The sequence below is a fragment of the Sphaerodactylus townsendi genome, linkage group LG03, assembly GCF_021028975.2.
Source record: "Sphaerodactylus townsendi isolate TG3544 linkage group LG03, MPM_Stown_v2.3, whole genome shotgun sequence".
Taxonomy (NCBI): Eukaryota; Metazoa; Chordata; class Lepidosauria; order Squamata; family Sphaerodactylidae; genus Sphaerodactylus; species Sphaerodactylus townsendi.
Window position 1 is genome coordinate 144,549,786 of NC_059427.1, and position 136,329 is coordinate 144,686,114.

Below are 136,329 nucleotides of genomic sequence, written 5' to 3' on the forward strand. Positions count from 1 at the left end.
CAAACTCAATTTTATCCGGCGAAGGAGGGAGTGTTTCCACTCCGTGCTCAGGCTGTGTCTGGCCCTCAGGGGATCCAGACTTACTATTCCCATATTCCTTTTACTTCTAGCGATTTGTACAATTGGAGAAATCAACAGGGAGGGTATTCCTCCGACCCATTGCAGATGCATGAACTCGTGCGTTCAATTTTTGCCACCCATCTTCCTACCTATGCGGATGTACAACAACTCCTCCAGATGCTCCTTACGAGCGGGGAGCGGACACTTGTTCTACGGGCGGCGCGAGTGGCAACTTAGACTGCTATTGATGGCCAGAAGGCAAACTTCGCCAGCCATACCATGGATGAAGTGATCCCGGCTGCAGATCCCAATTGGGATCACAATCTCCCTGAAGGCAGAAATCATTTGGCAGCTTTTCGAGAGGCGATCCTTCAGGAATTTGAAAATGGGATACCCACTGTAATGATTTGTCCCGTTTACATTCGCTGACTCAGGGTAAGGACGAATCCCCTTCGTCCTTCCAAGACCGCATCCAACAGACCTGCCGCAGATACACTAAATTGGACCCGGCCGACAAAGACGTCCAGGTGTATCTGAATGGCATTTTTGTCAGAGGCAGTTGCCCTGATATTTGCAAAAAGTGAAATCGTATCGAAAATGTCACCAACAAAGACCCAGGCGAACTCCTCTCGGTTGCCACTAGGTTCTATCATATGCTTGCCAAAGTTCTTGCCAAAGAACTCAGTGCTTGCCAAAGAACGACAAGCCGAGCGTCAGGCCGAGCGTCAGGCCGATCGAGCAGACCGCCAAGTGGATCGTCAAACAGCCGATGCTCATCATTTTGAAATGCTAGCTTCAAATCAAGCTTTGTTAGGAGCCGTGCTGGCACCAAGGGGTAGAAGTGCCCCGTGGTCTCAGCGCCCCGTCTCTTGGGCCCCCGCCACCGGCTACAGGCTACTCCCACCCCCTTCCTCAGGCCCACGGCAGCCCGCCCTCCGCAGGGATCAGTGTTCGATCTGCCTGCAGTCCGGTCACTGGTGCCAAGATTGCCCCCAGGCAGGCCGGCTGCCATACACCCTGGCTCCATCGGCTCAGCCAATAGCAACTGACCCTTATGGTTCCTACAACCCGGAAGATGGAGCGAAATACACTGGGGACGACTTTGAACCACAATGGGAAGATCGGGTGTATTGGGCACCTCCTTGCGGGCAAGGCTCCCAGCCGCCATTGCCTCCGCATGGATGTGGCCAAGGCCTTCCTTGGGGTGGGCACTGGGGATCCCTTTCACCACACTCTCCTCCGTTTTACCCCCTGGTGCTCTACTGAGGGGCCCGGGGCGGGTCAGGCGGCTTACTTCTGGCCCTGGTCGCCTCTCTCTCTCTTGATGAGGAGCCCGTTGTTCTGGTCCACAGTGTGGGCCATGAAGTTCCTATGCTAGTTGATATGGGGGCTACCTATTCAGTGCTGAATCGCCGCCTTCCGATCCCGGCAGGGGGCGAATCAGTGCAGGTAGTTGGTGCTAGCAGTGTTCCCCAATTGGCACCCTGGTTGTGCCCGGCCACCATTACCGTCGGCCCTGCCTCGGCTCAGCACTCTTTCATTACCCTTGAGGACTGTTCTATTTCTCTTTTGGGTCACGACTTATTGTCCAAACTCAATGTGACCATCTCTTTTCAGGAGGGTTCTTGTGTTCTCTCCCTTCCCCCTGAGGTGGAAGGACTTTTCTCTTTGCATGCAGTCTCTTCCCCTTCCCACATCCCTGAGTCAGTCATGCTTGCTGCGGATCCTGTGGTCTGGGATGTGGATAATATTGTACAGGCTTCCCGTGTTCCTCCGGTTCTTGTTAACCTTAAGCTGGGTGTTTCCCCGGTTCGACAACAGCAATGTACCTTAGCGCATAAGGTTTGAGTGGGACTGCAGCCCGTTATCGATCGCCTTCTGCGTTTGGGAATTCTGGAAGAATGTGAATCCACTTTTAACACCCCGGTCATTGGTGTTCCTAAAAAGGACAGCATTTACCAGATGGTTAACCTTCGCAGGGTTAACGAGATCACGGAGGATCTTCATCCTCTCGTTCCGAACCCTTACACCTTGTTGACCCTCATCCCTGCCTCCCATGCTTTCTTTACTTGTCTTGACCTGAAAGATGCATTTTTTCTGTGGCTCTTGTCGGATGGACATAAAACCCATTTTAACTGGTGTTCCTTGCCGCAAGGGTTTAAAAACAGCCCTACACTTTTTGGCTCAGCTTTAGAACGCTGGCTGCGGGACTGGTCCCCTCCCGAAGGTGTCAATTTGCTGCAGTACGTTGATGATTTACTTCTGTCTGCCACCTCTGCGGAAGTCTGCCTTGCAGCTACAATTGCCTTGCTTAATTTTCTTGCTGCTGAGGGATTTCGGGTCTCCCATTCGAAGGCTCAGATCGCTCAGCAGGAAGTGCTGTATCTCGGCTACCGATTGAAAAGCGGGGGAGAGGGCCCTGACAAATGACAGGAAAGAGACGGTAGCCAAGATACAGCTTCCAGAAAATCGAAAGGCACTGTGGAAATTCCTGGGAATCGCGGGATATACGAGAAATTGGATTCCAAATTATGCCGCATTGGCGAAACCCCTCTATGAAATGCTGTCTGGTCCTGAATTGACTACCTTGGACTGGGAGCAATCAGCAATAGAGGCTTTTCAGGCTGTAAAATGCGCTCTAGTGAGTGCCCCGGCTCGGCTTGCCAGATGCACGAAAAGAGTTCTACCTGTTTGTGCATGAGCAAGACAGAATTGCGAAGGGCGTGTTTACTCAGGAATTCGTGGATACACAGCGCCTGGTAGCTTATTTGTCTAAACAACTGGATTTGGTAGCCCAGGGTTGGCCGGCATGCCTAAGGGCAGTAGCGGCAGTCTGCACACTAGTAGAAGATGCCCTAAAGTTTAGCCTGGGTGGGGAAATGACTGTTTTTGTACCCCATGCAGTCTTGGCAGTACTGGAACAAAAAGGAGGGCATTGCCTGACCCAACAGCGCATGGCTAAATATCAATTCATCCTCATAGATAGTCCTGGGGTAAAATGCGCAACCTCGAACAGACTAAATCCAGCCACCCTTCTCCCTGAAGATGAGGGCCCCCTCGAGCATGATTGTATCAAAACTATGAATGTTGCGTTCAAACTGAGGAACACCCTCATATTGAGAAAAGGGTAGAAAACATGTCAGACCTGGCAGCCCAAGGGGGAAAAACAACTTTTATTAAATACAGAATTTGACTGGACTGACAGGCAGAGGTGTTCATCCCATTGGGCAAAGTGGGCAGTTGCCCAGGGCGCCCCCTTGTCGGGGGCACAAAAACTGCAGGTTCGTTTGTGGGATTTTTTGTATTTTCAGTGTTTCTCAGTTTTTGGCCTGCAGAGAGTGCAGTTTTTAGGCTAGCAGCACCAAAAATTGCAGTGATGTTTCGGGAGACTCTCCTGATGCTATCATCCAGGTTTGGTGAGGTTTGGTTCAGGGAGTCCAAAGTTATGGACTCCCAAAGGGGGTGCCCCATCCCCCAATGTTTCCAATGGGAGCTAATAGGAGATGGGGCTACACATTTGAGGGTTGATAACTTTGGACCCCCTGAACCAAACTTCACCAAACCTGGGAGGTATCATCAGGAGAGCCTCTTACTGATACCACCCAGGTTTTGTGAAGTTTGGTCTAGGGGGTCCAAAGCTATGGACTCCCAAAAGGGGTGCCCCCATCACCCATTGTTTCCAATGGGAGCCAATAGAAGATGGGGGCTACACTTTTGAGGGTCCATAACCTTGGACCCTGAAAGTTACCCTGAAAGTTTGGTGCTGCTAGCTTAACAATTGTACCCCTGACAGCAGGCACCCCCCAAATTTCCCCAGATTTTCCTTTTAAATCCCCCCCTTTGGCATGGATTTCAAGGGAGAATTTGAGGTCCCCAGTTTAAACATTGAAAGTGATGCTGTTTCAGGGTGGGGGAGAATCAACCCCAAAACAGCATCACTTTCAATGTTGTTTAAACTGGGAACCCCAGATTCTCCCTTTAAGGTGGATTTAAAAGGAGAATCTGGGATCCCCAGTTTAAACACCATTGAAAATGATGCTGTTTGGGGGTGGATTCCAGCATCACTTGTTTAAACTAGGGAGCCCAGATTCTCCTTTTAAATCCACCTTAAAGGGAGAATCTGGGGTTCCCAGTTTAAATAACATTGAAAGTGATGCTGTTTCCCCCAGTTGGGGGACTGGATACAACACCATAAAATGTTTTCATATCAGTAATAAAACATTTTGAAAGAATTTTGAAAATTTTTAAAATTATTTCTGCTGTGTGGCATGGCCTGTTGCTGTGTTCAGATTTGTGAGTTGGGACATGTTGTATAATGTGATGGTGACTTTGAAATGACCTGGTGTAAAAAATCATTGCTTGGTCACAGAGGGGAGGGCAGCTGCCTATGGGGGGCAAACTCCAGTTTGCCTAGATAAGCCACTGGTTGTAGCTACAACGGGGCGGGGAGTGGGGTGCGCGTTGCACCAGGCACTCACCTGGGGGGCACCAAACTCAGGTTTTGCCCAGGGCTCCAGTTTGCCTAGTTACGCCACTGCGTACCAGTAAAAAAAGTGGGGGGGGGGAGTAAAACGGAAGAGTATAGATAACATAGAAATACTGCTGCCATCTGTATAATTGTTCTAAGGTGGTCGAAAACGCCCAGGTAAATAAGTTCTGAAGCTTACATTTGGAAAATGGGGTTAATGCTTAAACAATTAAAGTGGTTTCAAATGTAAATGAAAAAGCAACTGTAGACAAATGGGGGAAACTTCTGAAAGCTATTCAAATTGGAAAGAATATAACTTGAAGATGTTACAATAAAATGGCTTTAGGTGAAGGTGTACTAACAACTTTATGAATCATTTTTTCAGTTTTCATAGCGTTATTTACACTAGGCATTTTGAATAGCAAATGGCTAATACAAATAAGTCTAAAGGGAAGATAATCACGATGGAAGACACCACCCCAATCAGGACAGGATCTGATTCCTCTTTAAAAATGGAGCATCTTCTGGAAGCAATATTAAACATCCAGAAAGATATGAAAACTAACTTTGAGGAAGTTAAGAATAATTTTGCAGAAGTAAAACAGGAAATAGCTGAGCTTAAAAAGTTAAAAGAAAGGATCTTGTTTAATAAGCAAGAAATAACGGATTTTAAGGAACAAGTAGCAAAAATAGAAGAAAATTTGGAACATAGAGAAGAAAGGTTTAGCAACCTAGAGGATAAAATTATGCTTCTGGAACTGAAAAGCAAAGAAAAAACAATTAGACTGAGAGGTTTAAAAGAAGAAAGAAATGAATAATTGGGGAGGAGTCTCATCGAAATTATTGCAAAATATATAGGCTATGAGCCAGATGAACTTGATGCAGGAATAGACACAATATATAGAATCAATACAAGATATGCCAAAGAGCATAACACTCCAAGAGATATTATCACATTTACAACAAAGAAATAAGAGACTCTATCTTAAAGGAGCAAGCAAATCAAAATTTGAGTATAGACAATAATGAAGTGACCTTCCTTAAAGAAATCCCACCATTTAACAGAAGAAGAAGAAAACCATATAATGCATTAGCAGACGCCTTGAGGCGTAAAAATATACAGTTCAGGTGAGAGATATTAGAAGGACTATCTTTTACCTTCAGAGGTAAAGTATGTGTGGTAGACTCGACACTTAAAATGGAAGACTTCATGCAAAGATTCAGAAAAGAACTTACAAAATAATTGGAAAACAAAGTGGTAAGTGTACAAGGAAGTAAATGATTAATATGGACATTTAAAGATATAGTTTTTATTATTATCAATTGATTATCTACTCTAATTCTATTTTTTGTAAAATATATATTTCTTTTTGCGCTCTTTTGGTTATCTCCACATTTCATATAACTTACAAAGGTTGCAAAGAAATTAAGATATTAGTTATAATGTATAAGGAAAATAGAATATTAATGGTCTCCAAAATAGCCTATTATTTAGTGTCTTCACATATAAATTAACAATGTGAGATACAACAGATAATATCTGTCATGACTAACTATTAGATTTGTGTTTTCTAGTAGTCATAAGAAGATATCCAAAGGTAAGTTTTACAATTTATATTTTGAATGGTATGATTGACTTACAAGAGAATTTAAAAACAAATTTAACTATGAAAATAGTACACTCTCACCGTATCTGTTGGTATATATAAACACATATAAATAGAATAAAATTTGATTAATAAATTATGCAGATGAAAATATCATGCAATATAAATGGCGCAAACTCACAGAGAAAGCGCAAAAGATTATTTCAACTCTTATTTAAACAAAAAGCTGAACTCATCTGTTTTCAAGAAACACATCTTAAGGCAGGAGATGAAAAATATATTCAAAAAAATTATTTAGGAGAATTGTTCCATACTACCTACAAATAAAAAAAAGTGGCATTGGTATCTTTGCAAAACAACACTTAAAACCTAAATTAATATTTAAGGATCCTCAAGCAAGATATATTGGAATAGAAGTTATAATTTCAGGTTTGAAAACATTAGTGGTGGGAATATATGCACCTAACCATAACAAAAGTGAATGTTACAAGGAATTACAAAACACACTACTCACCTATCAATATGAGAATCTTATATGTCTGGGTGACTTTAATGGTGGTGTAAATCCAGAATTAGATAAAACAGAGGAAAAAAGGCAAAAAAAGTCTAAAAATAACTCAGTCAAACTTCCAAAACCATTTTTTGACATTATAGAAAATTTAAAAGACATCTGGAGAGAAAAATGGGGCTCTGCCAGAGACTACACATTTTTTTCCAATAGGCACAAAGGCTCATCTAGATATGATATGGTCTTCTCAATGATTTATAACCAAAACTAAAGACATCTCAATTTTACCAAGGATCATTTCAGATCATAATCCCATGTGCTGGCTATTATACCCTTATGAAAGCTCTAACCAGTGGAAACTTAAAGGTTGGATACTAGATGATTCTAGTGTAATAGAAGAATGTAAAAAACACCTAATAGAATATTTCCAATTTAATGATAATTCGATTGATGATATAAATATAATTTGGGATGCCCGTAAGGCTTACATGAGAGGTATTATCAAGTTGGCTGAAATCAGAAAAAGAAAAAAAGACAAACAGAATTAATGAAAAAACTTACTTTGCTGGAAGAAGAATTGAGAAGGCAACCCAAAAACAAAATAATAAAACACAAGATACAAGTTATTAAAGAATATCCGAAGCACTAGAGAAATTTAAAAGAATTAGGCAGAAAAAGTTTTATAATGCCAAAAATCTTGGAAAGAGGATTAACATTCAATTAAAACAACAAAAAGAGCGGAGGTTAATTACAAAACTGAAGGAAGGGAAAAGATGGGAAGCCTCACCTTTTCAAATTAAAAAAAATATACAACTATTACTCTGAATTATATAACCAAAAAGAAGATTCCAAATTAATGGAACAATATATCCAAAATAATATTCCAAAAATAATTAACCCCACTCATTTAGAAAAACTTAATAGACCTATAAATACAGAAGAAATACAGGAAGCTATTTGTAAATCCAAATTAAACAAAGCACCAGGACCAGATGGATTTACAGCCAAATATTATAAGATATTTCAAGAAATTCTAAGTCCTAAATTAAAAAGAGGAGTAACAATATTTTAAATATTGGAAGGATACCAGATTCATGGAGACATGCAATAATAACTTTATTACCAAAAACAACAGAAGATAAATTGACAGTAGAGAATTTTAGACCAATATCTCTAACAACTGTTGATTATAAAATTTTCTCATCTATATGGGCGAGAAGGATTCAAGAAATTATTCATTACTACATTAAAAATGATCAAACAGGATTTATTTAAAAACAGGCAAATTACTAACAATATAAGAATATTTAGATAGATCTCCCAATGTAAAATGTGCCCTAACCTTGCTTGCAGAGACCGAGAGCAATCTGAGACAGTTGATAGTGAAGATCAAAACTGAAAGCGAAAAAATGGGCCTCCATCTCAATATGAAGAAAACAAACATCATGACGACAGCTAGCATGGATCGGCCCCAAATTAGCATTGACAATGAGGACATTGAGTGCATCCAAGACTTCATCTTCCTAGGCTCAAAAATTGACTGTAATGGAGAAGTAACTCCTGAGATAAAGCGGAGAATAGCATTAGGATGTAGCGCAATGCTGAGCATGGATAAAATTTGGAAAAGCAGACACATCAAAACCAAGCACAGGCTAGTCTTCCCCATAACCATGTATAGGTGTGAAAGCTGGACTATAAAGAAAGCTGACAGAAGAAGAATAGACGCTTTCGAGTTGTGGTGTTGGCGAAAACTACTGCGCATACCATGGACAGCTAGGGTGACAAATGCAGAAGTCTTGAGCCTCATAAAACCAGACACATCACTAGAAGGGAAAATAACCAGGCTCAGACTTACATACTTTGGTCATGTGATGCGATCAAATTTGCTAGAAAAATCTATGATGCTCGGACTTGTCAATGGTGGGAGAAGACCTGGACGCCAAAGAACACGATGGCTAGATAAAAGCTGATACAGAAGAACACGATGGCTAGATAAAAGCTGATACAGGCATGAGCATCAACCAGCTGAAGGAAGCAGTATTTAATAGAAAAATGTGGAAAGAGCTTGCCAAGGGTCGAGAACGAATGAATGGATAACATCATCATCATCATCATCATCATCATCATCATCAACAACAACCTTTATTGACGCAGAAAAGGCCTTTGATAATATTAATTGGACATTCATCAAGGAATCTATTATTCAAATGGGGTTAGAGGGGAATTTCCTAACAGTAATTAAGAGTATTTATGAAAAACAAACAGCATGCCTAAACATAAATGGAGATTTAACTAACACATTTAACATTCAAAAAGGCACACAGCAGGGATGCCCCCTATCCCCACTAATTTTCAATCTGGTATTAGAAGTACTGCTAAATAAACTAAGAAAAGAAAATAGTTTCAACGGTATCAAGAATAAAAACACAAAAATAAAATTAAAAGCTTATGCCGATTATTTAATTCTATTTATAGACAATCCTACTGATTCCTACAATAAAAATTATAGAGGACTTTGGAAATCAAGCAGGCTTTAAGTTGAATAAAAATAAAAATAAATTGCTTATGTTCAATATGACACAACAAGAAAGGGAAAAGATAACAACAGCATCCAGGCTGCAATATGAAACGAAAATTAAATACTTAGGTGTGATATTAGAAAGTAACAACAAATATATATTAAAAACAATTATGAGAAAACATGGATTGAGATTAAAAATGACTTGAAAAAATGGGAGAATATTAGGATGTCAATTTCAGGAAAAAATGAATTAATTAAAACTATGGTACTTCCTAAAATATTATTTTTATTTCAAAATTTGCCCATGGTAACTCATAAAGGTACAATCGTAAAATGGAAGTGAGATTTACTGAGATTCGTTTGGAGTAATAAAAGGCATAGAATTAAATATACATCTTCAATAGAATCTAAAATTAAAGGTGGATTCTCCTTCCCAGACTTACAGACATATCATGATGCTGCAGCCCTGATGTGGATTAAAGAATGGATTACTTTAGAAAATGAAGAACTTCTTAATTTAGAAGGGTTTTACCAAAATATCAGGCTGGCATGAATATCTATGGCCCAATATTAAAGGTAATTTGGCACAATTTAAAGATCATATAACAAGGAAAGCTTTAATAACAATCCGGGAAAGATATAAATGCAACTTTTACAGTAAAATTCCACACTGGGTATCAAGGACAGAGAGTTGTCAAAGTGTTCAAAATGCACATAATAAACCATGGCTAACCTATAAAGAAATATTACTAAGGAATAATCAAGAAACACAACTTAAAATTAGAGAAAATATTAAGATAGGAGAAGCAGAATGCCATTGGTTTACATATGACCAGATAAGACAACAGCTGATAATAGACAAAAAATACATGGAAATAAATAAACAAAATACCGAGCTGGACACAATATTGATGGATGATAAAAATAAAAAAATAACCAGACTATATAAACTCCTTATATTACTACAAACAGAAAAAGAAAACACGAAGGAAATTATGATTAGTTGGGCAAAAGATTTTAAACATGATATACAGTATCAAGACTGGGAGGACTCCTTTAAAATACACAGTAAATTCTCCACCAGCTTAGAACTAAGGGAAAATTTCTTGAAACTTACACAGGTGGTATTGAACACCTTATAAGTTAGCAAAAATATACCCAGACCACTCATCACTATGTTGGAAATGTAAGAGCGAGACTGGAACGTTACTACATATGTGGTGGACTTGTCCTGAAATTTAAAAATTCTGGAAAGAAATACATACAATAATGAAAAAGATAACAAAGGTATCATTTGAACTAACTCCAGAAATAGATCTTTTAGGATTAGGAATAAAGTAAATTCGGGACCTTAATACTGATTTATTTTTATATATATCTACAGCTGCAAGGATGAGGATAGCCAAAGCATGGAAGAATGAAGCTTCACCAACAAAAGAAGACTGGATAACCCAAGTTATAGAATACCTAAATATGGACAGATTATTGACAAGATTGAAAGAACTCCCACGAGAAAAGTTTCTGAAAACTTGGGGGAAGCTTATTGTATAATTAGAAAAGAGTTCAAAGGACAAAATGATTGAAGAATATATAATATGAAATGGTTCACAAGATTACATTGCAATAAGTTAATCTGCAAAAAAAGTTGTATCATAGAATTAATTATATATCTTTAATACGAGAAAAATATATATGGATTCAGTTACTTAATAGGGGAAGTTCAAATCAATAAGGATTAGGCAGTTACATCACAATAGAAGGGATAAAATTATGATTAGACTACAGGATATTGAAAGGGCCTAGATAAGAAGAGGAATTTGTTTAAATTAAACTATGAAATTAAAAGGGCCTTATAGGAAGAGAAATTTACTTAAATTAAAATATGAAGGATATACAACATTATGAATTATAAGGTATATTTGTAGGTTAAATATTAAAAATATGAAATGAAAAATTGGGTAGTCTAGGGTAGTCTAGTAAAGATATCCAAGCTTAATAAAGTTAAAGAATAAATTACCAAAGAAAAGTGAAGTAACTGATTTGATTTAGATGTATTGATTATGCGTTTATGTAATGGGTAGTTGGGGTAGATTAGATTATGTCTGGGTAACTAAATGGGGGTAATTTGTTACTTGTTACATGTTAATATTTGTTGATGTCCTATATGGTTCAATGGTTTTATGTATGTTTTATGTTCAGTGTTTTTTTAAAAGAAGAAAATTAATAAAAAGTATTATTGAAGAAATATCTCTGATAGAGAACGAAGATTATATAATGATTTTGCAGAGTGGAAGGAGAAGCGTAATAAATATGAGAATAAGCTGAACAATGCGACTACTGTTTAGAAAGAACTGGAAAGTTCCATGATAGATCTGGAATCTGAAAAAAGAAAATGTAAAAAAGAACAGAAAAAGTGGGGGAAAAGATCGGGCAAGCACTCAAATTGGCTTCTGCAGGTGCACTCTAATTTGGAGAACCAGATTCCCCACAATACTTCTTCTTTCCCACCAGGGTTCCAAGGTGGATCGCCCAGTTTTTAAAGTAACTTCCAGTTATCCCACGGATCTTAATCAAACAATACCCGTCCCAAAAAGTGGAATCCTCAAAAATTATAATTTACCGCCCATTCCAGGAAGCAAGTATAGACTTTTTATGGGGAGGTGTTTGGGGGGCAGGGCCTGTCCCTGGGGGATAGCCACACCTCCCCAACCCTCAGTGCTTATAAAAGCAGCTCTCCAAGGGCAGGGATGGCAGACCCCCCCCCCCACACCAGCTGGGCTCGCAGCCGGCAGTCCCTTTGGGCAGAGGCATAGCTAGGGAAAATGGAGACTTGTGCAAAATCTGAGTTTTGCGCGCCCCCCCCCCGGCAGGATTCTCCCCCCACCCTGAAACAGCATCACTTTCAATGTTTAAACTGGGGACCTCAGGTTCTCCCTTTAAATTCATGCGGAAGGGGGGGGCGGAGCTTCTAACATGTAATGGGGGGGTTAACCTGAGAAACCCCCCCTTACCTACATCTTTTCTCCATTAGGTGTCCCTGAGAATGTAACCACATACAAAGTTTCTGGAGACGGGAGCGTGAAAGGGGAAAAAAAGGTACTGTAACGAAATGCCAAAGGGCTCTTTTTGAACTCTCATTATTGACATGAAATGCTTAGTATTTATGTACTGACATAATTAGATCTCTCCGCCTCAAGTGACAGCCATTTTGTTGTTGGCTCTGCCAGGGTTGCCAGCTTCCGCCTAGGAGTGCGGAAACACATCTGGTTCACCAGATACGCCTCTGCCACTCAGGTGGAGGAGTGGGGAATTAAACCCGGTTCTCCAGATTAGAATCCACCTGCTCTTAACCACTGTGCCACACTGGAGAAGCCAAGCGGGAAACCAGGCGCTTGGAACTTCCCAGTGAAGCACATTCATTGCACCAGACCAAACGAGGGTCATGCTCAGGCTTAAATAGGATACTAATTCCACACCTCTTCACCTGAAAGCAAAAGGATCAAAACAGCCCACATATTCCAAAAATAAATGCCAAAACTTCTTCCTTTTACTCAGTACAGTACAAAATATTTAGGTGATATAATATACCTTTTCCCACTCAGGCATGCACAGATGCCTTCACAATAATTAAATGACAACAAGAATGACGTGCATGAGGTTAGCTGCCTTTCCGAAGAAAACACACAACAGGCAGGAACAAAGCTCAAGCTTGAATAGCCTGCTGGCTAGAGAGGGAGTGACTCCGTCACTGGGTCTGCTTCGAACCTCTTGCCATATAGCAAGCGGCTATCCTAGCACTTCGCCAGCGTGGTGTCATGGTTAAGAGCAGGTGGATTCTAATCTGGAGAACTGGGTTTGATTCCCCACTCCTCCACCTGAGTGGCTGAGGCTTATCTGGTGAACCAGATGTGTTCCTGCACTCCTACATTCCTGCTGGGTGACCTTAGGCTAGTCACAGTTCTTCAGACCTCTCTCAGCCCCAGTGTCTGTTGTGAGGAGAGGAAGGGAGAGGAGCTTGTAAGCCACCTCGAGTCTCCTTTCAGGAGAGAAAGGTGGGATATAAATCCAAAACTCTTCTTCTTCTAAAGTCGCTTATAGAGAAGTCACCATCAGCAGGCCGTGTTGTTTGTGGCTGACGCTTTGCTTTCCCTTCTCCCCTTAGGGCTCTGATGGAGGAAATGAGGAATCGCCATGCAGAGATGCGCCCCCACCTTCTCAGACACATGAGTATTGGAACTGCCTTAATAAGCCAGGGGTCGGGGGAATTCTGGCACTCAGGAGTAAGTCAGAGGCTTACAACAAGCGGAAGAGCTTTCAGGAAACCTGTGAGAACAAGGGGTTCTGGTTCCACCTGTTTTTTCTGTATTAACATGGTAGTATTTACACAGCATAGAGAGACATATCTTACTGCCATCCCTGGCATGAAGTCGGCACTGCAAGGCAGCTCGCAGCTTGCCAGTTCCCTCTATGGCAGAGAAAACTATAGCAGGTGCATAGAAAATTAGTCAAACTCAGCAGCTGTGGCGTAGTGGTTAAGAGCAGATGCACTCTAATCTAGAAGAACCGGGTTTGATTCCCCGCTCTGCCACTTGAGCTGTGGAGGCTTATCTGGGGAATTCAGATTAGCCTGGGCACTCCCACACACGGCAGCTGGGTGACCTTGGGCTAGTCACAGTTCTTTGGAGCTCTCTCAGCCCCACCTACCTCACAGGGTGTTTGTTGGGGTGGGGGGGAAGGGAAAGGAGTTTGTTAGCCCCTTTGAGTCTCCTTACAACAGAGAAAGGGCTGGGGAATATAAATCCAACTCTTCTTCTTTTTCTTGGTACTCCCCCCACCTTATCTTTAAACTAACCTGTTGAGATTTGCTGAGAGTGACTGGCCAGTGAGCTTTATGGGAAAGCAAGAGCTTGAACCTTTCACTACAGTCCCAGTGCTCCTAACCACTGCCCCGCGCTGTCTGAAGTTCTGCCACGGCCTTGGAATGGATTGAGACAGTTTGTAGGAAGCCAAAGTAGCTCAGCCATACCTGGCTGGTGTGGAAATTTTCCACAGTGACGAAAAGTGCAGGTGGAGCGCTGAAATGATTAGTTAAATTAGTCACTCTCTTCAAAGAACCACCGCCCGAGGTTGCCTTACACGTGGGAACGTTTCTGTTATTGCCTAGCTAGGGCTCCCCAACTTATTTTGAGCCTGCTGATGCCTTTGGCATTTTGACGTAGCGTGGTTACAAAATGGCTGCTTCGGCTCACCTTCAGTCACACAGTGAAGATTCTCATGTTGTGGTCGTAGCTGCTGCCAAAACAAACTTTTTTCTTCAAAATCTCCAGTGGCAATCCAGAAACGTTGCTGGACAACAGTCCCACCTGACCCCACTCACTTTTAAAAAACACCAGGTGGGCGGCACGGCATCCACAGGTACCACTTGGGAGTGGGGCGGGGGGAGGGAGAGAACGGGACTTTGACCTCAGCATGCTCACCTGTCCTCATTCTTGCCCTTCCAGCTTATATGATGGGTGTTGCCCCGTTCCACCCCCAGCTGACCCCGGGGCCAAGGCACAGCATGGCCGAAGAGCAGCCGGATTACTGCTGCCCCAAGTGCCAGTACAGGGCTCCAGACCTGGACACGCTACAGATCCACATCACGGACTGCATCCTGTGAGGGCGCCGAAGGGAGCGTTCCAGCCGGCGACGCGTGCTTTTGCTGTGTTGCCTTAATCGGAGCTCAGCAGCAGTGTCGGCTGCTGCAAGTTGACCTTGGACAGTTTGCTCCTCTCCCACGGCCCCTCCCCCCCGCCTTCCCCTTTAACAAATTTAACTTTTTTTTCTCTCCTTCAAGTGTGGCTGAGCCTGCTGCTATCCTATGGGGCTCAGCTGAACTAGCAGCCATGGGGAGAAAGGTTTTGCACTGTTCCATAGTTTGTTATGAACATTGTTGTGGAATGTTGTTGTGTTATGAACTGCCCCTCCATCATGACCGCACTCGACAGGGTGTTGAGCAGAGCGGCTGATGATTCATTCCACAGTGAAGCGAAGGTCTGTGTAGTTCAGGCATTTTCCCTTCACAGTCAGAGAAGATAGCAACAACAGTATAGCTGAACAGACAGAACTCTTCCATCTGCCTCTCCGTCTCTGCCTAGCATACCTGCTCAGGCTTGTTCAGGTCCTTGTAAGCTGTATGCCGTAGATATCTCCGTCGCAGGCCCTCTCACGGTTCAGACAGGTGGCTTCAGTTGAGTTCTCTGCGTCCCGGACGTTGTACTCGCCTTTCTTACAGGCTGTAGATTTCAAGTAGTAGATGACCCCGGCCATTCCGCCCAGGACCAGCATCGCAGCACAAGCTATGGCAACGACGACAATAATGTACAGCCAATGATCTGCAAAGCAGAAGTGTAGTTTAATTTTCGTCCTTTTATCAGAGGCGTAGCTGGGCCAAACAGTGCCCGGTGTGCAATCTATATTCCCCCCCCCGCCTCCTGTGGCGCCACCCCCCTTTGGTGCCCCCTTTCCCCCCTTCCCACACTTACCTTAGTTCCTTTCCTTTTCTTAGAACTTTTTCAGGCTGAAAAAAAGGCCTATTCACAGTTCAGGCTCAAAAATGGCCTGATGGGAACTATACTTCCCAGGAGACCTTGTGAGCCCCAAGGTCTCCTGGGAACTGTAGTTTCTCAGCCTGTACTGGGGACAGGCCTTTTTTTCAGCCTGAAAAAGTTCTAGGAAAAGGAAAGGAACTAAGGTAAGTGTGGAAAGGGGGGGGGCGCCGCAAGGGGGCGCTGTGGGGGGAGGGGCCTGGGGCGATTTTCCACACCTCCCTAGGTGTGCGCATGCCCCCTTGTGGCTCCGCCACTGTCTTTTATAGACCACTACTCAACAAAACAGTCCCCCAAAACAATTATCAATGGGAAATTTCAGCAGCTTTATGCACATCTCCAGCAAAGGAAGGAGTGTGATACATTATATGATCGCCTCTCCCGAGCTTTTAAATTCCATCTCTTCTTTTTAAATAATAAACAGAACGGAAAGTGATCATTTACCGCTGGCACTTGCCATGATTTTTACTTCCTCCATCTTGACTCACACCAACACCCATTTGAAGCCCAAAACTCCCATCCCTGTTCCTTGTACCAAATGGTCCCCCAGGTGCGAACACGCTTTGGTCAATGCTGGACTAGACTGACTGCTGTCTGAGTCCCTCCGAAACATGACCAACACTTTTTCTCCTGAAGGGACCCTTTTGGTCTACGAATCCTTATCATCTCGGATAAAATCCATACTTCCTTATAAAGCGTCTAACACACCCATTGTTTGGACAACGTCAACGTGGTTTGACGCCGACTGCTTTCAAATGAAAGCATACCTTGGAGCCCTTCATCAAACCCTTTTGGACAACCCCCCTGCACGATTTTATCACAAATTCCTACAGGCCAAGATCCAGTTCCAACAACTACTGATAACGAAGCAGCAGCAACTGGCTCAAAAAGAATTGCACTGAACTGATCGCTGCAATTAAAGATAAGAACTCTAAACAATTCTGGCACTTCATTTCCAAAGGCTGCCCCCGCAACTCTGCCACCTTTTACCCGGCCTCTTCCATTTCTATTCCAACCTGGTGGGACCACTATAACAAAATCTTTTTTGATGCAAAAATCAGTCCCCCAGAATTTGAGCCACCTGCACTGGAGAGATTGCCTAAATGGCCGCACGTCACTACCGACTCATCAGAAACCTCAAATGATTCGGCTCATCAGAAACCTCAAACGTGGAAAGGCCCCAGGTCCGGATGGACTATTCCCTGAAAATTTTACCAGTCACGCTGAAAAATGGGTTCCTATTTGACCGAACTTTTCTCTACGATCGACAATAACGGCCAACTCCACCAAGCCTGGACAAAGGCTACAATCATGCCAATTTTCAAGAAAAGAAGATCATGACGCCCCTTCCAACTACAGACCCATCAGCCTGTTATCCATCCCCGGGAAACTGTATGCTGGCCATCTCCTTGAGAAACTTAAAGAATGCCCCCCCCCTGCTGAGACCTGAACAAATTGGCTTTACCATTCCATATATGATCATTGTATGGTCCTGAGACATCTAGTCGAAAAATATGGCAAAGCTAAGAATACTGGGCTACATGTTGCGTTTCTTGATCTAAAGAGTGCCTTCGATTCTATCCCTAGGCAACTTCTTTGGAACAAGCTGAGAGACCTGGGCATAGAGAATCGCCTACTCTATCTCATTCAACAACTTTATACTTCAGCTACATGCAGTATCCGCTGCAACTCTTCTGGCCTGTGCTCCTCTGATATAATTTCCAACAAAGGTGTCAAGCAAGGTTGTATCCTTGCCCCCCTGCTCTTCAATTTGTTTTTACATGACCTCCCAAACTTCCTTCCAATTATCGGAGTTCACGCCCCTATCCTAGGCAACGCCCCCTTAGCCATACTATTATATGCCAATGACACAGTCTTACTCTATCGCACCGAGATAGGACTGAAAGGCCTACTCCATGCCTTCGCCGGCTATTGTGAGCACAACCAGCTCATAATGAGAAGACCAAAACTATGGGTTTCTCCAAATTGTGGAAGCCAACACTATGAACTATCAATGGGAACCAAATCAACCAGGTTAAAAACTTCAGCTTCTTGGGCATCTGTTTCCAACACAATCTGAACTGGACAGTCCAGTATAACTACACCTTCTCTTCCGCCAATCAATGTGCAATGGCATGAAGACAGTTTTTTGACACCCAAGGTGGCCAATGCGTTCCAGCAGCAGTGAGAGCCTTTGGAGGCAGATTGATGTCACAAGCCTTGTATGATGCCCCATCTGGTTAAATGACAAGCTAAAGCCCCTGGAGAGAATACAATCAAGCGTTATATGCAAACTCTTCGGCATTTCCAATTGCATGTCATATTTTTCTCTGTGTTCTGAAATAGGCTTAAATCTACTCAAGACACAGATATGGCGATACTTGTTTCGATACTGGCTATGCCTGCATTACCAATCTAAACAGGACAGTCTAACTAAGCCCATGCTTTCTGATTCATTCTTTTCCTCTTGGATTACCCAGATGACAACTAAAATAAACTTGCTAGGCTTCTCATTGGATTTTTAAAAATAACATGGATGAAGCACAAACGCTCAGCCTTCTCTCGCAAAGGCTAATTGATAGGGAAATTCAACTGGCATAGTGGCATAGTGGTTAACAGCAGGTGCACTCTAATCTGGAGGAACCAGGTTTGATTCCCAGCTCTGCCGCTTGAGTTGTGGAGGCTTATCTGGGGAATTCAGATTAGCCTGCGCACTCCCACACACGCCAGCTGGGTGACCTTGGGCTAGTCACAGCTTTTTGGAGCTCTCTCAGCCCCACCCACCTCACAGGGTGTTTGTTGGGGGGTGGGGAAGGGCAAGGAGATTGTCAGCCCCTTTGAGTCTCCTATAGGAGAGAAAGGGGGGATATAAATCCATACTACTACTACTACTACTACTACTACTCTTCTTCTTCTTCTTCTTCTTCTTCTTCTTCTTCTTCTTCTTCTTCTTCTTCTTCTTCTTCTTCTTCTTCTTCTTCTTCTTCTTCTTCTTCTTCTTCTTCTTCTTCTTCTTCTTCTTCTTCTTCTTCTTCTTCTTCTTCTTCTTCTATCTCCCCCCCCCCCACTACATGAAAGATGTTTTACCTGAGGGATTTAATCCGCCCCCTCTCAACAGGAGCCTACTGGCGTATTTTACCAACATATCCTCACCTTATCTCAGATGTATCCTAATGGTGGCCCGACTGAATGCGCTTCCCTCGGAGGTCCTAAAAGGCAGGTTTCATCAGACCCCCTACCATAAAAGAACACGTCCCTGTACACGGAAGGCCATAGAAACAATCGAACACATCCTTCTAGACCAGGGGTCTGCAACCTGCGGCTCTCCAGATGTTCATCGACTACAATTCTCATCAGCCCCTGCCAGCATGAACATCTGGAGAGCCGCAGGTTGCAGACCCCTGTTCTAGACTGTGATTTATACACTTTGCTCAGAAGACAGTATATTGATGTTCACATTGAGAATTGCGTCTTATCATCAGATAAGGCTAAGACTTTCCACCTGCTCTGAGACCAGTGTCCAAAGAGATCTTTGGACATAGCAAAATTTCTGGTGCTGGCTCAGCAGGCTCGTTTCAGACTCTACCCAATTACCTTTTAACTGATTACGTCTGAACACTTTTAATCTTAATGTATCTTACTTCTTTTATCCCTGTATTTATAATTTTATTTATGCCAATAAAAGGTGAATGATGATGATGATGATGAAAAGAGCCCCCCCAGGTGGGAGCACAGTGGCGTAGTGGCTAAGAGCAGGTGCACTCTGATCTGGAAGAACCAGGTTTGATTCCCAGCTCTGCCACTTGAGTTGTGGAGGCTTATCTGGGGAATTCAGATTAGCCTGTACACTCCCACACACGCCAGCTGGGTGACCTTGGGCTAGTCACAGCTCTACGGAGCTCTCTCAGCCCCACCCACCTCACAGGGTGTTTGTTGTGAGGGGGGAAGGGCAAGGAGATTGTTCTTATGTTCTTATGTTCTTATGAGATTGTAAGCCCCTTTGAGTTTCCTACAGGAGAGAAAGAGGGGATATAAATCCAAACTCTTCTTCTTCTTCTAAAAGTGCAACAGAATACAATAATTCCAGCCAGTGCGGAGTAGGGATTAAATGTCAGACTAGGATTGGTTGAAAAGTCCAGCATGGAACGGGTCCAGAGGAGGGCAACCAAAATGATAAAAGGTGTGGAATCCATGTCCTAAGAGGAGAGACTTAGGGAGCTGGGGATGTTTAGTTTGGTGAAGAGAAGGTTAAGAGGTGACATGGTAGCCATGTTTAGATATTTGAAGGGATGTCAAGTTGGTGAGGGAGCAAGCTTGTTTTCTGCTGCTCCAGAGTCTAGAACCAGGAGTAATGGGTTCAAGGTGAAGGAAAAGAGATTCCACCTAAACATCAGGAAACACTTCCTGACAGCAAGGGCTGTTCGACAGTGGAATGCACTACCTCGGAGTATGGTGGAGTCTCCTTCTTTGGAAGTTGTTAAACAGAGGCTGGACGGCCATCTGTCAGGAGTGCTTTGATTGTGTGTTCCTGCATTGCAGGGGGTTGGATTTGATGGCCCTTGGGGTCTCTTCCGTGATTCTATGAGGCAGGTGAACATAGCACTGTACTTTAATCTTTCAGTGGAACAGAATATCATACAGAGTTTGGATCTCAGGAAAGATTGAAGCTCCGCTTGGTGCAGACCTGCGTGAGCTGACCACCTGTCCTCCATGCCCATTTATTTGCCAACTCTCAACTGCAGCGAAAGGACCACCATCCATCTTTGCTCAAAAGATGAAATAGTGGACTTACCTTCCACCTGGATCTCCACCTGGCTCAAGTGCTGCCCATGTTTGTTGCTGGCCGTACACTCATAGACACCACTGTTCTGCCCCGTCGCCTCAGTTACGGTCACCGTGTCGTTGTAGCCAATGTAGTTGAGGTTGGAGGCTGGAGGTACCCTCCAGGTGTAAACAGCAGGTGGGGACCCGTCAGCCTGGCAGGTGATGTTGAAGCTTGCTCCCCTTCTGATGGGCAAAGAGGCACTGGCAGCCAGAAGGGAGATGGTGGGCCTATCTAGAAACAAGAAGAGAAGAGGAGGTGCCTGAAATGCCGCCTCAGTCCCACCAGGCCTGTCCTCTGCTTTCCCCCCATTTTGAAGAACCCTCTCGAGCATCTTCTTCTTCCAGCCTCATTAGCCCTGTACTTGTGACAGGGGCGTTGAAAGGGCCGACAGATAGAGACAGATGTTAGGGGAATGTGTATGCTCCCCGTCAAGACATTTTTTGTAGTTTGGTCTTTATTCCCTATGCGGCCCTGTGCTTAGAAACAGGCCAGCATCGGCTGGAAACTCTGGCCTGGTGCCGTACATTCAAGTTTTGGGTCAGGATTTGTTTTAATCGAGATGAACTGGACTATACATCCCAGGGACGCTCCATCCTCCACACAACCCAGTGGTGGGTTAAAATCGAAGCCAAACTTAATGAATTGGGCATTTCCTTGGAGGACCTGCTAATGTTAACAGAGCAGGAGGTCTATGGGGCTATCAAGAAGAGACTTTTTGATAGAGAGTTTCAACAGAGGCTAGAGGAAGCTAATAAAACCTGTTCCCCGATCTCTGGGAATACCTGTGGATAGATTAATTGTAGCCCAGTACAGCTTATCTCCTGGTTGGAGTCTGCATGAGTAGAGCAATCACCTTAGCTAGGTGTAATGCCCTGCCTTCTTCCTTTAGCCTTGGACGCCACCTTGGAATCCCACATAAAGAAAGGAAATGCCCGTGTGGCATGGGTTCTGTGGAAACAGTATCTCATATGCTGTTGAATTGTCCTTTTTATGAGATAGGTAGGAAGAAGCACATAATCCCCTTCCTGCATGAAAGTGAAGGCATTACAGATAAACAGAAGGTTATATATCTTTTAAACAGCCACAACTACGAGCTGTTGGAAGCGGTGGCTAAATTTTTTAATGGTGTTATTTTAACTCGTCAGAAGTTGTAAAGGCTGTGATTATCTTGCTAAGTTAATCTTAAACTATTTATATGCCATTAAAGGTATTCGAAATCGATTATTTTGGTCTTCTGTCTTTTATTTATTTATATTTATTTTTCTATTTATACCCGGCCCTACCCCCAAAAGGCTCAGGGCGGCTTACAATGGCATAGAGCCTACAATCCAGAGGCGTATGGCCTATAGCAGTGGTGGCGAACCTTTGGCACTCCAGATGTTATGGACTACAATTCCCATCAGCCCCTGCCAGCATGACCAATTGGCCATGCTGGCAGGGGCTGATGGGAATTGTAGTCCATAACATCTGGAGTGCCAAAGGTTCGCCACCACGGGCCTATAGGGACATGGGGTTACCCATGTCCCCAGGTGCACACCTTTTGGTCAAGTGGGAGGTGCCAGGTGCCCCCCATATGACCAAATGGGGTGCACCCCATCCGCACACCACCAAGCCCTGCCCCCCGCCTCCCTGCAGGGCTCAACAGCAGGCGGCCGCCGCCGCACCACCAAGCCCTGCCCCGAAGGCGGGGGCGCTTGGAGAAGTTTAAAAGTCAGACCAGGTGTGCAGGAGCAGCAGAAGGCCATTGCTTTCACATCCTGCCTGTGAGCTCCCAAAGGCACCTGGTAGGGCACTGCGAGTAGCAGAGTGCTGGACTAGATGGACTCTGGTCTGATCCAGCAGGCTTGTTCTTATGTTCTTAAGTTGTTGTATCTGGGCGCCATATCCCCCCAATATGCCTCTGCTCATTCTGTCTCCGATTGACTCACATTCCACCTGCACCGTCACCATCCACCTGTCCGTCCCGTGGCTGTTAGTGGCCTTGCACTGGTAGGCCCCTGAGTCGTTCCTGCTGATGTTCTGCTCTTGGTGGAACTCCTCAGTGGCTCCCTCCTTGAAGCAAAGGACAAGCGGGGTGGGAGTCCCATTGGCTTCACAAGCCAAAGACTGTAGGGTTCCTTCTAGCCAGGTCTGGTTGCTGGGGCAACTGGCCTCATCCATCTTTGGCTTGGCTGAAATGGAAAGACAGAAGAAGGTCTGCACTTAACATTGATAGGAAGACTTTCCACGAGGGAATGTGTGGCCAGTGCTGATCCACACACCTAATAAGAACATAAGAGCAGACCAGTAGTCTATAGACGAGCATCCTGTTTCACAAAGTGGCCAGCCAGTTGCCCTGGAAGGAACAACCAACGAGGCCAAGAAGCCTAGACTTCCCCCGAAATTGCCTCCCAGCACTGGGATTCAGAGGTTTATTTCTTCTGAATGTGGAAGTTCCTTTTAGTCACAAAGGCAGCATTCCCATATTAAGCATTTCCCATATCATCTCCATTTAAGGTTCCCAGTGGTGGTTACCCACCAATTCCTGTGACTGCCTACCACTACTCAGCTGGTCAATGGGTGAAAGCAGGCCAATGGAAAGGGGGAGCAACCAGTGATGAGATTAAAAAAATTTAGGCTAACAAGGACCTTGATGGTGTTGGGGATTCAAAACAGTATGTGATTAGCACCAATAGGGCTCGGCGGGCGACGACGGCCAGGGTGTGGCCACCGGGAACATACTGGGGCAGGGGCATTCCTGGAAACGGCGGGCTGTGGCAAGGACACCAGGGCCGACACGGCCCCAGGTGCGAAGCTGCCCTTCCGCATGAATCTAGGTTCAAATAATGACTTCATTTAGCAGGTCTTCCCGAATTCAGCGGACCCTCCAGATGTTCATGGATTCACGAATTCCCATGCAGCCCTTGCCAGCATGGCCAAGTGGTAGGGCTCATGGGAATTGTAGTCTGTGAACATCTGGAGGGCTGTAGTTTGAAGACCCCTGATTTAAAGTATTAAAAAAGCAATATACGGAATGCAGAGGAAGGTAGGGCCAAACCACCACTGAGCATCTCTTGCCTTGAAAACCCTACGGGGTCACCAGAAGTCATCTGTGACTTGGCAGCACACACATATACACCCACGATCATACAATTATGCATTTCTGTGTTTATTTTGAAATGCCAAGATGATAGGATATTGAAAATACTTTATGACTAGATGTATTGTGCTTATCCCCACGGCTGTATCTTTGCTTTTTTACCTCAGCTCCAGCAAAAAATGGCTGACCGTTCTGTCTCCCTCAGCTGAAAAGGAAACAGCAAAGTGTAGTAAGATTCCTTGAGTAATAAGCCACTTGCCAGAGCTAGTGTGGTGTGAGACTAGTATCTGGGAGACCCTGGTTCGAATCCATGCTCAGGCGGTGGAACCTTGGCGGGTGACTTACGGCCAATCACCCTCGCTCAGCCTAATCTACCTCACAGAGAACGATATAAGTCACCTTGGGGCCACATTGAGGGAGAAAGTGGAATACAAATGAAATAAATAAATTTTAAAAATTCAAGGGCCTAGGGTTGTCAGGAGTCAACAAGGGTCTATGGCAGAGGTCTTCAAACTATGGCCCTCCAGATGTTCAGGAACTACAATTCCCATCAGCCTTTGCCAGCATGGCCAAGTAGCAGGGCTGATGGGAATTGTAGTTCCTGAACATCTGGAAGAACCATGAATTTGAAAGATCCCTGGTCTATGGGCATTTGCCCCTACCCAATACTCACTTTCAACCACCACTGTGACCAACTTGGCTGCTGTCCCGTGGCGGTTTGTAGCATTACACCAGAACATCCCACTGTTGACAGGGATCCCCATCCCCTCTCCTTGGCTAAGGAGGTATGACGCCCCGTCCTTGGTGCAGATCACTGTGGGTGGTGGTGGCATCCCTTCAGCTTTGCAGGCAAAGGTGGGTAGCACCCCTTCCACCAAGGTCCAGTTACTCGGACAGCTGGATTCGTCCATTTTCTGGCTCATCTGTAATACCAAACAGACTGCGTGACATTTTGTATAAGCCTGGGGGATCACCCAGGCGAGACCGTTCTCATCAGATATCGGAAGTTACGCAGGGTGGGCCCTGGTTAATATTTGGATGGGAGACCACCAAAAAAGTCCAGGCAATAGCAGAACACTTCTGAAAGCCAGCATGGTGTAGTGGTTAAAAGCAGGTGCACTCTAATCTGGAGAACAGGGTTTAATTCCCTGCTCTGCCACTTGAGCTGTGGAGGCTTATCTGTAAGAACTAGATAAACGTGGCATCCAACACATGCCAGCTGAAGCTGACTTTGGGCGATCCCACAGTTCTTGGAACTAAGATAAGCAATGCGCTCAACATATGCCAGCGCTTCAGCAGGCGACTTTGGGCTAGTCACAGTTCTTCGGAGCTCTCTCAGCCCCACCTACCTTACAGGGTATTTGTTGTGAGGGGGGAAGGGAAAGGAGATTGTAAGCCCCTTTGAATCTCCTTGCAGGGGAGAAAGGGGGATATAAATCCAAACTACTCCTCCTCCTCCTCCTCCTCTTCTTCATCTCTTGCTTTGACCTGGTTGGCCCAAGCTAGTCCAATCTCAGCTGATCTCAGAAGCTTAGGAGGGCCATCTCTGCCTAATACTTTGATGTGAGACCACCAACAAATTTCATGGTTGCTACACAGAGGCAGGCAATGGCAATGGCAAACCACCTCTCCTCTTCTCTTGCCTTGACCTGGATAGTCCAGGCTAGCCTGATCCCATCAGATCTTGGAAACTATGCAGGATGAGCCCTGGTCAGTACTTGGAAGGGAGGCCACCAGAGACACTCAGGGTCACTCCACAGAGGCAGGCAATGGCAAACCACCTACACAATGGTTATACTCAGTTGACAGGCACATATGGATGGAGGCAGTCTTCGGATGTAGCCTGGTGACAGCACTGACGAAAGTCACGTGGTTTGCTACAGCCAATAAAATCCTCAAAAGAAGAAGAGGAGGAGTTTGGATTTATATTCCCCCTTTCTCTCCTTTAAGGAGATTCAAAGGGTCTTACAAACTCCTTGCCCTTCCCCCCTCACAACAAACACCCTGTGAGGTAGGTAGAGCTGAGAGAGCTCCAAAGAACTGTGACTAGCCCAAGGTCACCCAGCTGCCATGTGTGGGAGTGCACAGGCTAATCTGAATTCCCCAGATAAGCCTCCACAGCTCAAGTGGCAGAGTGGGGAATCAAACCCGGTTCCTCCAGATTAGAGTACAGCTGCTCTTAACCACTACGCCCTCTGCTCTCCTGGTCTCTGGAGCCGCAGAAAACAAGCTCGCTCCCTCACCAACATGACATCCCTTCAAATATCTAAACAGGGCTATCATGTCACCGCTTCATCAAACTAAACTTGTTTGTATGAATCTGAATGTGTTTGTTGCCAATTGAAAGCCCTCCCGCTGTTGGCCACAGCATTGTGACGGGATAAGTGCTCACTCACATTCCACGTGGATGGTCACGTCCCTGGCGACAGAGCCGTGCGCATTTGTGGCCCTGCAGAGATATGTGCCGGCGTGTTCTCTAGCGACAATCTGGAGTTCCCCAAGGTGGAAAGCAATGCCATCTTTGACACACTCGACCACAGGTTCTGGACTACCCCTTGCGGAGCAGATGAAGATTCGCTCGGTCCCTCTCCTCCAAGTCCAATTGGAGGGGCAGCTGGAATTATCCATCACGGGACCATCTGGAAGATGAAAAGGATCTGATTTCGACAGCTTTTAATCATTCAGTCCATCTTAGCTCCTTCCTGGCCACATATATTCATTATAAAATAATTTTATGCCACTTTACTAGACAAAAGGTGCCTGGTGCAGCTAAAAAAGCAATTCAAAGTCACCACCAACAAATCAATAGCCATCATAATTTAAAGCTATAAGCAGTAGAATTTGAAACCAGTTTCAAGTCCACTGAAGATTTTTCTCTCAACATTGAGATTTAAATGTAAAAAACTAATTTCCAAATCAGCAGCCAGCAGAATTCCAATCGGGCAGCAATATAGCGTGTCCTGCTTTTTGTTCTTACAACACCAAAGTCCAGGGATACTTCCACTGGGGCCTCCAAGCCGACCGGCATCAAAAGGAAGCACTTCGTACAATACTAAAGCAACCCAGGAACACCCTGCTATGAGATGTGGCCCCGAAATGGCTGGCATAGAAAGGGGGGTGGCACTGGCGTAATGCCCATTGGGCAAGGTGGGCAGCTGCCCAGGGCATCACCTTGTGGGGGGCATCAAAATGCTGGGGTCTGTTTTTGGGGTATTTTTAGTGGTTTTCCATTTTATCTGCCTGGGCGCAGTTTCTTTAGGCTAAGCGTACCAAAATTTCAGCTGCATCAATCAGGAGATCATTCATGGCATTCTCTTAGCAGTTTGGTGCAGTTTGGTTTTAGGGGAGTCCATAGTTAAGGACTCCTCAAAAGGGTATCCCCTTCTCCTTAGCAAAGAATGTGGGATGGGGTACCCCTTGAGGGTCCATAAACTTTGGATCCTTAAACCAAACTTCTAAACATGGGGGGGGGTCCAGATTGGACAGTTTCCAGATGATTCCTGAAATTTGTGCCACAGTTACATCTATCAAAAAATGCGCCCCTTCTAGGAACATCCCCAAATTTGCCCCAAGAATCTTTTGTTGCTGCATTGAATTTTCTGTAATTGTTGCCACTGGGGGGGTTAGCAGGATGAGGGGGGCACATTTCTGAATGCACAGTCTCAGAAACTCTCAGGGTCTCATCAAGGAGATCGTTCTGATGATAGCTCCCCTTGTTGCAGTTTACAGTTCAGGGGGCCAAGAGTTGTAGGACTCCTCAAAACTGTAGCCCCCATCTCCTATTAAGCTCCTATTGGAAACAATGGGGGATGGGAGCACTCCCTTTGGGAGTCCATAACTTTGGACTCCTTGAACCAAACCTCACAAAACCTAGGGAGTAGCATAAGGACAGTCATCTGATGATATGCTGAAATGTTGGTGCTGATATGTCTAAAAATGCACCCCCTGTAGGCACCAATGTCCTGGTGCAAAAAAAAAAATTGGTCGTGTGGGTGGTGACACGCCCGGGAGGGGGGCATCCAACTCCAGGTTTTGCCCAGGGCTGGGCAGCTCTGCCCAGGGCTGCCGTTTCAAGCACGCCTGGGGTGCGGCGTTGGATGAAAAAACACGGCGGGGGTGGGGGGAGATGCAGCACAGTTGTGTCTCCAACAGTACAGTTGAATTTTTTAACAGGATATGTTGGGGATCAGTAATAAAGGCAATCTGTGGCTATGGGAATCTATCTCCCCTGCCTGTGTCTGAGCCCCCCCCCCCCCGCAGGGTGCCTCCCCTACAAACTGCCCCCCTAGGAAGCCTCCCAGTTTGGTACAGGGTGAGAACCTTGCCAGTCTGTGTCCCGCCAGGAATTCCCGCTTGCCAACTCCCCGCCGCCCCCCCGGACTTTGGCCCTTCCTTGTCCCAGCCCCCTCATCATAAGGAGCTAAACTGGCACAGATTAGATTAGAACTGCTACAGACTACAGGGAGACCCAGAATCCCATTTTGAAACATTGCAGTGTGTGAAAAATTCCTTGACCATTGAAAACCAATACAATTAGAAAGTGACGTCTACTTTCAATTTGCTACTCTACTTCTTCATGTACATAGACTCCACCACCTTCCTCTCCTGCACGTAAACTAAGCAGCGACAATACTTGCGCCACGGGGTCGACCAGTCAGTTCTGATTTTTCGCGGGACACCCCACGCTTTGGCGTTAGAGGTGTCCCCGCGTCCCGCCGGTTATGCCATTGTCCCCATTACTGGACAATGGCCTTTGATACACGTATTGTGCGCCGCAGGGCGGCTTGCCCATGTCAGGAAACCCGTGAAGGCACAGCGCCTCAGAAGGCACTTCGGCTGCCGCAGGTGCGCCTTTCTGGGCGCTTCCCCTCTGACTGGGAGCACCGCCACTCGCCGCGAAAAGGTATGCTACTCTTGATCGCCAGCTTCTTAGCGGGCGCAGCCCGCTTTAAATCTGGAAAATCTGGTCACTTTATACTAAGCCCGTGCAAAGTTGTACGGGGGTGGGTTCATTCGCCTTGCCAGCCTTACTTTGTAGTTAGCCTCCAGCGAGACGCAGGTGCACCAACGTTTGGTTCGCCAAACTGAAGCCAATGACACTTGCACCCTTAAAAGCATTTAGACAGCTCTGGTCTGCGTGGAGGCAAAAACCAGAGTGGCGAATATACTGCAGTGCCCAAAGAAAAGAATCACTTGACTTCCGTGTTGCCGGCTTGCATCGTCACGTTGCAAAACAGGGGGACCACGGGCGCGGACTGGCTGGCGGCTTTCACGCCCGCCGTCCTTTCCCCCTCATTTGGCCTAATGGGGATTGTAAGGGTCTATTTTCAAGTGAGGGGGAGCCCACCCTTTCCCCTAGAGGCGGGGAGCTTTCATCCGGACCGTCCTCCATTCCCTAGAAAAGGGCACTTGAACGGAGCTGCTGCTGCCCGCTACCTGCCCCCGCCCTCCTTCCGCGGCCCAGGAAGGGAAAGAACACTGAATGCGGCTGAAAGAGCCGTGGGGGCACCACAGCCGCCCGCCGCCAGCCCTGCTTTGAGCTTCTTGGGAGCTTAACTCGCCTCCCCCCGCCCGCCCCGCGAGTGCACCAGGACAGCCCGGCTGAGCGTCTGCTACACACGCCACCTAGTCCTTCTCTCCCAGACGGATTGGCCGTCTTCCGCCTGCACACCCCTCAGCAAGCGGGCACCGCACGCGGTTCCTCTCAGGCCTCCTCACCTCTCCTTCCCTTCTGTGCTGCTACTGGCCAGTCAGCAGGGGAGGAGGTTTGTGCGACCACACGTGCTGGGGGAAGGAGAAGGAGGCAAGGCACACTGAGGGTGGGGGAGCTCCGCCTCCCACTCTGGTGGCTTGTTTGATTGGTGGGACTGGCCCAGGGGCTACCATCCAGAGTGGGCGTGGCTAAGGCAGCCTGCCGACTGCTGTGTAAAGCAGCTTGCCGGCGCCGCTTGCTTTTCTTCACATGATGGACGGGGGAGGGGGGGGTGGACATTTGGCGCCCCCCACGTGACCGCAATTGTTGCGCCCGGGGACAAGGGGTACCCCTTGTCCCTAGGGAGATATGCCACTGCGGGGAGGACATTAGATCTTGTCACTCTCCTCTGTAAAAACCACCCTATATAGGATCCACTCCCAATACCTCCAGGAATTTCTCAACCCAGAGTTGGTGACAGTAGCCCACCTCCCTTGTGTGTCATGCACGTTTGCCACTTACACTCCACCCAGACAGCAATGCTCTTGCTACTCGATCCGTGCACATTGGTGGCGTTGCAGTGGTAGAGTCCAGCATGGCTTTGAGTGATGTTCTGCAGCTTCCCAACGTTGTACACCACGCTGTCTTTCATGCAGGTGACCTCTGGGGTGGGCATCCCATCCGCTTGGCAGCTGAGATTCTGCAGGTAACCTTCCACCCAGATTTGGCTGCTGGGGCAGCGAGATTCGTCTAGCTGAGGCCCATCTGCAACAGAGAAGAAGATGCTTAGCTATGAGAACATCTCATATGCCACATCTCAAAAAGGGTATCGAAGAGATAGAAAAAGTGCAGAGAAGGGCAACGAGGACGATTGAAGGATGGGAGCACCTTCCCTATGAGGAGAGGCTGGGCTGCTTGGGAATTTTTTTTTTATTTGGAGGAGGAGACGCCTGAGGGGGACAAGGATTGAAGCCTATAAAACCATGCATTGGTAGAAAATGCTTCCATAGAGAGACATTTTTTTCTCTCTCACAATACTAGAAACTAGGGCATTCATTGAAAATGCTGGGAAGAATTAGACTCCACACTAAAGGGAACACTCTTCAATGCAACGCTGGATTGGTGTTTGGAATATACACAGGAAAAAGGTGGATGGCTTACTCTAACCTGACATTTTAAAAGGGGCTTGACAGATTTATGGAGGGGGAAGTTGATCTATGGCTCCCTAACTTTGATCCCCTTTGATCTGAGATTGCAAAATGCCTTAACAGTCCAGGTGTCAGAGCAACAGTCAGAGAAGGCCATTGCTTTCACATCCTGCAGGTGAGCTCCCAAAGGCACCTGGGTGGGCCAATTTGCAGCAGAAAGCTGACTTCAGATGGGATTCGGTCTGATCCAGCTGGCTTGTTCTTATGTTCTTATGAGAAAGACCAGAGAAAGACAGCTGGTGGCTCCTGCCACTGGACACCCCTAGCTTCTCCATGGTCTTCCTTCTGAAGAATATTGCATTTGACACATCACACATGCACCAGAAACCGCCTCCTGCTGAATCATAGAATCACAGAATTGGAAGAGACCCCAAGGGCCATCAATGCAGGAAGACACAATCAAAGCACTTGACAGATGGCCACCCAGCCTCTCTTTAAAAACCTCCAAAGAAGGAGACTCCACGACTCTCTGAAGAAGTGTATTCCACTGTTGAACAGCCCTTACTATCAGGAAGTTATTCCTGATTCCTAGGTGGAATCTCTTTTCCTTCCCCTTGAACCCGTTATTACTCCTGGTCCTAGTTTCTGGAGCAGCAGAAAACAAGCTTGCTCCCTCACCAACATGACATCCCTTCAAATATCTAAACCTCTTCACCTTCTCTCCACCAAACGAAACATCCCCAGCTCCCTAAGTCTCTCCTCGTAGGGCATGGGATTCCAGACCTTTTACCATTTTGGTTGCCCTCCTCTGGACCCGTTCCAGCTTGTCAATATCCTTCTTGAATTGTTGTCTCATGCTGTCTCTGTCCTGCCTGGACTCAGTAAGGCAGGCTGGCAAAGCGAGAGGACAGCTGGATAACAGTGCAGACAGAGTAAAAAGCCAGCAGAGTGAGTGTTGGTAGAGAGGGGCCTCAGCAGCTTGAAACTGGCTGTGAGAGAGGATGAGCTGCAGCTGGGGCTGAGGAGGAGTAGAGCAAAAGGAGAAGGGAAATGGGCCTCTGGGAGCCATGCTGCGGCAGCAAGTGACTGGGGAGGTACGGAAGTGGCAGGGCTGGAGTGGTGGAGAGACAAGAAGCTGAGAAGGGGTGGCTGCCTTAAAGTGCCAGTGGGGAAACAGGCTGGTGAGCCCTGGGCTTCACACTGTTGCTCATCTAATCTCTACCCCCCTGTGAAGCATAACAGGTAAAAGGGCAAGGAAGCTGGGGTTGGGGAGAAGCACTGAGTGGGCTCTCTGTGAGGCAAACAGAGAGATGGCTGAGGGGAGAGGGGTCAGGTAAGCCGGCACCTCGGGCAAACAGCAACGGGACTCCCAGGCGATGAGGGGCACGCCAGCTTTTTTTTTTGGCCTAAACGCAAGGCTCTTTGTGGGCGAGTGACTGTTCCTTGGGTCTCCTGTACAGGCTTGGTGACAACACTGGCCCGGGTAGTTCCCAACCCTGTAAAGTGTAAATCGGCACAGCCACCTGCAAACTAGGGGAAACGCCACAATTGTGGTAGTCAGAACTGCACACAATATGCCAGGTGAGGCCTAACCAGATCATTGGTCCATCAAGGGAGGTGTTTCCTACTCAGGCTGGCAGCCGCTCTCCAGGGTTGAGGATTTTCCCAATATCCATTACCTGCTCCTTTTAACTGGAGATGCTGGGGATCAAACCTGGGACTTTCTTCATGTCAAGCAAAGCTTCTACCCCTGAGCCACTAATTCTCTGATCCTGTATAAGACAGCTTAATGGTGTTCATGAGTGAGCTGAGCTGCTAAAGTTGGCTGCCCTGGGACTGTCTGCTGTGGGTCTTAAGCTGCCTTGTTGGTCCATTGAGGTCACGATTGTCAACTCAGGCTGGCAGCAGCTCTCGGGCCTTTCCCATCACCGACCGCCTGGTCCTTTCTGTTCTGTTCAGCCTTGCTTGCATGCACCAGCAGAGCCAGCAGTAATCAATGCTGGGATACCTCTACAAACATTCTAAAGATGACACTTGAAAAGCGTTGGTAGTTCTTCTTCTGCTCCCTGACTGACTGAGAGAAAGATGTTCTCTGTGTACTGCTAACCAATGCTATGAAAAATTGCCTTTGATTCAGATGCTGTATAAGCTTACTATCACAACCCAAAAGTGTAACAAACGATGAGCCGTGAATGTTAACAATTTATATGTGATACTTTGTTGATATTAGCCCAAATAAACTCAAAATAAGAATATCACACTCATTGTGTCTAATCTTACATAGCAAACTTTTGCCAAGCTATAATTTGCCCAAACCTAATAATTTCTATTTCCAGATTTGACATTTCCTTATTTCTCTGATAAGGTTCTTAAAGATGCAGTATAAGTCTCTCCAACTCTTATAACTGTTACATAAATAAACCCTTAGTCCATCCAATTCTTTGTTCGAAAACAAAGCTTCAGTTCCAGATATTCCATATTTCAAATCTGTAGGTTCTATATAAAAACGCCTCGTAGAACGCTTTTCAAGCGTCTTCCTCAGTATGCTGGTATGTCTAACTTCAACTTCCAATAGTCTCTTTTGAGGCTTCTAATGGGGTATTGGTTCTCTGCTAAGAGCTGTCCGGCCTTCATCTCTGCCTTCCGTTTGTCTTTGTTGATACTTTGTTTGATACTTTGTCTTTGTTTGATATTTTGTTGATATACATATACTGTTTACTTTTCTCTCTCTGTTAACGTTCTCTTAATGTTTATGAACTTCTGAGGAAAAACGGCTCGTCTTTTGAAAGATAATCATTTTTATTTAGCATGCCACACAGTCCACATTTCTGCTCGTTACTCTGCTTGACAGGATTATATATTGTAAATATACCTGTTGTCCTTCACTTTCAGCTGGCGATGCTGGGGAATTGAACTCGGAACCTTTTGCACTGAACCACAACTCCACAGCCACGCTAACTTCAATCTCGGAGTAACCGATTCCATGAACTCTACTCATTTTCCACAAAAAGATGATGGTAAATTTGTATATTAATCCACCATTTCCTGGATCTTCTTTGTAGTAGAATGCTCGACGGGGGTCCTAGCGCTTACCTAGAAGAACTACTACATTCTACTACAAAGAAAGTCTAGGACAGTGATGGCGAACCTTTTCGAGACCGAGTGCCCAAACTGCAACCCAAAACCCACTTATTTATCGCAAAGTGCCAACGCGGCCATTTAACCTGAATACCGAGGTTTTAGTTTAGAAAAAACGGTTGGCTCCGAGGCACGCGTTACTCGGGAGTAAGCTTAGTGAAGCAATCGTGCCACAGCTGCTGAGTTTGACTAATTTTCTATGCACCTGCTATAGCAGTGATGGTGAACCTTTTCGAGACCGAGTGCCCAAATTGCAACCCAAAACCCACTTATTTATCGTAAAGTGCCAACGTGGCAATTAAACCTGAATACTGAGGTTTTAGTTTAGAAAAAACAGTTGGCTCCGAGGCCCGGTTACCTAGGAGTAAGCTTAGTGAAGCTAACCGCGGCAACGCCCAAATGGGCTGAATCATGATCCTAGGAGGGTTTACTCAGAAGCAAGCCCCATTGCCAGCTACCGAGCTTACTCCCAGGTAAAAGATCATGCCCAAGCCAGCCTACATGTGTGTGTGATTTTCCACCCCCTCCCACATGATGAACTCTGTGCGCAAGTGCCCACAGAGAGGGCTCTGAGTGCCACCTCTGGCACCCGTGCCATAGGTTCGCCACCACTGGTCTAGGAAATGGCAGATTAATGTGCAAATTTACTGTCACCTTTCTGTGGAAAATTAGTATAGCTGGGATGTCTTGAATCAAAATAAATGATATTATTGCAAAAAAATATATGAAAGGACCACTTACATTCCACGTGGATGGCGACCACTCTGGTGGTGGTGCCAAGTTCACTTGTGGCTGTGCAGCTGTAGAGACCTTTGTGGTTCCGAGCAACTTGTTCCTCCTGGTCCACGGTGTGCAGGACGCCGTCCTTTGCGCAAGTCACAGATGGCTGGGGGTTCCCCTTTGCTGTGCAACGGAGCCTTTGCAGCGCCCCCTCGACCCACGTGCGGTTGGCAGGGCAAGTGGACTCGTCCATTTCGGGTACATCTGCAAGGCGCAGAGGGAACACACACATGGTTTGGGGCTCTTCTCTCTTTGGGTGGAAAATAAAGGGGAAGGAAGTTTAATGTTGGAGGATGTTTGGCTAGGATTGCCAGGTCTCCCCCCAGCTACTAATGGGGGTTGCGGTAGGGCCGGGATATGGAGGTGGGTGAGTGGTGGACAGCAAACTCAGTTCCAGCTCAGGAAATTCCTGAATATTTGGGGGTAGGAGGATAGGGTACTATTTACATTTATTCCCCACCCTTTACCACGGTCTCAGGGTGGCTTACAATAAAAACATACAAAATCTCATCCAACAATGGTAAAATCACAATAAAACCCCATGCTAAAAACCCTAAAATAATCTAAGCAGCAGTGGCGTAGTGGCTAAGAGCAGGTGCACTCTGATCTGGAGGAACCTGGTTTGATTCCCAGCTCTGCCGCTTGAGTTGTGGAGGCTTCTCTGGGGAATTCAGATTAGCCTGTGCACTCCCACACACGCCAGCTGGGTGACCTTGGGCTAGTCACAGCTTCTCGGAGCTCTCTCAGCCCCACCAACCTCACAGGGTGTTTGTTAGGGGGTGGGGAAGGGTAAGGAGATTGTCAGCCCCTTTGAGTCTCCTATAGGAGAGAAAGGAGGGATATAAATCCAAACTCTTCTTCTTCTAAAATCTCAAACACCCACCTACAAAAAAGACAGGGTTATACAGACACCTTGGAGCATAGGTGTCAAATTCGCGGCCCTCCAGATATTATGGATGCTGGCAGGGGATTATGGGAACTGTAGTCCATAACATCTGGAGGGCCATGAATTTGACACCTGTGCCTTGGAGGCTCGGGCTCTCTTCCCAGTGGGGGAGTCAGCCAAACACTTGGGTGAAGAGGATGGTGAGGGATATCTAGAGAAAATGTGGCCCGGTGCAAAACCTGAGTCCCCCACCCCGCCTCCTATGGGCAGCCGCCGTACCCCACCATGACCAAACAACGATTTTTTGCACTAGGTCTTGAAGTCAGTGTATGGGCCTGGGGGGAAGGAGGAGGGGTGTGGGGCATGATTTTCCACCCCCCACATGATTAAATGGCCACAGCCCAGGGACAATTGACCCTATATGCCTCCCCTGTCGCCAGGTGCCAAAACTCCAAGAGAGGTCCAGCATTCAAACCATGCCCGATATCACTGACCAATTGATTGGTCACTCACCTCTGACCTCATCATCATCATCATCATCATCATCATCATCATCATCATCATCATCATCATCATCATCATCATGTTTGGAATGTGCTGCCACAGGAGGTGGTGATGGCCACTAACCTGGATAGCTTTAAAAGGGGCTTGGACAGATTTATGGAGGAGAAGTCGATTTATGGCTACCAATCTTGATCCTCTTTGATTTGAGATTGCAAATGCCTTAGCAGACCAGGTGCTCGGGAGCAACAGCCGCAGAAGGCCATTGCTTTCACCTCCTGCAGGTGAGCTCCCAAAGGCACCTGGTGGGCCACTGCGAGTAGCAGAGAGCTGGACTAGATGGACTCTGGTCTGATCCAGCTGGCTTGTTCTTATGTTCTTATGTTCTTATCATCATCATCATCAGCATTATTATTTATTGGGTTTATAGACCGCCCTCCCCTGGAGGGCTCATCTATAGACCGCCCTCCCCCCGCCCTCCCCCGGAGCGCTCATTTATAGACCGCCCTCCCCCGGAGGGCTCATCTAAGTACTATTAACTACTTCGCGGTGCACAACATTAACTCCTTCATGACTTGACTGTGTTACTGGCCCTTGCCAAATACCAACACACTTTCTCTGTCTGCTGGAGACGAGTTCTAATTCTGGGATAGCCCCAGTACCTTCCTGGAGATTGGCAATTTCGAATGAGGCTGATGCCTCTGCTAGCAAGTTGCCCATAATGAAAGGGTTGCAAATGGGCAGGTGTGTTGCATAATGTGGACTGCGGGGGAGGGGGGGGACACACCACCAGCTGGGGGTAGTCAATTCACTCTACCTATGGTTGTGTCAGGACGGAGCCTGTCAGTGCTAAACGGCAGGTAGGGCAGGGGGAGGCGGTCTACCATCCTCTGATACGGGCGAAAGTCTGGTGTCTTCCCCTTGGTGCCCCAGGGTATCCTGGACACAGATCTTATCAAAGGAAGGTGTGCACTACAGGCTCGCAATGCTTTGTAGTGAATGCTTTGCAGTTTGTAGAGGAGAGTGGGAGCCGTTTGGCTGGTGGGAGGGGGCAACGGGATGTAGGTAAGAGGTTTGCGTGGGAATCGCCAGATTCCTCTTTGACGATGTTACCTACGCTCTGAATTAAAGGCTTTAGAACAGGGGTCTTCAAACTATGGCCCTCCAGATGTTCATGGACTACAATTCCCATCAGCCCCTGCCAGCATGGCCAAGTGGTAGGGCTCCTGGGAATTGTAGTCTATGAACATCTGGAGGGCCATAGTTTGAAGACCCCTGCTTTAGAACAAATCTACAGTGTCTGTGATTTCCAGATCCGAGGTTTGACAGGTTGCCAAGTCCAGGCTGAGATATTCCTGTAGATTTGTGAGGTGGGGCCGGGGGTGGGGGGGAGTGTTGGGGAGGAAAAGGTCACTTCTGTGCCTCCACCTACAAAATCTCTAGGAATTCCCCGGTCTGGATTTGGCAACCCTGCTAGCCTCCATTGGCACTCTGAAGGATTCTAAGGGTGATCGGTCTTGGGTGGTTTATAATGTCCCAGAGTCTACCTTGCAAAGCAGGCGTTTCCTCCAGGCTCTGTTGTCTGGAGAGAGGACTGCCAACCTCCTGGTGGGGTCTGGAGATCACCCAGAATTCCCTAGCGGAGGGAAGAGGAGTGAGGGGGTGGCATGCAAGGGAGGGGAGGAGAGGGGGCCCGTCATCTGGACATGGCCCACCCACCCTAGCGGAGGGAAGAGGAGGGAGGGGTGGTAATGCAAGGAGGGAGGGAGGAGGGGGCATGCAAGGGGAGGGGAGGAGAGGGGCTCACATCTGACATGGCCTAATCTACTCCCAAGCGGGAGGGAAGAGGGAGGGAGGTGGCATGCAAGGGAGGGGAGTGAGGGGGTGGCATGCAAGGGAGGGGAGGAGAGGGGGGCCTGGCTATCTGACATGGCTCCACTCCACTTGAAGTGGAGGGAAGAGGGAGGGCGGGGCATGTGTGGGGAGGGGAGGAGTGGAGGGGTGGCATGCAAGGGGAGGGGGAGGGAGGGGGCCTGGCCATCTGACATGGTCGCACCCATCTAGCATGGAGGAGGAGGGAGGCATGCAAGGAGGGAGGGAGGAGGGGCATGCAAGGAGGGGAGGGAGAGGGGGGTCTGGCCATCTGACACATGGCTCCACCCACTCCCAGCTTTGGAGGGAAGAGGAGGGAGGGGTGGCATGCAAGGGAGGGGAGGGAGTGAGGGGGTGGCATGCACGGGAGGGGAGGGGACTACAACGATCTCCAGACTACAACGATTCATTCCCCTGGAGAGAACAAAAGCTTTGGAAGGCGAAAGGTATGAAATCAAATCCCTGCTGATCTCCTTCCCCTCCCAAAAGATTGTTGTCCTGTGATTAGTATTAGGAACAGGTAGACAGACCTTGAGAATGGAGAGGGAGGGTTAGGCTAGTTCACTCCTTCTGTGTCTATTGTTGGGGATAGCAGCTGTGTTTAGGATAGCAGCTGTTATTAAGTTAGTAAAGTTTGGTAATGACAGTTAGTTGCTACTATTATTGTAAGGGTTGCCATTAGGATATGTCTAGAACAGGGGTCTGCAACCTGTGGCTCTTCAGATGTCCATGGACTACAATTCCCATCAGCCCCTGACAGCATGGCCAAGTGGCAGGGCTGATGGGAATTGTAGTCCATGAACATCTGGAGAGCCACAGGTTGCAGACCCCTGGTCTAGAAGCTTAATAATGCTTAGAAGTTTGTATGTTGCCATCTGAGATGCAATGTTTAACTGATTTCATGTTTTATTCTTCATCCATTGCTGTATTGTTTTATTTCTTATAAAATCCCCTTTAGGGATGGAGCGGTATATGAAATTGAATGAATGAATTAACAACAACAACAACAACAACAACAACAACAACAACAACAACAATATTTTGCTACTGATGTTTGTTGTTTATAATGTTATGTGATGCTTGTTATTGCTCATAATGCTGTTTTATAATGCTGTGTTATTGTTGTTTGCTTGATATTTGATAGTTGCTGCTATGTTTATTGCTGCTGTATTTTGTTGTCTGATGATTACTGATGTTTTGATATTTGAAATATTGTTTATTGCTGTTGCTACTTGATATTATGGTTATTGCTGTTGTGACGTTTTTCGATCTGGTACCATGTTGTTGTCCACCGCCCTGGGCCTTCCGGGGGAGGGCAGGATATAAATTAAATTACCCATTACCAACACCTAAACTCTGCCCCCTGCAAGGCTCACCCTCAAATCTCCAGAGATTTCATTTCCCAACCCAGAACTGGCAACCCTGTAACCGTTGCAATTCTGGGAGATCCGCACGCCCTGCCTAGAGATTGGCAACCCTCGGGTATGGATATGCTTCTTGCATCATGCCAATTTCAGTGCACCCCCCAAGTTGTTATTGGAAGGGAAGCTCTGTACTCACGGAAGACGCTAAGATTGGCAGACGTGTGCTTCGTGAGGGTTCTTCCACCCACTGTCAGCTCAGCCTCACACACAAATTCCTGCCCGTCGTCTTCTTCCCGAGCTGTCAGATTGAGCCTCAGGGGGAGATGATCGCCAGATGCTAAGATGCTTCCAGAGGAATTTTTGACCAGAAGCGATACATTTGGGAGCTGCGTGGCGGGAGAACTGCATGTAACAGTCACAGGGTGGTTTGCCAGGACGGGAGATGGGTGGATTTGCAATGAGGGCTCTGGGAAGCCTGCATTTGGGACAAAGAAACAGGTTATCCCTTCCAAACCTCAAGACTGCTGCACAAGAAGGAGTAGGAGGAGTAGGAGGAGTTTGGATTTATATCCCCCCTTTCTCTCCTATAGGAGACTCAAAGGGGCTTACAGGCTGCAGAACAGGGCTGACAATCTCCTTTCCCTCCCCCCCACCCCCACAACAAACACCCTGTGTGGTGGGTGGGACTGAGAGAGCTCCGAAAAGCTGTGACTAGCCCAGAGGCGTAGATGGGCCAGAGTGCGCCCGGTGCACACTCTGGCTTTTCCACGCACCCCCGCGGTGCCCCCACCACCCATCACCACTTACTTTAGGAAACTGAGCAGGCTAGAAACTACATTTCCCACACAGGCAGGCCTGTTCTGCAGCCTGTTTGGTATCCTAAAGTAAGTGTGTGGGAGGGGGGAGCTACGCTAGGGGTGCTGTGTGGGGGGCACCACCACGCCCGCACACCCCCCCCACATTTGGCGCCTTTCACTTTAGGAAACTGGGCAGCTGCAGGAACAGGCCTCTCCCAGCCTTCTCAGGGAACTACATTTCCCAGGGTCTTCTGGGAAATGTAGTTCTCACCAGAACAGGAAGGCCTGTTCTCTAGCCTGCTCGGTTTCCTAAAGTGTGTGTGGTGGGGGGGCGCCAAGGTGGGGTAATTTGGCACCCCCATGTGACCTCCAAACCGTGCATGCACTGCGCGTGAGCATGCACCGCCTGTCTCCCCTGGGAGCTCTCGCCACTGAAGGAATAACAGCCTCCAAGATCACTCAGCTGGTGTGTGTGGGAGTGCACAAGCTAATCTGAATTCCCCAGATAACCCTCCACAGCTCAAGCGGCAGAGCCGGGAATCAAACCTGGTTCCTCCAGATTAGAATGCACCTGCTCTTAACCACTGCTGCTCTTCCAGTCCCAGTCAGGAGTTACATCTAATGCCGATCCTTACCTGAAAAATGCAAACCAAAGAGAAACTAGGGTGTTGTGGTTTTTCTGGGTTGTATGGCTGTGTTGCAGTAGCATTTTCTCCTGATGTTTCACTTGCATGTGTGGTTGGCATCTTCAGAGGAAACATCAGGAGAAAAGGCTACTGGAACACGGCCATACAACCCGGAAAACCCATAACACCCTAGTGATTCCGGCCATGGAAGCCTTTGACAATCTAATTAATGTCTGCTACATTCTCTTTATTTGTATTTGGAAGAGAACTCAACAAATACATATAATTTTGTGTATCTAAGGGGTGGGGGTGGGGGGGAGATATCAGAATTACCCAAGATGTCTTTGCTGTAATCAGGTTATTAGAATGATATATATGTTGTGTTTATGATTATCTAGTAATATGTATATATGAAAGAAAAATATGCAATAGTTTAAAGTTATATCAATGTTATTTATGATTTTAATTGCAATAATTTTAGCCACCCTAAGTCCAATCCATCCATCCATCCATCCATCCATCCATCCATCCATCCATCCATCCATCCATCCATCCATCCATCCATCCATCCATCCATCCATCCATCCATCCATCCATCCATCCATCCATCCATCCATCCATCCATCTATCGATCTATCGATCTATCGATCTATCGATCTATCGATCTATCGATCTATTTATTTATTTATTGCTTCAATTTTTATACCGCCCGATCCCCAAAGGGCAACTTTACTTGGGAAGGGAGAGAGAAAAAGCAAAACAACAATAAAATTCAAGTCTTATCTGTGCAGAGCGTCAGTGGTTTTCCAAGGCCTGAGGCAGAGGTTTTGATATCACCTCCTGTTCGGTCTTTTTTTTAACTGGAGTTGCCGGGGATTGAACTGGGGACCAGCAGAGACTCTGCCACTGAACCGCAGCCTCTCTCCAACCCTCCTACTGATTCAAACATTTGGTTCAGGAGCAGCAGTGGCGTAGGAGGAGCAGCAGTGGCGTAGGGAGCAGCAGTGGCGTAGGAGGTTAAGAGCTCGTGTATCTAATCTGGAGGAACCGGGTTTGATTCCCAGCTCTGCCGCCTGGGCTGTGGAAGCTTATCTGGGGAATTTAGATGGCCTGTGCAATCTCTATTAATGCCTAGCCAGCTGGGTGACCTTGGGCTAGTCACAGCTTCTCGGAGCTCTCTCAGCCCCACCTACCTCACAGGGTGTTTGTTGTGAGGGGGGAAGGGCAAGGAGATTGTCAGCCCCTTTGAGTCTCCTGCAGGAGAGAAAGGGGGATATAAATCCAAACTCCTCCTCCTCCTCCTCCTCCTCTTCTTCTTCTTCATCATCATCACCATTAGTGTTGCTCTGCTCAGACTGACAGCTGCTGTACAGGGTCTCCAGTGAGGGTGTTTCACATCACCTTCTACCTCCTTCCTTTAACTGGAGACGCCGGGAACTGAACCTGGAACCTTCAGCATGCAAGCAGCAAAGGTTCTTACCACTGAGCTTAATGGACTTTACGGCATTGTGACCATCCGGCCAAGGGTCCCGGCCCCATGTCCCTGGTCCTTCACCCCTCCCAGGAATCACTTCTCCCCTAAATTTCCAGGCATTTTCCAACCTTGAACTGGAACCCCTACATGGAGTCCACCAAATAATACAATGCATTTCTGAGTGTGACCCTGCCCCCTCATCTTGGGTTGCCAACTCTGGGGTGGGAAATTCCTGGAGATTTGTGGGAGGAGCCTGGGAAGGAAGGCAGTCGGGAGGGGAGGGGCTACAGTCAGGCATAATGTCATCGAGTCCGCCGTGCAAAGTATCAATTTTCTCCGGGGGAATGGATTTCTGCAGTCGGGAGATCTGCTGTAATTTTGGGAGTTTACTGGAGTTGGAATTCCTACCCTCATCTCACATAGAAGAGAAGAAGAAGAGGAGTTTGGATTTATATCCCCCCTTTCTCTCCTGCAGGAGACTCAAAGGGGCTGACAATCTCCTTGCCCTTCCCCCCCCACAACAAACACCCTGTGAGGTAGGTGGGGCTGAGAGAGCTCCGAGAAGCTGTGACTAGCCCAAGGTCACCCAGCTGGCGTGTGTGGGAGTGTACAGGCTAATCTGAATTCTGAATTCCCCAGATAAGCCTCCACAGCTTAGGTGGCAGAGCTGGGAATCAAACCCGGTTCCTCCAGTTTAGATACATGAGCTCTTAACCTCCTACGCCACTGCTGCTCCTGTTCTGGTGAGAACATAGCCAAAGATACCTTAATGAGCCAGCCACGTGTCTTTGGAAATCCCAGCTCACTTACTGTAAACATGAGTGGAGGCCACCACTGATCTGACCACTGGCCCCAAGGACACGGTGCAGTTCAGTGTATCTTCTCCAGCATTTGAGGGGGACACCAGCGCTTGGGCCCTGGCTGCGTCCCCTGAGGCAGAGACACTGAAGTTCAGTCCCATCCCCATGAAAGTGAGGTCAAACACAGCCTCGTTGGCTGGGAAAAGGCCGACCACCTCGCACGTCACGTTCACGTCCTCGTGGGCCTCCACATAGGGTGGGATTTGAAGCTGGGGACTCATCGGGAAAGCTGCAAGGAAGAAGCCAACACAGTGTTATGTACAGATGTTCTTAAACGGTTTTTCGGCCAAGAAAAATGTCAGAGATTCAGACCTTCAGTGAAGTCTGTCCCCTCATATCCAGATGAGGCACATTCTCTCTAATCCATAGGTGTCAGACTCGCAGTCCTCCAGATGTTATGGACTACAGTTCCCATCACCCCCTGTCAGCATCATGCTGGCAGGGGATGATGGGAACTGTAGTCCATAGCATCTGGAGGGCCGCGAGTTTGACACCTGTGCTCTAATCCATCAGCAAATTGCACAGACCTGACTAACCTGAACTTGTCAAACTAACCTGAACTTGTCAAACTTCCACTTAGGAAATACCTGCAGATTGGGAGGGGCTGGGGGGGGCAGGATAGCCTAGAGAGGATGGGGTTTGGCGAAAGGAGGGGCCTCAGCACAGTTTCATGCCTTTGGAGTCCGCCCTCCAAAGCAGCCATTTACTCAAGAGAACGGACTTCTGTCATCTGGAAATGAGTTGTAATTTTTAGATCTCCAGCCCCCACCTGGAGGTTGGCAATTCTAACGAGGCCTGGTTAGTGCTCGGATGGAAGATAATGTTGCCAAACTCCAGTTTTGGACTGGGTCAATTCCCCATTTCAAAAATGGAACCCGATTCAAACCTGTTTGAAAAGAATCGGGAGCTTTGGAGCACAGATTCATGCTCCCCACGGCAGCTTCTACCCCCCTGCTCCTGGAAACATGGCGGCCACGCAGGATTATCCACTGTCGGCGGATCAAAACACGATCCGCTCAGTGGCTATCCTGATTGGCTGCCGCGTTGTACTGGGGTGGGAATTTTTTAAATCTTTGAATGGACAAATCCCCGTCTCCGCAAGCATGTGCAGAAGAACTGCACAGGGACGGGTGATTAGAACAAAGCCCCGTTTCCACATGCCTTCGTCTGTAATCATTTAAGACAGTGAATGCAAGGAAGACACAAGCATACACTTCCCCATTTCATTAAAATGACTTATCCACAGCTAGAGTTGAACCAGCAACCTTTTGGGCGGCAGGCGAATGCTCAATCAACTGAGCCATACAGGCACTGCTGACTTCAGGCTGGGGAAAATGCCAGTTAACTCTCTTAAGTACACTGCTGCCTTGCTGTGTATTTCTTTATTGAGGAAACCGGCTCCACGTCGCATCAAAGTAACATGGATCTTCGTTCTGAGAAAATAAAATTTTAAAAGGGCTGCACGCGCATCCCGCACAGCCCACTGCATTTTGATTGGATGAGAGGCTCCATGGTCGAATCCCCACTACCTTCCTAGCCAGGTTTCAGGATGCAAACTAACCAGGTTTCAAGGATAACCTCCCCATTGCTTGTGCGGCAGACATGGGTTCTTCCCGTTTCTGGCGCTCGTTCTCCCCCTTATCCCGCTTACCGGCAGGATCTGCTTGCAAGTGGGATAAACCTCATTGGCACGGTTCAGAGCTGATCCGAGGGGAGGGACAAGGGTTGAAACCCTGACTCGTTTCCCGCTGCGGAGCGTGACGCAAAAATCGGGCAACCGGTCAGCGCTCTGCTGGCGCTGAAGCAATGCGCGTGCAGCCAGCTTTTCCTGGGTTTTGTTTTTGCTTTTGCAATTGGTAAGCAAGAGCAGAAGGGGATGCGGAAGGACGTTAATCGGTCAAACGTGTGACTGTTGAATCTTTAAATGTTCACACAGTTAAACGTTAAATTTAAAAACGTTAGCTTTTTTGCGGTCACGCCCCAACGAGGTACATTTCTGCGGGGAAAAAGGTCCCGCCCCATGAAGGCACGCCAGCCAATCAGGGGAGACTGGAGAAGCTAAGAGTTCTGGAACTGGGTGTGTCTGCTGTGTGCACGCTACGGTGGGGAGGTAGAAACTCCAATGAAGAGGTGCGATTTCACTACAAACTGGTTTTGATCTGCGTAAAATTTTCCAGTGGGAATTCAACCCACGTCACTTGCAAGGGCGGGTAGTTTGAACCTGGATTCACCCCGCCTTCTTCCCCACTGCTCCACATTCGCTGCATGTCTTTTCAAAAGCTCCACATACAACCAGGTCTGGAAAAAGCGTGCGCTAAGGGGGAGAAGCAGCGGTGAAACCTGGTTCAAGCAGAACACCGTGGGTAAGTGTTCCCCAAACCGGGTTTCTTCGCTTCCTCAACACGTGCTTTTTGGCCGGTGGGAAATGGAGATCTTTTTGGAATGGAGATCTCCCCAAATTCTGACTAATCTCATATTGATCAAAATCTTTCCCCTTGAGAAAATGGCTTTTTCAAAGATGATGATGAAGTAGAAGAGTTGGATTTATATCTCCCCTTCCTCTCCTGTAAGGAGACTCAAGGGGGCTTACAAACTCCTTTCCTTCCCCCCCCCCTCACAACAAACACTCTGTGAGGTAGGTGGGGCTGAGAGAGCTCTGAAGAACTGCAACTAGCCCAAGGTCACCCAACTGGCATGTGTTGGAGTGCACAAGCTAATCTGGTTCACCAGATAGGCTTCCACAGCTCAAGTGGCAGAGTGGGGAATCAAACCCGGTTCTCCAGATTAGAGTGCACCTGCTCTTAACCACTACACCAAGATAGACTCTATGGCATTCTACCCTACCCCTTTCCCAAACCCACCCTCTTCATATTCCACCCCAAAAAATCTCCAGGCATTTCCCAATCCAGAACAAACAGCCATAATGGGAGACCATCACGGGAGTTCAACGTTGCTATGCAGAGGCAGGCAATGGTAAAAACCATCTTTGTTCGTCTGTTGCCTTGAAAATCCTCCAAGGTGACTGTGAGCCAGCTGATGTTATTTTCTGCCAGCAACTCCATAGGTGTCCCTTGCCACCGCCCGCCACACACCCGTATGCGCTTCCTGAGTTATAAGGGAAGGGAAGCAAATTCCTCCCTGTTCTGCACTCTTGTTAGAGTTCCCCACATCATGTCCTCTTTATTTTATTTATTATTTAAACTTTTATACTGCCCCATCCCCGAGGGGCTCTGGGCGGTGTACAACATAAATCTCAATACAAATAAATATGGTTAAAACCCTTAAAAACAGCAGTAGGATAATAAGAGGCGTCCAAGTACCCTAATTTTAAATCCTCCCCTAAGAGGGAGGGAGCGGCGAGTCCCATTAAATAAAAGGACCCAGGTATTAAGAGCTAAAGAGGGGGGTGGGGGGTGGGGGGTTCAAGACTAAATTAGATTCAAGACTAAAAAACAAACACACCGTGCTTTCTTAGGAAAGTCATTTGCCGAGTGGGAACACTTGCCGTATTCATGTGTCTGCCAGAGAACATCTCTGAATGGCTGAGAATTTCAGGCAAATGTTTGGGCCACAAACTGTGGCCACTTACTATGTCTGATTGTGCCCCTTCAGACTGCAGATGAGAAATCAAATGATGAAATGCTTCTCCAAGCGAATGATAGGGGGGGAAACACACGAAAATCAACCAGAGCCCTTGAAGAAGAAGAACAAGAGGAGGAGGAGGAGGAGTTTGGATTTATATCCCCCCTTTCTTTCCTGTAAGGAGACTCAAAGGGGCTGACAAACTCCTTCCCCTTCCCCACCTCCCACAACAAAAACATCCTGTGAAGTAGTTGGGGCTGAGAGAGCTCCGAAGAACTGTGACTAGCCCAAGGTCGCCCAGCAGGCATGTGTGGGAGTGCACAGGCTAATCTAGTTCCCCAGACAAGCCTCCGCAGCTCAAGCGGCAGAGCAGGGAATCCAGTTCTCCAGATTAGAGTGTGCCTGCTCTCAACCACTACACCATGCTGGCATTTAAAGAGGAAATCCACTATCGTTTTGAAGGGAAGGGCGGAAAGAGAAGGCTGAAAGGAAGCCAGCCGGGGATCTTGAGCGAAGTCGGCAGGGAACAAATTGTAATTTTTCAAAAGCCATGAGTTTGCGGAGGCTGCCCCATCCAGCCCTTTAATTTCTTCATCGCTGAAGTCATTTTGTTTTGCTCGCTTTTTGTGTCACAGAGTTTCTCTCTCTCTCTCTCCCTCTCCCTCTCTCTCTCTCTCTCTCTCTCTGTGTGTGTGTGTGTGTGTGTGTGTGTGTGTGTGAGAGAGAGAGAGAGAGAGATACTGCCCTGAATAGGTTACAGGCCTCCTCCTCCACTGCATGGCTATGACAGTGTGGAATTGTCATCCCACAGAGCTGGAAAAGCCAGCCTCCTGGGGCAGTTCAGGAAGAAAGGAAATGGGGGAAATTGCCGAGGGGAACAGGCAAGGGGCGGGGGTGGAGGTGCTGGGACGCCTGGGAGATTTGTGCAACCAGAAGGGCCATGTTCCTAGATAAGAGTCCACAGCTCAAGTGGCAGAGTGGGGAATCAAACCCGGTTCTCCAGATTAGAGTGCACCTGCTCTTACCCACTACGCCACTTGCTTGCAGAAAAACATATGTGCAGGAAAGGCAGTCTGTGCACAGAAACCTCTTCCATGCAAGGGTCCCCTTTGCTGAATTGGAAATGAGAGATGCGCTTTAAATTGTACACCTGAACAACATGTCCTACATTGTGATGCACATTAGAATAGCTGCGTGGGGTTGCCAGGTGGTATTGGAGCAGCAGTGGCGTAGGAGGTTAAGAGCTCATGTATCTAATCTGGAGGAACCGGGTTTGATTCCCAACTCTGCCGCCTGAGCTGTGGAGGCTTATCTGGGGAATTCAGATTAGCCTGTACACTCCCACGCACGCCAGCTGGGTGACCTTGGGCTAGTCACAGCTTCTCGGAGCTCTCTCAGCCCCACCCACCTCACAGGGTGTTTGTTGTGAGGGGGGAAGGGCAAGGAGATTGTCAGCCCCTTTGAGTCTCCTGCAGGAGAGAAAGGGGGGATATAAATCCAAACTCCTCCTCCTCCTCCTCCTCCTCCTCCTCCTCCTCTTCCTCTTCCTCTTCCTCTTCTTCTTCTTCTTCTACTATATAATGTGCATAGATGCACCTGTTGAGAATGTAATAATAACTGCACCAATGGCTCAAAATTCAACTATAATGTGTTGTTCTTAATTAAGTAATATTAATTAATATATTCATTAATTAATATTAATTAATATTTTTGCCAGATAGTCTCTGCGTATCATCAAACCATTCATTTACAAAATCAACAGCAAACTTCTGTTTTTACAAAAGTAACAGCTTATAAACCTCTAAACCTTTTTTTAATAGAGGTAACAACTTATAAAACCTCTCCTTTCTAAATGATCAACATCAAAGTGTTGTAGGGCTAGAAGACCTCTTTGTTGGGTCACACCTCGTCACAAGGTCTTTGTTGGTCCCTCTGTAAAAAAGAGATAGTTTCAACAGAACACCTGGAATCAACTCAACAACTAGTCGTTTAAAGCAGCTAGAATTAAAGTGGATAATATGCACATAAATACTCTGTGCAAAGGGAGCAAGCTTGTTTTCTGCTGCCTCAGAGACTAGGACACGGAGTCATGGGTTCAAGGTGCAGGAAAAGAGATTCCACCTAAACATTAGGAAGAACTTTCTGACCGTCAGGGCTGTTCAACTGTGGAATTCACTGCCTTGGAGAGTGGTGGAGTTTCCTTCTTTGGACGTTTTTTAAACAGAGGCTGGATGAACACATGTTGGGAGTGCTTTGATTATGTGTTCCTGCATGGCAGAGGGTTGGACCTGATGGCCCTTGGGGTCTCTTCCAACTCTATGATTCTACTCTAAGGTGAACTCAAGGTCTGAGACCTAACATCCTGGTGCTTCACTTTCAGTCTCTAGGACAGGGGTCGGGAACCCGCGGCTCGCGAGCCGCATGCGGCTCTTCCGCCGCTGTTCTGCGGCTCCAGGAGCCGAGCCGCGGGCCCCCTCTTCACCCGCCCTGCGAGGAGCAGGGCGGACGCTTCACTCGTCCGGCGGCCGGCCAGGCCGAGCCGCCGGGAGCCTCTTCGCCCGCCCTGCTCCTTGCAGGGCGGGAGCTTTACTCGCCCGCCCGCCGGCCAGGCCGAGCCGCCGGGAGCCTCTTCGCCCGCCCTGCTCCTTGCAGGGCGGGAGCTTTACTCGCCCGCCCTGCTCCTTGCAGGGCGGGAGCTTTTACTGCTCCTTGCAGGGCGGGCGCTTCACTCGCCCGGCGGCCGGTCAGGCCGAGCCGCCGGGCCCATCTACGCCTGCCCTGCAGGCGGGGGGGGGGGGGGGAGCGGGCGGTGGGGGCGCGAGCGAGCAAGTGAGCGGGGGAGGGTGAGCCAAATGGCTCTTTGAGGGGAAAAGGTTCCCGACCCCTGCTCTAGGAGGCATCTGAAGATGGTTTTATTTAGCATTGCATCGGATTAACGTCCTAGCTGTTAAAAACTGTGATTTGGAATCTTGGTTTTGTGTTTTTAATGTATTTGATCCAATGTGTTTTGTTGGATTCCTTTGGGTTTGATTCTCAGTTGCGTGCGCATTTCCTCCTCTTCAGCAATCACCCTGCCCTCAGATCAGAGAATCCCCACCATTTCAAAAATCTCAGAAAGTGTCTTTTCCTCTCCCTTCACAGGGAATGTGAAAGGGATCAGCATGCAGTGAGCTTTCTTCTGGTTTTCTCACTCCTCCTGCCTTCTCCTGCCCTCACCTCAGCAGTTCCTTCCACTCGTTGGAACCCCATTTCAGAGCAATCAAAAGGATTTTTTTTTAAAGCGCTGAAAGTGTCTAGATCCAGTGAAATCGACATGGAATCGACCAGGTCTAGCAAACGAATGCTAGACCAAAAACGGAAAAAAGAAAGGCACCAGGCAACCATCCCAAATGGAGATTCCACAGAAAGAGCGACTGAGATGTACCTTGGCCACTGTTGCTGCCTGGGGGTGGGGCAGGGAGAGGGGCCGGCTCAGTGCCAGCATCCAGCCCAGTATGGGGCTAGGCTGCCTAGCTGCCAGCACCAGTGAGGGACATGCCTGGAGGAGGTGGGGCCGTGGCCTTATATGGGCAGGCCTCTTCTCACCTGAGCACAGATGATTCCTCCTGCCCTCCCCATTTGGTGGGGGTCTCCATAAGACGCCTGAGGGTGGAGCGAGCCTGTGAACCACATGCCCAGGCGGGGGCTGCTGGTGGCTCACGCATCCTGGCAGCAAGGGGAGCTCATCCAGAGGCCAGAGCCCAGATGGCTCCCACTATCTTGCTGCTCTGGGCGTTGGTGTTTTCCCCCATGCATTGGGCTGGGGGAAAGTTATTACTGGGGGACAGTAGACGTACTAGTAGCCCGGTGCCGGATCCATCCCCTTTTTATTATTATTATTATTATCATCATCATCATCATCATCATCATCATCATCATCATCATCATCATCATCATCATCATCATCATCATCATCATCATCATCATCATCCACACATAACAACACAGCACAAGTGTCTGGAATTCATCTCTGAATGTCGAGTCCTTCCCAAGGACCTAGGATATTAGAGGTATTTGCGTAGAATATGTGCAGTTCCTAGAAGTGCTGCTTTCTGCAGCAGGTGGACTGATGTTCTGTCCAAGTTTAGGCTGTCCAGATGTTTTTCAAGATTTCTTGGGATTCCTCCTAGAGCACCGACTACTAGTGGGATTACTGTTGTTCTTTTTTGCCACAATTGTTCAATTTGTAGGTCCTTGTATTTTGTGATCTTTTCCAGCTCTTTGTCCTCTACCCTGCTGTCAACTGGCACAGCAACATCTATGATCCAAACATGTTTTTTCTCTACCACTGTTATGTCTGGGGTGTTGTGTGCCAGGTGTCTGTCTGTCTGTATTCTAAAGTCCCATAGTATTTTTGCTTCTTCATTTTCTGTGGTCTTCTCTGGCTTGTGCTCGTTCCAGGTCTTGCTACAGGGCAGGCTGTACTTTTTGCAAAGGTTCCAGTGCACCATTGCTGCTAGCCTATTGTGACGTTCGAGATAGTCAGTTTGGGCTATTTTCTTACAACAGCAGATGATGATGATGATGATGATGATGATGATGATGATCATCATCATCATCATCATCATCAATCAATCAATCAATCAATCAATCAATTAATTAAATTTAGTATACCGCCCTATCCCTGAAGGGCTCAGCACACCAATAAAATGGCTATGACCAAATTTTATCCAAAGGCTCCGCCCCCAAATCTCCAACCTGGAGGTGGCATTTGGAATAGATGCACATCCAAGTGGACAATCTTGTACAACTAATCCTGCCTGGCTATGGGCGGCCAGAGCCGGAACAGGGGCGCAAACAACGGTTTGATGCACTCCGTTTACTTGCTAACACCTCTCATTTCGTTGGCTTTTGATGTCTGCTTCAATAGGCTTAAATTGAGCCGTGCATTTATTTCGACAAATTGCTCTGGGCATTTCACAAAGGGCAGCTGCTGGACTAATCCTTGCAAACTGGAAATTTCCCTGGCGTGTGTGTGGCACGCTGTGCCCTGCGGTAATGGCCGTCCTCTCGTTTCCTCCCTGGCTTAATTAAAGTCCAGCATGTTCCAAAGGCACAGGTGAGATTGGGGGCAGCTGGTCTCTGGGTGCCAGAACAAAGGTGGATGAGTCACCGGACCGCCCTCGCTTTATTACAACAGTCCTGAGCCCAGAGAGGAAAAAAGATTGAAGGGAACAGCCCGCATCTCTGTCACGGAGCTATTAATAGCTATTAATAGCCTCCTGCTTAATGGGATTATAATCACGACATATTTCCTGCATGCTCACTGGCAGTGGAACGCCATCCTTGAGCACAGAACTGGGATGTGGTAGGAATGTGGTAGAATGTGGTAGAAACAACAACTGAATGGAAAACTCCTGGTGTCCTTTGACCGCTGTGCTATAGAGAGTGTCTTAACCTTCTGCATCTGTGTATGGTTCTCCAGTTGCACAGTGGCAGATAGGAAGGCGCTCCCAAGGGTGATCACTACTGCACAGAGGATTATCGGCTGCCCTCTCCCCTCCTTGGAAGAACTCCCGAAGCCTAAAAAAAGCCCAAAATATTCCGAGAGACCCGTCTCATCCAGCACACTCTCTTTTTGAACTGTTACCACCCAGCAGACGATACAGGTCTACCAAAACTAGGACAAAGAGGCTTAGAGACAGCTTCTACTCTAGAGCTGTGGCGATGCTGAACTCCGCGGCTTCGTGTTGATGTGTTTGGGGCTGTGTAGGGATGGGTGGAGGAAGGGGAAAGGGAGGATGGGGTATGAGTCTGAAATTGTGTGCATCGAGGGATGCTGCTGTAAATTTTGTCGTGCGTGCACAATGACAATAAAATGCTTATGCTTATGAATGGGTGGGCAGAACCAAGAGCTGCTGGATATTGTATTGTTTGAAGTCTGGGGTTCTTCGTCTGCCTGACTCACACCGACGTCTTGAAGAAGCTGCCAAATGGGAGACAGGAACGGGGGTGCTGAAACGGTCAATCTCTAGCAGAATGGGTTGCCAGCCTCCAGGCGCGACCTGGAGATCTCACGGAATTACAACGGAAATACGACTCACTCCAAACAGCAGTGGCCAATTTCTCTGGGGAAAGCAGCTGCTTTGGAGGGTGGATGATGTGCCAGTATACTCTGATAAAGTCTCTCCCCTCCCCTCCCCTCCCCTCCCCTCCCCTCCCCTCTCTTCTCTGCTCCCCAACTCCACCGTTCTCAGGCTTCCCTCCAAATCTCTAGGGATTTTCCAAGGCTGCAGAGAATAGCTTGATTATACAAACAGATCCTAACAGGGTTGCCAGATCCCCCCTGGCCACTGCTGGGGTGGGGGACCTAGGGTTGACAGTTCCAGTTCCCTGAAGATTTGGAAGGAAGAGGAAGGAGTTTGGATTTATACCCCCCTTCTCTCCTGTAAGGAGATTCAAAGGGGCATACAAACTCCTTTCCCTTCCCCGCCCACCACAACAAACACCCTGTGAGGTGGATGGGGCTGAGAGAGCTCCGAAGAACTGTGACTAGCCCAAGGTCACCCTGCTGGCATGTGTTGGAGTGCACAAGTTAATCTAGCTCACCAGATAAGCCTCCGCAGCTCAAGCGGCAGAGCGGGGAATCAAACCTGGTTCCTCCAGATTAGAGTGCCCCTGCTCTTCAGCACTGCCCCACGCTAGCTGGAAGCAGCTCCTGGGGAATGGGAAAGCACCTCTGCTTCTCACTTGCCTCGAAAGCCCTGTACCAGAAGTGGGCTACAACCTGTCAGCACTTTGTTCACACAAACAACACGGAACACAAAAAGAAGCGAGAGGAGATTTGTACAGTAGTTCCTCATGACCGCGAAGCAGCTCTTTAGCTGCAAACCAGAGGCGTTCCAGGGGTAAATGGTGCCTGGAGATAAATTGTCTCCAGGACGCCCCCAGCCTCTGCCCCCCCTCCGCCCCTGATGCCCCCAGGTTAGGGTGGGGCTTGGGGATCAGGAAGGGGTGGGACTTCCTGCTCCCCAAGCCCCACCCCCGGCCTCAGTGCTTATAAAAGAAGGTCTCCGAGGCCAGGACTGCAGTCTCTTCTGACCTGCCTGGAGGGGAGGTCAGAAGAGACTGCCGGCTGCCGGCTGGGAGCCCAGCTGGCAGGGGGGAGGAGGAAGGGAGGGGGGAGTCCAGGGTGGGATTGAGGGTGCTTGGACGGGGGCGCTTGGACGGGGGCCTCATCGTTTTTGTGTGCCTTGGACGGGGTTGAGGCACGCGAAAACGAGGAGATAGCAGAACTTCCTGGTCACGTGGGGGGCTGATTTTGTGCCCCCCACGTGACCAGAAGAGTGGCACCTGGGGACAAGGGGTACCCTTGTCCCTAGGCAGATACGCCATTGCTGCAAACTAACTGTTTGAAACACAGATATTTCTTTCTGGTGATACTTCCTTAGTGTTGGTAGCCTACAGGAAGAAAAAGAGTCTGGATTGATATCCCACCTTTCTCTCCTATAAGGAGTCTCAAAAAGCGGCTTACAAACTCCATTGCTTTCACCTCCTGCACGTGAGCTCCCAAAGGCACCTGGTGGGCCACTGCGAGTAGCAGAGAGCTGGACTAGATGGACTCTGGTCTGATCCTGCAGGCTCTTTCTTATGTTCTTAAGGCCATTGCTTTCACCTCCTGCACGTGAGCTCCCAAAGGCACCTGGTGGGCCACTGCGAGTAGCAGAGAGCTGGACTAGATGGACTCTGGTCTGATCCAGCTGGCTTGTTCTTATGTTCTTATGTTCCCTTCCTCTCCTCATAACGCACACCTTGTGAGGCGGGTGAGGCTGAGAGAGTCCTGAGAGAACTGTGACTGGTCCAAGGTCATAAGAACATAAGAACATAAGAACTAGCCTGCTGGATCAGACCACAGTCCATCTAGTCCAGCATTCTGCTACTCGCAGTGGCCCACCAGGTGCCTTTGGGAACTCACATGCAGGATGTGAAAGCAATGGCCTTCTGCTGCTGCTGCTGCTCCTGAGCACCTGGTCTGCTAAGGCATTTGCAATCTGAGATCAAGGAGGATCAAGATTGGTAGCCATAGATTGACTTCTCCTCCATAAATCTGTCCAAGCCCTTTTTAAAGCTATCCAGGTTAGTGGCCATCACCACCTCCTGTGGCAGCATATTCCAAACACCAATCACACGTTGCGTGAAGAAGTGTTTCCTTTTATTAGTCCTAATTCTTCCCCCCAGCATTTTCAATGAATGCCCCCTGGTTCTAGTATTGTGAGAAAGAGAGAAAAATTTCTCTCTGTCAACATTTTCTACCCCATGCTGGACTAGTTGGTCACCCAACAGGCTTCCAATGGAGGGGTGGGGAAACAAATCCAGTTCACCAGATAAGACTCCGTTGCTTATGTGGAGGAGTGGGAAGCAACCCCAGTTCTCCAGATTAGAACCCACTGCTCTTAACCGCTCTTAACCACATTGGCTGTCAACAGGTGACAGAAATCAGTTCCCCTGGAGAAAATGGCTGCTTTGGACTCTGGGATTTTGTGAATGTGTGGTCTCCTTCATATTCACTGTACATTCCCTTCAGTGCTGATTCTCGGTTATGCCCATATTTTGCCCTCTTCGGCAGTCATCCCACCCTCAGAGCAGAGAATCCCCATCGTTTCTGAAACCTGTTCAAATGCAACTTTCTGTGTCCCTTCATAGAGAAAGGGGAGGGGATACACAGGCATTAGGCCTTCTTCAGGTTTTCTCCTGACTCCTCCCATTCCCATTCCCATTTCCCTGCCCAACCTCACAACCCAGGGGCGTACCTAGGCAAACTGGCGCCCGGAGACAAAACCTGAGTTTATGCCCCCCGCCCCCCGCCTGGCGTATGGGTGGCCACCCTCCCCCACCATGACCAATTTGGGCATTTGGGGGTATTTTTGGTGTTTTTTCGGCCTGCAGGGACTGCATTTAAATCTAGCTGCACCATGATTTCAGGGTACCACCCAGAGACTGTCCTGATGATACCACCCAAATTTGGGTGATGTTTGGTTCAGGGGAAGCAAAGTTATGGATCTCACCAAAGGGGGTGCCCCCATCCCCATTGTTTTCAATGGGAGCCAACCTGAGATGGGGGCTACCCATTTGAGGGACAATAACTTTAGTCCTCCTGAACATAACTTCACCAAACTTGGGTGGCATCATAAGAATAGTTAACAGATGATACCCTGAAATTTTGGTGTCACTAGCTGTAAAAATACATCCCTTCCAGGCACCCCAAGAAATTTGCCCAAGATTCTTTGTTTTGCAGTGACTTTGCTCCATTGTAGCTAATGAGGAATTTCTGAGGCAGGCTGCACATTTTTGAAGATAGAGGCACCAGACTTTCAAGGTGGCTCCAGGAAGCCCTCCTGGTAATAGCATCCAGGCTTAAAGACCTGAAATTCTGTTATGTTCAGGAGGACTAAAGTTATTGCCCCTCAAATGGGTAGCCCCCATCTCAGGTTGGCTCCCATTGAAAACAATGGGGATGGGGGCACCCCCTTTGGGGGTCCATAACTTTGCTTTCCCTGAACCAAGCATCACCAAATTTGGGTGGTATCATCATGACAGTCTCTGGGTGGTACCCTGAAATCTTGGTGCTGCTAGCCTTAAAAATGCGCCCACTGCAGGCCGGAACATGAAAAAAACACTTTAAAATGTAAAAAACACACAAACGACCCTGAAATGTTGGCGCCCCCCACGTGACCAAATGGGGGCGCCCGGGGACAAAGGGTACCCCCTGTCCCTAGGTAGGAATGCCACTGTCACAACCATTCTTCCTGCTGTCCAGGCCACCAATTGAAAATGACCAGAAGGCCTTTTAACATGATTTTTAATGTTGAAGCTTTGATGTGCAGTTGATGTGAAGTTGACAGGGCCGTGAAATGGCGGTCGTTAGATCACTGGTGGCGACCTTGCACCTCCAGATAAAGTTGCGGATACCCTATCAGCCCGCAGCATACACTGGCTATGCTGGCAGGCTGATGGGAATTCAGAACCATAACAGCTGGAGTGCCAAAGGTTCGCCACCACGGTGCTAGACCAAAGACGGCACACACAAACACACACACACACAAGGCAGCAGGCAAACTGCCCAAACGGAGGTTGCATGGAAAGAACAGGCAAAATCCTGTACCACCTTCATTGGCTGCTTGTCGAGTTCCGGGTAATTTTCAAGGTATTGGTTCTGACCTTTAAGACTGTGAGCAGTCTTGGGCCCACATACCTTAGGGCAGTGATGGCGAACCTTTTCGGTGACCGAAAGCTCCAAACTGCAAACCCAAAACTCCACTTATTTATCGTTGAAGAGCCAACACGCAATTTTAAACTGGATACTGAGGTTTTAGTTTAGAAAACCTGGCTCCAAGACGTGTTACCTGAGAAGCTTGGTGGTAGTCGGTGGCTTTGCTTTGAAGCAACTCGCAACTCTTTCCAACAGGTGAATCACTTCACCTTGTGGAGGTTTTATCAGAAGCAAGCCCCGGCCGTCGTAAGCAACCGAGCTTTTACTCCCAAGTAAAGGATCACGCTTAAGTTCTTCGCATGAAAATCAGTGGGGTTTAACAGTGCTTAACAGGGTTACCTACACTGCTTCCCCAAAACTAGGTCTTAGGTTTAATGCTAATAATCAAGCCCAGCAGCCCAGGCCAGCCCAGAGGTTTGCCACCACTGCCTTAGGGTCAGCCTTTCCCCATATCGCCCAATCAGGTCCCTCCGTTCAGAGGAAAACCTCCTGGTCATCTCTGGCCCAAAGAATGCCCAACTGGCCTCGACACCTGGTGGAATGGGCTCCAGGACCAGATCAGGGCCCTGCAGGATCTGAGTTCTTCCCTCAGAACCTGCAAGACAGAGCTCTTCCACCGGGAATTTTCCAGGGGCCTGCTAGGCTGACATCTATTATTATCGGCCTCCCGGGGCCCATCATAAATGATATTGCTGAATTTGTTGTATTGTTGCATTTTAGATATTTATTCCTATTTTAACTGTATTCTGTTTTATCTGTTTTATCTGAGCCTTTCGGGGATGGGCGGAGTATACATTCAATAAATAAACCAATCAATCAATCAATCAATCAATCAATCAATCAATCAATCAATCAATCAATCAATCAATCAATCAAATGCTAGATCAGCTCAGCTATGGACTCTTTGCAGGAGGAGAATCCCTGTATTAACAAAAACCTGTGGGAAGACCCCGCTGCAAAAGAAACCGCAGCCCGGTGATACATGCATAAATGGCCTATGTGGCATTATTAACCCCGCCTTCCACAAGCTCCGCCCTCCAAATGTCCCAAGCTGTTAGTTGGCAATCTAAGCATGCATTGCCCTTGGGATAAACAACAGGGATGTCCACCTCTCCTCCGCCCGTGGGAAATCAAAACAGAGGCCAAGGGAACCGAATAAGTTATTATGTAGAAAAGCTATCGCCATTAAACCGCGGAGAATCGATGGCTCCGCTTCAGTCAGGCAGGATACATCTTTGTTATTATACAGGTCAGTCGCATTCCAGATTCAGCAGTTCCTTATCATCACTGGTAGGGATGATGGAACTGTAGTCCATAACATCTGAGGGTCAGCGACTTTGACACCTATAAGTGAAGCACAGGTATAGGGAACCTGCGGCTCTCCAGATGTTCAGGAACTACAATTCCCATCAGCCCCTGTCAGCATGGCCAATTGGTTCCTGAACATCTTGTAGTTCCTGAACATCTGGAGAGCCGCAGGTTCCCTACCCCTGCTTTAGCAGGTCTGTCACCTGAATGTGTTGCCCTTTCTGTTTGCAAGGAATTGGATGTCAACTCACCGACAGTCTTCAACAATTGGTCGAGGGAGGCCTTTTCGAAGAGAGGCCCTTCTGGTCTCAGGTCCAGGGCCGCCCGGCAGCTGATTCCCTCCCCATGGTCGGTCCGTTGAGCAGTTACAGTGTGGTTCCTGACCACATTGCCAGGTTCACGCTCAGGGTGGTTCTCAAACGTCCACGTGTGCAGTTTTTCCCCTCCTTTGAGGAAGGTCATGGACAGGTGCTGGATGGGGGCAACGTTGGAGATGCGGCACGTGAAGGTGTAGTTTTCCCCGACCTCCATCACTGGCACTGGATCCAGCTCAACCCGATCTGGAAGCCCTGGACAAATACTACGAAGGCACACACTGAGATGGCTGGTAGAGGCAATTTAAAACGCAGTCCGCACAGTAATCTGAGTTTTCTGCCCCACCCCACCCCACAGGATGCTGCCTCCCCACCACCATGATCAAGAATTCTCGCACCCGGCCTCTGAAGTCAGTGTAGGGACTCAAAGGAGGAGGTGTGTGTGGGGTGTGTGTGTGTGGGTCACCTCCCCACGTGACTACATCCTCCTTGATCTCAGATTGCAAATGCCTTAGCAGACCAGGTGCTCGGGAGCAGCAGCAGCAGCAGAAGGCCATTGCTTTCACCTCCTGCCTGTGAGCTCCCAAAGGCACCTGGTGGGCCACTGCGAGTAGCAGAGAGCTGGACTAGATGGACTCTGGTCTGATCCAGCTGGCTTGTTCTTATGTTCTTAAGGCCATTGCTTTCACCTCCTGCAGGTGAGCTCCCAAAGGCACCTGGTGGGCCACTGCGAGTAGCAGAGAGCTGGACTCGATGGAATCTTGTCTGATCCAGCTGGCTTGTTCTTATGTTCTTATGTTCTTAAATGTCTGCAACCTGGGGACCTTTGGCCCCATATGTTCCCTGGGCAGTACACCCCTGCTGAGACGCGACTCTACAAGAGGGTGCACAACAGGACATGGAGTGCCAAATTATCTTGATGGTTAAAATGACAGCCCCTCCCCCCCGCCCAATCTAAGGTTAGCATTTGGTAGAGTTGCCAAGTTGTTGGCAATCTACAGGAGCCTTTTGCAGAATGGCGCCTGGCGTGCGGCATTGCACTGACATGCTGACATCATTTCCAATTTTTGACGGAATTGACATCAGCACACCGGTGAGATGCTCGTGCAACCTCATTTCCCCTCTTTCCCCTCCTCCGGGCGCTTCAGTTGCTGCTGGGCACTAAAAGGGATTCACTCTCCTTCAAGGTAACACAGTTTCTGTTTCATTTTTCTCAGCACCCTGATTCCAGTTTGAATTCTCCTCTCTTACCCTTTTTTGGGGGGGATGGGGGAACCTGCCACAAATCTCTTCATCTTTATTTCTCTTATTTATACTGCAGGGATCATTTACTCTAAAGAAAATGGCAGGTTTAGAGAATAACTCTGTGGGATTGCCATGCCAGCGTGCTGTCAGGACCATGCCTATCAATGCCTTGATGTCTTGCTGTGTGTGAATTGCAAATGTTTCCCCGTTTCCCTCTGTCAGGACCAGGCCTGTCAGCGCCCAGATGTCTTGCTGTGTAAGAATTGCAAATGTTTTCCTGTAACTGCTTTTCCGTTTCCCTCTTCCCTTCCTGACGCAACTCCTGGCCAGCCTTCCTGCAAGAAGGTGCTTAACGGTTCCAAGTGGTTCTTGAAGTTCTGTGGTGCAATATGTTGTAGACATCTTCTAGTGGGGCTAGGCTACGGTGTGGGACAAATGTGGGGGGGTTTGAAGGATATAATCTCTGGATCTAAGCTGGAGAGCTGGAGAGCTTAGATTCAGCTTTCTATTGTTACTTCCACGCTACTGTTAGAAATAAACTGCTTTAGGACTTTCCTACGGTCTCTGTTATTTCCACGTTCGAGAGCCTGACACCCTCTTCCCTTCCTGGCAATCTCCTGGTGCCAGTCCACCTTCAAAGAGGTGTGAATGGTTCCCAGGTTCTTTGAAGCTCTGTAGTGTAATTGTCGTAGAAACTGTGGTGGACATTTGGTGTGGGGTGAAATGGGGGGGGGTGTTAAAAGATATAGGTCCTGAATCTGAGCTAGAGAGCTCAGATCCTGCTTTGCATTGTTACTCTTCGTATTACCTGGAATAAACTGCTTTTGGACTTTCCTACAGTCTCTGTTATTTCCACGTTTGAGAGTCTGACACGTGCAGTAGCAGTTCAGAGCAGCAAACTCTTATCTTATTTGACTCCCCACTCCTCCACATAGACTTTAATCTGATGAACCAGTTTGTTTCCTCATTCTTCCACCTGCGTGGTGGACTCTTATCTGGTGAACTGGATTGCTTTCCCTGCTCCTTCACATGAAGCCTGCTGGGTGACCTTAAGCTAGTCACAGCTTCTACGGGAGCTTCCTCTCAGCCCCACCTCTACTCCTCACCTCAGGTGTGTCTGTTGTTGTGGGGAGAGGAAGAGAAAGGAGATTGGAAGTCCCTTTGAGTCTCCTTAATGGTTGGAAAAAACAGGGCACAAGTCCGAGCTCCTCCTCCTCCTCTTCTTTTTCTTCACCAAGTGCCTACTGAGCTCCCTCACTTGCCTAGGCCTCCATGGACCTCTGGCGTTAGCAGCCCCATCTACCCCAGCTCTAACTCTATCTAAGCACCTCATGCGCAACTGTGCACACATTCAAAGTGGTGCATTGGGACTGCAGATTTTGGGGTGAAGTGAAGTCATAAACCACTGGGGAAATGCCCACGTTCCAATATCCTTCGCCGCGGCCCAACACTGAGAACCTGCGTCCCAACATAGCGCCAGCACTTCACATCCCAAGGGATTCTGGGATGCTCCAGGCACTGTCGTTTATTTGGAGCAGCAAAAATACCTCACACTGATTCCATTATGAAGCTCCAAAAATCCAGACATGCTTATTTCTTAGACAGACGTTGGAATACAAATAGGTATCTCTGACCTTAGGGTTATCTGAGTTGGGAAATTCATGGAGATTTGGGAGTAGAAGAAAAGTGTGTGTGGGGGGTGGGGGGGGGGGGGGATGTAGCAGAATCAGTGGTGGGATCCAGCAGGTTCTCGCCAGTTCCCGAGAGTGGGTTACTAGTTATTTGTGTGTGCCGAGAGGGGGTTACTAATTGGGTCTGCTTTTCCGTTAGAAATTCCATTAGGTCCAAAAATCATAAAGTCCTGTTGTTTCCTATGTGGCTGGTTAGTGAAGGTAGAAAACGGGATAATCTCAATCCCTGTTAAAGTAGTTTTAAAACATGTTTTAGAAATATGGTAAAGTTCCTTGTTTAAGGAAAGTATCCTTCTTTGATTTCTAGAAAGAAAAATTAAGCATTTGAAAGTATTAAGTATTTGGATACAGGCAGTCAATTAGAGGAGAAGTCGTTGTTTCTGTTGGCAGCAGACGATAGGACTTGCTAGAATGAGCTTTAAATTCTGGACAGAAAGATACCAGCTGGAAATTAGGAACTTTTTTTTTACAGTAAGAGTTTCTTACAGTAACAGAGAAATTATTAATGCCCAGCCCCTGGAATGCCCGGCCACGTACCTCTGCCGTGCCCCGCCCCATCCCCCATTGGCTTACGTCACTGTTTGAATCCCACTACCATGGGAACCTGTTACTAAAATTTTTGGATCCCATCACTGAGCAGAATGATATGCCACCCCATGTCAAAATCTACTACACCTTAGCTACCGGCTATATGAACAATGTATGGACACAGGTCCCTTCCGCACATGCAGAAGAATGCACTTTCAAATCACTTCCAATGCACTTTGTAGCTGGACATTGCTGTGCAGAATAGCAAAATCCACTTGCAAACAATTGTGAAAATGGATTGCAAGTGCATTGTTCCGCATGTGCGGAAGGGGCCATAGATGATAGGAAGTTTTCAGTGTAATGGTGTCAATGGTGCAGTCATGGAACAAACACACCTAACTTCCAAAACAGGAAGACAAGGTCACGAAGAACATATCTGCTTTGTCAGCGGGATAATGAAATTATAAACCTTGCCCATAATAGGGCTACAAAAATCAGCAGTTTCACAGTGACCATCGCGCACCTTGTACAAGTTCCGCATACATTAAAGGGTAAGTTCTGACAAAGCCTTCTTGTTTAGTGCAATTAATTTTGTATCCCTGTTATGCAAAAGGTGGGAAAATGGCGCCTGGAGACAGCCATTCTCTGGGTGGCCCCTGCTATGCCTGGGGGTGGGGTTCAGGGGGGTGGGGCATCACCCCTCATCCTGGCTCCTAGCTGGCAGCCGGCAGTCCCTTCTGCCCTCCCCTAAGCCCTGCCCTCGTGCTTATAAAACCCAGAGGGGAGGGCAGAAGGGACTGCTGACTGGGAGCCAGAGCTGGGAGGGGGGGGCGAGGATTGGGGGGCGGTGTCCTCGGGTTTCCTCGGCCTCGTCCACGTTGATGATAACATGGGCAGGGCCAAGGGCGCCCAAAGACAATGAAGCAACAGGGCTACTTGCTGCCTTGCCATCTTCCTGGTCATAGGGGGGGGGGCAATTTTGTGCCAACCATGTGACCAGATTAGTGGCGCCCGGGAACAGAAGGTACCCCCGTCCCTAGGCAGATATGCCACTGCTGTTACGGACAGTAAAACAGACGTGATCTGGAGTTTCCCGTCCGCCCTGCTTCAGTGACCATCACATTTACCTACAAGTCATCTCTGACTTACTTGCAAGCTACTTGTTGCTTACCTGTTTGAGAGTCACGTGTGAGAACACTTGATTTGCCCTGCTTTGAGATGGGTGTACCAGATTTTGTGTGTGTTCCTTGTGCTTTAGAACTTTCTTGCACCTGCCACCAGGCTATGCATGTATGTTCTTTGTTCTCTTCTCTTCCTGTTTTGTATGTTAGGTGTGTTTCTTCTTGCACACTGATACTATTAAACGGATCACTTTTTGGCATCTGGCTTTGGTGTTCACACAGCTGGTAGCTGAGGTGTGGTAGGTTTTGATTTGGAGGTGAAACCTGGGAAGGGTAGGGTTCCGAGAGGGGAAAGTCCTTCACGGGGTATAATGACATAAAGTTCTCTCCCCCCAGGGGCATACTGCCCAGAGGGACATGTAGAGTCACATGTCCTCGGGCGCTACCCATTTAATTGTGGGGGGGGGGCAAAATCACCCCCCCCTGGAGGTCCTGCGTCTTCTGGACATTCTTTGCCGGCCTCCTGGGACTCTCTGGACTCCTCTTCCCTCCTGCTGGCTTACCCACTTGAGGTGAGTCAGTGTTGGGTGCCAGGGGTAGGGGGTGGGCAGCAGCGAGCCCTCCTCATCCAGCTCCTCCATGTTCCTTCCTTCCTTCCTTCCTTCCTTCCTTCCTTCCTTCCTTCCTTCCTTCCTTCCTTCCTTCCTTCCTTCCTTCCTTCCTTCCTTCCTTCCTTCCTTCCTTCCTCCCTCCCTCCCTCCCTCCCTCCCTCCCTCCCTCCCTCCCTCCCTCCCTCCCTCCCTCCCTCACCATGCTCCTCTGTGCTTCTTGAAGAAGAAGAAGAAGAAGAAGAAGAAGAAGAAGAAGAAGAGGAGGAGTTTGGATTTATATCCCCCCTTTCTCTCCTGCAGGAGACTCAAAGGGGTCTACAATCTCCTTTCCCTTCCCCCCCCCCACAACAAACACCCTATGAGGTGGGTGGGGCTGAGAGAGCTCCGAGAAGCTGTGACTAGCCCAAGGTCACCCAGCTGGCGTGTGTGGGAGTGCACAGGCTAATCTAGTTCCCTAGATAAGCCTCTCCACAACTCAAGCGGCAGAGCTGGGAATCAAACCTGGTTCCTCCAGATCAGAGTGCACCTGCTCTTAGCCACTGCTCTTAGCCACTACGCCACCGCTGCTTCTTCTGGCTCTCTTCTCTGACCGGCCTGTGGCGTCCCCGATGCCTCAGGAGCTGTTGGCAGGGCTGCCGGTCCTACTCCGGCCGGCGCCATTTGCTCCCTGGGACTCGGGCGGGCTGGCCACTTCAGAGGTGGCCTATCTCTGCTGGCCGTCTCAGCATCCGAGGCCTGTTGCATGGGTCTCCGTGCAGCCCTGCCCCCTCCCTCATGCTGGTTGTGCCCCCCAACCCCGGAGAAGGGGGAAACTGCTGCTGCCGAGGCACGGCGTTCTGCCCAGCCCCAGACAAACTCAGGGGCATACTGCCCCCTCACACCCCACCCCCATGGTTAGGGTGTGTGGGGAGCCTGGTGGGGGTGGCAAGTGTGCTCCCGGCCCAGGGGGCCAAGGTGCCATTGCTGCCAGCAGCCTCCAGGTGCTCCCACCAGGCCCCTCCCTCCCCCGGAGGGCTCTGAGAAGCCCTGGTGGCCGGGGGGGAGGGGGGGAAGGGAATCTGGTCAGTGGTGGGATTCAAATAATTTAACAACCGGTTCCAGCAGTGGATTCAAATAATTTAACAACTGGTTATTTACAAGCACCATTTTAACAACCGGTTCTGCCGACGTGGTGCGAACCGGCTGAATCCCACCGCATCTGGTGCTCCTTCCGTGCCAGGGTGTGCCTGACCTCTCTTGCCCCTGGTTAGGAACGCCACTGCCTCCCCCAGCAGCCTTTTCATCGAGGGGAACTGATCCCTGTCATCTGGTGACCAATGGCAATTCCAAGAAATGTCCAGGTCCCGCCCTGAAGTTGGCAACCCCAGAAGGACCCAGAAACAGCAAACAAACAGCAAACATTGGCTTTGCGGCCACTCACGATACACTGTGATGTTTGCAGGCGCTGCTTTACGCTCCCCGCCACAGACGAAGAAGCACGCCAGGGCGGACGCCCTCTCCGTGATGTTGACCAGCTGGTAGGTTGCCCAGTTTCTCCCATTGTCTCTCCTCTCCTTGATCAGCGACGTCTCCAAGCCACCCCGGGCATCGGCTTCCCGGCAGCTGGTACTACAGTTCAGCCAGAGGGATCCTCCGTGCTCCGCCACAGGGTTTTCAGGCCAAACGCTCACATCAAACGCGTGCTGTTCTGCTCCTGTAATCACAGAGCCACATAAAAAAGCGTTTTGCCCAAAAGGAGTCTTTGAGAAACAGCAGCCAGTGGCGAAAATATCAGGAAGCACGCGCCAGCCTTACTTCGTTTTTCCAGGGTGAATAAAGAACATTCCTGTGGGCTCTGCAACAGAACTGAAATTACAGGGCTCGAGTTCTCTGGGGCCCTGCCCTGGGTGACCCAAGCGAGCCGGTTATTGTCAGAGCTCAGAAGCTGAGCAGAGTTGGCCCCGGTTTGTTCTTGGCTGGGAGACCACCGGAGGAAGACTATGGCAAAGCACCTCTCTTACCATGACCTGGACGGCCCCGGTTAGTCCAATCACATCAGACCTTAGAAGTGAAGCAGGGTCAGCCCTGGTTTGTACTTAAAAGGGAGACCACCAAGGAAGTCCAGGGTTACTATGTAGTGGCAGGCAGTGGCAAACCACCTCCTGTTCAATTCTGGCCTTGAAGCCCCCTTCAGAAGTCACTATAGGTTGATGGGGATGGGTGGGAATCTTAGACATGCATGTATTTAAAAAGACTCAGAGAGCATGCCACCTGACATTTGACCCAGCAGCTAAAGGGAAGAGGATGACCGAGATGGCGCTTTAAGGATTTGCAAAGTACGTGTGGGGTAACCATGTGCAGTTGCAAAAGGAAGAGGGGGCATTGCAGAAGTACACAGGATAGAATGTCAGTCGGGGGCGTAGCTACGGGGCGCAGGAGGGCTCAAGCCCCAGGCACCATTTCCTGGGAGCGAATTTTTGCGGCCAAGACCCCCCTTGCAACTGTGTCCCGGTCCGAAACTCCCTGTGGAATTTGGGACAGGGGTGCATTTGAGCTCTGGCAAGCAGGGCTCACCCTGCACCAAATCTCCACATTGAGGTGAGGTGTGGGGCCCAGCAGCAAGGACCCATTTGAGCCTGGCTTCAGCAAGGCTTGGGTTCCAGTTCTAAGAAGCTGGTGTAGCTTCTTGTCCAAAAAGCGCAGCAGCCTGCAGCTTAGAGTAGGATGCAAGTCTGGCTGAACGTGGACCCGGAGGCAGAGGTGGGATCCAGCAGGTTCTCACAGGTTCCCGAGAGTAAGTGACTAATTATTTGTGTGTGCCGAGAGGGGGTTCCTAATTGGTGGTTTTGCCACGTGACTTTTGCCTTAGTTACGCCCCTCCTCTCAGCAGTAGCGCCAGAACTTGAAGCAGTCTAGCAGGAGGTGCACCGCGGCGTGGCAGCCTGGCGCCTCGCGCGTATCTGTTTCCCCGCCCATGATCACGCAGACCGGCGCAAGCGCTCGTCATGCCACAGCCCCGCCTTCAGGAATGCCCTGTCTCGAAATGCCTGCCAGGCCACTACAGCGTGCTCGCCCAGCCCGCCAGGGCGCTCGTACCACAGTTTGAATCCCACCACCATGGGAAACGGTGACTAAAATTTTTGGATCCCACCAGTGCCCTGAAGCCACCTCTCGTTTTATGCTGTTGTCTCCGCCTCCCAAGCTCTACCTGACCGGAAGTGCAGCCAACAGTTTAAAGCAGTGATGGCGAACCTTTTCAAGCCCGAGTGCCCAAATTGCCACCCCAAACCCACTTATTTATCCCAAAGTGCCAACACGGCAATTTAACCTGTATGCTGAGGTTTTAGTTTAGAAAAAAACAGTTGGCTCTGAGGCGTGCGTTACTCAGGAGTAAGCTCAGTGGTAGTCAGTGGCTTTGCTTTGAAGCAACCGTGCAACTCTTCCAACGGGTGAATCATGACCCTAGGAGGGTTTACTCAGAAGCAAGCCCCATTGCCAGCAATCGAGCTTACTCCCACGTAAAGGATCACGCTTTAGTTCTTCGCATGAAAATCAGTGGGGTTTAGCAGCGCTTAACAGGGTTATCTACACTGCTTCCCCAAAACCAGGTCTTAGGTTTAATGCTAATAATCGAGCCCAGCGGCCCAGGCCAGCCTAGATGTGTGTGTGTGTGTGGGGGGGAGCAATTCTGTTTGTGTGTGCCCACAGAGAAGGCTCTGAGTGCCACCTCTGGCACCCGTGCCAGAGGTTCGCCACCACTGGTTTAAAGTAAGGGATGGGCAGCATCTGTGCCCAGCCTTAGCTTGACCTCAGACAGGCTTGAATGCAGCTGTAAGGCCCCTTCCGCACTGGCAAATAAACCCGGGCTGTGGATGGGAAAAAACCATTTTTTTGGGGGGGGGAACTCCGCATGGCTCTCGCCCCTAAAGCGAAGCTGCCCTGTGTTAAGTCCTCTGAATTGGGTTTAAAAAAAAAAACCTGGGTTCCAGCTGCCTGCAAGCAACAGCTGGCCAGGAAGTGCTGTAATTGTCTGCGTTTCCCTTTGTTTTCAAAGGTTCCACCTCGCAGCTGCGAAGCCACGCAGGGTCACAGGGATGTCTCGCGTGGCTGTGGGGGTCCATGCCTGCCTGCCTGCGTAGCTACCCAGCGGAGGGAGGCAAGGTACAAAAAAAGAGACGCGTCTCTGTGTGAAGGTGCGATAGCAACCCACATTGTTTCTGCGGGCTCTGGTTGCTCCCTGCACGGAGGCAGGTGAATGCGAAAACAGGAGAGCGGGTTACTTTATCCCGACTGCAAACACCCCCCCCCTCTGCCTGCGCTGTGTGGAAGGGGCCCAAGCTGCACATCTCCCCTGTTTTTGGACCTGAAGCTACACCAGCCAAAGTGTCCAGAATGGTTACAGGTTCAGAAGTGCCGCTCGCCTCCTTCCCATTGGGAAATCCCAATGGTGTGAGAGCAACCAGAAGAAGGGTCCGGCTGAACGTGGACCCTGAGGCCACCTCTCGCTTTATGCTGTTGTCTTCGCCTCCCAAGCTCCACCTGAAATCGAAGGCTGGAGCCAACCACTGAGCAGCTTAGCGCAAGTGAGGGAGGTTATGAGTCAGGGTGGTATCTAATCTGGAGGAACCGGGTTTGATTCCCCGCTTCTGCCGCCTGAGCTGTGGGAGGCTTCTCTGGGAATTCAGATTAGCCTGTAGACTCCCACACACGCCACCTGGGTGACCTGGTGCTCAAACCAGTCACAGCTCCTCGGAGCCTCTCTCCAGCCTCCACCTACCCTCACAGAGGTGTTTGTTGTGAGGGGGGGAAGGCGCAAGGGAGATTGTCAGCCCCTTTGAGTCTCCTCCTGCAGGAGCAGAAAGGGGGGGATATAAATCCAAACTCCCTCCTCCTCCTCCCTCCCTCCCTCCTCCTCCCTCCTCCTCCTCCCTCCCTCTTTCTTTCTCCTCTTCTTCTTCTTCTTCTTCTTCTTCTTCTTCTTCTTCTTCTTCTTCTTCTTCTTCTTCTTCTTCTTCTTCTTCTTCTTCTTCTTCTTCTTCTTCTTCTTTCTTCTTCTTCTTCTTCTTCTTCTTCTTCTTCTTCTTCTTCTTCTTCTTCTTCTTCTTCTTCTTCTTCTTCTTCTTCTTCTTCTTCTTCTTCTTCTTCTTCTTCTTCTTCTTCTTCCAAACTCTGGAGGTTGTAGGGCTGCCAGTCTGGATTGGCAGTGGGGGTGGGTGGGGTTTGGGGAGGAGAGAGACCTCAGCAGGGTATGATGCCAAAATGTTCATGAATGTCAACTCTCCATAATAGACCTGCCTGTCCCATTTCTATCAATGGTATTGATTATTGTGTTTTATCTTCGATATTTCATTCGATCCTGTCTCTTTTATTAATATGGCTTTATGCTATGTCGTTAAGGTCTGTGGCTATAACATCAAGTGGACACTTACGTAATCATAATGAGTGACAGCCCACCCACCAAGGCAGCCCTTTTCTCCAAGGGAACCAATCGTGGTCATCTGGTGGTCTGCCTTACGCTGGTCTATGACTGTAATCAAGGTGGGGAGACTGACTGTTGGTCTGGAGATTAATTGTAGTCATGGAAAATCTTCAGGTTCCAAAATGCGCCCCCAGTAAGTGGCTCTTGGCCCCTAGAACCCCCAGTACGAAACTGCCAGGAGGTGTAAAATAAAATTGGGAAAGCGCTTGGCAGGGTGCGTGTGCAGAGTGTTCCTGCATGGCAGGGGGTTGGACTTGATGGCCTTTGTGATCTCTTCCAACTCTACTGAATGGGAGACCACCACAGAAGTTCAGTGTTACTAGGTAGAAGGGGGGTGGATGGCCCGGGCGAGTCCTGATCTCTTGGAAGCTAAGCAGGGTCAACCCTGGTTAATATTTAGATGGGAGACCACCAAGGAAGTATCAGGTTGATCTGCACCGGCAAGCCATGGCAAACCACCTTTGAATGTCTTCTTTCCTTGAGAGATCGACAAGGTTTCCATGAGTCAACCGTGACTTGATGGCGTTTTCCACCGCCAAGATCTCGAAATGGCAGATCTGACAGGGTTCAGCCAGATCCAGACCTTGGATCCAAAAGCATCCAGTTATTAGATGATAATGTAAAATGACCAAAAGGGAAACAAATATGTTTGAATATATTATATTTCTTTTCTTTTTCTTCTGAACTGCGGACACCAATTGGTTTTGAGATAGGTATATTGCTTTTTCGTTGCATTTAAATAGCTTTGTATATTTCCTATTTTTGTTTACGATGTTTGTTATGTTTTACTCAATCAAGTTAAAAATTTTAATCATTAAAAAAAGAGAGAGAAAAGCATCCAGTAGGGATGCCAACCTCCAGTTGAGACCTGGGGACCCCCCCCCTCCAAATTACAGTTGGCCATGACAGCAGGAGCTGATGGCAATTGTAGTCCATGAACATCTGACGCACCAGAGTTGGACACCCCTGCTGTAGAGGGTAAGATCTGTGGCATTGAATCCCAATGAGGTCCCTTCCCCACCCCCCAGGCTCCAAGCCCAATTTTCCAAGGGTTTCCCCACCCAGGATCACATCCCCCAATCCCCTATCCCCCACTGGTGGCGAGGCGAGGTCTGGCAACTCTAGCGTCCGGGATGTGTTCTCTTAGCCACCCTCTTGTGCTCCAGAGGTGGGATCCAGCAGGTTCTCACAGGTTCCCGAGAGTAGGTTACTTTCACTATTCTGTGTGTGCCGCAGAGGGGGGTGACTCCACTGGTGATTTTGCCAAGCCGCGTGGTTTTATTCTTTTAGTGACGCCTCCTCCTCCCTCAGCAGTAGCCAGCAGAACTTGTAGGCAGTCTAGCAGGAGGTGCACTGGCGCGCGTGGCAGCCTGCGCCTGCGTGCATTCGTTTCCTCGCCTCAAGCGACTGCATGAAAGGCTCGCATCCTTGCTACAGCCTCACCCAGGGAATGCCCCACTCTCTGGAATGCCTGGCCACGCCTCAGTCGCGTCTCCTCTCGCCGCCCAGCCCCATTGGCAATACGCCACAGTTTGCATCCCACCACCATGGGAACCTGTTACTAAAATTTTTGGATCCCACCACTGCTGTGCTCTAACCATTAGCTGCCTTTCCCCAAGACAAGACAACGCTTCTCTTGATGACGCTCACGACAACCATAGGAATCCATCCCTGTTCCCCCCCCCCCCCCGCAAGAACGTGCCCTTTAGCGAGGCTTAAAGGAGCCAAAAGGGAAGAGCTGGGAGCAGGAGGGGGTGGGCGATTCCCCTGGCTAGGAAAATGACAAGCTGTCTGGTCTGGGACACGTGCGGCGTCCCCGCAAGATCGAGCCACAGATGCCAGCGCGGTCCAAGGGAACCTCTCCCCCTTTCTCTCCCTGTCTCTCTCGTACACAGATGGCAGAATGCGCCCCTTGTTCTCTTTCCACACAGCCCCAGCAAATCCACCCAGCTGCGTCTGCCTAGCAGCTCCCATTTGCAGCAAGGAAGGAAAGCCCGGCCCCCTCCCTTGCAAGAAACCCACCACCCACTCCAGGAGGAAGGATGAGAGAGCACAGGGGGGCAGAGACCGCTGGACACTCACCCGCAAGCACCAGCAGTAGGCAGGAGGGAAAGGGAAGGCAAAATCTCCGGAGCTTCATGGCTGAGGAAGCAAAGCAGAGCTGGGGAATGAGAGAGAGAGAGAGAGGGAGAGAAAGAGAGAGAGAGAGAAGGGGGGGAAGGAGTAGAGATTAGCTACAGAGTGGAGGGGAGGGGAAATTGGCCTCCAGATTGGCTTAGTAACTTGGTAGCTAAGGAAGAGGGAGAAGCAGAGGCGGCTGGAAAGTGCTGGGCAGCAACAGCGGCAGGAAGCAGCTCGTTCTGGAGGGCAGGTGCTTCTCTTCCCAGCCCCCTCCCCAGTAACTCACAAGGAGTCGAAGCTTGGCCTGGTGCCATCCCCGGAACGGTCCATCCATTCCTGCATCCCGCTTCCATCTGTGATCAGCCCTAGATGCTCCGCCGCAGGTGTCCCCGAGAGCTGCAGTCACAAGGTGCGCTTTCTTTTGGATCGCTCCACCTGAGGAGAAGAGAAGAACAGGTCCATCCGAGTTGGTGGGCGGGAGGCCGGCTCAGGGGCACAGTGCTTTCTCCAGACTGGGTCAAAGGGCACAGTGAAAAAAAATGTGGGCAGTTATGATGGAGGGACCAAACAACCTGTTTGCACAAGGAGAATGTGAGACAGGTGTGTGTATGTGTGCGTTTCCCATCTAAATATTTATTTATTTATTTATTTATTTATTTATTTATTAATTATTCGACTTATAGGCCGCCTCATCCCCGAAGGGACTCGAGGCGGCTCACAGCACGGCTGTTATTCAAACAGCAATCACATAAAAACTTAACCTATTATCCAATTAAAATTAAAGCAGCAATTATATACAATAAATAAAATTGAACAGCAAAACTAGTTTCACAGTTAATCAAATCATTAATTAAAATTAAGATTAAAGTTAAAAAAACGGCACCCGCTCTATAGCATCTGTTACCCTGTTTCCCCGAATATAAGACATCCCTGGAAAATAAGACGTAGTAGAGGTTTTGCTGAAGTGCGAAATATAAGGCATCCCCCAAAAGTAAGACGTAGCAAAGTTTTTGTTTGGAAGCATGCCTGACGAACAGAATACAGAAATATAAGACATCCCCTGAAAATAAGACATAGCGCATCTTTGGGAGCAAAAATTAATATAAGACACTGTCTTATATTCAGGGAAACACGGTGTATATATAGCATATATAACATCTGGATTCACCTGAACCCAAAATCATGCAGCAGTTCTGCTCATTCAGTTCTGCTCAGCACTAGCTGTTATTGTTAAGATTACTAAATACAGTCACATCAACATATATGGCACTTGACAGAGTAAATACCAGAAACAAAAAGTCCCTGCCCCAAAGAGTTTGCAGCTAAAATGAAGATCGTTTCAGGTGGGTAGCCGTGTTGGTCTACTGTAGAAGACCAGGATTTGAATCCACTCGACCAAGAAGTCCAAGTTCTGGGAGTGTCTGGGACTTTTCAGTTTAGGAACGAGGCGATATAATAGAGGTTTGTGAAACTATGCAGGGTGTGGAGGGAATGGACGGAAAGAGCCTTCTCTCTCTCCCTACTATAACTCAGGGCCACCCCAGTGAAGTTGATGGGTAACACAGACGAAAGGAAATACTTCTTTGCACAGTGAGTGATTGAAATGTGGAATTCGCTACCAGAGTGATGAACACAGGCATAGGTGGCTTTGAAAGGGGATTAATGGAGGAGAGAGATCTATCTGTGGCGCTGAGCCATGGAGACGAAGGAGAACCTCCACATTAAGGGGCAGTCAACCTCCAACCCTTCGTATCAGGAGGCAATATCAGGGGAAGGCCTTGGCCTCTATGGCCTGCCGTCAGCTCTCCAGAGGAAATGGTTGGCCACTGTGTGAGACAAGATGCGAGACTAGATGGATCCAGCATGACTCTTCTTAGTTTCTTATGGTCTGATGATATCCGAAGAAGGGAGTGTGTACACTCCAAAGCTTATACGCTGAAAATCTTGATGGTCTTTAAGATGCTAATGGACTTGAATCTAGCTCTTCCAGCAGTGAGCAGCAGTGGCATAGTGGTTAAAGAGCAGGTGCATTCTAATCTGGAGGAACCGGGTTTGATTCCCTGCTCTGCCACTTGAGCTGTGGAGGCTTATCTGGGGAATTCAGATTAGCCTGGGCACTCCCACACACGCCAGCTGGGTGACCTTGGGCTAGTCACAGCTTCTCGGAGCTCTCAGCCCCACCCACCTCACAGGGTGTTTGTCGTGAGGGGGGAAGGGCAAGGAGATTGTCAGCCCCTTTGAGTCTCCTACGGGAGAGAAAGGGGGGGGGATATAAATCCAAACTCCTCCTCCTCCTCCTCTTCTTCCTCTTCTTTTTCCTCTTCTTCTATCTTGCAGTCTTTCTGGATGGCGACAGAAATGAGATGAAACAAACCAAGTTGACGGATCGAATGGAGGATCCCGAACAATCCATAAAAGATCAGTTCCCCTGGGCCAGGAACCACAAGCAAATTGTCATTTGCTGACCAAAGCCTTATTTGAGACACAAAAGGAGACAGTCCCATGAATACACTGGCCCTAGACCACTTAGTCCCTTTCCGCACGGGCCAATAAACACCAGTTAACGATGGTAAAAAACCTGTTGGGGGGGGGGACTTCGCATGGATCCCACCCCTACAGCGAGTTTGCCCCGTGTTACTTCCTTCAAACTGGGTTATCTGAGAATCGAACTATCCATGAGCCTTTTAAAAAAATCCCAGGTTGCAGCTGCTTGCGAGCGAAACGTCGGGCGGGGTGGTGCTTTGTTTGGCTGTGCTTTCCTTAAAAAATATATATTCCCAGATGACCTCTGTGTAGCCACGCAGGTGCAAAGGGTCATATTGTGAAACAGCATGGCTGTGAGTGTTCAATTGTGCATGCCTGCACAACTACACATTGGTGGGAGGCAATTTTTTAAAAAATTAAGACGCGCCTCTGTGCGAAGGTGTGACAGCAACCTACGTTGAGTCTGTGGGCTCTGATCGCTTTCCGTGCAGAGGCGTGTGAATGCGTAAACGGGAAAGCAGTTCACTTTATCTCGACTGCAACCCGCTGTTCATGTGCCAGGCAGAAGGGGCCTTAGGGTTTGTATATTAGTACGAAAACTTGAACTTTATCTGGTATACCACCTGGACCCTGGGCAGGTGATGGAACAGAGTTTGGATATATGGCCACCACAAGGATCCGATAAGGACCCTTGTTCCGGCATTCCTCCCCCTTGTTCCGGCATTCCTCTAATCTGGAGGAACTGGGTTTGATTCCCAGCTCTGCCGCCTGAGCTGTGGAGGCTTATCTGGGGAATTCAAATTAGCCTGTACGTTCCCACACACGCCAGCTGGGTGACCTTGGGCTAGTCACAGCTTCTCGGAGCTCTCTCAGCCCCACCTACCTCACAGGGTGTTTGTTGTGAGGGGGGAAGGGCAAGGAGATTGTCAGCCCCTTTGAGTCTCCTGCAGGAGAGAAAGGGGGGATATTTTTGAAGCAAGCCTTTATTGGCATAGACAACAGTACAACAGTAATAAAAAACAGATTAAAACAGATTAAAAAGCATATACAATACAGGTCGAAGGAAATCTACTGGCGTTTAGTAATTTCCAGGAGAAAATCTGCCACTATGGTACAGAGAAGGATCAGGGTTGTCCAACAAGTCGCGTAATCTAATTAAATCGGGGAGATGGGGTAAATGTAAAGGAGTGAGATTCACATACTTGGATCTGATTTCCTTGAATCTGAGACAGTGTAGTAATTGGTGGGCCAGAGATTCAACTGAGCCATCGTTACATGGGCACAATCTTTTAGCCTTTTCTTGCTTATTAAATCTGCCATGTAACAAGGCAGAAGGCATAACATTAAACCTGGCGAGCATTATGGCTCTCCTTTGAACAGGGTTTATTAAGCAATACAGGTAGTGTGCCAAGTGGACCCGTTCAAATGGGAGAGAAAAATACAGGGGGGAAAGGGGGGATATAAATCCAAACTCTTCTTCTTCTTCTTCTTCTTTGCAAAGGCGAGCTGCAAACTCTGCCCTTTTGTTTGGCACACAACAGCCAAGGGGCAGAGCCTCATCGGGCGCCAGTGGGTCGCTTGCTGCCTCTCTCCTGTGCGCCCGGTGAGGCTGCCTCTCCTACACGCCCCTTGCTGCCTCTCCCTGAGTGCGCCCACAGCAGGCCAGCACTGGAGGCGACCATAGAAAGGAACCGGTGAAACCGCATGTTGGGGGGGGAGGGGGAACAATGGGCCAGGGGAGAAAAAACAAACGTTCCTGACCGGTATGGGCGCCCATGGGGGGGTAGGTGGGGGGAGCGATGGACCGGCAACAAACTGATAGCAGAGTCAGAAATGAATTATTCCATTTCTGATCTTGCTGTTCTAATAAAGGTGAAATTATGTTTTATTTCTTTATAAGTTAGATAGGAATAAGTTGTATTAGATAGAAAGTAGGCATTGCAGTTGTGTTTTATGTTTGTATCTGCATGGAACCTCCTTTGCTCAAGGCAGGAATCCACCCCTGCTCCACCTGGGCATGTCCCTTTTCATTTGCAAAAACCATGAATGGACGTTTGACAAAAGGGACGCTGGAAGAAGCGCCTCCATCTGCCTTAATCCCACCAGCAGGCAGATAAGGGTGCCGTCGTGGTTAGGTTTCGTTTCCTGGCCCCAAGCACCCAAAGGACTCTTTTGTGTTTTTCCCGCAGGTGCCTACGTCATCGCCTCGCCCTGCTTCGGCCGCGAAATTTAAGAAGAGACTGCCCTCTGGACTCTAATTGGTTCCTATATATTTGTGTATGAATGATTGTAGGTTGTCCTGGACCCTCCCGGATTCCCGGGCGGGAGACTGTGTATAAAAGGTGTTGTAAAGCTGCTAGGCGGCTGCAGTTGCCGTGGTGCGGAGGGGCTGACACGTAGGTCAGCATCTCAATAAACTCATTTTTATTTTCAATAATTCTCGCTGTGTTGGGTCCTGTTTCTGTTCCTCTGCGCTGCTGAGAGCTGGTTGATCTGGGAGAGCAAAAGTTACCCAGGCAGCGCGGGAACAGAACCGCACTTTCCTGTGATGAGGTGCCACGGCTGCTGCGAGGGACACGGGCTGCTAGTGGTCGGCAGTGGCAGGCAGGACTCGGAGCCAAAAGACAGGGCCCGCCTCTACTGCTGCTTGTTTCCTCCCGGGCTACGTTCCTTCCCTTCTGAGCAGGGGAGGAGGTTTGTTTGACCACACCCTGAGAGGCAAGGCACACTGAGTCCAAGGAGGGCTACATAGACTGAGGTGGAACTGGCCCAGTGGGCCCACTGTCCAGAGTGGGTGGGGCTAAGGCAGCCTGAGCCGGCTGCTGTGTAAAGCAGGCTGCTGGTGCCGTGATGATGGGGCAGTCTGTCGGGGGAGGACATTTTGCCTGGCGCCCCCACGTGACCACCCACGTGACCAAAATTGTTGCGCCCGGGGACAAAGGGTACCCCTTGTCCCTAGGCAGGTCTATGATTCTACTCACCTTGTTAGATTGAGGGACTGGTTCAGTATAAGGTAGTGGTGGCGAACCTATGGCACGGGTGCCAGAGGTGGCACTCAGAGCCCTCTCTGTGGGCACGTGCAAACAGTCCCCCCCCCCCCACATCTAGGCTGGCCTGGGCGGCTGGACTCGATTATTAGCATTAAACCTAAGACATAGTTTTGGGGAAGCAGTGTAGGTAACCCTGTCAAGCCCCACTGATTTTCATGCGAAGAACGAAAGTGTGATCCTTTACCTGGGAGTAAGCTCGGTTGCTGGCAATAGGGCTTGCTTCTGAGTAAACCCTCCTAGGGTCGTGATTCACCCGTTGGAAGAGTTGCACGGTCGCTTCAAAGCAAAGCCACTGACTGCCACCAAGCTTACTCCCGAGTAACACACGCCTCGGAGCCAACCGTTTTTTTCTTAACTAAAACCTCAGTATTCAGGTTAAATTGCCGAGTTGGCACTTCGCGATAAATAAGTGGGTTTTGGGTTGCAATTTTGGCACTTGGTCTCGAAAAGGTTCGCTATCACTGGTATGAGGCATCATAATGTATAAGAAAATGGTGAGAGTTAGCATGGTGTAGTGTTCAGGTGTCAGACTTGGAACTGGGAGGCTTGAGTTTGAATCCCTACTTTGCCATGGAACTCTGTTGGGTGTTCATAAGCATTCGTTCTTAGCCTAAGAATAGGTATGTGGATAAAATGGAAGCGAGGATAAAGATGTAAGCCACGAAGGATTCCCACAGAGGAGAAAGTCTGGGTGCAAATGAAGTAAATAAAAATAAATGAATGAATAAATAAATAATAAATAAATCACATCACAGTTTATCAACAAGAGGAAAATGTAACAGTGTGGGAGAGGCTAAATGTGTTTTTAACTTTCTGTATTAGGAGCCAAAAGTAGAAGAAGAAGAAGAAGAAGAAGAAGAAGAAGAAGAGTTTGGATTTATATCCCCCCCTTTCTCTCCTGTAGGAGACTCAAGGGGGCTCACAATCTCCTTGCCCTTCCCCCCTCACAATAAACACCCTGTGAGGTAGGTGGGGCTGAGAGAGCTCCGAGAAGCTGTGACTAGCCCAGGGTCACCCAGCTGGCGTGTGTGGGAGTGCACAGGCTAATCTGAATTCCCCAGATAAGCCTCCACAGCTCAGATGACAGCCCTTCACATTCTTGAAGATGGTTACTATATTGCTGCTCAGTCATCTCCTCTCCAGGCTAAACATACCCAACTCCCTAATGGGCAAAGTGTTTCAAGTTGTCTGTTTTCAGTGTCAAAAGGCCTTGCCGTGTGCAAGCAAGAGAGGAAGTGTGTACAGACATGCACTTGTGCATATCTTGGAACATGGCCCTTCCGGTTGCACAAATCTCCCAGGCGTCCCAGCACCACCACCACCCTTGTCTGTTCCCCTTGGCAATTTCCCCCATTTCCTTTCTTCCTGAACTGCCTCAGGAGGCTGGCTTTTCCAGCTCCATGGGATGACAATTCCACGCTGTCATAGCCATGCAGTGGAGGTGGAGGCCTGTAACCTATTCAGGGCAGTATGAATCACACGCGCGCGCGCGCGCACACACTCACACGCAAACGCTCCGTGACTCAAAAAGCGGGCAAGAGAGAATGACTTGAGCGATGAAGAAATTAAGGGGCTAGAGGGGGCAGCCTCCGCAAACTTGTGGCTTTTGAAAAATTACAATTTGTTCCCTGCCGACTTAGCCGGCTGGCTTCCTTTCAGCCTTCTCTTTCCGCCCTTCCCTTCAAAATGATGGTGGCTTTTCCTCTTTAAATGCCAGCGTGGCGTAGTGGTTGAGAGCAGGCACACTCTAATCTGGAGAACTGGACTCCCCGCTCTGCCGCTTGAGCTGTGGAGGCTTGTCTGGGGAACTAGATTAGCCTGTACACTCCCACACACGCCAGCTGGGTGACCTTGGGGGAGTCACAGTTCTTCTGAGCTCTCTCAGCCCCACCCACCTCACAGGGTGTTTGTTGTGAGGGGAGGAAGGGAAAGGAGTTTGTAAGCCCCCTTGAGTTCTCCTCCTCCTCCTCCTCCTCCTCCTCCTCCTCCTCCTCCTCCTCTTCTTCCTCTTCTTCTATCTTGCAGTCTTTCTGGATGGCGACAGAAATGAGATGAAACAAACCAAGTTGACAGATCGAATGGAGGATCCCGAACAATCCACAAAAGATCAGTTCCCCTGGGCCAGGAACCGCAATCAAATTGTCATTTGCTGACCAAAGCCTTGTTTGAGGGACACAAAAGGAGACAGTCCCGTGAATACTAATTGTGAGCCTCTTTGAGCCCCTTTGAGAAAGGGGGGTATAAATCCTCCTCCTCCTCCTCCTCCTCCTCCTCCTCCTCCTCCAGCAGTGGCATAGTGGTTAAGAGCAGGTGCACTCTGATCTGGAGGAACCGGGTTTGATTCCCTGCTCTGCCGCTTGAGCTGTGGAGGCTGATCTGGGGAATTCAGATTAGCCTGTGCACTCCCACACACGCCAGCTGAGTGACCTTGGGCTAGTCACAGTTCTTCGGAGCTCTCTCAGCCCCACCCACCTCACAGGGTGTTTGTTGTGAGGGAGGAAGGGCAAGGAGATTGTAAGCCCCATTGAGTCTCCTGCAGGAGAGAAAGGGGGGATATGAATCCAAACTCTTCTTCTTCTTCTTCATTCAAACCCCTGGGAATGCATGGCAGTGCCAGGCAGACTGGGCAAGCCAGGGTTGCCAACCTGCAGGAAGGGCCTGGAGATCACCCAGAATTGCAGTTGATCTCCAGAATCCAGAGATCCGTTTTCCTGGAAAAAATGGCTGCTTTTGTGAAGGGCAGATTCTGTAGCCCTTTGCCCCACTGAGGTGCCTCTCCGAACCCCGCCCTCTTTACAATCCACACTAACATCTCCAGGAATTTCCAAACTCAGAGTAGGTAGCCCTGGGGGAAAAGACTTGTTGCTTTTTAAAGAAGAGCATGGATTCATACCCCTCTTTCCCCAGCTGTAAGGAGCCTCAAAGTAGCTTACAAACTTCTTTCCCTTCCCCTCCCCACAAGAGACCCCCTTGAGAGCCAGGTGGGGCTGAGAGAGTTCTGAGAGAACTGAGACTGACGCAAGGTTACCCAGCAGGCTTCATGTGGAGGAGCGGGGAAACAAATCCAGTTCACCAGATAAGGCTCCGCCACTCATGTGGCGGAGTGGGGGATCAAACCCAGTTCTCCAAGGTCGATTCCCCACTTCAAAAGTGAAAGTGGAGGCAAACCAGGTTCGTAAGATCTGGGTGTTTTTGAGCGTGGGTTCATGCTCCCCACTGCAGCTTGTCTGTTAAGAAAACTCACCTTTCTACCATGGTTTCAGAAACGCAGCACTCAGCAGCGATCGGCAGGTCAGGTCTCTGTTCCGATTGGTTGGAGTGCCGTTTTGGAGGCTGAACCTTTTTTAAAAAAAGAATTTTTCCTTCCTGGAATCGACGTCGAAACGTCGCCATGCGCACACGTCATCACAAAACGGCCCAATGCAATTTCCCCGCTTTGGGTGCTGGCTCTTGACTGGCTAGCACGTTGCGGCGTGAAAATGTGCTGAACTTCCTGGTTGTTTGCTTGTGGCTAGATGATCAAGCGGATTTGCCGTCGTGCTGTAAATTCATGCAGACGAATCCACGTTGATTCGTGGCTACGTGGGGCCGAAATGCCTTCTTTTAATATGGATTTTAAAATGGGGGAAAGAAACGCTGCGCGCGCATCGCACACACCCAGCCGTGGCCTGATTGGACGGAAGGATCCACGTCACTACCAGGGGCTGGAAACTGAATCCCGGAGTCACCCCCTCAGACTTCCCCACTGCCCCACGCTCTGTGCGGGGTTTTCAAAAAGGTGCACTTCCATCCAGGATCGGAAATGACATGCACTGAGGGGGTAGGAGGCAGAATTGGGGTGGCTGTGTTGTCGTGGCTGCTGTAGTGGGGAGTGCTGCAGGACCCCGGGTTATTTGCCGCGAGTAGCCCGCATCAAATGGTGAGTGGGGAATCGACCCAGATTAGAGTCCACGGCTCTTGACCACCACACCACACTGTGGTTCACATTTCCCTTCCTATTCCTGCTTAGATGGTCTTTTTCGTTGACTGCAACTGTTTCTTCTTGCTGAGAATTAGCCTTGATGGGCCATTCAAGTAGTGCTGACAATTCTGGGTTTGGGATTTCTGGAGACTTGGGGTGGAGCTGGGATAAAGCGCCGTAGAGTCCGCCTTCCAAAGCAGCCATTTTTTCCAGGGAAACTGTCCTCTGTAGTTGTAATTTCGAAAGATGTATAGGCCTCACCTAGAGGATGATAACCCTAGGCTCATTCAATCTTGGCCTTCCAAGGAGGAGCAGTGGCGTAGTGCTTCAGAGCAGGTGTGTACTCTAATCTGGAGGAACCGGGTTTGATTCCCTGCTCTGCCACTTGAGCTGTGGAGGCTTCTATGGGGAATTCAGATTAGCCTGTACACTCCCACACACTGTGTGACCTTGGGTTAGTCACAGTTCTTCTGAGTTCTCTCAGCCCCACCTATCTTGCAGGGTGTTTGTTGTGAGGGGGAAAGGGAAAGGAGTTTGTAAGCCCCTTTGAGTCTCCTTACAGGAGAGAAGGGGGGGGGGATATAAATCCAACCCTTCTTCTTCTTTCAAGAAATCTCACGGCACAGCAGTGTGGGAAGACACACGTTCCCTCTCGCTTTTGCAAAGCACCTTGGCGTGACAACTCCTACATGGAAATAATGAGTGTGAAACTCACATGTGGATCAGCACACTTGACACAACTATTGGTAGAAGAAGAAGAAGAAGAAGAAGAAGAAGAAGAAGAAGAAGAAGAAGAAGAAGAAGAAGAAGAAGAAGAAGAAGAAGAAGAGTTTGGATTTATATCCCCCCTATCTCTCCTGTAAGGAGATTCAAAGGGGCTTACAATCTCCTTTCTCTTTCTGCCCCCCCCCCCACAACAAACACCCTGTGAGGTAAGTGGGGCTGAGAGAGCTCCGAAGAACTGTGACTAGCTCAAGGTCACCCAGCCGGCGTGTGTGGGAGTGCCCAGGCTAATCTGAATTCCCCAGATAAGCCTCCACAACTCATGTGGCAGAGCTGGGAATCAAACCCGGTTCCTCCAGATCAGAGTGCACCTGCTCTTAGCCAGTACGCCACTGCTGCTCTCCCCCCCCACCCCCACTGTGTCAAATTCCTGCCGTCATGTCCCTCTCCCTGCTCACACAGAAGATTGTTAGCTGTGAAAAGCAGCGCATGGATTTTTCAAACCGATCCCCACATCAAAGAGCTTTCTCTGCAGGGATTTTGGGTAATGCGCAAAAATATCAGAATCGTTATAGACTTAAAAAATTTTTTTAAAGGGGTACGCAATTTTTTAAAAAATATTGGTGGGTTCTGCACAGCATATTTATAACAAGTTGCAAAATGAACCCGTTTCCCTTTCTGCTGTTTGCATGCGTGCCGCTTCGGCATCCAGGAAGCAATTTGAGCCCATGGAAACCATTTGGGCTGTTTTTGCGCTTTTGCACAGCAATGCTTCTGTTTTAAAAAATATATTTTCTAACGCATGCATAGCTGAGAAGGCATACAGAGCGTGGAAATGAATCCAAGAATCCACCTGCTCAGACTAGACTCCAATGCAGTGCACCTCAGAATCTTCGCATGTTCTTTTTTTAATAAGATTTATTATTTAAAAAAAAGTAAATATACACAAAAGTAGGCAATTACATTCCAGTTACATTTGTACAAATTAAATAAAGTTGTTCCACTTATTCTACCAAGCCGCTTTCTCCAGTTCTATCATCTTATCTTTTAAACAAAATGCTTGGTTTGGTTCCATCTATCTTAACAGCTTTTAGACTTCCGCATTGGTTTAGTTAGATCTGAGAATTAAACAATAAGAACAAGTCAATAATTTCTAGTAAGAGTTATTATAATTATTAGATGTATAAATTAAGAACATAAGAACATAAGAACTGGCCTGCTGGATCAGACCAGAGTCCATCTAGTCCAGCCTTCTTGCTACTGTGAGTGGGCTCACCTCAGGTGCCTTTTTGGGAGCTCTCACATGCAGGAGGTGAAAGCAATGCCTTCTGCTGCTGCTACTCTTGAGCACCTGGTCTGTTAAGGCATTTGGTAACTTGTGAGATGTTAGAGGATCAAGACAGAGCCATAGATTGACTTCTCCTCCATAAATCTGTCCAAGCCCTTTTTAAAGCTATCCAGGTAAGTGGCCATCACCACCTCCTGTGGCAGCATATTCCAAACACCAATCACACGTTGCGTGAAGAAGTGTTTCCTTTTATTAGTCCTAATTCTTCCCCCCAGCATTTTCAATGTATGCCCCCTGTTCTATTAGAGAAAGAGAGTACCTCTCTGTCAACATTTTCTACCCCATGCATAATTTTATAGACTTCAATCATATCCCCCCTCAGACGTCTCCTCTCCAAACTAAAGAGTCCCAAATTCTTCTAATGATGTATTTAATCTAAGTCACTATACATATTATACATGTTTTGTTATGATATATACCATTACTTTCAGTTTTCTTTAAACACAATTTTACTAAATTTCGTATGTTCAACACACACACACACACCCACACACGCACACACACACACACACACACACACACACACACACACACACACACACAGAGAAACAGGAACTTTCTTGCAATGGCCAGGCAATAATGAATGCGTCACAGTGGGTCTCGAGTGAAATGGAAGTTATTCTTGCTGCCAAGGGGTGGTGGTAGGGAAACATGCTCAGAGGACTTGAGAAATGGCAGGTGCTTCTCAGTATCCGCTTGCAATATTCTGCGTGAACTGCACAGCGTGGCGGGCGGGCAGAATCTTCCTGACTCAATAGATCAGACCTGGGCATTATACGGCCCGCGGGCCACATCCGGCCTGCCAGATGACCCTGACTGGCCCCTGCTTGCTTGCTTGCTTGCTTGCTTGCTTGCTTGCTTGCTTGCTTGCTTGCTTGCTTGCTTGCTTGCTTGCTTGCTTGCTTGCTTGCTTGCTTGCTTTCTTTCTTTCTTTCTTTCTTTCTTTCTTTCTTTCTTTCTTTCTTTCTTTCTTTCTTTCTTTCTTTCTTTCTTTCTTTCTTTCACTTTTAAACCGCCCTGAGCCCTTGTACATCAGCATCATATAACACAAATATAAAACAACCTATAACAATTTTAAATTAATAAAATTTGAACAATTTAAAATTTGCAGATGGCGACTTATCGTGACTTATCTTAGAAGAACCCGTCTTCAAAATGGCGGCTGGGAGAAGCGGCGCGAGACTGGGATTATTTTTTAAAAGCCTCTCTCGGTCATTCACGCACGCGTGCGCACTTCCTTCTCTTGGGAGCCCCGCCTTCTTACGCAGGCGTGGTGTCAGGAACAGATGGGGAGGATCGCGATGAGTTGGGTTAAAAGCTGTGAAGTTCTCTTTCCCATCTCCTCGTGAGCCCCGCCGCACATTGTGCAGGCTCGGTGGAGGAAGGAAAAGGTGGCGAGGGTGGCGAGCGAAGTGACTGTTGCATATGAACTGGCCGCCGAAGTGGGCAAGGGAGCCGGAAGGGCTGACCTGAGCACGCCTCTGATCGCAGTGTGAGGGCCAGGCCCTCCACAATATTTCCTGTTTCTTATGCGGCCCCATGGGAAAAATAATTGCCCGCCCCTGCGATAGATGGTGGTAGTAATAACAGTAGAAGGGTGGAAGCGTGGAAAATCAAGCAACTCCTGCTTGTGTTCTCACAGGAGCATCTTCAAACTGGGATTTTGCAAAACGGTCGCTAGTTGAGCGATTTTTGAAAAACCGGGTTGAAAGGAATAGGAAGGGCTAAAGTTTTTTTGGAGAAGAGACCTGAAGATGTTATATTTGTGCAGTGCAGAATCCACCATTGCCAAGCATGGCCAGAAATTAACCATTCTGGAGAGTATTTGGTGTCCTGGAAAGTCTGGTTACCTGGACATGACGAGTGGGTGAATGCTGAACATATCAAGGCTACCTATCATGGCTACCAATCTTGATCCTCCTTGATCTGAGATTGCAAATGCCTTAATAGACCAGGTGATCAGGAGCAACAGCCGCAGAAGGCCCTTGCCTTCACCTCCAGCACGTGAGCTCCCATAGGCACCTGGTGGGCCACTGCGAGTAGCAGAGAGCTGGACTAGATGGACTCTGGTCTGATCCAGCTGGCTTGTTCTTATGTTCTTATGTTCTTAAGGCTCCAAAACTCATTCGGGACTTCCATCATTCTTGTCCAAGCAAACTGGGGGGAGGGCCCTAGGGGAAGCGGAGTGTCAGGATGCCTAGTGGGTGCTGGGAGCTGCTTTCTGCTTTAGGGGGGATGGGTCTTACATTCTGTGTGACTGTTTCTAACTGCTTTCACCACCAGGTTCTGGCCAAGGTCGGCTCAAAGGGACACTTGCTCTTATCAAACTGTCTACATACTTCATTGTCTGTTCACATGGGGTGGGGGTGGGTGGGGGGGGTGTCCTCTGATGATATTACTGCTGTTTGCGTCGGGAAAAGTCAATTCTGGCTTTTCCAAGCTGTCCTCTGGATGAATAAACCTCTGTTCTCTACAAGGTGTTGTTCTCTACAAGGAGCAGCAGTGGCGTAGTGGCTAAGAGCAGGTGCACTCTGATCTGGAGGAACCGGGGTTGATTCCCAGCTCTGCCGCCTGAGCTGTGGAGGCTTATCTGGGGAATTCAGATTAGCCCGTACACTCCCACACACGCCAGCTGGGTGACCTTGGGCTAGTCACAGCTTCTCGGAGCTCTCTCAGCCCCACCTACCTCGGTTTTGACTGGGCCCAGGGTGGTCAGGGGTTCTCTCCCAGCCGTGGACAGGGGAGAGGAGGTAGCGTTGCCAGGTCCAGGTTGGGATACTCCTGGAGATTTGGGAGTGGGGTCCGGGTAGGACAGTGAACTCAGTGGGGTACGATGCCTCACAGTTCACCTCCCGAAGCATCCATTTTCACCAGAGGAACCTGAACTCTATGGTTTGGAGATGAGTTTTAATTCCAGGTCCCACCTGGAGGCTGGCGTCCCTAGCTGGACTTGATCTGTGCACACCCATCTCCCAAAAATGTGGTAAAAGTAGAGGGGGTGACTAGGATTAGTGGTAAAGACAAGGTGACCAGACATCCCGGCCTTTAGCGACCAGTCCCGCTACTTTTAACCAATTTGTCCCGCTGGGCCCCACCGGGTTTTTTTTAAGTGTCCCACTTTTTGGAGAAAGCTGCCGCGACTGCCTTCTGGGCGCCCCTTTTCCTCGCTTCCCCTGTGACAGGGCTGGAAACAAGGGATGCCTAGAGCAGTGCGCGCTTCTCCCTGCGGCTCACGCCATATAGTCCCGGCTTATAAAAAGGTGAAAATCTGGTCACCTTAGCTAAAGAGTGTCCACTATGTTGATTCTGCAGCTGTGCCTAAGAGTGTCATGGCTGGCTGGAGGAAATTAGCTTAGAGCAGTGATTCCCAGCCTTTTTTCACTGGCATACCCCTTGGCAATCCGTTTCCCAAAAACTGTACCCCCATTTTAGTAAACTCATTATGCATTTTTTCCCCACGTACCCCCAAATGTTCTGCTTGAACAGGTGGTGGGAACACGTGAACAGGAAAAAAGACAACGGATTCCTTTATAACAACTGCAACCGTTATACATCTGCTGTGCAGCCAGTATCCACCAGTGGGGTGGGCCAGGAGGCGATACTATAGGAATCCTTGGCTTTTCATGCTGCTGACCCTATGCTGGTATATTTTCATTTGTAGACGTGCGGGAAATTTTCTCACCCTCCAAGGCAACCAGCATCTGGCCCTCATCTTGGTTTTGGCCTTGGAGGCTTCACAAGGCCTGAGAATGTAACCTCTATCTGTGGGTTCTGTGGGGCAGAACTTGGAATGAGCTTGCAACAACAAATTTAAAAAAACCAAAATGGTTTACTTTCTTAACATATAACATCAACATTTAACATCACATTTCAAGGTCCTGTTCAGGTTGCATTTTCAAGTCTTTATATTTACAGTCTTCTGATACTGCCAAGTCCAATTCTTCTTTGCACGGGGATCGGCTCCTGAAGACTCTAAGGGCTTGATGGACAGGATTCAACATGATGAAGGTTTCCAGGAGAACTCTCACCCATTACAAACATAAAACCCTTAACAAGGTGTTAAGGGCTTATACAAAACTAAGGTGCGAAGTCTGCAGCCCTCGCTCTCCAAACTACATGAGCTCTGCAGCCTTCTGCTGCTTGCAGTCTCCACCCCTTTCTGGGTCAACCCATTCTGAGCACGGGGGTTACAAGAACAGAGGCATACCCGGGGGAAATGGCACCTGGGGCAACACCTGCTCCAGGCGCCCCCGATGCCCCACTTACCTTAGCTGCCGCTGCCAGTCCTGGGCAGCCTGGTGGGCCTGGTTCAAGGGGTGCTCAGCAGGCCCACGGCCCAGCCCAGCTGGCAGAAGGAGCAGCCTGGTGGGGCCGGGCCAAGGGGTGCCTGGCAGAAGGAGCAGCCAGGCCAGGAGTCTGCTGCGGGCCCACCGGGCACCCCCCACATGAACTAATGGGGGGCATCCAGGGTCAATTGACCCTCCAATGACCCTCTGCCTGAGAATGAGGAAGGGGGCTGGAGGGGTGTTTGGAGAAAGGATATTAGTCAGCAGTAGTGTAGTGGAATTCAGTTCCAGCAAGGCATGCTTGAATTCTGTTTGTAGCGTCCCTGTCAATAAACCAGTTTCTGAACTCAAGAGTCTGGTTATTGTGGGAAACTGATAGAGGTTGCAGGAGGATGACAGATCCAGACAGCTTCATATTGTCGAGGCTACAGCCGAACTGTACCGGTGCTGTGTATCGGGTTGTCTGGTCAGAGTTCTAGCAGCATTCTCTCTCCTGACGCCTGCATCTGTGGCTGGCATCTTCAGAGGATCATTTTCATTTTGCTGTATGTGAAGTTGTCAATTTTATCCCAGTCTTGTGCACTCATCTTTTGGCTGGTATTGATGCGAGCGAACAATAACCCCGTCTAAGCTCTGGGTGCTCCTTTATGGGTTGTGTGGATTCTCTCACGTAGTGCCGCGACGTTTCTAGGTTTCGATGAGTGAATCTCCAGAGGCAGGACTGCTGGTTTCATATCAGCCCCGCCAGCATGGCCAATTGACCATGATGGCAGGGCTGATGGGGAATTGTACCATAACATCTGAGCTAAAGGTTCAAGCACCACCGTTCTAGGCAAAGTTATATGTGAGCCTGTGGTGTTTTTGAGTCCTTTGGCTGCAAGAAATATGGGATAGGCACCCGGTTCTGCAGCTGAAGAAAAAGGTTAGAGAACACGCGCGCTTTCCTGAGCCGTAGTTTTTCCAATTTCCAAGATCCTCTGAAGATGCCAGCCACAGATGCAGGCGAAACGTCAGGAGAATGCTAAGCGCAGAACACGGCCAGACAGCCCGGAAACCACACAGCACCCAAGCTTCATATTCATTGTGCACAAAGCTTCCTAACAACAGACAGCCCAGAATAAATCAGAAACAGATGGTGACCCTAGCAAAAGGCAGCAAGGGGGTTTATAACACTGGGGGGTCGAGGCATCGGTGCCCCATCCTAGGGGTCTTTGCAGGCTCACTTTGTGTAGCAATTTGGTCCTTCCACCTGCCGTCTCTAAAATCAGTTTCAGGAATGGCATATGCTGCAGTTTTCCGATTGGATTGTTTTCCCTTTCGCTTATCGCGCGTACAAGCACATATGTGCATTGGATTACATTGCAGCATAGGGAATGCTACCGGGACAGCAGGACGCTTGTTTTAAGCAATGCGACAGGCCTTGGGATCGCATTTGCGCCTGCAAGATGGAGCTAGGTTTGGGTGCAAGGAGAAGAATCTGACTCCAAGGGAATGTGCTCACTGTGGGGCAGATCACAAGCGCATAAATGGCCCAAGCATTTTAAAAAGGGCGGGGCCAGATGGGCCTTGGCAGCAGTTGCTGCTAACGTGATAAGACGGTCGCTGCGTGACTGAAGGTAAATTGTGTGTAAGCAATTGTGTGTTCGTTTTAAAAGGCATCCTGTTAAATGCAGCTTCTGTCTGCAGTGTGGAAGAGTTCCTACAAGAGTTATTTGTTTACATTATTTATAATTCTGTCTTTCTGATGGGGACTGGAGGTGGATTATATACAGACTGTACAAACCGCAAAATGGGACATTTACTAACTGGTGCATTTGAACGGTTAAAGTTTGGGAACCACCAGAAAAAGCTGAGGCGCAGCTTTTTTATTCAACTCAAATACTGCATGAAACAACTGCAGGAAAAACAATTCCTCCAGGAGTGCATAGCAAAAAGGCAAAGTGGGCAAGGACCTTGGAGACACTATTTAGAATCCAGCATCGGGCCGAGGCGGCACTCAGAGCCCCCCCGGGTACCAAGAACAGAGTCCCTCCATCTAGGCTGGCTCCGGGCCGCTGGCCTGATATTAGCATTAAACCTAAGACTTTGTTTTGGGGAAGCAGTGTAGGTAATCCCGCTAAACGCTCGTTAAACCACCGACTTTCATGCGAAGCTTGAACTAAAGTGCACCTTTACCCAGAGTAGTTTCCAGTTGCTGGCAATGGGGCTTTGTTTCGAGTAAACCCTCCTAGGGTCGTGGATTCAATCGCTGAAGAGCTGCACGTTGCTTCAAAGCAAAAGCCAACGACTACCACCCGCTTACTCCTGAGTAACGCATCACTGAGCCAACTGTTTTTTTCTAAACTAAAACCCCTAGATTCAGGTTAAATTGCCGTGTTGGCACTTGGCGATAAATAAGTGGGTTTTGGGTTGCAATTTGGGCACGGTCTCGAAAAGGTTCGCCATCACTGACTTAGAATATTGTATTGGTGGCGCAGCCTTGGCTTGCATCAGTAGGTGGCGCTGGCACACAACATCTCAAGTGGGATGAATGGGAAGGAAGGGTTCAGAGCTGAAAAGCCAGGTTGCATTAACCCCAGCTGGGAATTAAAACTGTGGCTTAAAACCTTCCATTTACCAACGAATTTTAATTTCCATCCCAGCAAGGGTTCAAACTCTTTTGAAAGAGCTGTATTTCACCTTCTTGCATGCCAGGACTCATCTGCTAACTATTAGGAACTAACTGCTAACTAATAGGACCATTATGGGCCTGTGAAAGTCTCCCAAAGTCCATCATGCGGCGTCCTGGGCTGGCTTCTGGTCTGCCGTGATGGCTACCCTTTAAGGGCATTTTTTGGAATTTTGAGGGCAAGTCAGAGGCTATTTCCGCTCACCACGGAAGCGGTTCACACCCCACTGCACAGTAGCATGGCGCAGCAGCCCTAAAGATCTGCCTAACCGAGAGCCACTCTGTTCATTCTTTCATTTCGACCTTCCCATCCGCTTCTGAGATGATCACGCTGCCCTCCTGGGTGGGCAAAGGTAAGAAGGTCCCTCTCCAGCCCCAGAGCAAACGGGATGGGAAGGCTGTGTGGAGGGGATGGGGAAAGGTGTCTTCCCGCCGGTGTTGTTTGTATTGCGCCGCGGGCGACGCCATTTTTCAAAAAAACCCGCCAATGAGCGAGGATTTGAAAAACCGCCGCCTCTTTGCACCGCTTTGGTGGTAGACGCACTGCTATGCAGCAGCCCTGTGTAATGTTACCGCAGGGACGCTTTTTTTTAACCGTCCTGTTGGGCGCCGTTACCGTCTCGCGGTGGAAACAGCCCAAATGAAAAAGGTGGACTATAAGGGATGCAAACAAACAAGCAAACAAACATTTTAAAAATGTTTTTTAAAAAGAAATCATGCAAATCCTGAAGAGGGGACTAATTGACCAAAAATATCAGACTCTAACTGGAGGAGCCAGAAAGTTCTGTTCTTCCCTATATCTCGGACTTTCCCTTGATATTGGCTGTACAATTAAGTATCTGCTCCAATTAACCCGTGCTAGATATAATGTATCAGCCATTCTTCAAGGGCAACTGCTAAAAAATTCCATATCAAAAAAGAGTCTATGACTGCAGCATGAATAGCGGAGAGTCACTTGACCATATCCTATTGCATTGTCCCAGTTACATGATTATTAGAAACAAGTCATTATCTCCTGTATTAGACAGTAAAAAAAGGCTATTTGGACCAACAAAAAATTGCATATTTGCTGAATAATGATAACGTCAAAGTAACTAATGGCACACATTACGGGGCACACATTCCTATCATATGTCATTAAGATGCATGTACAAATGGTGGTTGGGTCAGGCACAGGCTATTCTTGGAGACAGTTTTATGAATGTCCCTTTTTTTTTTTTCAAGTTTCTTTGGTATGTAATATGGCAACAGGAGTGCATGTGCGCCCCAATGGATGGTGGATTGGCTGAATACAGCAAGTTGGCCATCGATACGCATCTCCCGTACAACTCCAGACCATTTATGTACTTTGTGGTCTGCTCTGCAGGGAGATAATGCTTACTTGAGGCCAGCTCTTGGTTGTGCATCACCTTTTCCTGCTCCCAAACCCACCGCAAGATCAGATAATTCCGTGGTTTCTGAAAGCAGGTAAAGTGTGACTTTCCCCCAGCCTTCCCAGGGAAAGCAAAGGAGATAGCCGTTACTCTATCCTTGGGACTTTTCGCTCCTCCTTGCCTTCCCCCCACCTACCCAACAGCTCTTCCGGCCAGATTGTTCTTTTTGATTTTCATGTTGCGGGTCCTCTGATAATTTGAAGGACCAGTGAAACGGAGATCATCTATTGAATTACGGATAGACCAAAGACATCACCCCAAAATAAAAGGTGGCAGGCAGATCAATGCGGCTGGAGGCACTTTGCAACTGGAGACTTCCCTCTTCAACTGCAAACTGCAGGAAAACCTCACTGCAGAGCACACAGCAGTAGGCGCACAAAAGCCCTATTTTAATGATGTTAATGATTTTAAATGTTATTGTTATTGCTATATTGCTTCGTACACTTGTTGTCCATCACCAGAGCTCCTTAAATGAGGAGCATGGCACTCCAGATATTATCAGCCTGCCAGCATGGCCAATTGGCCATGCTGATGGAACCGTGTCTATAACATCTGAGTGCCAAAGGTCCGCCACCACTGCCTCTAGGTCATGGAAGTGATATTCTTCCCTTTGTTAATAAACCTGACATATGGGTCATCGCTTCCAATTATGTTTCTCTCTCAAAGTTACTACGGTTCCTTTAATAGGATGTTCAAACTGAAACAGCTGAATTCAGAGTTTTATATCTCATTCTACACACTCATGGTTACAAGAATCCAGCAGAACGATTGTGTGGCAGCTTGTGGGCAGGTGATCATCACCACTCCCTGCCTCTGCTGCCTGACTGAATAGCCTCTTGCCCCAGTTCTGCCTTACCCAAGCCAGTAATCAGCGCACAATCCAGCCTCTATGAACAGCGGGATTCGTGACTCGACAGTCCCGGCGGTGGAAATTGTAGTAAGGGCTAATTTTATACCAGTGATGGCTTAACCTTTCGAAAGAGTGTCTTAATTCTGCAAACCTAAAACCCACTTATTTATTGCAAAGTGCCAACACGAGATTTAGCCTGAGGTTTAGTTTAGAAAAAACGTTTGCCGCGAGGCGCATACCGGAGTAAGCTTGATGGTAGTCGTTGGGCTCGCTTTACAACTATGCAACTCTTCTCAACGGGCAATCACAATCCTAGGAGGGTTTACCCGTGAAGCAGTTCCATTTCCAGCAACCGCTTTCTCTCCCCAGGTAAAGGATCACACTTTAGTTCTTTGAATGAAAATCAGTGGGCTTCTTAACAGCACTCTAACAGCTTGCCACACTGCTTCCCAAAACTTAGGCCTCAGTTTAATAAGCACACCGAGCCCAGCGGCCCAGGCCAGCCCTTAGGGGCATTCCCTCCTACATGATAAACTCTGTTTGGCGTGGTGCTCACAGAGAGGGCTCTGAGTACACCTCCTGGCAATCTCGTACATAGGTTCTATCATCACTGCCTTATACTAAAAGAACAAGACACCACCATATAACAATGTGAATTGAAAAGGGAAAGAGGAACCACCGACCCCAAAGGCCATTGCAGATCATTGGACCTGCAATGGACATCTGTGTGGGTTGCGGACTGTCAATTGCCACAGCAACGCGTGGCCAGACCCCACAAGTTAATTATAAGCACAGAGTTAGGTTTATGTTTGGACCCTTAATCGGAGGTTACCATGTATGTGTGTAGGTGTTTGTGTGTGAGGGGTTTTCTTTTCTTCTTTTCATTTAGTGTTGCTACTGTGGGTATGGGGAGAGGGAGCTGATCGATTTCTTTTAATTTTTTTAATTAACATGTGAATTAGAGGTGTAAAATAAAAATTCTTATAAAAAAACGGATAGCACGAAAAAGCATTTAAGAATTTCATTTTTCTGTGTCTGCAATAAAAAAGAATGCAACATACAAGATCAGAAAGTAGCTAGTTGCTAAAGGTCGAAAACAAATTCCAATCACATCTGGGAGAATTTGAAAAACCGAACATACTTAAGATGGTCATTTGTTACTTGGATATTCATCAACCCAAATAGGCCCACAATTGATTTTAAAATGAGGCAAAAACACGCTCTTTTCCAATTCTCTTCACAGTTCCGTTTGAATAAAAAATCCAGATGCTTCCAGGATGACATTCAAGCAAACTACAAGGGAGTGTTCTCCCTGGGTTAACATCCCAGCACAGTTTCACACATTACACAGCAGAAAACCTGAGAGTACTGGAACTCGGAGGGCCAGGCAAATCCCGACTCCATAACATCTACATAGTGACATGACACACATACTTATAAACATTTATTGCATTCCCACTTTAAATGTACACATGAAATATCTCTTGTATAAAGTGCCCCTGAGGGTGATCGCACATCGTAAGGTACCTTTGGTTTTCTCATGCACATATCACAGCTGATATATGCAACCACTGTATTTTCACATAGGCTCATTCCGCACATGCAGAATAGTGCACTTTCAAACTGCTTTCAGTGCTCTTTGAAGCTGTGCGGAAGGGCAAAATCCACTTGCAAACAGTTGTGAAAGTGGTTTGAAAACGCATTATTTTGCATGTGCGGAAGGGGCCATAGAATCATAGTGTTGGAAGGGGTCACACAGGCCTTCTAGCCAGCCTAGAGCGGCAGTTCCCAATATTTTTTTCACTTGTGTACCCCTTGGCAACCCATTTCTCTAAGGCTGTACCGCCATATTAGCAAACCCAGTACGTAATTTTTTTCATGGACCCCCGAATGCTCTGGTGGGTACCCCGGGGGTACAAATACCCCAGGTTAGGAACTTCCAGGTGTGGCGAGACTCAGGATGCTGGATCATATCAGCCCCTGCCAGCATGGCCAATTGGCCATGCTGGCAGAGGCTGATGGGAATTGTAGTCCATAACATCTGGAGTGCCAAAGGTTCGCCACCACGGACCTAGAGCATCCACGACATGCATGAGCAGAAGAGAAACTGAACACAGGAACTGAACACATGCTCAAAGATGGCCACTTGGGCTTTATGGTTGGTCTCCTATGTGAAGAACTGAGCATGTGGAAAACATGTGCTCTAGCATCCCCTGGTGGTCCTTCAGAGACCCGGCACAGCCCTTTACCTGTGCAGTGGCGTAGGAGGTTAAGAGCTCGTGTATCTAATCTGGAGGAACCGGGTTTGATTCCCCGCTCTGCCGCCTGAGTTGTGGAGGCTTATCTGAGGAATTCAGATTAGCCTGTGCACTCCCACACACGCCAGCTGGGTGACCTTGGGCTAGTCACAGCTTCTCGGAGCTCTCTCAGCCCCACCTACCTCACAGGGTGTTTGTTGTGAGGGGGGAAGGGAAAGGAGATTGCAAGCCCCTTTGAGTCTCCTGCAGGAGAGAAAGGGGGATATAAATCCAAACTCTTCTTCTTCTTCTCAAACTGTAGGTCAGGACTCAGGAGGGGATCAATAAGGCCAGTGGGGAGGGGAAAGAGGAACCATTTGAGCAGGAAAGAGGCAGGTCTGCGAGCCGGAAGGCTCAGAGGAAAACTTGGGGTCGCCCTGCATAATGTGTGAAACGCAGCCGTTGGCTCAGTTACGCTATCTATTTATAAATACTAAACATTGAAAAAAATTTGAAATAACTTGTTCAGTGTTAACTGATGAGAGAGACTTATATGTTATGTTGGGGAGGGGAAAAGGGACATAGAATGACGCTGCAAAGGAGTTCAGGAAGTGGTCAAGCGAGAAGTAGATCTAGCTTCAAGAAGATGCAAACCGCTGCCTTAAAACTGTGTGGTATGGTCAAGGGCAGCAGACAAGGGTATTTCTTCCATCCCTTTCCTTTACAACCCGCTCACTTCATTGCCTGGACGTTCGTCTGCTGAAAAATTATTTCCGGCTATTCAGTTTGACATTCAAAAACAGGGCGTGTAGCGAGGTTTTTAAACAAGACAGCCCTGAGGTCATGTCCAAGGAGAAGAGAAAGTAACTCCGCCTTCCTGGTCACAGTGTGTGAATCGGTCCCTGAAGAGGCTGGAAGAGTTTGAACCTTCTTTGAAATGCCAGTTGGGGGCCAACTGCGACATGAAAAGGAGCCCACCTGTGTCCAGAAACGGAACTCATTTGCCGGGAGGAAGTTCCAAGCATCGCTGATTCCAGGTAACCCCCCTGAATCTAGAGGCAATAATAGGATCCAGGTAGGCACACAACACCACAGAGATCGATACTTCCGGCCCGAATGCTTCGGTGCTCGTAGACGAGCTCCCTGCTCCTTTCAAAGCCAGTCTCCTGCTGAGGTTTCCCGCCGAACGGCTCGATGCAGCCAGATCTCTTGTAGGACATCTGATCTCGGCAAACGGGGGTGCAGAGAAACCAGCCACTTGGCCACTAGGAATTTTGGGGGGAGGTCTCTGACAAGGTGACGTTCTTAAGAAAAGCGATCCGGCGCAAGCCAGACTGTCCGCCTCCACCTCTTGTAGTGTATACTCACAGGACGCATGGGGGTTTCCTGATGTTGTAGGTGTGGCCTCAGCAAGTTGACCAGGCTCATGAAGGTGCTCCTGGTCATTCTGAAATTTTTCAGCCATTCCCGATCATCCCAGCAGTTCAGGACAAGGTTTTGCCACCAGTCACGGGATCTGTGAGGATACACCCAGTACCTGGGGCGCTGGGGTGCTGATGCCAGGGCCATCCACTCTTGGCTGTCATGATGAGTGGTGGCCACAGGAGAAGGGTCGCTCTCCTCATATTCCTGACCCATCAGGTCAAGCATGGTGGTGCTGCAGGAAACTGCAGCCTCAACCAAGCTGACCAGATTTGTCAGCAGAGTCAGGAGCAAGTGGAGTATCTCCTCAGAAACTGGATCCATAATGAACTAACGAATCGAAGGGTTGATTCACGATAAAAACAATACCGTGAACTAACGAATCGAAGCGTCAATTCACCATAAGCGCACTACCGTGAACTAACGAATCAAAGCGTCAATTCACCATAAGCGCAATACCGTGAACTAACGTATGCACACAGCTACGTAGCTACGTAGCTGCGACGTAAAAACCGTTAAAAAAAACAACGCACACTCATGTTTCCCGCCATAAAACGGGAGCCAATGAGAAACGAGGAGCAGAACCGATACCACAGACGATCCCGCCCTCTTGTCACAGTTATTGTCACAGTTATTGGAGAACTGAGTCGAACACTAGTGGCTGTGGGGAGTGACTGGAGTCGACTCTAATATACAGGAACTGAATCGAACCTAGCTGAAATTGAGGGTGGGGAATCACCCTTACAGGCCCTGCGGAACTCACCAAGGTCCCGCAGGGCCCAGACAGCTGGAGGAAGAGTGTTTTACCAGGCCGGCGCCAGAGCTGTAAAGGCCCTGGCCCGTGTGGAGGCCAGCTGAATCATCGAGGGGCCAGGGACCACCAGTAAATTGGCCTCCACTGAACGAAGAGGCTGTGTAGGGACATATGGAGTAATGCTATCTTTCCACCTGAGCAGGGTTTCCAAGGCGGCAAACATTTAAAAAGACATTAAAATAGCTGATCTATTAAAAACAACATTCATAATTCTAGGGAAATTAACTAAAAACACATAAACAAATGCTAGAATCAGGGGGAAGGGCCAGTAACCGTTACGGGGATAATACCAAACGAAAAAGGAATCTGCTGTCGAAGGCTTTCCCAGCTGGAATCAACCGGCTGTTGTGGGTTTCCCAGACTGCGTGGCCACTGTCTGGTCGTTTTTGCCCCTAATGTTTCGCCTGCATCTGTGACGGGCATGTTCAGGTCTGAAGATGCCAGCGATAGAAGCAGGCAAAACGTTAGCAGCAAAAACTAACGGGCCACGGCCACACAGTCCAGAAAATCCACAACAGGCAGAAACAGAAAAGTCTCCACCTGCTGGCGAAAGACATCTAGATGGGGAGGGAACTCCAAAGTTTGGGGGCTACTCTGAGAAAGCCCTTCCTTGGGTTGCTACCCGTTTGACTTTTGAGACGGCAAACATTTATGCGTGCTGTGAAGCGTCAGAAGAACAAGAAAACAAACTTGGACAATGCTTCCTTGGGGTGGGGTGGGAGTGTCACAGTGTGTGCTACACCACACAGCCCCCCCCCTTTCCCTGGCTCTGCCCCCCACCCCACCCCCTACACACCATTTAATGCTAGGCATTCCTGTGGCTCTGGAACTATTATCTGCCTGGAAGCTCTCAATGCTTTGGAAGTTCTTAAGAGCCAGCGTGGTGTAGTGGTGAAGAAGAAGAAGAAGAAGAAGAAGAAGGAGGAGGAGGAGGAGGAGGAGGAGGAGGATTTTGGATTTATATCCCCCCTTTCTCTCCTGTAGGAGACTCAAAGGGGCTTACAAGCTCCTTGCCCTTCCCCCCTCACAACAAACACCCTCTGAGGTAGGTGGGGCTGAGAGAGCTCCGAGAAGCTGTGACTAGCCCCAGGTCACCCAGCTGGCGTGTGTGGGAGTGCACAGGCTAATCTGAATTCCCCAGATAAGCCTCCACAGCTCAGGCGGCAGAGCTGGGAATCAAACCCGGTTCCTCCAGATTAGATACCCGAACTCTTAACCTCCTACGCCACTGCTGGACTCTAATCCGGAGAACCGGGTTCGATTCCCCACTCCTCCACGTGAGCAGCAGACTCTAATCTGGGGGACTGGATTGGTTTCCCTGCTTCTCCACCTTGGGCTAGTCACAGTTCTCTCTGAACTCTCGCAGGCCCACCTGCCTCACAAGATGCCTGTTGTGGGGAGAGGAAGGGAAAAGGGATTTTTTAAAGCTGCCTTGAGTCTCCTTGCAGGAGAGAAAGGCAGGATATGAATCCAAACTCTTCTACTTCTTAATTTTCTTAAATTCTTGAAATGGGCCAGCCGTCACCCGCTTCTCCAGATGTCCTGAACTACAGACTCCCAACAACAGATAGCCAACTTGGCAGTGCTACTTCCCTGGAAGGAGCTTAACAATTTGGCCCTGTATTTTCAGCACAAGCAAGTTGAAGGATTTGGGATTTAACTGTGTGGTTTCCGGAGAGAGAGCTGGTACGACCACCGTGTTCAACAGGCATTCTCTCCTGACGTTTTTGTACCATCACTACATCTGTGGCCTGGCATCTTCAGGAAGGATCTACGGTATGTTGGGGAAAGAGCAGAAGTGGAGTATATATATCTGTTGAAGTGTCCAGGGTGGGTGGAGAAACATTGTCTGTGAGTAACAAAGGAGGCAACCAGGTCAATAGTTGAGGGCATCTGAATAGATGCTCCCACCAGTGACCTTGCTATCTCCATTGTTACTCCCATGCTATAGTCTTCATTGTTACTCATACTTCTATTCAGATGCCCTCAACTATTGACCTGGTTGCCTTCTTTGTTACTCACAGACAATGTTTCTCCACCCACCCTGGACACTTCAACAGATATATATATACTCCACTTGCTTTCCCAACATCAGATCCTCTGAAGATGCCAGCCACAGATGCAGGCGAAACGTCAGGAGAGAATGCTGCTAGAACACGGCCATACAACCCGGAAACCACACAGCACCCCAGTGATTCCGGCCGTGAAAGCCTTCGACAATAAGTTGAAGGATTGTTTCTTAGGGCACAGACACTGACTTACCTTCAACATGGATAGTTACGGAAGTCACAACAAAGCCGTGCGGATTGGAGGCGTTGCAGGTATAGCTGCCTTGATGGTCTGTGGTAACGTGCAGCGGGACGCTGATATTGTAAAGCACCCCGTATTTGTTGCATTCAATTTTTGGCTTTGGGTTTCCCAAGGCCGAACAGCTGAAAGTTTCCATACTGCCGACCTTCCAGGTCAGGACACTGGGGCAGGTGGAATTATTCATCTGGGGGCCATCTGGAATGAAGAAGGGAATCAGGTTTAAGCATAAGCATAAGCATTTTATTGTCACTGTGCACGCACAACGAAATTTACAGCAGCATCCCTCGATGCACACAATTTCAGACTCATACCCCATCCTCACTTTCCCCTTCCTCCACCCATCCCTACACAGCCCCAAACACATCAACACGAAGCCGCGGAGTTCAGCATAGCCACAGCTCTAGAGTAGAAGCTGTCTCTAAAGCCTCCTTTGTCCCTAGTTGCTTTGATAGGACCTGTATGCGTCTGCCGGATGATGCAACAGTTCAAAAAAGAGAGTGTGCTGGAGTTGAGACGGGTCTCTCAGAATATTTTAGCGGAACTTTCTTTAGGCTTCGGGAATTATAGAGTTCTTCCAAGGAGGAGAGAGGGCAGCCGATAATCCTCTGTGCAGGAGTGATCACCCTTTGGAGCGCCTTCCTACCTGCCACTGTGCAACTGGAGAACCATACACAGATGCAATAGGTTAAGACACTCTCTATAGCACAGCGGTAAAAGGACACCAGGAGTTTTCCATTCAGTTGTTGTTTCCTTAAAAGTCTCAGATAGTACAGTCTTTGCTGGGCCTTCTTAACCACCGCGGCAGTCTGTACGCCCCAGGTCAAGTCCTCTTTAATCATTTGTTTTCCGTAGCAATGCACAAAGTAGTACTACTTCCTCATGTCAAACTGCAGCGAGGGGCAGTGGGGATAGAAAAGCAGGAATTAATGCTCTGGAGGCAGCGTGGGACCTGGAATTGGCATGGATGTCATAATGACCGGGCCTCTGAAAAATAGCCTGGAACAAAGTGCCCCAACCTGCAGGTGCTTTGGGAGCTCTGACTACTGGGTTGCCAGTAGCCATCGTATTGAGGCCGGGGCCCCATTTCAAGCCCAAAAAGACTCCCGCCAGTGAACTAGATGACACGGGGCAGGGAGGGAGCCCAAAGCAGAGCATCCCCCGCCTCCGGTGGGGGCCTGGCAGCCCTAGTTCTGATGCAGGGCAGCTGGCACAATCACAAAATGGCTGCCGTAAGAGGCAAAGCCAATCAAAATGGCTGCCATCAGACGAAGTGTTAACAAGGGAGGTTATATATAAATCTAATAGTAAAAATTTCACATTTCAGGCAGCAGCTCTGTTTGACAGGGTGCCTTTTAACCTGCACAGCCAATCAGAAGCCCTCCTGGGCAAACACCCCACCCACTCCCTCTCATTTTCTAAAAGCACCAGGAGGATGCCCGAAAACGTATATCAACGGGCATCTTGATGCCCATGGGCACTGCATTGGACTCCTCGATTTAGCAGCTTGCATACGGTCTCCAGCTAGTTCATGTGTACATGTGAGCCACCCAAAGATTCCACCCCTTTTCAGAGGTCATGCCCATGCATATTGGTGAGGCTGGAAACAACAGATATGGCGGCACGCCACTGTTGATGTACGAGGTTGCTGTGGGTGTCTGAACAGGAACACAGCAGATATTTAATGCCACAATAGTCCACCTTCCAAAGCAGCCATTTTCTCTAGAGCAGTGATGGCGAACCTTTTCGAGACCGAGTGCCCAAATTGCAACTCAAAATCCACTTATTTATCGCAAAGTGCCAACACGGCAATGTAACCCAAATACTGAGGTTTTAGTTTAGAAAAAATGGTTGGCTCCGAGGTATGCGTTACTTGGGAGTAAGCTTGGTGGTAGTTAGTGGCTTTGACTTGAAGCAACTGTGCAACTCTTCCAACGGGTGAATCACGACCCTAGCAGGGTTTACTCAGAAGCAAGCCCAATTGTCAGCGAAAACCGGAGGAGCTTACTCCCCAGGTAAAGGGATTGCACTTTAGCGAAGTTCTTTTGCATGAAAATCGGTGACAGGGGCTTTAACGAGATTAACTTTAACAGGATTACCTGCACTGCTTCCCCAAAACTAGGTCTTAGGTTTAATGCTAATAATCGAGCCCAGCGGCCCAGGCCAGCCTAGATGTGTGTGTGTGTGTGTGGGGGACGACTCTGCGCGTGCCCACAGAGAGGGCTCTGAGTGCCACCTCTGGCACCCGTGCCATAGGTTCGCCACCACTGCTTTAGAGGAATGGATCTCTGGAGACCAGGTGTAATTCTGGGAAATTTCTAGCCCACACCTGGAGGTTGGCAACCCTAGGTATAGTGTATGACTTCCTACAGCCCAGACACAAAGTCAGATTTAGGCCTGTGCAAATGTGGGCGGAAAGTTAATTCCCTCTAACTGCAGAATATTAAGAAGAAAAAGATCACGCAAAGAATTTCCTACTCACAGTACACAGTGAGAACTTCAGACGTTGTTCTTATGACGGGCCTGCCGCCAGTCTCTAGCTCCACTTGACATGTGAATTCCTGCCCGTCATCCTCTTCTCTAGCCGTCAATGTAAACTGGAGGGGAAGGCCATCTCCTGATGCCAAGACTCCCTTGCTATTTCGGATTTGTGTTGAAAAGGTTCGCGGCTGGGTGTCTTCGGGATGGGAGTCCTCACAAACAACGTTCACGCTGTTGTTGACAAGAGCCTCTTGGTGATCCATGGTCAGGAAGAGGTCAGGTAATCCTACAAGGTGACAGAGCATAGCACATGGTTAGGCGTCTATGATGACTGACCATAATTATTATAGAAGAGATGAAGAAGAGTTTGGATTCATACCTCACTTTTCTCAATCTGATGGAGTCTCAGATGGGCTTCCAGACTCCTTTCCCGTCCTCTCCCCACAACAGACACCCTAGGCCAGCAGGTAGAGTGGAGACTGAGGAGAGTTCTGAGAAGAGACTGTGACTGGCCCCAAGGTCACCCAGCACGAGCTTCTATGTGGAGGAGAGTAGGGAAACAAATCACAAAATCCAGGTCACCAGAATAAAGAAGGTCTGCCAGAAACTTCAAGTGGAAGGAGGGGGAATCAAACACGGCTTTTCCGAGCTCTCTCAGCGCCACCCACCTCACAGGGAAGGGAAAGGAGATTGTAAGCCCCTTTGAGTCTCTTTACAGGAGAGAAAGTGGGGATATAAATCCAAACTCTTCTTCTTCTTCTGTCCAGCAAGGTTTCTTTCTGACCGGCTGTGCAGATTCTAAAAATGGCAACAGCTGGCACAACAGCCCATTTTCCAGTCCTCCCCCCACACCATTTTCATTTATTTATGCAATGCTCATAGAACAAGTCATGTACAAAGGGAAATATGCATTAATAGATAGCTGTAAGATAAGTATGTTAAATATCAATAATAAGCATGCTAAAGTGAAGATTATTTAGATTATTGTAATAATTTCTCTCTCTAAGGCCCCTTCCGCACACGCAAAATAATGCATTTTCAAGCCACTTTCACAACTGTTTGCAAGTGGATTTTGCCATTCCGCACAGCTTCAAAGAGCACTGAAAGCAGTTTGAAAGTGCCTTATTCTGTATGTGCGGAATGAGCCATAGTATTTATTTCTGTGTACATAGGATTATAGTTAGAATCAGTTCGGCAATCCAAATGATTTATAGTCAGAGGTGTTCCTATCCAGTACAGCTGATGCTAGTTCCTTTTTACTATCAATCAGTCAATATGGAACCTTTATTGGCATATAAGTTAAACAAGGTTATTCTTAAAAAAACTAGGGCACAACAGATATAAAACAGTCGACATTAAAATAACCATAGTGCCGATAATATAAAGTTAAGACCGTTTAAGAACTGCAAAGCAAAGAAATTAAGCTGTCTGTTCAGGGACATCTTCATTATTTAAAAACACAGTCCTTTCTTGCTCAATAAATTCATTGTTACCCGGTGAATAATATCTTGAATGCAGAACTATTTCATACTTAATTTTGACATAGAATGTATTTGATTTAGATTATAAAAGATTGGTGTTTATGATAATTTTAAGAATTATGATGATTGTTATGATGTTATGTTTGTCTGCTTTTACCTTTTTCCCCTGTTCTTTTTCTGTATTGGTGAAACGCTATCACCGTTGTTAGCTAAAAAAGAGCATGCTTCCAATTTTATTTATTATTTGTTTATTTCATTGGACTTCATAGACCAGTGGTGGCGAACCTATGGCACGGGTGCCAGAGGTGGCACTCAGAGCTCTCTCTGTGGGCATCGCTGGGTAAGCACATAGGGTTCGTCAGATGGGGCGTAGTCCCTCCCAATAACACACATCTAGGCTGGCCTGGGCCATTGGGCATGACGTGTAGGTAACCCTGTTAAGTGCTGTTAAACCCCACTGATTTTCATGGGAAGAACTAAAGCACAATCCTTTACCTAGGAGTAAGCTCGGTTGCTGGCAATGGGGCTTACTTCTAAACCCTCCTAGGGTCGTGATTCACCCATTCGAAGCGTTGCACGATTGCTTCAAAGCAAAGCCACCGACTACCACCAAGCTTACTCCCAAGTAATGCACCTTGGAGCCAACCATTTTTAAACCTCAGTATTCAGGTTAAATTGCTGTGTTGGCACTTTGCGATAAGTAAGTGGGTTTTGGGTTGCAGTTTGGGCACTCGGTCTTGAAAAGGTTCGCCATCACTGTCATAGACCACCTCATCCCCGGAGGGCTCTAGGCGGTTCACAACACAGACAATATAACAGCCAATAAATTACTTAACATATCTCTAAAAACATTAAGCTCAATATGCAGCATAACAGCCCATCTTAGCGGCACCCAGTCTTAAGGCTGGGAGGGACTGGGAGGGAATTTGCAGAAGATCGTCTTCTTATTAGCAGCAGTGGCGTAGGAGCAGCAGTGGCGTAGGAGGTAAAGAGCTCATGTATCTAATCTGGAGGAACCTGGTTTGATTCCCAGCTCTGCCGCCTGAGCTGTGGAGGCTTATCTGGGGAATTCAGATTAGCCTGTGCACTCCCACACACGCCAGCTGGGTGACCTTGGGCTAGTCACAGCTTCTCGGAGCTCTCTCAGCCCCACCTACCTCACAGGGTATTTGCTGTGAGGGGGGAAGGGCAAGGAGATTGTCTTTGAGTCTCCTGCAGGAGAGAAAGGGGGGATATAAATCCAAACTCTTCTCTTATTAGACAATACCAGCAGTGATATAACTGATTCAGTAGCCACATTTCTTGACTTATTTATAATTCAGAGTTCTAAGAGTAAACTTGACTAACATCTCCTTCTTCTCCTTCTGGTTATTTCTTTTTTCTTTCTCCTCCTTTGTCTGGCCTGAATGAATCTATTGTTTACGGAACTGCACTGTTATGCCGATAAAGGTTGTTGATGTTGTTGTATTGGTGAAACAATTTTAAAAACATTTTTTTAAAGTCATGAACAGAGGGAAAAGGGTACATTTATCGACAACGTCATGTCTAAAATGAAACTGTACAAAGTTCAATAAGGAACTTACATTTACAGTTTTATAAAGCTTACATAAAAGTATATGTATATGGGATTATACAATTAAAATTTAAGAAACAATGCCATTAAATGCCATGCTACTACAGTGGAAAGATCCCTCGGTGACTGAAGGTAAGCTGTAGCTAGCTCTGTCTTCTATAGCAAATGGTAGATGTGTTGTTCTGCAGTAGAGCACCTACATTTGAGTCCAGTTGCACCTTATTAGAGACCAACAGAATTTTTGGTGTATGAGTTCTTGGGACTCAAAGCTTTTCCCCCTCAGATATGAGTCAGCAGGGGCGTAACGAGGCAAACTGTAGCCCTGGGCAAAACCTGAGTTGGATGCCCCCCCCATGGGCAGCCACTTCACCACGACCAAATTTTTTTTGTACCAGGACATTGGTGTCTGCAGGGGGTGCATTTTTAGACATATCACCACTAAAATTTCAGCGTATCACCAGGGGACTGTCCTTATGCTACCCGCCCCCCCCGGTTTGGTGAGGTTTGGTTCAGGGAGTCCAAAGTTATGGACTCCCAAAGGGGGTGCCCCCATCCCCCATTGTTTCCAATGGGAGCTAATAGGAGATGGGGGCTACAGTTTTGAGGGTCCATAACTTTGGCCCCCCCCCCTGGAATCAAACCTGCACCCAAAATCCTGTATCATCATGTGCTTGGTCTCCTGATGAGACCCTGAAAGTTTTGAGACTGTGCCTTCAGAAATGTCCCCCCCCCCCACCTACAACCCCCATTGACAGCAATACAGAAAACTCAATGCTGAACAAAGATTCTTGGGCAAATTTCTGGGATGTTCCTGCAGGGGGCACATTTTTGGATGTATCAGAACCAAAATTTCAGGGTATTATCTGGAAACTGTCCTGATGGGACCCCCCAAGTTTGGTGCAGTTTGGTTTAGGGGGTCCAAAGTTATGGAGTGCCCCATGGGGTGCCCCATGAAAGCTCAAATCCCAAAACTCTTGTGGGTCTCTAAGGTGCTACTGGGCTCAAATCTAGCTGTGGTGAGTTTGAGATTCTTTCCGGTTTGGGTTGGGAAACCCAACCGGAGTGATTCAGACATGCCAATGGTGGCAGTGACACCCACTGTACCAGTCCAAGGCCGCTAGGCTCTACAGTTCTACATAATATACAAAAAATAAAAAATATACAAAGATTTAAAATAGATAAAAAACCCCATACAAATCAATATTGCATAATATTGAAAAGAGTTAATATGATCGTAAAAAGGACCGGAGTAAAAATTAGCACCCTTTTTTTAGAAGATGGAGCTTAATGGCTTCCTGCAGTAATTTAGCTACGCTTTCGCACATTTCTAAGATGGGGCTATTTAGTAGGAAGATTAGCCTGGAACTATCAGAAAACTCGGCCCTCTGTCTTAAAATGGGGTTTATATATTTTGCTTGAGTTTTGTCAGAGAACAGGAAATGGAAGAAAGTGTGCCGTCCAGTTTCAGGGCAGTCCGGTTTACAGGGGCAGAGTCTTTCTACATAGAAGAAGAAGAAGAAGAGTTTGGATTTATATCCCCCCTTTCTCTCCTGCAGGAGACTCAAAGGGGCTGACAATCTCCTTGCCCTTCCCCCCTCACAACAAACACCCTGTGAGGTAGGTGGGGCTGAGAGAGCTCCGAGAAGCTGTGACTAGCCCAAGGTCACCCAGCTGGCGTGTGTGGGAGTGTACAGGCTAATCTGAATTCCCCAGAGAAGCCTCCACAGCTCAGGCGGCAGAGCTGGGAATCAAACCCGGTTCCTCTAGATTAGATACACGAGCTCTTAACCTGCTACGCCACTACACCACTGCTGCTTTTGGAATTTTCCATAGAGGAGAGCAGTTGGCAAGGCATTGAATCTGGCCCAGGAAAAGGCCCTTCGGTGATTTGGATTTTGAAGAAAGTAAAGATAATCAGCCGTTTGACCAAGTTTAATTGGGATCACCAAGCCCAACGGAGAACAGGTTTTAAAAGCCGCCGCCTAAAGATTTTGTACTCACTGTAAACATTGACTTCCTCCTCGGCGATTTTCGTCACCGGCCCCAGAGAAACTGTGCATTTCAAGGAGCTCTTTCCTGCTGCTAAAAACAAAAGCTGAGCGTGGGCCATTGCCGAATCCCCCAACACGTTCACACTGAAGGTCACCCTCGTCCCGGCATAAGTCAGTTCAAACTGAGCCTCCTCAGCAGGAAAAACCCCAGCCACTTCACAGGTGACCATCGCAAAGGTGTTCAGTTCCACATGTCGTACAGTATTGAGCTGGGGATTCGATGGGAAAACTGCCAAGGCAACACAAAAAGAAACTAAACATCAGCTATTAAAATAACAGCAACTTCTTCACACAGCACTTTTGGTCCTATGCTTGAAGCAAATATGACCACAGAGGTATTAACATAAGAACATAAGAACAAGCCAGCTGGATCAGACCAGAGTCCATCTAGTCCAGCACTCTGTTACTCGCAGTGGCCCACCAGGTGCCTTTGGGAGCTCACATGCAGGAGGTGGAAGCAATGGCCTTCTGCTGCTGCTGCTCCTGAGCACCTGGACTGTTAAGGCATTTGCAATCTGAGATCAAGGCAGATCAAGACTGGTAGCCATAGATCGACTTCTCCTCCATAAATCTGTCCAAGCCCTTTTTAAAGCTATCCAGGTTAGTGGCCATCACCCCCTCCTGTGGCAGCATATTCCAAACACCAATCACACGTTGTGTGAAGCAGTGTTTCCTTTTATTAGTCCTAATTCTTCCCCCCCAGCATTTTCAATGAATGCCCCCTGGTTCTAGTATTGTGAGAAAGAGAGAAAAATTTCTCTCTGTCCACATTTTCTACCCCATGCATAATTTTATAGGCTTCAATCATATCCCCCCTCAGACGTCTCCTCTCCAAACTAAAGAGTCCCAAACGCTGTACTGCAAGAAATGGGGCAAAATACTCCTTTTACAAAGTGGAAGGTAGGGCTGCCAGATTGGCAAATGGCGTGAGGTTGACCAGGGGGCAGCTTCCTGAGAGAAAAGTTAAATAGAAAAATGCAACCTCGTCTACTTTAAGTGATGTTTTGACCATCAAGTTCCTGGATATTCCTAGAGCTACCCAGAATGACAAGGGCAGCTCTAGGAATCACTAGAAACTCTATAGTAACGAAGGAAAATTGCCCTTCCCACTTTGGCCCCCATTTTTGCCTGTCAATCAGGTGTGCACCAGTGGGCAACTACCTGGAGGTCTCCCTGCATTCATTCATTCATTCATTCATTCATTCATTCATTCATTCATTCATTCATTCATTCATTCATTCACATTTATATACCGCCCTCCCCCGAAGGGCTCAGGGCGGTGAACATGAACATACAAATAGAGCACAAAATAAAATATTTGTGGGCAAATTGAAACTGTAGTGGAAAGAAAATGAGGAATAGGCACTCCTTTCGCACCCATGAATGTAAGAGGCCCACTGGACAGATGCGATCAGCTTTAACAAGACCAGTATCCTATTGAGTCAGAGCAGCAGTGTTTTCCGCCCCCCTCCCCCCGCAGCGCCCTGCCCCGTCCTTAGTTCAGCCTGGAAAAGCAGCCTGTTCCCTTCAGGCTGAAAATGGCCTGGTGGGAACTACATTTCCCATGAGACCACGGGGCTCGCAAGGTCTCCTGGGAAGTGTAGTTCCCTACAGGTCGTTTTCAGCCTGAAGGGAACAGGCCGCTTCTCCAGCCTGCACTGTTTCACTAAGGTAAGTGTGTGTGTGGGGGAGGCAGGAGGGAGGTGCTGTAGGCGGGATTTTCCACCCCCCAGGTGCACGCCCAGTCCAACGCGCACCCCACCATCCCCTGGTAGCTCCGCCTCTGCAGAGAAGGGAAACTTCCCCTGCAGAGTGAGTGGAGGTGGCAATCCGCCTCTGTGAACTCTCCATCCAGGTAGGGACACATAGGGGCTTTCCCCACTACAGAAGGGAGCTAAGGTCGACTCGGTTCCCTTCAGTGGGGGCCGATTCCAGGCTGTCCACACAGCAACTTAGTTGGCCCCCTGGAACCGAGCTAAGTGGACGGGATCATCTTGGTGCCTGTTTCGCTCCTCGATCATGATTGGAGCTTGTGTTACCATGGGAAACGGGAGCATTCTTTTTCCCCCCAGTTTTTACAGTTTACAGTTACATGCCCGCCACGACTCTCCCATTCTGCGCATGCCACAAAAGTGGCTCCTGATTGGTTGAACGGATGAGGTGTCGTTTTGATGCGTCCGCACTTCGAAGCTTCGAAGCGGTATCGACCTTGTTCCAGCAGAAAGGTGCAGTTCATAACTGCGACAGGGATACCGTGAATGCTTCTGGGGATTCCTGCAGAGGAACTGAGACGAAACAACGCTGAGCTCAGTTGCAGTGCGGATACACTGAGGTGAACCTAGATAGAAACCAGTACAACTCTGTCAGTGCGGAGAGCCCCGTAGAGGGGCGATGCCTCATACACGGCATGTCAAACTCTGGGTGGGTCTGGAATTACAACTGGTCTCCAGAGTTCACTCACCGTGAAGAAAAGGGCCGCGTGGAAGTTAGATTCTACGGCATTACACCCTGCAGAGTCCCCTTCCCAAATCCTGCCCCCTCATGGTTCCACCCCCAAATCTCCAGGAATTCCTCAGTGAACAGTTGGCAACTCTAACTCACAGCCTCTCTGAACAGGGGCAAAGAGAAATTAAAGGTGCACAAGAATTTCTAAGTGGCATTAAAGCATGCAGTTCCCCATCATTTCCCCCTGGGATCAGCAACAGGAATGTGAAGAGAAGAAGAAGAATTTGGATTTATACCCTATCTCCTTTCTCTTCTGTAAGGAAACATAAGAACATAAGAACAAGCCAGCTGGATCAGACCAGAGTCCATCTAGTCCAGCTCTCTGCTACTCGCAGTGGCCCACCAGGTGCCTTTGGGAGCTCACATGCAGGAGGTGAAAGCAATGGCCTGCTGCTGCTGCTCCTGAGCACCTGGTCTGCTAAGGCATTTGCAATTTGAGATCAAGGAGGATCAAGATTGGTAGCCATAGATCGACTTCTCCTCCATAAATCTGTCCAAGCCCCTTTTAAAGCTATCCAAGTGAGTGGCCATCACCACCTCCTGTGGCAGCATATTCCAAACACCAATCACACGCTGCGTGAAGAAGTGTTTCCTTTTATTAGTCCTAATTCTTCCCCCTAATTCTTCCTAATTCTTCAAAGCGGCTTACAATCTCCTTTCCCTCCCCCCACCCCCCCACAAACACCCTGTGAGGTAGGTGGGGCTGAGAGAGCTCCGAAGAATTGTGACTCGCCCAAGGCCACCCAGCCAGCGTGTGTTGGAGTGCCCAATCTAATCTGGTTCACCAGTTAAGCCTCCACAGCTCAAGTGGCAGAGTGGGGAATCAATCCCCGTTCCCCAGATTAGAGTGCACCTGCTCTTAACCACTACGCCACTGCTGCATCTCTCCTCCATCCAACTGACGCCAAAGCCGAGGCCAATGGAATCTGAACAGCCATTGGTAGAAATCCCATCACTTCCAGACCATGCAAACGGGATAAATTATTTAGCTGACGTCATCTGGTCTAGTTGCCCTTTCCGTTCGCAAGAGGTTGAATGTGAACTTACCAACAGACTTCATTGACTGGCCGAGGGAGGCCTTTTCAAAGAGATGACCTTCTGGTCTCAGATCCAAGGCCGCGCGGCAGCCGATTTCTTCCCCGTGGTCCGTCCGCTGGGCAGTTATGACATGTTGCACGCCAAAACTTATGGCTTCCCGTGTAACGTTCTTCTCATATGTCTCCACGTGAAGTTCCTTTCCCCCCTTGAGGAAGGTCACGGACAAGTTTTGGATGGGGGCAACATCGGAAACACGGCAGGTCAAGGTGTAACTTTTCCCCACCTCCATCACTGGCACCGGATCCAACTCGACAAGCGATGGAATTCCTGCAGGAGTGAAAGAAAAGGAACAATCTTCCGTGGTTAATATATCATAACTGGGACCATCAGGTGAAGGAACAAACTTCCCATTCCATTTTCTAAAGCAGATAAGGACATGAGACAGTGTGGTCCAGTGGTTAGAGGTTTGGATAAGGACCCCCCTTTTTGCATGGGTGTCCTGGGACCAGTCACACACTCGCAACCTAACCTACCTAACACGTGTGAGGATATGTGAGGATAATTATTTTTTGACCACACTGCCCTATTATGCATTTGTGGTCTGCCCCGCAGTGTGAATACATTCCCTTTGGGTCAGATTTCCCAGGGCACACATGTTTTCACCCCTCCCGAACGCTCTCTGCTGCAGATCCAATAATCTCCATGGTTTCCAAAAGTAGGCGAAGTGTGATATTTCCTTCGCCTGCGCAGGGAAAGTGAGGCAGACGACATTCGTTTTCCTTGCTTTGGGTTTTGTGCGCCTCTTTGCCTTCCCTCGCCCACGCAGGAGCAGTCCTGCCCACTCCACAGCACGCATTTTGGAAGGATTGTTTTAAAAAACAATGTTTTTATCACTAACGGGTCTGTTGCAGGAATGATAAAACATTAACCCCCCCCCCACACACACAACACACACACAAATAAAAAGCCGGCAAAAAAGACAGCATTCTACCAACCCACCTAGGAACAACCTGAAAATATTATTATTATTATTATTATTATTTATTAAACTTGCTATACCGCCCTATCCCCGAAGGGCTCAGGGCGGTGAACAACACAAAATCATACAAAAACATAAAAATCTTAAAACAGGTACATTCTAAAATAGGGCCCACGAGACCCATATACCCAGGGGCAGGCAAAACACCAGTTTGGCTCCAAGCAATAAAGGGGGAACTTCCTTGCATGTAAACAGAGAAACACAGGAAGACCCGGCATGCTCGATAGGCTGCGGTTTCTCAAGCTACCCAAGAGAATGAGTGAAACACCCAAGTCTTTGCTCAGGGACAGAAGGTTGGCAAATTCATTACGATCCGGACTCAACTTCACAGGAGCTCTGAGTTCAGCTTGGATTTTTTTTTTAATGGAAGAGAGTGTGTTAGCACACTTGAATTTGCCTTTCCAAGGCCTCTTCTGCACAGACCAATAAACGCGGGATAACCACGGTATAAAACACTCCAACGGAGTTACATGGGGGGGGGACTTCGCACGAATCCTGCTCCTAATGCGAAGAGGTCTGCTCCAGATTCCAACCGGGTTTTTCAAGATTTCCACACAATCAGGGAATTCCTCTTTTTTTTTTATTAGTTTCAATGCGGATCGCAGCTGTGGCCTAACACATGTCATCTTTTCTATATGGACAGATGAAATATGTAGCCATTAGACTACAGATTTCCTCTCTAAAAGGGGGCGTGTGATGGAAAATAGTTAGCTGAACTATGTATTAGCTAGAAACATGTGATATTATGCAACCAGTATTATTAGGAAGCGGAAGTATGTGAACATGGAGTTTACAGACTTCATCTCCAAAAGGGGGCGTGTCATGGAAGATGCTATCGCCACAGTAAAGGGAAGTCACATATGACTGGGAAAAGCATCTTTGCCTTTTGATCTCCTGGAGGGAGGACAGGAAACTACGCAGAGGTGCCAGGATGAAACTTCAAAGGCCTAAGTTACCTCGTGGCCTGAACAGAGTTTTCCTGAGAGGGGGAAAACAAAGGTTTTGGGATTCCATCTTGAGACGTGGTCAGAGAAGCATCTCTGGGTTCCCGAAATGGGGACAAAGAACCAAAAGGGAGGTAACCAGTTGATCAATCTCTAAATGCATTTATGTTTTATTTCTGAGTGGATGGCTGTCCCGGGAAGCGCGTTACTTGGCCGGTGGGGAACAGGAACAGCAGCATGGCAGTGAAGGTCCGTGCCTGCCTGGCTTCGAAGCTTGTTAGATTCTACGGCATTACACCCTGCAGAGTTCCCTTCCCAAATCCTGCCCCCTCATGGTTCTACCCCCAAATCTCCAGGAATTCCTCAGTGAACAGTTGGCAACTCTAACTCACAGCCTCTCTGAACAGGGGCAAAGAGAAATTAAAGGTGCACAAGAATTTCTAAGTGGCATTAAAGCACGCAGTTCCCCATCATTTCCCCCTGGGATCAGCAACAGGAATGTGAAGAGAAGAAGAAGAGTTTGGATTTATACCCTGTCTCCTTTCTCTTCTGTAAGGAGACATAAGAACATAAGAACATAAGAACAAGCCAGCTGGATCAGACCAGAGTCCATCTAGTCCAGCTCTCTGCTACTCGCAGTGGCCCACCAGGTGCCTTTGGGAGCTCACATGCAGGAGGTGAAAGCAATGGCTCTTCTCATGGCCAAGCCTGCTCCCGAGTTAACCTGGTAGTCTGTTAAGGCATTTGCAATCTCAGATCAAGGAGGATCAAGATTGGTAGCCATAGTTGCCTGGCTTCGAAGCTACGCAGCGGAGGGAGGTGACTGAAAAAACCGTGCCTCAGTGGGAAGATGCAACAGCAACCTGCATTGCCTCCGCGGGCTCCGTTTGCTGCCCCGATGGCAACGCAGATTGATTGCTTAACCCCAACTGCAACCCGCAGTACTTTGCCTGTTCGGAAGGGCCCCTAGTTTCGCTACCCTTTTCTGAACTCTAGACATGGTAATGACTTAGTGCCGGCCTTCAGTCTCAAACCCCTCATTCCGTCAATGCCCTTCTTCTAAAATATCCCCTTCTTCCTGATCCATCTGAGCCTTGAATTGGCAGCTCGCCCAGTAAAACTGTTCTTCAAGTGTCTGGAAAATTTTCCCAGTTGGGGGACAGTGGCAAATCCCAAGCCCTTAAGGCAGGGGTGGGCAATTATTTTTTCCATGGGGCCGCATAAGAAACAGAAAATATTGTGGAGGGCCGGGCCAAAAGGGCTTCGAACTCCAGTTCACCTGCATAATAGGGGCTTTGATAGAAGTGACAGACAGTTGTGGTGCACAGATCAACTTGGAATCAGTGGCAACAGTTCTGCATACAACACTGTTTGGGCCCAAAGAATCACAGGCTTAACCTACCTGCAGAGTTGTCCACTGTGACAATCAAGCAAGTGGGGAAACTTAAGTCCCTTGACCTACTTTTTTCCATCGATTGAGCATCTTTGAAAAGCCCCGCGAGAAGCAGGCAGCCAAGGCAACCAGCTTCATGCGGGGCTTTCAAAGACGCTTTCGCTCCCCAGCAAGGCAGGGGGGGAAACGAGAGCGTTGAAAGCCCCGCAGAAGCAGGCAGCCAAGGCAACCGGCTTCTGCGGGGCTTTCAAAGGAGGGGATCGCCCCAGAAGCCACTGCGCGAGGGGGGAAGGGGGAGGGTTAACGTGAGCAGCGCGGTTCTAAACAGGTCCTCTTAGGCCAGGGCCAAGTTTGTCATAAGGGCCAGTCAGGGTCATCCGGCGGGCCGGATGTGGCCCCCGGGCCGTATAATGCCCAGGTCTGCCTTAAGGGGAGAACACTTACGTCCCAGCGAGTTACGTCCTGCCTGCTCCAAAGCAAAGCAGAACTCAGAGAAGCTTATTAGAGAACTCAAGTGGACAATCCCGGCACGGGACTTACGGTAAACAGTGAAGTTCACACGATGGGGTTTCATGTCTTCCACATCAGAACAGTCAAAGTAGCAAGAAGGCGCAGATTCCCAGTCGTTCACGTTGACAAGTCGGAAAGCTTTCCACGTGGGTCCTTCTCCTGCCGGCTCTTTTTCCAGGTTGGTCTCCAGACCACCGGAGAGCACGCTCTGGCAGTTGGTGCTACAGTTCAGCGTCACAGAGCTTCCGTATTCCACCACAGGCTTTTCTGGCCAGGCACTCACAAAGGGTTGCTCCAGAGTCTCTGAAGGCACAAACAACAAACATCATTTACAAACAGAAAATATTACCGTTTGCATAGAAATTCATCCTTAAAAGGGGATTTCAAAAGGAGAGAATCTGGGGGAAGAGAAGGATGTGGTTTCCACAGAGTCTACCTTCTGGAGTGGGCAGGTACTCACAAAGAGTTGCTTTTGAGCCTCTAAAAGCAGTAACACACACCACTTGAGGTCTCTAACAAGCATCATTTACAAACAAACAAACAATCAAAAACATTCAAGATTGAATTTTTATACAAGCTGTAAGGGACATAAAATAGAAAAATTACAGTAGACAACCACTGTTTTAAAAGGAAGAGATGAAAAAAAAAGAATAAAATCTGTGTGAGACAGATCTGAAAACAGCTTTGCCTTGGGGAGATATTGGCACTTCCTTTTTTCCCCTTTGGCATAGCAGCTTTTTCCGGCCTCGAAGACCACAATCCTAAAAACAACTTCCTAGAAGTAAACCTTAGTGGAACGATTTGGGATTGTCTGCAGAGCAGGCCTGGTTAGCAGACCAGGTTAGGAGCGTCTCCTAAGATTGCCACGAATATCAGAATCTTCTGCCACACCTTATCCCACTTGGTGTGAAAAGGAAATCTCCTTCTTTCCAAGGAACCAGCCTGATGCTCCATTCCAAGAGAACCCAGCCCTCTCTCCCAAATTCAACTGAAACAATCCCAGCTTGAAAACAGATTGCTTTAATTTATTTCCAAACAGCAGCTTTTTTTTAAAAAAAAAAAAGTTCATGATTCCACATAGGAAGCCATGGCATTCAGTTTCCAAGCCTGGAACAAGTTAATGACAGAATATTTGGGACATCATTCATTCAAAGGATTACCTAAGTCGGAAGCAACTTTGTGGCGCTTGAGAGAGAGAGAGAGAGAGAGAGAGAGAGAGAGAGAGAGAGAGAGAGAGAAGAGAGAGAGAGAGAGAGAGAGAGATCCAATCCAGCCTGAACTCTTCACAGAAGCTAAAATGAGGCTATTGCACTTTGGTCACGTTATGAGAAAAGACAATAACACTAGGAAAAGTTGAAAGCCGCAGGAAAGAGGAAGACCCAGCATGAGATGGATTGACTCGATATAGAAAGTAATATAGAAAGGATTTGATTTCGTGGAACATGGTTTGGGAAAAGATCAGGTATGGCAGTGATGGTGAACCTTTTTGAGACCGATTGCCCAAACTGCAACCCAAAACCCACTTATTTATCGCAAAGTGCCAACATGGCAATTTAACCTGAATACCTAAGGCGCGCTCTAAGGCGCGCATTACTTGGGAGTAAGCTTGGTGGTAGTTGGTGGCTTTGCTTTGAAGCCACCGTGCAACGCTTCGAATGGGTGAATCCCAACCCTAGGAGTGTTTAGAAGCAAGCCCCATTGCCAGCAACCAAACTTACTCCCATGTAAAGGATTGTGCTTTAGTTCTTCCCATGAAAATCAGTGGGGTTTAACAGCGCTTAACAGGGTTACCTTCATGTCATGCCCAACAGCCCAGATTATTTCGTTATCTTATTGACCGTATTGAGTGCCGCCCCCACATAACATAAATCTGTCTGGCGTCCAGAATGGAAGTGCCACTTCTGGCACCGATTACCCACGCCGGTTCGCCATCACTGAGGGTATGGCAGTGGATGAACCTTTTGAGACCGGACAAGTTCAAACTGCAAACCCAAAACCCACTTATTTATCAACGCAGAAAGTGCCAACACATGGCAATTTAACCTGAATACCTAAGGCCGGCGCATTTGGGAGGCTTGGTGGTAGTTGGTGGCTTTGTTTTCAGCTTCACCGCAGGTAACGCCGAACAAGGAATCCCAACCCTAGGAGTGTTTAGTAGCAAGCCCCCCATTGCCAGCAACCAAACTTACTCCCATGTAAAGGATTGTGCTTTAGTTCTTCCCATGAAAATCAGTGGGGTTTAACAGCGCTTAACAGGGTTACCTTCTGGGCGTCATGCCCTGTCATTCCAGGCCAGCTCTAGGATGTGTGTGTGTGTAGTGATTACTTCCACATAACAAATTCTGTGCACGCGTCCCCACAGAGAGGGCTCTGAGTGCCACTTCTGGCACCCGTGCCATAGGTTCGCCATCACTGAGGTATGGAATGACAGAGGCTCATTCCGCACATGCAGAATACTGCACTTTCAAACTGCTTTCAGTGCTCTTTGAAGCTGTGCGGAGCTGTGCCCTCTCATGCAGGGCTGTTAATGGTAGGACATTTTGGAAGGACATATATTCACAGGGTTGCTGTGAGTTGGAAGCCACGGGACAACAGGCCACACACCCACACATGCAATCACGCGACCATTTCAACGAAAACACGGCGATCACACTTGGGTCAAAACACAAAAGGAAAGACTCACTGGAAAAGACAGTCATGCCCGAAAAGTTGAAGGCAGCGGAAAAAGAGGAAGGCCAAACCTGAAGAGAAGGAAGCCACAAAAGGATGTTTTGAGGACCCTGATTCGTAGGGTTGTGATTTGACGGCACGTGACGCAGACACGCACAGCTGCAAAAGGCCGCCTCTTTCCCCCACAGCTCGATAATTTAAAAGAGTCGGCCAAACGTTGCCTGAAGTTGCAACGCTGTTTTTTTTCCGGACCCTCTTTAGTTTGTATAACTTTGAGACTTCCAGGATTCATATTCCCTTATCAGCTCTGCCAGCATGGCCAATTGGCCATGCTGGCAGGGACTGATGGGAATTGTAGTCCATAACATCTGGAGTGCCAAAGGTTCGCCACCACTGCCCTAGGCAGACACAACCAGCCTCCAGGGTTTCACGCAGGGGTCTTTCCCAATCCTGCCACCCCACCTTGCACCGTGCTGCTTGTGGAGGGAGCTAAAACCGAGATTTTCCCTCTTGCAAGCATGAGCTCTGCCACAATGAGGGACTTGCCCGGATGCCACGCCTGCCTCGCGTGGGAAAGTCTGACCGCCCTCTGCAAGTAACAAGCAAGATACCACTAGAGAAATCCAAATGTTTTTTTATATAACACACATTTTTTAAAAATGCGTAATCATTCACTTCACGGATTAGTAGGTTTTCTTGAAACAGCGTTGTTTGAAAGGGGCAACGTACGGTTAGCAAAAGACTCAATTGTATCAAGGCTTTACAAGTCGATCTGTGACGTTAATGATTAAGCATTTTAAAATCTGTGTTACATAAAAACAATTTGGATTTCTATAGTGGTATCTTGGAGCAGCAGTGGCGTAGGAGGTTAAGAGCTCGTGTATCTAATCTGGAGGAACCGGGTTTGATTCCCAGCTCTGCCGCCTGAGCTGTGGAGGCTTATCTGGGGAATTCAGATTAGCCTGGGCACTCCCACACACGCCAGCTGGGTGACCTTGGGCTAGTCACAGCTTCTCGGAGCTCTCTCAGCCCCACCCACCTCACAGGGTGTTTGTTGTGAGGGGGGAAGGGCAAGGAGGTTGTAAGCCCCTTTGAGTCTCCTGCAGGAGAGAAAGGGGGGATATAAATCCAAACTCCTCTTCCTCTTCCTCTTCTTCTTCCTCATTATTTTTGTAGGCTTTGGTACCACTCCCCCCTTTTTATCCTCCTCCTCCTCCTCCCTCTGTCAATGGCAACAGAACCAGAGGTGCCACGGCCAAGGATGTGTGCCACGCCAGGGCAGTACAAATCAACAAAAACATCGCTGAGCATGTCCAGAGTGCATTTCTCTCACTGCTGAAGAACATCGGAGGGTTCTGCATATATCAGAGAACTGAGAAAAGCGTTTCTGGATCAGACAGAGAGGCATTTGAGCTCCATAAGGGAGAAAGGCGGCACAATATTATTATTTATTATAACTGTATCCTGCCCTTTGCCGACCGTGGTCAGACTCGGGCGGAGGACCGCTTAAAATTTTTAAGCCACCAATATTTCATATACAATCAAAGCCACAGTTAATACCCACTTCCGGACAGGTTTAAGCTTTTCCACCAGTTAGTGATTCCAGGTTTACAGCGAGAAACTAATGCAGGCAGCTCCGCAAAAGCTTTCCCGGGCTAGAGAGGCCCGCTTTGCCAGCAGATCCGCACTCCGGACTTGCCAGGAGTGATGCCAGGAACGAAGCCCGGCGATTCGGGGACTCCAACCTGTGTAACCTGCTTGATATGCAATCTGATTGCTATGTACAGGGCCTTTCTCTTTCTGTTTCCCTCTAACGGGACTTTGTCCAGCCAGCACTTCTGCCTGGAATACAACATCTGCTGGTCTTTGGAGTGCCTCTGACTGTCTCTCCCGGCTTCCCTTCGGGTTCAGTTGGCATTCGACAAATGCCGCTGCAGCAAAGCAACTAGGAATCCAGCCGTGCCTTAAAACCTCTTCCTGCAAATGTCTGTGCAGACCGGAGCCCGCTTGGACCCATGCCTGTAGGGGGTCCCCTGGCATCCGGCAGGTGCCTGTAGTGGGCACCCATTTGGCAGGTGCCTGTAGCGTAGTGGGCCCCCTTCCACAAAAGCGTCTTCCGGAATCACATCCTGGGAGTCTTGAAGGTGGCCACAAGACCCTCTGGGCAGCTCTGCCGGACGATTTGCACCCAGCTCTCCGTGGGGAGTGGGTTGCAAAACCCCGGGGCCAAGGGAAATGCCGGCGTTCAGGGCCAGAATCAAAAGCCTGTGAGGTTGTGGTCACAGCCATTCTGGAGAGGGGGGGGGATTGGGTTGGGTGGCTCTTCCCCACCCCCGATCCCTCCTTCCCACTTTCAGATCCCCAGACTCCAGGTGGCTGGGGGATCTCCCAAGATCCCAACTGATCTCCGGACGGCGCGGATCCGTTTCCCGGGGGAAAGTGGCAGCATCCGAGAGAGGAACTCTAGAGCCTCCCACCTCCTCTCCCCAAACGCCACCCGTCCCCACAATCTCCCGGAATCCCCCGACCCGGAGCTGGGAACCCTCCCCCCTGCTCACCTTGGGCAGTGGCGGCTGCCAGCCAGGCCAGGAGGCAGGAGAGGAGCGGCTGCATGCTGAGCCGAGCGAGACCCGAAGGCGAGGAAGAGGAGGAGGAGGAGGAAGAGAGCTCCCGCTGCAAATACAGGCGCGCCCGCGACTGAGCGCTGGGGCTGGCGGCGCCCGGCTTCTTATAGGCGGGCCGGCGGTTCCGGGAAGCGGCCGGGGACTCACGCGGGCCCGCCGGGGAAACTCCCGCTTGCCGGCTGCCTGTTTTCGCCCTGACCTTCGGGGGCGGCGGGGGAAAGTTCCAGCCCCCCCCCGCCCAGCAAAGCACGCCTTGCAGATCCAGTTGCTCCCCGGGGCTGGCGGGGGGGTGGTGTCTTGACGCAGACGACCCCCCCTCTCCCCAACCGTGGAGCTGGGTTGGAGGGGCGGGGGGAGAAGACTGCAGAGAGTCTAGACCAGGGGTCTGCAACCTGTGGCGCTTCAGATATCCATGGACTACAATTCCCATCAGCCCCTGCCAGCAGCATACGACCCCCCCCCCTCTCCCCAACCGTGGAGCTGGGTTGGAGGGTCGGGGGGAGAAGACTGCAGAGAGTCTAGACCAGGGGTCTGCAACCTGTGGCTCTCCAGATGTTCATGGACTACAATTCCCATCAGCCCCTGCCACTTGGCCATGCTGGCAGGGGCTGATGGGAATGATAGTCCATGGACATCTGAAGCGCCACAGGTTGCAGACCCCTGGTCTAGAAGCCTGGTTGCCAAATTCCGGGGTATGTGTGTGGGGGGGTGGGGGGGTGGGGAGAATACAGCTATTTTTTGCTGTATATTGAGTTTCCCTTCTGTCCAGTTTCTGTGCTTGAAAATACCGGGAAGACACCCTTTGGGGGGTTACCAACATCCAGGGAGGGCTTGGAGATCTCCTGGAATTACACCTGATCTTTTTTTTTTAGGGGGGGGGGGGTCCTAAAACCAAAGCCGGGCTTGCCCCATGGGAACAACAATTGCATAATAATTGGCTAAATTGTATATGAGATGTTTATTTCACTGACTTTTGTGTATTGTTTCTTACTGCGTGATCTATAATAAATCATTTTTAAAAATAATAATAATAATTGCAGAGGCCCAGAGACCCATTGGTGATCGCAGGAGCCGGGAACGCCCGCTGACTTGCCCGGGGCCCATTGAAAAACACTGGGGCACCCGAGAAAGTTGCAAGGAAAATGTGGAAGGGGTTTTCGATGAAGGCCTCTGGGCCCAGATAGACTGCTCTGGAACTGGAATGACAGTGTGCCGTGCTCACACCCACCCACCATTTGAATGACAGTCACTGGGAGAAGAATAGAATCAGAATCATAAGAGTTGGAAGAGACCCCAAGGGCCATCAAGTCCAACCCCCTGCCATGCAGGAACGCTCCCAACATAAGTTCATCCAGCCTCTCTTTAAAAACCGCCAAAGAAGGAGACTCCACCACCCTCCAAGGCAGTGAACCCCACGGTCGAACAGCCCTGACTGTCAGGAAGTTTTTCCTGATGTTTAGGTGTGAATCTCTTTTCCTTCACCTTGAACCCATCACTCCCGGTTCCTAGTCTCTGGAGCAGCAGAAAACAAGCTTGCTCCCTCACCACCTTCAGATATCTGAACATAGCTATCATATCACCTCTTCACCTTCTCGTCACCAAACTAAACATCCCCAGCTCCCTAAGTCTCTCCTCGTAGGACATGGATTCCAGACCTTTTACCATTTTGATTGCCCTCCTCTCAACCCATTCCAACTTGTCAATATCCTTCTTGAATTGCGGTGCCCAGAACTGTACACAATATTCCAGATGAGGTCTGACCAATGCAGAATAGAGAGGGATAATTACATCCCTCGATCTAGACACTATATTCCTATTGATATAGCCCAGAATAGCACTGACTTTCTTGGCCGCCGCATCACACTGCTGACTCATGTTCAGTTTTGTGGTCTCCCGAGACTTCCAGATCCCTTTCACATATAGTGTGAAAGTGTTCTGCAACTGGAATTGAGGCCTGATAGTGGAAGGACAGTCCCTAGGGATAAAATCAGTGTTCTGGGTCCAGAATGGCAGGTCCCAGATTGGAATGAAGGACCCTAGAAATAGGATCAAGGTTCCGGATCTGGAATGACAGCGCACCCAGGATGAATTGTCACCCCCTGTGGTCAGAAACTGTACTCTGCACCTGGAATCACAGAGTGGAACGGACTATCTCCCATTTTAATTAATATTTCTGGAAGGTGAAAAACTATCCCCCCCATCATGGGGGGGGGTGGGTATGATTGAAGTCTATAAAATTATGCATGGGGTAGAAAATGTTGCCAGAGAGAAATTTTTCTCTCTTTCTCACAATACTAGAACCAGGGGGCATCCATTGAAAATGCTGGGGGGAAGAATTAGGACTAATAAAAGGAAACACTTCTTCACACAACGTGTGATTGGTGTTTGGAATATGCTGCCACAGGAGTTGGTGATGGCCACTAACCTGGAGAGCTTTAAGAACATAAGAACATAAGAACTGGCCTGCTGGATCAGACCAGAGTCCATCTAGTCCAGCACTCTGCTACTCGCAGTGGCCCACCAGGTGCCTTTGGGAGCTCACATGCAGGAGGTGAAAGCAATGGCCTTCTGCTGCTGCTGCTCTTGAGCACCTGGTCTGCTAAGGCATTTGCAATCTGAGATCAAGGCAGATCAAGACTGGTAGCCATAGATTGACTTCTCCCTCCATAAATCTATCCAAGCCCCTTTTAAAGCTATCCAGGTTAGTGGCCATCACCACCTCCTGTGGCAGCATATTCCAAACACCAATCACACGTTGTGTGAAGAAGTGTTTCCTTTTATTAGTCCTAATTCTTCCCCCCCAGCATTTTCAATGAATGCCCCCCTGGTTCTAGGTATTGTGAGAAAGAGAGAAAAATTTCTCTCTGTCAACATTTGTCTACCCTCTGCATAATTTTTATATAGAGGGCTTTCAAAAAGGGCTTTGGGCAGATTTCCATGGGAGGAGAAGCTCGATCTATGGCTACCAATCTTGGATCCTCCTTTGATCTGAGATTGCAGATGCTCCTTAGCAGACCAGGTGCTCGGGAGCAGCAGCAGCAGAAGGCCCTTGCTTTCACATCCTGCAGGTGAGCTCCCAAAGGCACCTGGTGGGCCACTGCGAGTAGCAGAGAGCTGGACTAGATGGACTCTGGTCTGATCCAGCAGGCTAGTTCTTATGTTCTTATGTTCTTATCAGCTCCACCTCAGTCTGTGTCCTGCCTGTCATCTCCTCAGATTCCTTGTCGTATTGTGAGGTTGCGGACAGCCACCTCCTCTGTTGACAAGTCCAGATCTTGCCCCCTTCTGGGCTCCAGCATCCGATTCTGCTTCCTTCTGGCCCTTCTAATATCTAATTTCTTTGTCCCACACCTAGCCATGTGCTCTGACTACATCTCAGGCACGGGAGGGCAGTTCTCTGCTTCCTGCCTTCCCCTCTCAACACAAAGGCCTAGGATTCCTAAATGGGAACGTGGGCCACATCTCTAAGTATCTGATAACACGTTGCGGGGGTCCTTGAAGGAAGCTCTGAACACATACTGCATGCAATCCCCAAATTTCCCAACTTGCTTTTCAAATTACGATTCTCTTCTGAAGGCCGACATCGTTCACCCCTCATTCAAACCTGTTTTATCACCTTTGCGCCTCAGATTGTATCGGAACCGGGCAATAAAAGTCTCTTGTTCCCCTCTGGCAGGAAAGCTTCACCATGTATGGTGATAGAGGGAGAGGCCATTGGTGCTTATGGTATTCGCCTTTAGGTACTGGTTCAAAACGTTTAATTTAATCGGGCTTTTAGCTGGAGGGTTCTGTCTTTCAAATCTGTTTTTATGGTCTGCTTCTAGCCTGATTGTGTTATGAATATCTTCCCCCCCCCCTCGGTTTTACTTCATTATTAGCCCACCATTCTTCCCACTGGGAAGAAGAAGAAGAAGAGTTTGGATTTATATCCCCCCTTTCTCTCGTGCAGGAGACTCAAAGGGGCTTACAATCTCCTTGCCCTTCCCCCCTCACAACAAACCCCCTGTGACGAGGGTGGGGCTGAGAGAGCTCCGAGAAGCTGTGACTAGCCCCAGGTCACCCAGCTGGCGTGTGTGGGAGTGCACAGGCTAATCTGAATTCCCCAGATAAACCTCCACATCTCAGGCGGCAGAGCTGGGAATCAAACCCGGTTCCTCCAGATTAGATACATGAGCTCTTAACCTCCTACGCCACTGCTGCTCCCAAAGCAGCTTACATTGTTCCCTTCTGTTTCATCCTCAGCAACCCTGTAAGGTCGGTTGGGCTGAGAGGGTATGGCAGGCCTAGGGTCACACACCAATTTGCCATGGTAGAGTGGGGATTCAAACCCGCCTCATCAGAAATTATAACCACTGTAAAAAGGAAAAGGTAGTCCCCCCCGTACCATTACTGACCCATGGGGTGACATCACAGCTGACATTTACCGTGTTTCCCCGAAAATAAGACAGTGTCTTATATTAATTTTTGCTCCCAAAGATGCGCTATGTCTTATTTTCAGGGGATGTCTTATTTTTCTGTGTTCTGTTCGTCGGGCATGCTTCCAAACAAAAACCTTGCTATGTCTTACTTTCGGGGGATGCCTTATATTTCGCATTTCAGCAAAACCTCTACCACGTCTTATTTTCAGGGGATGTCTTATTTTTCTGTGTTCTGTTCGTCGGGCATGCTTCCAAACAAAAAAAACTTTGCATATGTCTTTACTCTTTTACGGGATGCCTTCATATTTCTTGCGTGACTTCCAAGGCAAAACCTCTACTACGTCTTATTTTCCGGGGATGTCTTATATTCGGGGAAACCGGGTACTAGGCACTGTAGGAAACTGGTAATACTTAGAGTGGATAATGCTTGTTTTGTGCTGTTTTTTGCCCCATCTTGGTTTGAATGCTTTGTTTGTATTTTTCAAAGCTCTGACCTGCCTTCAGCAGGGCTCCGGAGAGCCACCAGAGACGCCTAGGAAATAGCCTCCAGATTATAGTGAATTCTGAGACTCGATTAGCTAGCTTGGTGGAGTGGTTAGGTAGTCAAAACTGGGGTCTGGGAGGCTCGAATTCCCACCTTTGCCATGGAAATCTGCTAGGCGACCCGGGGCTGATCAATGCTCTGGGCCTAGCCTACTCTGCAAGGTTGTTGTGGGGATCAAATGAAGAAAAGAATGTTTCCTCCCCTATGGAAATTTATTATTTTAAAAATATATATTCAATTGAATTAAAAACATAAATGAACATACTGAACACATAACACACTTAATAAAACACAACATAAACTTAATACAGCGGAACCTCGGTTTTCATTGCCTTCGGTTTTCATCGGTTTCGGTTTTCATCGATTTTTTCAGTGAAAAAATTGTCTTGGTTTTCATCGATTTGCCTCGGTTTTCATCGATTTGCAGTAAGGTGCAGGGGTTTGTGAAGAAAAATCACCCAGGACAAAGCTGTTGCAGGCCGGGTCTGCAACTTGTTTAATGACAATGTCTTGCCCGATTTCAGACAAATCTTAAAGAGGCGTCAGAAACAGGACCTCTTTGGAATGCTTTCTGATGCGCTTATCATTGGTCCACTGGCAATCTGAAGCTTCGGTCCTAGTGGTATTGTTTGTTGTTACTGTTTTCAGCATTAAACACTATGTTTATTCACCAAAAATGTGTTTTGGTATGTTTTTTGGAATGGCTAGAATGGATTAATTGGATTTACATTGATTCCTATGGAAAAGTTTGCCTCGGTTTTCATCGGTTTCAGTTTTCATCGATTCTTTTTGGACGGATTACCAACGAAAACCAAGGTTCCACTGTATATCCTATACATCTCACATCAACTGGAGACTAATTAGAAACTCCTTTCTTTATATGATTCAGATCTTCTATCTATATACTCTTATCTTTATGTCTATATATAATATCTTCTATTCTCTCTTCACTTATTTCCATTATTCTTTGTTATCTTAACGACTTCTCCTCCAGTCTATCTGAAAGTTTTTTTACATTACTTATCCTAACAGATATCCTAAGTTCTAAATATTCGTTTTCCCTCTTAATACGCAACCGGCAAGATTCTTACGTCATTGTTCTTTGAGATGTATTTTGTCCACAGTTCCCAATTTTTATTATATGTCTCTGAAGGTGAGTTCCTTATTTGATGTGCCATTCTGTCCATAATATAAAGGTGCTAATATAAAAGAATGTTGAAGGTCACTTGGTTTCCATACTGGGGAGAAAATTGAGGCATAAATGTAGTAAATCATATAGCTCGACTTATTTTGTACTTTACAGGGTGGTACACTTTCAGATCTCTTGCTGATTCGCTGCTGTCCCTATAAATATTGCTGCACCAAGCAAGCATTGAAGTCTTTTGTGTGGGAGATGGACCAGCCTTGATTCCAAAGGACCACCTCACCCGACAAGAAAATCTTAAGGAGAACTATTTAGCCAAACACATCCAGAAACACCAGAAGCCATAAGACAAGTAAGAACATAAGAACATAAGAATAAGCCAGCTGGATCAGACCAGAGTCCATCTAGTCCAGCTCTCTGCTACTCGCAGTGGCCCACCAGGTGCCTTTGGGAGCTCACATGCAGGATGTGAAAGCAATGGCCTTCTGCGGCTGTTGCTCCCGAGCACCTGGTCTGTTAAGGCAGTTGCAATCTCAGATCAAAGAGGATCAAGATTGGTAGCCATAAATTGACTTCTCTTCCATAAATCTGTCCAAGACCCTTTTAAAGCTATCCAGGTTAGTGGCCATCACCACCTCCTGTGACAGCATATTCCAAACACCAATCACACGTTGCGTGAAGAAGTGTTTCCTTCTTTTTTTCCCTTGTAAAATGTTGGGAACCATTGGTACTATCAGAAGATATAGCACAAGTGATTCTTCAGACAGAATTATTCCACTTTTCTTTGTATTTGTGTGTGTGTTGTGTCACGATGTGACATTTCTTCTCCAGACTGTTGATGACCATTCGTCATTTTAATTTCCTTTCCAAAAATGTACACACACTCCAGACTTCTTTTGCAACATGTGAATGAATTAATTTTTAAGCAGTTTAAAAATAAAAAATTCTCAACTGGTTCACTTTTCTGCCTTGGACAATATTGGGTGGAATGCGTGAATTTAAATTAGCAGTGCAAGATCTGGCATGCTTAATTCCTCCCCTCCTTTTCCTAGGAACTTGTTCCTCATGATGAATCAAAATCTACTTGTGTTATTTTCAGCCTGTTGCATCTGCGGCTGCTTTATGTGGCAAGAGATTTTGGGGCCAGGTGTGTGTGTGTGTGTGTGGGGGGAGTTATCTGTCATCACCCCTTTAATTTTCTCAATTAGTGCCATGACAGATTTCCCTTCTACTGCCGAAGGTGAAAGCGGAAAGTGCCAACGAGGAATCACAGCTGAATATCAAGACGACAAATGTAAAGACTACTGCGGAATTACTCAGCTTTGAGGATGACAATGAAGAAATTGAAATTGTTCCAGACTTTCTCTTCCATTGGGGCGCCGTGTGGTTTCCGGGCTGTATGGCCGTGTTCTAGCAGCATTCTCTCCTGACGTTTCGCCTGCATCTGTGGCTGGCATCTTCAGAGATGGGGACCTCAGATTCTCCCTTTAAGGTGGATTTAAAAGGAGAATCTGGGCTCCCTAATTTAAACACCATTGAAAGTGATGCTGTTTGGGGGTGGATTCCAGCATCACAGCAGTCGCCCATGTTGGGGGGGGGGGTGCGCAAACCTCACATTTTGCACTGAGCTCCATTTTCCCTAGCTACCCCTCTGCCTGGAGGGGAGAGAGAAGGGGCTGCCGGCTGCCAGCTGGGAGCCCAGCCAGTGGGGGAGGTGGGGCGGGTGGGTCACAGGAGTCTGCCATCCCTTGCCTCAGATACACTGGCGTAATGCCCATTGGGCAAGGTGGGCAGCTGCCCAGGGCATCACCTTGTGGGGGGCATCAAAATGCTGGGTTCGTTTTTGGGTATTTTTAGTGGTTTTCCATTTTTGGCCTGCAGGGGGCGTGGTTTTTAGGCTAGCAACACTCAAAGGGGGTACCCCATCCCACATACTTTGCTAAGGAGATGGGGGCTACCCTTTTGAGGGTCCATAACTTTGGACTCCCTAAACCAAACTGCACCAAACCTTGGGGGTGCCATCATGACAGTCTCCAGATGATACCCTGAAATTTTGGTGCTGATACATCCAAGAATGCCCTCCCTGCAAGAACATCCCGAAATTTGCCCAAGAATCTTTGTTCTGCATTGAGTTTTCTGAATTGCTGTCAATGAGGGTTGCAGGCTGGGGGGGGGGGCGGGGGGGGCACATTTCTAAAGGCACAGTCTCAAAACTTTCAGGGTCTCATAATGAGACTGCCCTGATGATACCCCCCAAGTTTGGTGCAGTTTGGTTCAGGGGGGCCAAGGTTATGGACCCTCAAACCTGTAGCCCCCATCTCCTATTAGCTCCCATTGGAAACAATGGGGGATGGGGCACCCCCTTTGGAAGTCCATAACTTTGGACTCCTTGAACCAAACCTCACCAAACTTGGGGAGTAGCATAAGGACAGTCTCCTGATGATATGCTGAAATTTCGGTGCTGATATGTTTAAAAACCTCACCCCCTGTAGGCACCAATGTTCTGGTGCAAAACATTTTTTGGTCGTGGTGGAGTGGCCGCCCATGTGGCATCAGCCAACTCAGGTTCTGCCCAGGGCTACAGTTTGCCCAGGGCTGCCTTGTTACGCCCCTGCTCAGATAACTGCTTTTATAAGCACTTAGGCTGGGGGTGGGGCTTGGGGAGGCGTGGCCACGCCCCCAGAGGCAGTGGGGGAGTGGCCTCGCCCCCGAACCCCCCCCATAAAAAATCTATACCTACGTCACTGCTATGATTCTATGATATCAGATATTATATATCAGCCATTACGTATCAGATATAACAGAAGTGATTCTTCAAACAGAACTGTTCCATTTTTCTTCTCTGTATTTTTTGTGTGTGTGTGTCATGTCGTGCTGTGACATTTTTTCTCCAGATGGTTGCTAACCGTTTTTCATTTTTTTTTCCTTCCCCAAAATGCGCACACACTCTAGAGTTTTATGGAACAAGCCACAAATCTGTCCCGGCGGCCTGTACGGATCCTAGGTCTGCCGTTGTGTCAGTCCTGTTCTGGTCTGGCGGTTTGTGTTTGCTCAAAGTGACAGCTCGGTGTTAAACGTGACAACGTCCACGATGGCTCGGACAACCGCAGCTGAAACATTGCTTCATAATCGAAAGATAACATCAGGAATTCAGTGTAAACATGTGGGGTGGGTTAATTCAGAAGGAGGTCATTGTTAAATGTGGTTTTTGTGTAAACACTGCAGTCCTTAGCCTAACAAAGCGAATGCTTTCGGATTCCTATCTCTCCACTTGGAGTCTTCTGATCAAGAAAAAAATTAATTCGTTAGGCTTCGCTTTAGATTTCTTCATAAACATGGACGAAGCGCAAATAGTCAAACTTCTGTCGCTAAGGCTACTAGATGTTGAAAACCAACTGCTTTCTACTCAGTACATGAAGGGCATTCTACCTGAGGGTTCCTACCTTCCCCCCTTCAGTAAAGGGCTACCGAGGTATTTCTACAATATATCTTCGCCGTACCTCCGACGTACCTTAATGCTAGCCCGACTGAACGTCCTGCCCTCAGCAGTCCTGAGCGGCAGATTCCTCCAGATCCCATACCAACAAAGAACGTGTCCCTGCTCACAAAAAGCCATCGAAACAATCGAGCACATCCTCTCTTCTAGATTGGTGAACTATGTAAGCCTTCATCTAGAAGACTATATATAGACCCATACACTGAGAACTATGCCTACTCATCAGACAAGGTCAGACAAGGTCAAATCCTTCTATCTGCTTTGTGATCGGTCTCCTCAGAGATCCCTAGACGTTGCCAAATTCCTGGCGCTGGCACAACAGATTCGCCACAGATTTTAGTTTATTTATTTATTTATTGTTTTAACTGCTGGAAATGTCTGAAACTACTTATTTTAACTTGATTCTCCTCAACCTCTCTGTTGTATTTTAAACTCATGCTAATAAAAGGTTGATGATGATGATGATGATGACACTGCAGTCCGGGGATGCGGGGGGGGGGAGGGATGGAGGCTGAAAACACTCAGCAAACTAACCAGTTGCTACGGACGGTGCATCTCCGAGCTGTACTGGCATAGCATCCCACTGCTGCTGGCCCTGGTGGGGTAATGGCATGGAGCCGTATTAGCAGAAACCTTTGCGCTGGCAGGAGGAAAGGGCATGGCTGGGGGCATGCCAGGGATTGGTGGGCTCTCTAAACATGGCAGTGCCCCCCCAGAACAGCTGGAAAGTTATGCCAGCAAAACCACAGTGTAGCTCATAGGCACCGATAGAATAAAAGAGGCCAGGGGGGGTCTCCATTCTTTTTGAGCCTGCAGGGCACCTTTGAAATGTTGACACAGCGTAGTGCAGCGATGGCGAACCTTTGCCCAAATTGCAACCCAAAACCCACTTATTCATCGCAAAATGCCAAGACGGCCATTTAACCTGAATACTGAGTTTTTAGTTTAGAAAAAACGGTTGGCTCCGAGGCGCACGTTACTCGGGAGTAAGCTTGGCGAAGCAACCGTGCAACACTTCAAATGGGTGAATCACGACCCCAGGAGGGTTTACTCAGAAGCAAGCCCCATTGCCAGCAACTGAGCTTACTCCCAGGTAAAGGATTGTGCCCAGGCTAGCCTAGATGTGAGTATGGGGGGGGTGATTTTCCGCCCCCCCCCACACGATGAACTCTGTGCACGCGTGCCCACAGAGAGGGCTCTGAGTGCCACCTGTGGCACCCGTGCCATAGGTTCGCCATCACTGGCGTAGTGAGTACAGCAGCCACAAAATGGCTGCCGTGACTTCCCTTCAGCCACACAGGTGGAAATCCTTATGCAGCGGTGGCCGCTGATGCCAAAGCGCACAGCCAATCAAATCTCCAACAGCCAATCAGAAGGTTTGCTAAGCAAAAGGGGTTGGGCAGCTGCTCGGGAGGAAGTGACTGTAGTTGGACAACCTGTGCCATGCTGGGTGTGTGTGTGGCGGGGGTGGGAGGGTGGGGGCACCTTCCTGAGAGGGAGCACCCCCACCAAGTTTTTTTTTTTAGAAAATGGGATCACAACTGGTCTTCAGGCACCAGAAATCAGTTCCCCTGGAGAAACTGACCACTTGGGAAGGTGATCCCTATGGTATTATAAGGGGTAGGGAACCTGCGGCTCTCCAGATGTTCAGGAACTACAATTCCCATCAGCCCCTACCAGCATGGCCAATTGGCCATGCTGACAGAGGCTAATGGGAATTGTAGTTCCTGAACATCTGGAGAGCCGCAGGTTCCCTACCCCTGTACCAGGGGCAGGAGTGAACCCTGCGGCTCTCCAGATGTTCAGGGAACTACCAATTCCCTCAGCCCCTACCAGCATGGCCAGTGTATGCTGACGGTGGATTCCCTGACTTCCCTTCTCGAAGGCATACCTACCTGCCAGAGGGATGGGGTATCCCTGGTCCCCGCCCATCAGGTCACGTGGGAGGGGGGGTGCAAAATCGCCCCCCACACACTGAAGTCTGCTGCAGGCCCACCCGGTGCCCCTCAACTCAAGGGGCGCTTTGGCAGGCTTGCGGCAGGATGCTGGCCCGGCGCCACCTCCTGCCGGTCTCCCCACCTCTATAATTATGCCTAACTGAAATCTCCTCCCCTCCCCAAACCCCACTCCTGAAATCTCCAGGTATTTCCCAACCCAACGCTAATGGGAACCGAATATATTCTCTGTGCTGCATGTTTAAAGATAAAAATATCCTTTCTTCAAATGTTCATGGGCTTCTCCTTGCTTGCCAATTGGGATGACGGCCACAGGCCGTCGCCATTTTTCCTTAAGAACATAAGAACATAAGAACAAGCCAGCTGGATCAGACCAAAGTCCATCTAGTCCAGCTCTCTGCTACTCGCAGTGGCCCACCAGGTGCCTTTGGGAGCTCACATGTAGGATGTGAAAGCAATGGCCTGCTGCTGCTGCTGCTCCTGAGCACCTGGTCTGCTAAGGCATTTGCAATCTGAGATCAAGGCGGATCAAGATTGGTAGCCATAGATCGACTTCTCCTCCATAAATCTGTCCAAGCCCCTTTTAAAGCTATCCAGGTTAGTGGCCATCAACACCTCCTGTGGCAGCATTATCTCCAAAACACCAATCACACGTTGCGTGAAGAAGTGTTTCCTTTTAGTTAGTCCTAATTCTTCCCCCCAGCATTTTCAATGAATGCCCCCTGGTTCTAGTATTGTGAGGAAGAGAGAAAAATTTCTCTCTGTCAACATTTTCTACCCCATGCATAATTTTATAGACTTCAATCATATCCCCCCTCAGACGTCTCCTCTCCAAACTAAAGAGTCCCAAACGCTGCAGCCTCTCCTCATAGGGAAGGTGCTCCAGTCCCTCAATCATCCTCGTTGCCCTTCTCTGCACTTTTTCTATCTCTTCGATATCCTTGCCGCAATGAGGGCTAGTAGTCGGTTTAAGCCCTTCCTAGCAGAATATCTCTTCTCCCCCCCCCTCCAGGATTCCTACTTAAAGACTCCTGAGTACATTTTCTTCCCGGTGTTGGCCAGGATTTGCCAAGGGCCTGTTCTCCAGTCTTGCTGTGCTGGGAGTGTGGGAAGGGATTGTTATTGATATTTTGAGAGATGAACGACTGCAAGAAAAAAAGTATCTAGGCATGTAGAATAAGATGCCCGCAGCTTATTCTGAGTCACCCAGGTCATGAGTCACATTCATCACCTCTCCTCCTCCACTACTAGCATGTGATGTAAATCTTGTGGTCTCCACGACAGAACCATTGGTTTAATCTCGGCTCCGCAGGTTGGCTACTTTGCAGCGTCATTTCCAGGGCTATCACATTCTCATGTGAGATATGGAGGTCGGGTTACTAAACTCCAGCTGGGAAAATTCTTCGAGATTTGGGATGCAGCCTGCAGAGAGGACAGGGACTTCAGTAGGGCGTCATGCCACGAAGTCTAATCTCCAAAGCAGCTATGTTCTCCGGGAAAACTGATCTCTGAAGGAAGGAGATACAGTTGTAATTCTTGGACGTCTCCGGGCCCTACCTGGACTCTAAGTCCATCTCTGGTTCCAGGAATCCTACCTGCATCCTGGTTCTCTACCTGGACCCTGAGTCTATCACTGGTTCCAGAAACCAAAAGCACCTTCTCCAGGTCTGCTACGAGGGTGGCAGAGGCACAGGGTTGCTGGCACAGGGCTGCATCTCACTGCTGTAGACAGCTGCCCGCCGGCGGATCCACCCCTCAACAGGGGCAAGTGCCTCGGGGAGAGGAGATCCACTGACACAGCTCTACACAACTCTCAGCAGCAACCCCCCCCCCCTCTTTGGCTGAAGCTGTTAGTCTGAGGATGGTAACATTAAAGAAAATTTGAACATAATAAGAATGAGAGCCCTGATGGATCACACCATCGTCTAGCTAGTCCTATTGTTACCGCCACAGGAAAATAAACAAAATATTTTCCTGAGTCAGGTTGCCTGGCTACACTGGCTCCATGCCCGGACGCGGAGACTTGTGTGGTTCAGAAACCTCCATAAGGTTCACAGAGAACGTATATGTATGTTTGTGCCAATGTTATATGGTTTCCCTCTTGTTTATGTCATTCTAGGATGTAATAAAAGCCCCTCTTTAGTTGAATTGATGATGTGCCTGCAGTTTAGGATTTTAGTTTAACAAGGTTCTTCAGTTAGTTTAAGGTTTTGTTATTGTTAATTTAGGAAGGCCTTGCCTATAAGTATATGTGTTCATCCCTTAAGGTTTCCCTAACGTTTAAGTTTAGAAATGTTATTTTTGAAATTTGCGTCTGATGGCCAAAGCAGTGGCCAGAAAGGTTTGATATTAAGGGACAGGAAAGTTGGCTCTGGAATGCAGCCTAGACCAGTGGTGGCGAACCTATGGCACGGGTGCCAGAGGTGGCACTCAGAGCCCTCTCTGTGGGCACACGCAAACAGAGTTCATCATGTGATAATAGTGTAATTATTTCAGGGAGATTATTAGCATTAAACCTAGGATCTAGTTTTGGGGAAGCAGTGTAGGCAACCCTGTTAAGCGCTGTTAAATCCTACTGATTTTCATGGGAAGAACGAAAGCATGAACCTTTTCCTGGGAATAAGCTCGGTTGCTAGCAATGAGGTTTGCTTCTGAGTAAACCCTCCTAGGGTCGTGATTCACCCGTTCGAAGTGTTGCACAGTTGCTTCAAAGCAAAGCCACCGACTACCACCAAGATTACTCCCGAGTAACGCACGCCTCGGAGCCAACCATTTTTTCTAAACTAAACCCTCAGTATTCAGGTGAAATTGCCGTGCTGGTACCCTTTGCGATGAGGTACTGGTGTTTCAGCCGCAGCTCTAATTCTCGGTCTCAAAAAGGCTCGCCATCACTGGCCTAGACCAACGCCCATCCGACTCCTTAACAAAGACAAAGACCCTCTTTGGACTTGCAAATCGGATCTGTTGCCAGCACCCAAAGGTCCCCAGCCGTTGGAAGACATGCAGGGACCGCCATTGGACAGTTTGAACTTTTCTTTGTCACAGCGGCGTGAGGCGGGAGCCTCAGGGTATTACTGAAGGGCACAGCCACCTGGAATTTTATGAACTGGACATTATCTGCTTTTCATTCAGCACCATTGTGAGATCTCGCGGGAAGACGCAGGACAGTGAGATTTGTAATCTCTTTCAGAAGTTGTAAATGTATCCTGTTTTCGTGTTGTTTGTTTTGATTGGTGTTTGGAAGAGGGACTTGCCCCCTCTCCTCCCCTTTTTCCTGCCCCTTTGCCCCCTTTGAAGTTTGGGAATAAAAGTTCTTGCACCGCGTTGCAAGGGCGCGATTCTCCTGATCGAGCTGGGACCATCACCTGCAAATAAAATCCTTTTGCTTTGAAGAACGCCGGCTTCCTGCGCCTCCTTACGTTGCTGAGCTGAAATCACTTATTGTTACCCAAGCTGCAGCGGTAACACTATCTAGTCCAGCATCCTAAGAAAATTAAGAAAAGACTTGCTGAATCAGACCAGTGATCCATCCAATTCAGCATCCTAATACCATAAGAAGAGCCCTGCTGGATCAGTGGTCCTTCTAGCCCAGCTTAAGAACACGATTCCGCACATGAGTAAAATAGGTTTGACCCAGTTCCCTGAGAAGGGTACTGACCTAGGTCGAAGCCATTGTTGTTCCCCACTGCAACCAGCTTGATCCCAGCTCGGAGAGCGGAATCATCCTAAAAGCCTCTTCTACTGGCCTGGCTCTGATACTTGGCTATTTCGTTCTACAGCCATGTTCCCTCTATCCCTCATTGACACACACGGAAAAACTGCTGCAGGAATGGAGGGTTAAGGTGGCGTTTTTTGATTGGCCAGCTGTACGCATGCCTGAAACACTCAGCTGTGATTGGCTGAATGGGGGACTCCTGGCACCAGAGATTCCGCACTTTACTGGAATTGAGCTGAGTTCCAGCGTGGTTCCCTGAAAAAGTAGTCATTCCCAACTGGAGTCGGAAATTTGACCGTTACACGGGGCGAAGCTGGTACAAAACCTCATTGATCCCAGTGGTTGTGTGGAGCACTTAGGTCGAACGCAGCTCGAACTTAGGTCGATAACTCAAGTGTGGAATCGACCTCAGAGACTTCCCTGAAAACTCGGGTCCCGGTTGAAGGCAGCAGCTGCTGTTAGCTCCTGCCAGGGAGTCCCCAAATGTAATTTGTGATCTGACAAGACAATCTCATAGATTCACAGCCCGTGGGAACTTCCCTGATCTCTACGTCCCTTTCACCAAGCTGCTGTGACAAATACAGAAGTCGCCTCTGCCCTAAACCACGTTCCACCCCTCAAGGTTTTTGACTATATATGTATCTTTTAAAAAATCTCTGGTAAGACGTTAGAGCTCGATGCGGAAGTGGATAAGCTGGCATTCTCGTGTTTAGGAAGAAGAATTCTTTGGAGGACATTGGTGAGGGGGAAATCACAAGCTAGGGCGGAAGGGATTTCTGTGACCTGAAAAATGACAGTTTATTCCAGTATCTGCTTGTCAAGGCTACCGGGTTGGCTGTGTGTGATGAGATCTTTCATTTTCCTGTTTGGAAATGAGGCCTCTTAACCTGTTTGGATTATCCTCCCCTTTTGGCCTTGCTGTTATTGGATTTGGGGCTAGGAAATGACTTATTTTTTTCTGTCAACAGTCACTCTGATAAGACATGGAATTTCCTTTCGAAATGGTTGTGAGCTCCGGGTTGTGAAATTCTGGGGAGGATGGGATTTGGGGAGTGCCCTCAGCCACGGTATAATATCAGCATAAAGCTTCTTAGGAGCTCCTGCCAGCCACTTGAGAAAGCCTTCTGGGCGTCCCGCTCAAGACCTGAGCCCTGGCCCCTTGGCTTCTCCCTGCCGGATCCTGGCACATCTTCTCCCAAAGCACTCATGCCGTCAGCATCAGACTTTCTGGTTACCATCTCGACCTGCACGCAGCCTTCTCCTCCCAAAAATTCTCACACTGGAATCACGAAAGCAAGCCTGCCGCAAAGCCACGAAGGTGTTTACCCTGGAGTATCGGAGAATCCGCTGCCACCATATGACGACTGAGGCTGAGATTAAGCTTGGGAAAGCCACTCTTATCTCACCTCAATCTTGGGTTCTTTTCCCTCCTAATGACTCCAGACCAGCTGATTGTTCAAGGATTTATTGTAAAAGTTCAAAACAAAGAAATAAAACATAAATGCAGTAAGAGATTGCTCAACTGGTCACATTCCTTTTGGTTCCTTGTCCCCATTCCGGGAACCCATGGCCCAGAGATGCTTCTCTGACCACGTCTCAAGATGGAATTTACAAACCTTTGTTTTCTCCCTCTCAGGAAAACTCTGTTCAGGCCATGAGGTAACTTAGGCCTTTGAAGTTTCATCCTAGCACCTCTGCATAGTTTCCTGTCCTCCCTCCCGGAGATCAAAAGGCAAAGATGCTTTTCACAAAACACAAAAGTCACAAAAGTCACAAAATATGTGACTTTGCTAGTTTTACAGTACTATTCCATCACAATAGTCCTTTTATGCATGTGTGTTCTCCTTTAAGCGTTCATGACCCTCAGAGTGTTTTCTATCACCCATGCGGCTACCCCTCGTTGATACTAATTCTGCTTTCAATTATCCGATTCTCCGCGTTCTGTGACTGCTCACAAAATGTAACTTTCCCCCCTTCCCAGGGAAAGCGAAGGAGATGGCGATGCGTTAAAATTTCCTCGGGTTTTTCGCCCCACTCTCCTTGCATTCCCCTGCCTCAGGGGTAGGGAACCTGCGGCTCTCCAGATGTTCAGGAACTACAATTCCCATCAGCCCCTACCAGCATGGCCAATTGGCCATGCTGAC

At 48.4% G+C, this 136,329-nt stretch overlaps 2 protein-coding genes across 2 annotated transcripts; both read right to left on the reverse strand.

Moving 5' to 3' along the window:
* Window positions 1-13,939: 13,939 nt before the first annotated feature.
* Window positions 13,940-71,041, reverse strand: ICAM5 (intercellular adhesion molecule 5). Its single transcript, XM_048490629.1, has 12 exons — window positions 70,983-71,041; window positions 64,863-65,135; window positions 58,184-58,501; window positions 42,744-43,022; window positions 39,233-39,511; window positions 34,375-34,617; window positions 29,870-30,112; window positions 26,048-26,294; window positions 24,329-24,573; window positions 22,505-22,747; window positions 20,544-20,807; window positions 13,940-15,538 (listed from the first exon to the last, which is right to left on the reverse strand). The coding sequence occupies exons 1-12, from the start codon at window positions 71,038-71,040 to the stop codon at window positions 15,321-15,323; spliced, it is 2,910 nt and encodes a 969-aa protein (XP_048346586.1). The 5' UTR covers window position 71,041; the 3' UTR covers window positions 13,940-15,320.
* A 15,710-nt stretch (window positions 71,042-86,751) lies between these two features.
* On the reverse strand, window positions 86,752-119,111 carry ICAM1 (intercellular adhesion molecule 1). Its single transcript, XM_048487459.1, has 11 exons — window positions 118,848-119,111; window positions 113,650-113,922; window positions 109,743-110,060; window positions 106,141-106,419; window positions 101,087-101,371; window positions 98,560-98,802; window positions 95,430-95,728; window positions 95,167-95,326; window positions 91,111-91,198; window positions 86,854-86,949; window positions 86,752-86,761 (listed from the first exon to the last, which is right to left on the reverse strand). Exons 1-11 carry the CDS (start codon window positions 118,900-118,902, stop codon window positions 86,752-86,754), a joined length of 2,106 nt encoding a protein of 701 aa, XP_048343416.1. The 5' UTR covers window positions 118,903-119,111.
* Window positions 119,112-136,329: the final 17,218 nt, after the last annotated feature.

Coding starts and splice junctions, on each gene's coding strand:
- ICAM1 (XM_048487459.1), bottom strand. CDS start 118,902: ATGCAGCCGCTCCTCTCCTGCCTCCTGGCCTGGCTGGCAGCCGCCACT. Junction 98,803..101,086: donor TGAAGTTCTCACTGTGTACT/GTGAGTAGGAAA, acceptor TCTTCATTCCAG/ATGGCCCCCAGATGAATAAT. Junction 95,729..98,559: donor CGTAACTATCCATGTTGAAG/GTAAGTCAGTGT, acceptor TTGAGGCTGCAG/TTTCCTGCAGCACCACCATG.
- ICAM5 (XM_048490629.1), bottom strand. CDS start 71,040: ATGAAGCTCCGGAGATTTTGCCTTCCCTTTCCCTCCTGCCTACTGCTG. Junction 34,618..39,232: donor TGCCAATCTTAGCGTCTTCC/GTGAGTACAGAG, acceptor TGCGCCTTGCAG/ATGTACCCGAAATGGACGAG. Junction 15,539..20,543: donor GGTGGAGATCCAGGTGGAAG/GTAAGTCCACTA, acceptor TCTGCTTTGCAG/ATCATTGGCTGTACATTATT.